The sequence below is a fragment of the Punica granatum genome, chromosome 5 (assembly GCF_007655135.1).
Source record: "Punica granatum isolate Tunisia-2019 chromosome 5, ASM765513v2, whole genome shotgun sequence".
Classification (NCBI taxonomy): domain Eukaryota; kingdom Viridiplantae; phylum Streptophyta; class Magnoliopsida; order Myrtales; family Lythraceae; genus Punica; species Punica granatum.
Window position 1 is genome coordinate 4,776,472 of NC_045131.1, and position 123,364 is coordinate 4,899,835.

General features: G+C 37.6%; 16 protein-coding genes across 24 annotated transcripts; 10 read left to right on the forward strand and 6 right to left on the reverse strand.

Moving 5' to 3' along the window:
• The first annotated feature begins 15,177 nt into the window (after positions 1-15,177).
• On the forward strand, positions 15,178-33,610 carry LOC116209604. Of its 4 annotated transcripts, none has more exons than XM_031543296.1 (26): positions 15,178-15,326; positions 16,199-16,380; positions 16,556-18,649; positions 19,201-19,276; positions 19,941-20,063; positions 21,407-21,659; positions 21,747-22,241; positions 22,307-22,492; positions 22,591-22,890; positions 23,586-24,233; positions 24,805-25,204; positions 25,314-25,456; positions 25,634-25,801; positions 26,060-26,260; positions 26,801-27,361; positions 27,476-27,535; positions 27,626-27,954; positions 28,140-28,572; positions 28,795-29,259; positions 29,442-29,558; positions 29,650-29,771; positions 29,872-30,559; positions 30,681-30,935; positions 31,330-31,515; positions 31,955-32,296; positions 32,534-33,283. In XM_031543296.1, exons 2-26 carry the CDS (start codon positions 16,206-16,208, stop codon positions 33,281-33,283), a joined length of 9,570 nt encoding a protein of 3,189 aa, XP_031399156.1. In that variant the 5' UTR covers positions 15,178-15,326; positions 16,199-16,205. The 4 variants fall into 4 exon arrangements, with proteins under 4 accessions (XP_031399156.1, XP_031399155.1, XP_031399157.1 ...); XM_031543295.1 differs by having other exon boundaries at positions 15,187-15,343; positions 32,534-33,610; XM_031543297.1 differs by having other exon boundaries at positions 15,189-15,367.
• A 146-nt stretch (positions 33,611-33,756) lies between these two features.
• Positions 33,757-35,731, forward strand: LOC116209607 (glucan endo-1,3-beta-glucosidase 8). Its single transcript, XM_031543301.1, has 2 exons — positions 33,757-34,341; positions 34,446-35,731. Exons 1-2 carry the CDS (start codon positions 34,019-34,021, stop codon positions 35,560-35,562), a joined length of 1,440 nt encoding a protein of 479 aa, XP_031399161.1. The 5' UTR covers positions 33,757-34,018; the 3' UTR covers positions 35,563-35,731.
• Positions 35,732-35,786: 55 nt separating this feature from the next.
• On the forward strand, positions 35,787-39,085 carry LOC116209605 (pentatricopeptide repeat-containing protein At4g39530). The gene has a single exon (XM_031543299.1). The coding sequence runs from the start codon at positions 35,955-35,957 to the stop codon at positions 38,490-38,492; it is 2,538 nt and encodes an 845-aa protein (XP_031399159.1). The 5' UTR covers positions 35,787-35,954; the 3' UTR covers positions 38,493-39,085.
• Positions 39,086-39,112: 27 nt separating this feature from the next.
• On the reverse strand, positions 39,113-41,253 carry LOC116209606 (violaxanthin de-epoxidase, chloroplastic). The gene is made up of 2 exons (XM_031543300.1): positions 40,814-41,253; positions 39,113-40,638 (listed from the first exon to the last, which is right to left on the reverse strand). Exons 1-2 carry the CDS (start codon positions 41,129-41,131, stop codon positions 39,334-39,336), a joined length of 1,623 nt encoding a protein of 540 aa, XP_031399160.1. The 5' UTR covers positions 41,132-41,253; the 3' UTR covers positions 39,113-39,333.
• Positions 41,254-41,668: 415 nt separating this feature from the next.
• On the reverse strand, positions 41,669-43,609 carry LOC116209610 (iron-sulfur assembly protein IscA, chloroplastic). 3 transcript variants are annotated; one of them, XM_031543304.1, is made up of 3 exons: positions 43,332-43,609; positions 42,731-42,943; positions 41,669-42,111 (listed from the first exon to the last, which is right to left on the reverse strand). In XM_031543304.1, the coding sequence occupies exons 1-3, from the start codon at positions 43,489-43,491 to the stop codon at positions 41,969-41,971; spliced, it is 516 nt and encodes a 171-aa protein (XP_031399164.1). In that variant the 5' UTR covers positions 43,492-43,609; the 3' UTR covers positions 41,669-41,968. The 3 variants fall into 3 exon arrangements, with proteins under 3 accessions (XP_031399164.1, XP_031399165.1, XP_031399163.1); XM_031543305.1 differs by having other exon boundaries at positions 42,731-42,940; positions 43,332-43,607; XM_031543303.1 differs by having other exon boundaries at positions 42,731-42,949; positions 43,332-43,586.
• Positions 43,610-44,123: 514 nt separating this feature from the next.
• Positions 44,124-46,520, reverse strand: LOC116209608 (ras-related protein Rab7-like). Its single transcript, XM_031543302.1, has 7 exons — positions 46,127-46,520; positions 45,985-46,011; positions 45,687-45,786; positions 45,149-45,295; positions 44,911-44,991; positions 44,671-44,816; positions 44,124-44,413 (listed from the first exon to the last, which is right to left on the reverse strand). Exons 1-7 carry the CDS (start codon positions 46,207-46,209, stop codon positions 44,350-44,352), a joined length of 648 nt encoding a protein of 215 aa, XP_031399162.1. The 5' UTR covers positions 46,210-46,520; the 3' UTR covers positions 44,124-44,349.
• A 9,798-nt stretch (positions 46,521-56,318) lies between these two features.
• On the forward strand, positions 56,319-59,135 carry LOC116208142 (probable WRKY transcription factor 50). The gene is made up of 3 exons (XM_031541404.1): positions 56,319-56,655; positions 56,767-56,913; positions 58,644-59,135. The coding sequence occupies exons 1-3, from the start codon at positions 56,432-56,434 to the stop codon at positions 58,870-58,872; spliced, it is 600 nt and encodes a 199-aa protein (XP_031397264.1). The 5' UTR covers positions 56,319-56,431; the 3' UTR covers positions 58,873-59,135.
• A 65-nt stretch (positions 59,136-59,200) lies between these two features.
• On the reverse strand, positions 59,201-63,543 carry LOC116208141 (ABC transporter F family member 5-like). Its single transcript, XM_031541403.1, has 10 exons — positions 62,883-63,543; positions 61,950-62,323; positions 61,376-61,717; positions 61,117-61,257; positions 60,843-61,022; positions 60,566-60,721; positions 60,260-60,361; positions 60,011-60,139; positions 59,738-59,842; positions 59,201-59,651 (listed from the first exon to the last, which is right to left on the reverse strand). Exons 1-10 carry the CDS (start codon positions 63,355-63,357, stop codon positions 59,556-59,558), a joined length of 2,100 nt encoding a protein of 699 aa, XP_031397263.1. The 5' UTR covers positions 63,358-63,543; the 3' UTR covers positions 59,201-59,555.
• A 3,963-nt stretch (positions 63,544-67,506) lies between these two features.
• LOC116207918 (probable DNA-directed RNA polymerase) lies at positions 67,507-69,759 on the forward strand (the record flags this gene model as incomplete). The annotated part of the gene is made up of 1 exon (XM_031541039.1): positions 67,507-69,759. A coding segment is annotated over exon 1 (2,253 nt), but the record flags the coding sequence as incomplete, so codon positions are not given.
• Positions 69,760-83,339: 13,580 nt separating this feature from the next.
• LOC116207045 lies at positions 83,340-86,873 on the forward strand. 2 transcript variants are annotated; one of them, XM_031539902.1, is made up of 4 exons: positions 83,340-83,580; positions 84,783-84,855; positions 84,949-85,203; positions 86,495-86,873. In XM_031539902.1, the coding sequence occupies exons 2-4, from the start codon at positions 84,853-84,855 to the stop codon at positions 86,540-86,542; spliced, it is 306 nt and encodes a 101-aa protein (XP_031395762.1). In that variant the 5' UTR covers positions 83,340-83,580; positions 84,783-84,852; the 3' UTR covers positions 86,543-86,873. The 2 variants fall into 2 exon arrangements, with proteins under 2 accessions (XP_031395762.1, XP_031395761.1); XM_031539901.1 differs by lacking the exon at positions 84,783-84,855.
• Positions 86,874-87,114: 241 nt separating this feature from the next.
• On the forward strand, positions 87,115-89,861 carry LOC116207044. The gene is made up of 7 exons (XM_031539900.1): positions 87,115-87,508; positions 87,883-88,177; positions 88,399-88,737; positions 88,826-88,872; positions 89,030-89,092; positions 89,290-89,425; positions 89,545-89,861. Exons 2-7 carry the CDS (start codon positions 88,057-88,059, stop codon positions 89,559-89,561), a joined length of 723 nt encoding a protein of 240 aa, XP_031395760.1. The 5' UTR covers positions 87,115-87,508; positions 87,883-88,056; the 3' UTR covers positions 89,562-89,861.
• A 120-nt stretch (positions 89,862-89,981) lies between these two features.
• On the reverse strand, positions 89,982-92,187 carry LOC116207043 (pentatricopeptide repeat-containing protein At4g39620, chloroplastic). 2 transcript variants are annotated; one of them, XM_031539898.1, is made up of 3 exons: positions 91,773-92,187; positions 91,029-91,625; positions 89,982-90,884 (listed from the first exon to the last, which is right to left on the reverse strand). In XM_031539898.1, exons 1-3 carry the CDS (start codon positions 92,157-92,159, stop codon positions 90,312-90,314), a joined length of 1,557 nt encoding a protein of 518 aa, XP_031395758.1. In that variant the 5' UTR covers positions 92,160-92,187; the 3' UTR covers positions 89,982-90,311. The 2 variants fall into 2 exon arrangements, with proteins under 2 accessions (XP_031395758.1, XP_031395759.1); XM_031539899.1 differs by having other exon boundaries at positions 91,029-91,571; positions 91,773-92,185.
• A 10,031-nt stretch (positions 92,188-102,218) lies between these two features.
• LOC116206921 (cytochrome P450 CYP736A12-like) lies at positions 102,219-105,062 on the forward strand. The gene is made up of 4 exons (XM_031539757.1): positions 102,219-102,555; positions 102,644-103,002; positions 103,137-103,366; positions 104,293-105,062. Exons 1-4 carry the CDS (start codon positions 102,248-102,250, stop codon positions 104,914-104,916), a joined length of 1,521 nt encoding a protein of 506 aa, XP_031395617.1. The 5' UTR covers positions 102,219-102,247; the 3' UTR covers positions 104,917-105,062.
• Positions 105,063-108,242: 3,180 nt separating this feature from the next.
• Positions 108,243-111,117, forward strand: LOC116208908 (cytochrome P450 CYP736A12-like). 2 transcript variants are annotated; one of them, XM_031542481.1, is made up of 4 exons: positions 108,243-108,619; positions 108,708-109,066; positions 109,203-109,363; positions 110,348-111,117. In XM_031542481.1, exons 1-4 carry the CDS (start codon positions 108,312-108,314, stop codon positions 110,969-110,971), a joined length of 1,452 nt encoding a protein of 483 aa, XP_031398341.1. In that variant the 5' UTR covers positions 108,243-108,311; the 3' UTR covers positions 110,972-111,117. The 2 variants fall into 2 exon arrangements, with proteins under 2 accessions (XP_031398341.1, XP_031398340.1); XM_031542480.1 differs by having other exon boundaries at positions 108,259-108,619; positions 109,203-109,432.
• Positions 111,118-113,592: 2,475 nt separating this feature from the next.
• On the forward strand, positions 113,593-115,854 carry LOC116208612 (cytochrome P450 CYP736A12-like). The gene is made up of 4 exons (XM_031542143.1): positions 113,593-113,978; positions 114,100-114,458; positions 114,534-114,763; positions 114,928-115,854. Exons 1-4 carry the CDS (start codon positions 113,674-113,676, stop codon positions 115,543-115,545), a joined length of 1,512 nt encoding a protein of 503 aa, XP_031398003.1. The 5' UTR covers positions 113,593-113,673; the 3' UTR covers positions 115,546-115,854.
• Positions 115,855-117,156: 1,302 nt separating this feature from the next.
• On the reverse strand, positions 117,157-119,158 carry LOC116208613 (nuclear transcription factor Y subunit B-3-like). Its single transcript, XM_031542144.1, has 2 exons — positions 118,615-119,158; positions 117,157-117,632 (listed from the first exon to the last, which is right to left on the reverse strand). The coding sequence occupies exons 1-2, from the start codon at positions 118,959-118,961 to the stop codon at positions 117,344-117,346; spliced, it is 636 nt and encodes a 211-aa protein (XP_031398004.1). The 5' UTR covers positions 118,962-119,158; the 3' UTR covers positions 117,157-117,343.
• Positions 119,159-123,364: the final 4,206 nt, after the last annotated feature.

Sequence of the window (123,364 nt, forward strand, 5' to 3'; positions counted from 1 at the left end):
ACATCCTAATGTAAATTATGGTTCATTCAATAAAATGTTACAGTTCAACAAAAAAAAATGTAATTATATATAGCACTGTATCGATCATTATTACGAAGACATATATATATATATATATATTATGTATCTGAATCACTCCCTGAATTTTATTTTATGTTTTTCGCCGTAAACAAAGTATGTGGGGGTTTCATTTTCACAGAAAGACATGGGAAACTCCATGGCAAAACTTAATTGGAGAAATTAAAGAGAATATAGTAATTAAATAAGGGTTTAAGGGAAAACAAATATTACTCATGGCGTCGGGCTAACGTGACTGTGATGTCATAGTTTGTACGTACAAAAGCCGAATAGAATATTGCAATGCATCTAGAAAATCAGAATTTTAAAATTACAAAAAAAGGGAGAAAGACAGGGATTATTTAAATTTAAAAATTGTTCATTAAGTGGGGCCCAAAGTTGGAGATAGCTACGGGAAGAAGAGGAGTGGGGGTGGCTGGCGGATAAAACTCATCATTTCTTTTTGTCTCTGTTTATTTATAGGTGGCCATTATTATTATCATGCCATTTAAAGGTTAATCCCCCTTTTCTCTCTTAATTTCTGTTAATCAGATTCTATAATTTCTGTTATATTAAGTAATAAATTAAATGAAAATATACGGAAAATGGCATTGTGTGTTTCTCTGGGTGAAAGAATCCTTTCGAGGATTGTTGATCATTATACAATTCTTTGAATGATATTCTAGCGTCCATGTTTCTCAATAAAATTGCTAGCTTATAGTAACACCTTGAAGGGATTAACATTGATCAACGATCAAGTCTTGGATGTTAAACTTACGTACATTTTCCTCAACTTATCGGTTTATTCATTTTATTAATAGCATATAATTCATCAACTAAGTCTCTGAAGAGCACACAATATCGCATATTATTATATATACACACTAGTTAATCTTAATAATATTTTATGTGGTTAACTAGATCTTATTTTATAATTGCTTCATTTTCTTAAAAAAAAAAGAAATATTGCTGCATTATTTGTACTTTTTATTTTTATACCGATATTATATACACGATAAAAATCATAGGGCCACCTTATATAAATTGAGTTGTTCTATTTTTTTTTATCATAAGCAATGCTCTTTATTGATACTTTAAAACATCCAAATACAAATACAAAACAGTACCTAGAAGAGCACATCCTACTCCTCCTCCTTTGCTCTATTATTATTATTATCATCATCATCATCATCATCATCATCTTCTTCTAAAAGGAAAAATGAAAAAGCAGAGGAGGAGGAGGAGGAGGAGGAGAAGGACATGACAAGGATATATATACAAATGGCGGGATAAAAGGGGCATAATATATACATATGGTTGGATGGATGGATCAAACTGAGAATTGCATGGAGAAAATGATTGCTTCAACCCAATAATTCCTCCACACCGCTAAATCTTGTCCCCAGGCAATTCTCTCCTCTTATAATTATATATATACACATATCTAAGTATATCCAATCTAATTTATATATATATGTATCGTGCGCCGCATGCGAAATCACAAACTCAGGCGGCTCACAAAATTATTTCACATGTCTATACTTAACTATAAAATTAACACCGTTAGTTCTTGGTGGCTTTCTGATTGAATTCTAAGAATTGCTAGCTAAATATTTATCCTAGATTCCTACCCGGGGAAAAAAAAAGAGAAAATATCTCACATTATTACATAGCTCGTCAATATAGAACATTGGACTTAAAAAAATTTTAAAAATGTGAATTTTTCTCGGCAATACGATTTGGTAGAGAATTATTCTTCCATATGTTTACATCTCAAGGATTCATGTTCAATATTATGCAAATTAAATTGATTAATGGAACATCAGTTTGTTCCCAGAAAGCAAAGGATTTCACCAAATTTGATCAAGTTAATTATAACGTTCAGTTCCCATAAAGATTTGTTTTCGTTAATTTTTTTTTAAAATCTGAAGGGGAAGTTAATAATCGCATGAGGAATGGCATTTTCATTTATGATCAAATATCCAGAAGTAACATCATGCATCCACTATGCAATTATAAAATTGAACAGTATCAATACCTTCTCCAACATGACCGTTGAACAAATGAAGCTCGAATTAATATGATGAATTGCAGAACATTTAATATGAATGCTGTTGTATATATAAGCTGTATTTACTACTACTACGCTACTAATAATAATAATAATAATATCAGTAAATTTGTAAGAGTAATTGATTGGTCAAACGTTTTCATTGCTTGCTTTGGTCAATTTGATTTATCGACTCCTTAATTTTGATGTTTTAAATTTAGCCGTTGCTAGGCATGGTAAATGGCCAATTACTTGTGCTTTACTATTGGACATTATATAAAAGGGAGAGTGACTCGTATGCTTTTGTGGGCGTGAGAAAGTTTATTATGCGATTCAATATATTTTCTATATTTTTTTGTACGGGTTGAGTTATAGTGAGGGAGTGTCGTGTTTATAGCCATGACTGCTCTTCATGGGTATTGTATTTCAGGGTTGGATAATTCCGTTAAAACCGCACTATAATATTGCGGGGAATTATTGCCCACTAATTGTTTTTAATTCTTTGTGTTTTTCGTTAAATTATAATTCTTGTTTTGATGTGTTAGACAAGTTTATTTTCTAAAATTGATGATTTCGTAGTATTATAATATTTTGTGGTAAATTTATTTTTCGGTGTTTTTCAATTTTCTCCACATCTCGAACATTTCCCGCAACAAATGCTTGGGATTTAAGTATGAGGAGGAATAAACCTCATCTAACTAAATGTAAGCTCACTCATATTACCCAGAAAAGTGCATATTTTACTTCTTTTAGATATAATTATCTATATTAAAAAAACTTATGAATCATGTGGAATAAAATTAGCTATTTATTTTTGAAAGTAAAAATGAACTCCCTTATTTGAATACGCATTAATAAAGAAAGACACCCGTACTTAAGGGTGTTAATTCTGGAGTTAAATAGAGACTTGTGGTTGGCTATTATATGTAACTGAATCTACGTGGTAAAATTACAACCCTCTTGATTATTCATATTTATATTAGTTTTTAGAAATATATATCATAAAAATAGAGGGTTGTGATTTTACCACATGAATTCCGTTACATATAACAGTTACATATAAAATTTTCCCGTCATAATGATTCTATGAGCTGCATGTGGAATTTGTGATTCCATAGGCGGTCTACGGTATAAAAATATTAAAAAAATCTAATATATATAAATATAAATATGTATATATATTATTTATTTGGGAATTATTATTTTTGCTATATATCTATCTTCGGCAGAAATTGTGAGAGCCCCCTTTGTCTCTGCCAATCAACACAGTAGCCTCTGATCATCTCATTGGCACAACTCATATCCCTACTCCTTTCTTTTCTCCAAATGAATGATCATACCTCAGCGTACTTCCCGCTGCATAAATTGCAAAAAGGAAAGTTAAGGGGCATGATTATAAATCTCGAGAGCATCGGCTTTTCTAAGAAAAAGATTAATAATCATTTTAATTTGGGTCTAGCCAGTACAACTGTTTAGCTCGAATCTTTATCCTTTTGTTTATAACAAACATAGATTGTAAAAAGAAAAAAAAAATTACTGGGTCAGAAAATCTCAGCTTGATGGACGTTTTCGACGATGCAAAAGTAAAATTATCCAAATCATTGAGGTTGTAACAATATTGAGTGAGATGGAATAATGTGGCGAGCATGGGACTAACCACGAGATATCTTTGTAACTCTATAGTATTAGAGTGAGAAAGTTGGAAAGAATTGAGAGATCGAGTTAGACTCTTCTCGGTGTGGGGTTTGTAACGGGGGTTGGGATTAGAGATATCTCTAAAGGCCGTAATCTCCGGTTCATTATCTAGTGGATTCTCTTATTCTGCGCCGCAGATGTTTCCCCTTTCTCGTTGGGAGGGGTTTTACCACGTATATTCGGTATACAATCTTATTTTCTCTGTTATCTCATTTAGTGTTACATGCATCTTGTCACAACAAGTGATATCAAAGCCTAGGGTTGAGGATGTCGATTGCAAGATTTGAGGTTGAAAAGGTTGATGGATCGAGCGGCAGTGGTTGTGCAGATCGAGTGGAAGGTATTGTTGGTGCAACATGGCCTTGATGGAGCATTAGGAGGAGAAGCCCCGACGGTCGTGACTCGAGCAACGAGAAATGAGGTGGAGCCCTTGGGGGCATGTAGCAGAGCAGGAGGCAAATACGAGTCAAGGTGGAGACTGAGAGATCCAACCAAAAAAAAGAAATCACGATCGCGAAAAGATTGACTGTCACGATGCTTGGTTGAATGCAAGCCAATGTGGAGAATTGTTGGGTATGTCTTGCATTATGTCGCAATCTCAAAGACCTGGTAGACGGGGAAGAAATCATGACAAATATCATTTCTTATATTTCGAGATATCTTGTCACCTTAGAATATATTCAAAGGGGGAATATCCTTGGAGAGATATTATGATATCTTTATGATATATCTATTTTGGATGTTATAAATAGGGTGTTGTACGGCTTGCCTCAGTTGCTGTAAAACCCCAGCCCCTCGGGAGGGCCAGTTGAGAGAGTCTTGTATCACGTGAATGTGATGGTGGATCTATCTGGAGTTCTCTCGGGGAAATTTCTTCGTGACTCTAGGGTATTAGAGTGAGAAAGTTGGAGAGAATTAAAAGATTAAGTTAGACTCTTCTCAGTATTGGGTTTGTAACGGGGACTGGGATTAGAAATATCTCTGAAGGCTGTAATTTTCGGTTTATTATCTAGTGAATTATCCTGCTCTGCTCCATGAACGTTTCCTCTTTCTCGTTGGGATGAGTTTTACCACGTATATCTGATGTCCGATCTTATTTCCTATGTTATCTCATCTCGTGTTATAAACATCTTATTACAACAAAGCTCATGGAGATTACCAGCAGCTGGGGTCCAAGGTTAGTCCAATGTATGCGTGTTTTTCGTGGACTAGGTTTTATATGTGGAAATGATGATGTGAAGATGAGCTTATTTATATCATCAGTATCACATCAGAGGAAGGGCATGTGGGAGAATATTTGTGAAAGTGACAACTCGGGGGAGCATCGTGAAATGGAAGTATGGAGAAGTTTTCAAGGAACGACCCTGACCCACAACAGACACCAAGGAACATAATATATATATAAGTCCAAATTAATCATGGCTGATAGATAAGTCGCGGTGGTTGTGGTGGTGGTGGTGGTGGTGGTGGTGGAGGTGGAGAAGGAGTCTGTCAGCTCAGCCCAGCCCTCAGCCCCGCAGGTGTTCTCTTTTCCTGACAGGCCGCAAACCCAACTAAATGTCCGGTCGGGTCCTTCTGTCGGAACCCGCCTTGCTCCAATGGATTAGAATATAGTATGATACATTGATACAATGATTCGGAATATTGGTATATAATCTGGATAATAGGCTCACACTAACTTTAATCGAACGTCGATGTGGCTCGGATACAGAATAATTTGTTTTTACATGATATTTTGATGCGGTTTACTGGAATACTGAGAAAATTGTTGCAAGTTTCTGATAATGCGTTCACATTTTACCCCTTTCTATTTGGTTTGTAAGGCAGTTCCATCCCGGTCCTACATATATATACTTCATTAGCCTTAGTGATATATTATTAGATATTGTCCAAATTTTCATGTGCTAGCGCGATCCGTAATCCAAATATATAGCCGTGTTATCACCAACGAATCTAGGCCAAGCAATTGAAATCATCGACTTTCCCGGCCAGTGAATCTATGTGTGTGTGTGTGTGTGTGTTTTATGAACTTTTCTGAAGTTGGAACCAGAGAGTTTGCAAGGGGTCATATGTAAAACATGAAACTGATACAACCACGTCGTTAGCTTTTCACTAGTCAAGATGTGCGTCTGCGGTCCATGGAAGGGGAGTGTTTGAGCAGGAGAGCACTATGCAATGACGACATCGATTCCTCATTCCAGTTCATACGATTCATTGCAATAATAAAGTAATGTTGCGATCCGGCTGGTGAATAGTCCCGTTACATCGTAATTTTTTTTTTCCCTTTTCCCACATTTTTCGAAAGAGGTGAGAATTGTTGCGCGAGAACCCAGACAAGATATTGTGATATAGCAGCGCAGTTGTGGCAAACAAACTACTTTTAAAGTTATTAACTCACCTAGAAAGTCATATTAATTGTATTTAACAAGCAAAAAATTTTCCTTAACTTGCTGTCAATCTAAAAGTCGAGATTCAAGTGTTTCGAGAGGGGAGGTTAGGTGTGCCCTTTCCAAAAGTGACATAAAAGATTGCTCCTCGCATTTTTACGAAATATGATTAGATTCTTAATTTATAAACAACTATCATTCCTCTTCAAGTAATCTCCAACATATATATAAATAAATCAATCAATTTGGCCAAATGAATTTGGCTATAAATAAGAGCAACGTGGCTGGCTGGGCTGATCATCACGTGGGTCTTACGTTGCTCCGTGAGGATCTTTTTGAAAGTCGATTTGGCAGATATTTCTGTCCACCAGAAATAATGCATGGGTCCGATCGCCCTTAATTAACGTCCCAATTTTCTTTGAGAATGTTTAATCATCAATTCAGTAAATCGAACGCATAGGGATGAGCATCAAATGGGTTCTAGATAACTGCCGATTGAAATCCATGTATTCTTTTTGGAGCCATGTCTCCAAATAATAATAAGAATGGAAACGATAATTCGGAAACTCTATATATGATGATCGATTGTCAAGATCCATACCAATGATCAAGTTTTTGACGGAAAAGAAAAGCTATAAAAACCGAAGAAAAATTGCATCTATCAAGATCTCTGAAATGTTATTTGCTTTACTGAATTTAATTAATTCATCATGCGATGCATAAATTGAAACTCTTACAACAATAATTTTTAGATTTCATTTGTTTTTATATTAATATTACATAGTCAAAAATTACATTAACTTATAATTAATCATAAAATACATGCATATATTCAAGGATATAATTATTTGTAACAAAATTTTCTAGTTAATGAAAAAGTAAACGCATATTAACGCATCCAATTTAATAAAAATATAGTAAAACAGAAGATAATTCTATATAAAAGAAGTTCTTATAGAATGATGTGAAGTTATATAAAATTGGAAATGAATATTAATCCAAATAAATTAATATCTATTTTTTAAGTAATATATATATATATATATGTATGTATGTATGTATGTATGGCCCTTAAAAATGTAAATAAAAATAATATTTCGTTTTCTGAAAAATTCATTTTTAGTGAAAAGATTACTGAAATTCTTTAAATATATTTCAAGTGTTTGTATCATACACTAAGAGTGATAGATATATTGATACAAATGCCAATACAAATTAAATATGTAAAGAATAAGCATTACATATACTCTTACAGACCCTACAACCCAATCTATGTTTTATTCTTGTATATAATCCCATCATTTGAAAAATATATATATATATATATATATATATTCTTTTTTATTTATTGTGAAGGAAGAAGAGAGGAGGATATTTTAATATAATTTAATGCGAAGATCTTCATTGAATGACACGTGGTTAAGGAAAATATCTAGACTAGATGTTTGCTTTAATTATATATCAAAACTGAATCCACTTTCCAGTCACTCGCACATCGAGCATATATAGGATATTTGTTGGTAACATTAGCCTTGTCGTAAGGTCCGTGCCCTTGCGCAGTCCCTATGATTTCGCTTAATATGAGAACATTATAATTTGTTGGGTGAAAAAAGTTTGATATCAATCTACTTGGAGGGGTATAATTACCTTGGAGTTGTTTTTATTACAGGGCAAACCTTTACAAAAGTTCAATTCCAATCAATTTAGCTTTCCCGTGCTACCCTCTTTCATCACTTTCTAATCCATCCACATGTCAAGACAATTATAGGGAGAGACCCGATTAAAACATCAAATCAAATATCATTAGTGGAGGCCCAAATTAATTGGCCCTTAAAAATCATTGGTTTTGGGGAGGGGACAGCCCCTCCTCTCCCCCCCCCCCCCCCCCCCCAACCCTTTCCCCATCTTGCTTTTGGGCATCATTAGGGTTAGGAGATTTTGGGGCCTACCCTAAAGAGGGGGAGGGGGATTTTGCCCAAAAGTCTTTGCCATTATTACCTTGCTTGCCATTACAAGTTACTATGATGGATCTTCCTTTCCAACAAGGTAATTATATTGGGGAACATAATAGCATTTGACATAGGCACATGAATCCAAAGAAAACAACGCCATATTAATTTGTGATGAGTGATCCTTTTGGATTTGTAAGCAAAATTTTGTTAGTACTCCTACTACTCACAAACGGCTTTGCTAATTGAATTGCATCCCAAACCCATTCATAATAGTTACATGAGATAGTAATCGGAATAGATCGTAATAGTAGTATATATGAATTTTGGGTTAGAACTAGTGACTTGCCTTTGATCGACATCCTTCTTCTCATTTATTATAGTGATTTGGTCATCCATATTTAAAGAGGTTTCTAGCTGGTGAGGACATGCGTCCTAAGGCTACGCTCTCATAGACTTATGCAGGACTATATGTTGCTAATATCCATATCAAACCTGGTTCTCTTGTGTTTTCCAATTCGTGATGCTTATGTAGCGATGTACATTTTCCGGAGAAATCGTTGAAATGAACTACTGGAGAGCAATGACATAATACAAATGCGGACCCCTAGCAAACCCCTCTTAAATGACGAAGCATGCAATGATAGGCTTGAAATCACGGTTAGAAAGTCACGTGGTTGTATTTCTTAAGAATAAGATACTTAAAATATATAAGGGATTTCGGGCAGTTATATTACATGTGGTCTCGACTTAAGTTCAATTTTGATCGAGGGACTTATCCAACCTAACTGTTTCTCCTCTATTTTTCCATTTTGGTTCAGGATCACGAGCTTCATCACTTTTAACACAAAACTCTATTTCCTGAAGTCCACATTTATGTCCAATAGAAATTAGAAATAAGGCTGCATTCTTATCGTTGAGAAATCCAGCCCATATAAAAGGGGCCAGGCTCAAATTAGCTAGGCCTTTCCATGACCACACACCAGTCAAATCCTAAAGCCTTTGTAAATTCTAGAGCAAATTCTTCTTTTCCCCATAGAGTTATGACTTTAATGGAGATTATAAATCAGTTGGAGATTTCGTTATTAGCAAAAATAATTTGTGCTTTGTAGTTGCTCGATCGAACACAATCAAGACATTACATGCACGAAAACACAACTAAATGAATCAGCTTAAATTCCTATTAGTAATCCACTTGAACTTGCAAACCATATCTCTTGGTTTCAGCAATAAAAAAAAAAAGGGCATAGCTCTTGGTAAAATTCCACAAAGCTTTAATTATTATATCTATACTATATATAAAAGTACGAGCACTTCAAAAGTGTTTTTCCAATTTTAATAATTTCAAAAATATCCTTATACTCTCATGACTTTTTCTTATAATTTTCGGCTCGCAACTTTTGATCGTACCCTTAATAATATATTTATATTCCGTCTTTATACTCATTATGAATTCTCTCGATCTGTCGCCTGACGTCCATTTTAAAAGATTTATCCTTCACTGTAAGTACATCTACTCTATTTTCTTGCAACGATTACATATTTGCGCTTCATTTTAGTAACTGGTTGTGTACACATGATAATGGTATGACTTAAGCCGGAATTGGATCTTCATTTTAACATGTCTCGAGAATTTCCCTTGTTTAATTGCTCGGAGGCCAAGATTGATGATCATTATTTTTTTGTGCGATCGAATTCTGATCTCTATTACCAAAATGCCGAACTCTGACGCGCTCGTTTATTACAAAGAAGTTGTCATAAATTTCCTTTTTTCCTTAAAATATTGTTACGAATTTTTTTATTGAAAAATAAAAGCAAAAAGATCCTCCTTCTTAACTTGGACAGCCGACAGCATGCCCAGGAATGTCCACCAAGTGGTGTTCTTTTTTGGGCCTCACGTCATCCTCAACCGAGTTATCCAAGGTATGGATTTCCAAATTTTCAATTTTCAATATCGATATATGTTTTCAAAGGTCGATGTATCACATGTTCGATTTCAACATTCATTGCTTAACGCTTATTCAAACTTTTTTTTTGTCTCAATTTAGATAGGAAATGCCATAATTACTGATTTGAATTTCATATTTGTGATGATACTAACTATTTTTCCAGTAATCCGATGATAAGAATTTTTCAATTTAAATTTAAACAAAGAAAAAGAGTTTACAACAAAATAAAAGACGAATCTATATGCTACTTGCCTTTTCATCAAAATGAATAGCACCTCTTCGGCAAAATAAACTTCCATATTGGGATCGTACTCTTCCACTTTTCCAAGGAAAAATTCATGGTGAGACAATATTGTTATATTCATTGATCATATATCGAAATCATTTGGATGACTGACAGATTCGCATCTTTTCGTTTTTGTTATTTACTTGCCGACAGTGTTTCTCCAAAGTAGATGCTGCAGAGAGATCTATCAGCTCTCTACGATAACACATATACTATTGGCGACTTCGAACATGGTGGTAGTGGCTGGAATCGAGCCACTGCCGCTTGGTGGATCTCTCCTCCAGCCCTCCCTCTCTCTGATTCTCACTTTCCCGGGCCGTGATGGCTAGATTCCGGGCACGAACGAGGTTGTTGGTGGCATTTGAGGCCACCGACGATGTTGACAATGCAGTGGCTGGTCGACACACCGTCATGGCTTGTGCGGGATGATGTGCATTTCAATCTCTGTGATTTTAATTTGCTTTGGCAATTTTTTTATTGAATTTTCTATTTTTTTATTTATTTCTTATGAGGCCACTTACAATTGCAGGGTTGGATTTTGCTTCATGATGATGGACGAAGTAATTCCCCAAAAACTACTTAGGTCGGGGCAAATTAGACTTCTCCCAGCTCGTGGTTTAGGGGTCCAAGGGTATTTCTCCCTCATTGATTTTCTGAGATACCATCTCTTTACAGCATTCTTCATCGAATTAAGCGATGTGAAGATCAACCGAACTCCTATTAGTATTTCTGAAATATTATAGTCGAAGGCTTTTCTCTTATAAAATGAGAAAATTAGTATTCGGCAAGGACATGCAACAACATGTGAAGATTAAATTTGCTATAGATATGTGTTTCTTGTATCTTGCAATATATGTTTTTTCACGAAAGAAAATACTTTTTATTTAATTTAAGCGTTATATATATATATTTTTTAATTTTAGTATTGTAATATTACTTTCACGAACAAAGAATACTTTTGATTTTTTTTTATGTTTGATGTATAATATTAGGCTTCAGGGCCACATGTCTCTCAAAATGAGAGTGAATTCCAATAGCGTGAGACGGTGAATAATCCTTTTGGAATGATAAAATTTTAAAATATATTTTTTATTTTTTATCTAAATTTTTACTCTGTTTTTGTTTTTTATCATTTTTTTTGTATTTTTTGGACTTTTTAAAATTTATTTTCTCTTAAATGACGTGGCGCACTATGATTGGTTCCACGTAACAAAAGTGACACACAGGACGCGCCACGTCAATAAAATGTTAACGGCGTTAGGGCCAATTAACGGTTTGTACCATCATGAAACAACTTTGAAACATTTTGTATCTCGTGTAGCGAAAAAAACTTTTTGGACCATAATGAAACATTTATAAAACATTTTGTACCACTAATGCAATTTACTCTAATAAAAAAAAGCAAACATACCCATTACAATCATGTATGCATACTTTTTTGAAGTTCCCCATTAATCCATGAGGTAAATGCACTTTGCCCCTTAACCTATGAGGTGAAATTAGGTTTACCCCCCGATCTATGAATTTTGGCAGAGTGCCCCTTCATCTAATCTAAAAATAAGCAATGTGGCTTCCGGATTAAATTTTGGTCATAATTCCGGTCAAAAGAAGGCACATGTTGATCACATGTCAATTTAATGGGGGCAAAATTATCACAGGGAATAATTAATTAAAAATTGGATTTTTGCAAAATTAGGCTATTTTGATCGTTCGTCTTCCCCGATGTCTATAGCTCTTCCCCGACCACAAGCACCACTGCGAATCTAATTGAATCCGGCAACCGTCAGCCTTCTCTGCTCGTCTACCGCAGTTCATCATTCTCTAACCGTCGTCCGCCTTCTCTACTCGTCTATCATCTAGCCCTCTTCATCTGGTGATTTTTCGAGTCCTTGCTATTGAGTGCCATTGATTTTCCATAGCTGCATCTGATGTTCTAATTGGTTCAATTTAGTGTGTGGGTGTTCTGGGCAGCTCAAAATAATCATTATCCCTCATCGTCTATGTGCAGTTTGCTGGTTTTCTGGAATTTCCATACGCCTACTCTGTGTTTGTGTTGTTCTGCAGACATCGGGAAAGACGAATGATCAAAATAGCCTAATTTTGCAAAAAATTCAATTTTTAATTAATTATTCCCCGTGACAATTTTGCCCCCATTAAATTGACATGTGATTAGCATGTGCCTTCTTTTGATTCTGATTGGAATTTAATCCGGGAGTCACATTGCTTATTTTTGGATTAGGTGAGGGGGCACTCTTCCAAAATTCATAAGTCGGGGGGCAAACCTAATTTCACCTTATAAGTCGGGAGGCAAAGTACATTTAACTCTTAATCCATTGATGTAATTTTAGTCTTTTAGATAAACGCCTACATGTTCGAGTATTTTGACTCACAAACAAGACCATTTGTTTTTTCAATTTTAATGAGTTTTTTATTGCCATTTTTTCTGCACTTTTTCATTCTGTTATTTATTTAATGTTCTTCCTTTTACGTTTCTTTTTATTAATAATATTCTTTTTAAGTTGTGCACTCTTTATCGAGTATCAAATAAATTTCAAAATCCAACGGATGGTGTGCCGCCATTAGAGGACCAACTATTACATTTTTCTTTTTATCTAGATTCATCCGCTTATTATAATCAATTAATCAACCACCTATCTCAATTTCCAAAGAGTTCAACACTAATATAAGGACAAAACAATGTGTTTCGTCTGAAAAAATCTTTTCATTTTCCGATCAAGTTATTAGAGAAAAAGCAATCGGTCATAATACATGTTATATATTGTCACCAAATAGGCAAGTTACTTTACATACATCGCTTAGATTATGTGTCCATCATTCACAATTCTCTATTTGCATTATTCACAGCTTTTTCAATTTATTAATTACATCGTGATTTTAGATGGAAGATATCGTAAATTTTCACCCTTTATTTTTAGGTGATACTACTTACAGTTGAATAATATCACGCTCTTTCATTTCAATGGCTCCTATCCATTTATTTTTCTCCCATGGTACTTGAATCTTCTTTTACTTTTGCATGTAAGTCTAGCCCTAAAGTGTGTATGAGAAGTTAGCACCATCTGTATTTTTTTTCATATATATAATAGGAGGTAGCAAATGTTATTTGTGCATGCGTCAAATACTTTTTTTTTTTGTTTACAACCATAATCAATGAACTAATTTATAGAATGATCTACAGAGTTCCATCTTACAAGAATTTTCATTAAGTCATTCTATATTGTTTACTTTAGATGTAGGCATGGTGAGTACCGTGATCAAAGCAATATAACATGCGTGAGTACGAGGACCGAACACATGATCTTTCAATTAAAAAATATTTATGTTTGGCACACAATTCATATATGCACGGAAAAGGTATTAATACTTGTATTATAAAGGTTTGTATGACTAGGTAAGAAAAATTTACACATTCACCGGCAGTCTTGACAAGGCAGATTGAAGGAATCGTACTTCTGGAGAGATTATAGCGCATGATGACTATGAACAGTACAGATCGACTAAATGAGGCAATATCAAGAACTTAATCTTATAAACAATTTGCGAGAGAGGCTATTCTCATTATTAGTTTGTTTTCATGTCCTCCGTTAAGAATCGTTTTCTTTTCTAATTATTTGGCTATATTAATTGTTTTTTCACTTTGGTGGTTAACTAGTAACAATTGAAACCGGGTGAAAAGTTTCAGCTTTTTTATATATATACAATACTATATTTCATATTTATTAACTCCATTAATCATAATAACCTTGTCATAATTAATTTTCCAACATTTTCTACTCATAGTTGGTTGGCTTATCCCCAAAAAAAAAGTATTTTCACAATTTAAATTTTAAAGTTTCGCGTACAACGCACACATCAATCTATTAGTATATATATATATATATCATATAAACACATGTATATTATGTAGTTATATATAGGCAAAATTACCGTTAAAGTCCTAAAACTATGCAAAATGTTTAACTCCATATTGGCTCAATTAGTCCTAAACGTTTAATTCGTAAGACATTTCTGATCCAAACCCATAAATAGAAGTTAATAGCGTTAAATTGATTCGCGTGACACATCCTTTTTAGTTCAATAATATTTTAATTTTAAAATTTTTCAAAAAATTTTAAAAAGATAAACTATATTTTAAAAAAGAGAGAGGGGGCCCATCGACGAGGCTCCCCTCCCCCACTTTGCCCCAAGGGCTGTCCCACCGGCCACCTCTTGAGGAAGAGATGGTTTGTGGGGACTGGACTCCCCTACCCTTCTCTCTATTCGATGTCGATCCCCTCCGGTGACCTTGACGGGGGTTGGGGGGTGGCCAGATGGGGAGCCCCACTACAAGACTCCGCTCCTCCCTCTTTTTTCTTTCACAAAATTACTTTTCCTTTTTCTGAATGTTTTAAAGTTAAAAATATTATTCGATCCGTCAGGAGGAGTCACGTGAATCGATTTAACGCCATTAACTTCTAGTAACGGTTTAGGATTAAAAATGTCCAACAGACTAAACGTTTATAACTACTTGAGTGAAAATGATACTTTTATAATTGAAATTTAACTTTTTTATATAGTTTTTAGGACTTCCAAGTTCCAACATTAATTTTCCCGTTATATATATATATATATATATGGGATTGGGCTCGAATGATCTTTTTATTGGACCAGAGTTCGAACTTGGGCCTGATCCAGACTTGGCCCTCTGACTCTCGGCCCATTGGATTCAAGAGGATAGGGAAAATTATATTTCTCATATTAAAATAAAAATAACTAAATAAAGAAAAAAAAAATTGACGTGAACGGAACGGACAAAGAAGCCAACATAGTTGAGCTAATTGTTATCGCCTTCCTCCTTGCTCCTTCCTTCTTCGTCGGAAGGTGCTCATGGCTGTGTAGAACGAGCTCGAAACCATTCACGACCAGACCTTCTCTTCGAGCGGCAAACCTTCTGTGAGCTGCTGAGAGCAGTACTTATCTCTCTCTTCCCTTCTGTACGTCAATGTTGATTCCGCTGTTGTAGACTTGTTCTCCGATTGGAGGTTGATTTGCTGATTCCAGCCGTCGTGATCGGCGATCTGAAACGGTAGAATCGGATCGTAACTCCGTTTCTGATGCTCGATCGTAGCGTTTGTGTCCTCTGCCGCTCCGAGGCGCACTGGTGAATGGTGAGCTCTCGCGCGTGCGTTTCCACGCGCGCGAGCTCTCACAGTGTAAGGACTGAGCTGATTGATTGGTTTAAAACATGTCGTTTTCTGGATTATAAGAAAATACTGAGCTCAAGGAAGTCTAGCGATATGGTGATTGATTGCTGATATTGGGATCGAATTAGCTGAAACGTGGGAAGCTTGTTTAGCTTTTCTAAGAGCGAACGTGAACTTATGGATACCGATGTCACAATTATATTTGGATGTTGTATGCTTTGATATTTGCTTTTGTATTAAGTTCTTTCATGCTGTTGAAATGTCGATCTTGCTCCACATCGGGAACTCGTTGAACTGAAAATGACTTCTGTTCTTAGCAATTGCTTGAGAGTAAAACTTGTCCCCAACTATGTAATTTTTGAGATAGTTATCAGTTTGATTTTACCTTTTGCTGAGAATAGAGTTTCCCTTCATTTTGCATGCCAAATAAAAGTTAATAATGGTAATGAATTGCTTCTGCTGCTCTATATTCAAGTGATTCAGTTATTACTGTTGTGTTCTTGAAATTTCTGGAGAGTATAGTCTTGTCCCAATTGGCCTGAATCATGAATGCATATAAAAAACCGACTTCAGGCACACTTTGTCTCAGTTCGTATTTCCTTTATGAATTTATGTTTGCAGAATCGCGATGGGCTATACTTCAGTTGGGGAACGTCCTGCTTTGCTGCAGCTGCGAAAATGGGGGCCTTCCCAGGCCCAACTCAACCTTTCTGAATTTCGTGAAGCTTTTATATCTCCCACAAGGCAACTGTTGTTGTTGCTTTCGCATCAATGCGAAGCTTTGCTGCTTCCTCTACTTACAGGTGATATGATTTGCTTATTGTAATGTATCACGTGAATGTATATGCATTCCTGTGAAGTTTTCTTGTAAAGTTTGAGATGCGTACTAGTAGTTAATATTTTACTTTTGTGCCAGTTCCCGGATTATCTGCTGATAATCATTCTATCCTTAATTTTTTTTAATTATTATTTCGGCAGGGAACCCCATAGATGTTGACTGTTCAGGCACCACCGTGGGTGATAATGGAGCTTTACATGATCCTGATTCTTTAGCTCTAACGGTTCTGGATAAAACACAATTAGAGGATAGCTTCCCTTCTCCTTCTGGATCTCCTGGAGAGTCTCATGACGAGCTTTCTAATATCAGTCACCCTTTCATTTCCGATGTGAATTCGCTTGCTTGGGCCGCATGTGGTGATACCTACAGCCATTCTGAGGAAGCTCCATTCAAAGATATTCTGTTTGTTTCTGGAAGACATGGAGTGACTGTTCATGGTTTCTGTCAGAATGAGGTGAGCAGTCAAAGAACAGAAACTGTGTCAGAGCCTCAGATCACGGAAGGGAGATGGATGGAGTGGGGGCCCGATTCAATATCATACCAAAATGTAGATCTCCAGGAGTCTTATCGCTTGTCTCGAGAATCCTCTGGAGGCCTTGTGCAAGAAGACAGATCGAGGGGTGTGGGAGGAAGTGATATGTACAGAAACTCAGGGCAGAATGAGATTTCAACTGCTGGCTCTAAAAGATGGCTGCGATCTTTTTTTGTTAAAGTTGAAACTGTGAAATCTGAAGGTAATGTACAGATAAGGTTTCCTATGAGGTCTTCATTTCCTCGCTCTGCGAGAGTTGTTTCCTTCAGCATTTTTGGTAGTAGTTTTGTATCGACGGACTTTCTTTCTCATGGGCGCGCTGTAAGAAATGACAAAGACGATCAGTGGGGATCAGTTCGTGATCCGGTGAATGATTCTTCTGTAGATTCAAATCTAAGATCATTCAGCCCTCACTTCAGATCGGATGTTTTATCCAGTTTCCTTGGTTTTGGAGGAAAATGCTTCTACAGTTGTTCGAGAGTATTTTCCAGTAACTCTTGCAACTTGATTGGGTTTGTTTTGACTTTGGTAGACTCTATTTTAGACAGGACTAGGGACAACTCAAATGATAGTGAATACAGTGGGGGCAAAACCTTTGTTGTGGTTGCTAGGTTGGATTCTTGGGGAGTACAATTGATTTCGTCTGTGGAACTTGGAGAACATCTGGCTATGGTCAGGACGGTTGAATGGACAGACTTTTGCTTTTCGGAAAACCTTCTTGTTTGTCTCACTTCTTCTGGCTTGGTCTCTTTCTACGCTGCAGTCTCTGGTGAGTATGTGACACATTTAGATATTATGCAAAGCATTGGACTTTGTACCCAAGTCAATTCGCATGATCCAGGAGAGATGTGTGTTGGAGCTGGCTTACAAACAGAGCAGGATCCTGGCCAGGCAGCTCCTGAGTCTAATAACATCTTCATAAGAAGAAGGTTTAGAAGATTGATTGGTGCTTCATATACTTCACGCTTTGCCGCAGTTGATGAAACTGGTTTGATTTACGTGTTATATGCTGGTAAACACTTGCCAGACAAACACAATTCTAGTGTCAAACTGCAGCCACATTTTCAGCATCCAGAGCTGGGGACATTGGTTGGCTTGGAAATTGCCAGTAGTGACATAGGCCGTCAGATGGCCGAGAGTGGGTCTCCTAATGGGTTGTTGAGCCATGATGCCTCATATTCAAGTGGATTTTCGGATTCAAAGAAAATGGATAGGAAGTTTCGTGATTTAGGTGTACCTTTAAAATCTATACGCCGTGTCTTTCTCCCCACGGAGGGATTTAATAAAGATGACTGCTTTTGTTTCTCTCCCCTGGGAATCACTCGACTAGTTAAAAAGCATGGGAAGGACCAATGTGGTTATCAAATTGTTCATCATAATCTGCATTTTGATCCAGAAGTTCATGATGACAAGTGCATAAATTCTCGGAGAGAGATTTGCTACGGTGAAGAGAGTACCTTTGTTGGTGATGTAGTTGGTTGCAGCTTCCAGGGATGTTTTTATCTGGTGACAAAATGTGGTCTTTCAGTAGTTCTTCCATCTGTTTCATCTTCATCATATTCGTTTCCTCTCAAATCCTTGGGGCAACGCCAATTTAGTAGTGGCGGCGCTGCAGGAATGACATCCTGGGAAATCGAAGTTTTGGACAGAGTCATTCTGTATGAAGGTCCTGATGTGGCAGAACGCTTGTGTTTAGAAAATGGTAAACATTCGAAAACCATGCATGATTGAAATTCTTTTCCATCTGGTGAAGCAAATGTCTGAGCTGAAACTAACCTTGTGAGAGATGTCCATTTTATCCATCACAGTTGTGGGTTGTTATCTTTGATTGTGCATGGCCTTGTTGTTCATTTCTGCATCCAAATTATGAGCACTAATAACTTTCTCTACTTCTTAGATCTATTTGTCTTACTTTTTTTGGAGGAGTAAGTTACTTTTGAGTGGGTTAAGTTATATCAAACTAATAACAGAAGACGATAACTTATAAACGGAAAAAAAAAAAAGGCAAGTTGGACATTTCTTGTCTTCTGAGTTTACTTTTCCAAGTCACCCGAAAAGGAGGGGACCAAAAAAAAAAAATGATAGATTTCATGCACAAGGCCACCCAAGGAGGCTAGGTGAACTTTCTCCCACATTCATGAAACCAGGTTGTCCTAAGTGATGTTTAGCCTAACATTTACTTGTATTATTCTTTATAAGTTTTTGCTTATATTTTGAAATTTGAATTAAGTTATATATTGCATGCTGCGGCAGGATGGGACTTGAAATTGTCTCGCATACGTCGCCTACAAATGCTACTGGACTACTTGAAATTTGATGAGATTGAGCAGTAAGATTTTGAATTCCCTTGATATATGTTATTTGTATATTCAATATTTAAGTAGATGCTTAGTATTATGGAGCATATTTGATACTCGCTCTGTAAGATATCTTTTCCGGGTGCTATCAGTGTATTTAAAGACAAAACATTCTAAAAGCTAATTATCATACTCAGTACTATTGTCGCTGTCTATTGACGGTGTTATTTAAACTGAGTAATGATAGTCTGAGCCTGTGACTCCATTTCAGTCTAGACAAGAATCTTATCATAACATAGGTATACCTTATAGAGGGACTTCCATAAAGTTAGCAAACTCCTTTTTTGCTTTTGCAAGTGAAGCTTTGCTTAAAGTAGTGTCAGATTAGTGCATTTAGAAAAAAATGCCCCTTTCCTTTCAAAGAGAAAATCTTTCCTTTCACTAGAGTAATTTTACAGTTATGCTCGTCATCCTATGAGTTTAAAAGATTGAAAATAAAATTGAAGAAACATGTAAGCTGACAAGAGGGCTTGTGTTTTATTTACGTAAATGGACATTTTAAGAAGTTATATCGTGCTAAGACATAGTGAATCCTACAGGATTATGCATTTGAGGGCTGCCTTTCTGGTTCCAATAGGACTTGAATTATCGTGACCAATCTTCTTTGGCTAAGCTATTTGTTTAATTGATGAACAGATCTCTGGAGATGCTTGTGGGTGTAAATCTAGCAGAAGAAGGGATTCTGAGAATACTCTTTAGAGCAGCTTATCTGATGTTTGGAAAAGTTGGAAGCGATAATGAGCTGTCTGCTGCATCAAGGTAGAGTTTATCCATATTTTGTGTCAAATGCATGATGCTTTTTTTTAAGGCTTATTGCTGCATAGATGCTAGCAGTATATGATGCAAATATCTGGGGCATGCATTTGTTTCTCTTTCTAATTATTAAGCATACATAAGCCATCAAAATGTCTTTGAAGAGTTGAGATTTGTTAGATAAGATGCGCAGTTCAGAACAATTTGGAAACTCAAAGGGCGCCTAGAGGGAAAAAAAAAAAAAGAGATGGACATCCCTTGTCATTGAAAGAGCTGAAATACTTACTGCATAGCAGGTTCCGGCTGTATGCATGTGCTTCATATTCTGCCGTCTTAGTGGCGCAGATGGACTGGTCTCTCTTAATAGCTGCCTTGCTTACCCCATTTTAGCTGATAAATTAGAATAAGGACCTAGTTCCTCAATGATGGAGCTTCGCTGAGCCAGATGACGTGATGTTTCTGCAAAGAGTTATTTCTTTGACCATGCTTATTACCTCTTCGCATGTTGGTTTTCTGATGTTCATTTCAATTGAGGGCTTCAGTTTTAAGGTTAGACTAGTGGAACTTGGAGTTGGTACTGGGCTTTTGGTTTACAAAACATTTCCCCTCTGCCGGTTATCTTGCAAATGCAAAAATTAGTAAAATGGAGGCAAGATTAGCTGCTTGATGATATGGGAGAAAACAATTGCTCTGCATTGCCTTTACCACTAATGAAACTTTATAAATCTGTAGGCTTAAGTTTTAAATTTCACATGGATGCTTTGTTAACATAGTGCTTCTACAATTATCACAGTGCATTTCATGCACATAACAACGCGAGCACATATGGTGGACGCACTTGTCTGAATTGAAAAGGTCCACTTTTATTTGATACTAGCCCCAAAAAAAGATTGGGTATCACCTGTCCACCAAAAAAAAGAAAGAAGATCGGGTACCTAGATTTTCTAATGAAATAGCGTGTAATTTTTATAACGAAATTTTCCGTAAAATTGCTGATGATTACTTCCTCTGGATGGTGTTGAATGCATATTTAGCATGCCAACCAAATATTTCAGAGGGTGGCTCCACTGTTTTTGACGATACTCTAACGCAGATTGTGGGAGCATTTTGGTCTCTGTCTTACCTTTTTATTGCTGCTTTCTTGTTTTCTTATAATGGTTCTCATACATATGACCTTTCACTCATCAGAGAGTAGTTAACTGCCTTTTTCTTCTGAAGGCGGTCTTTATTTTTTTGGGGCAATGACTTAGTTTGCCGGAAGTTAGAAGGAATAACCTAGGATTTCGTCTTCCTTATTTCTCAGGTTTTGGATGCTATTTGAGGCTTAACTCTTTTCAACTGTATGACAGGCTTCTTGCATTGGTCTCTTCCTTTGCCACCAAACTAATTCAAGTGTATGGGTTGCTGCAGCAAAAGAAAAATGCATGTAAATTACGGGGCAGCAAGGGTCGAGTATTTTCTCTTCTTCATGATTTACCAGGGGAAATACAAAATAAGACAAAAATATCGAAAAACCTTCAAGAGATGGCCCACCTTCTGGAGATTACTAGAAATTTGCAATCTCGGCTTGTTGTGAAAATTCAGAGGCCTGGCCAAGAATTGGTATAGCATATATATGCAGTTTGTCGGCTTTATATGCTTATTTGACATGACTGTGTGAGTAAATTCTTAAGCACCTTTTTTGTACAGGTTCATGAGGAGGATGCATTAAGCTTGGTGCAGTCAGATGCGCATTTGGATGAATTGGAACTCTCAATGGTTCCTGCCGATCGACTATCTCTTAAGACATCGGGCGATGGTTTAATTTCTTCATCTGCAGCTGTTGATTCTGAAAGTCTGTTGCTGACACTAAAAGATTACTCGGTTTCCACTGACCACTTAGATTCTGGCGACTTTAGTCAAGCATCTGCCCTTGTTCCACAAGAGTCCCTATTACAGAGGGAGGTTCCGAGGACTATTCTACCCTTGGAAAATCCCAAGGAGATGATTGCACGTTGGAAGATGGACAATTTGGACCTGAAAACTGTAGTTAAAGATGCTCTGTTCTCTGGTCGTCTTCCCTTAGCTGTTCTTCAGTTGCATCTTCATCGTTCAGGAGAGTTGCATAAAGAAAACACAGAGAATGATACTTTTAGTGAAGTTCGTGAGGTTGGAAGAGCTATTGCATGTGATTTGTTTCTTAAGGTAAGCTACTGATCTGTTATATCCTTGAAAGACTCTATAGAGCATGGACTGAATGTTGATGACAGGGTGAAACCAGACTTGCTATAGAGACACTTCAGAGACTTGGAGAGGATATCAAAACCACACTTAAGCAATTGGTCTTTGGCACAACAAGGAGATCTCTTCGACTACAAATTGCTGATGAGATGGAAAAATGTGGTTTTCTTGGACCATATGAATGGAAGATACTAGAGAGGATATCACTTATCGAGGTAATTGAGTTTCATGTTTTCCTAGATGTCTCAGTCTTTTGCTTTCATTTTATTGTTCTGATATTTCCTTTGCCTCTATCTCATGAATGGTCTGAAAGAGGCTCTACCCTAGCAGCAGTTTCTGGAGAACTTTTCTGGGCCGACAGGAAGAATTTGATAATGAAAGTAAAGCAAGTGGAAATGTCTCGGAGGAAAAGTCTTCATTATTGTTACATTTGCCTTTGTATAACAACATAAAGATTGAGTGCGATGAGATTGATGGAATTATTTTGGGCACATGGATGAATGTCCGTGCCACTTCTTCAGTGGAAGTGAGTGATAAGGATGGTGCTTGTGCTGGCTACTGGGCTGCTGCTGCTGTCTGGTCTAGCATCTGGGATCGGAGAACCGTGGATAGGGTAAGTCACGCCTAATTCTTTCTATAATAACACCTATTCATACTTTCTGCGGATAATGACTGTATTCTGGGGTGACGCAAAATGGAAGGATAAAAGGACTTCCATCCAATGTATTGCTAGCTGTACCTAGATGAAAGGACTTGCTTCGACGTATTGCTAGCTGTACCCCTTTGATCATCGAGTGTCTTGCCGTCTCTGTGAATTTTTCCAGTTACAATTACAGTTATAATTCATTGTGCTGTCCTGGTTTCTTGATTGAGGTAGTTGAAACTTGTTTCTTGTTGGAAAACATTCATAATTATAGATCTATAGCATTTTATTGTAACTTGCTGCTGTTTCTTGCACTCGTTCCAATAGTCCGGGATTGAAACTGGAACTTTATGCATGTTCCCATGCCAGTGTTGCCACTGCTTGGAAACCCCCTTGCAAATACTGTTTCCCATCCTTGATTTTTTTGGAACCTCTTACCTTGTCAATGATCAGTTAAAATAGCTCATTGGAGACGTGAATTAAATCAACTTTCTGTGGGTTCGTGACTGGTCAAATTATTGCCATTGAATAATATTCACTGGAAAATTCTGCTGATGATATATCTGTGATGTGGAAGACAACTTCTTTATCTAGCACGTTTCAGCATATTGTTGGTGGGTCCTATTTTATTTTTAAAATCTCAAAATAGAATCATTTTGCTACAGATTGTCCTGGACCAGCCGTTTCTCATGGGTGTTCATGTTCTCTGGGATTCACAACTTGAGTACCACATATCCCATAATGAATGGGAGGAGGTGGCAAGACTCTTGGACTTGATCCCTTCATCAACATTATCAGATGGAAGACTCCAAATAAGGCTGGATGTTATGCAGCCTTCTTCGTTGGTTGGTTACGACAGACAAGTTTCTTACCGTGGAGATTATCCATCTCCAATGGAAGAACTTGATGCAGTTTGCATGGATGTTCCTGATGTCAAGTTGTTTAGATTCTCCGATAATATTTTGTGCTGTACATGGCTAAGGATGCTCTTGGAACAGGAGCTTGCAAAAAGATTAATTTTTCTAAGAGAATCATGGGAAAGCACATCAGACATAGTTCCCCTCCTAGCCCGTTCGGGCTTTGTTACTAGAAAGTTCCAGGTCTCATTTGATGATGGATTCAATTGGAGCTCAACAGATGTGAAATACTCCGCTGATAATGGATCGTCCCTCGTAAATTCTGTGCATGGTTTACATAAAGTGCTAATACGTCACTGTGCTCAGTACAGCTTGCCAAACCTCTTGGACCTCTATCTTGATCATCATGAGTTGGTTCTGGATAGCGATTCACTTTATTCATTTCTGGAAGCTGTAGTAAGTTTTCTCATATATAGCTTGTGAGTGTTACTGTTCTTATCTTCTTGCTTGGTTTTCCTTACGAGGGCTTGTTTTCATTTTTGTTGATTATTCACTGCTACTTCTGTTTGCAAACTGGCATTGGCTATGTTCTGTTTATTGTTAAATTAAAGAGAGAGAGTTGAGTGGCATTTATTTCTGTTTTCAACACATTTGATGACGCCCCACCTATCTATTTTTTCAACACAAAGCTTCGGTAACTGCTTTGAAAATCAATTTGCTCTAAGATGCTTTTTGGTAAGTTGTTAGGTTTGTATTATTTTAGGGCAAGTCATAATATACTATATTCATGGCTATGCACAGACCTCTATATGTATGTACAAATCTGTTAATCAAGTTATCACGTTTAGGATCATGTGGTAAAAATTATCAAAGTTTGAACCCTGAACTGTTGTGACTGAAAATGAAACCCAACTCCTATCCTCCCCCTTTTGTCTCTTCTGATACATCATGTATTTATTATAGCAACTCTTCCTTTTTTTTTTTTTGTTTGCTCAGACGTGACTTGTTTTATGATTATTCTCCACAGGGTGATTGCCAGTGGGCAAGATGGTTGCTCTATTCTAGAGTCAAAGGGCAAGAATATGAAGCATCCTTCTCCAATGCTCGTGCAATTATGACTCAGAATTCTATGCCCAGTAATAATATTCTTAATGTTCTGGAGACCGATGAATTAGTATACACAATTGATGACATCGCAGAAGGTGGGGGTGAATTGGCTGCTTTAGCAACTCTAATGTATGCTCCTATTCCAATTCAAAATTGTCTGAGCACAGGCAGTGTGAAAAGGCAGAGCACCTCTGCCCAGTGCACATTAGAGAATCTGCAGCCTGCGTTGCAACATTTTCCCACTCTGTGGCGGACATTCGTGGCAGCATGCTTAGGCCAAGATCCTGCATGCAATTTTTCTGTACAGAAAGGAATATATGGTACCTCAGATTTACATTATATTGTTATCTTTTCTAGGCACCGCAAGTGCCTTATTATTATTCTATTATATATGAATCCCAGTCTCTGACTTTGTTATCCATATTCCAGGGTTCAGCAGCTCAGCTCTATCAGAGTATCTAAGGTGGCGTGAAAATATTTTCTGCTCTTCTGATCGTGATACTTCGCTTATGCAAATGTTGCCATGCTGGTTCCCTAAAGCTGTCCGGAGGCTAGTTCAGCTATACATTGAGGTTTCTAATTTATCTTATTTCATCGTGGCCTCTTACTTTATTTGTTCTTTAGATTAAAGTCAGGAATTTTCTAGATATAGAAGAGTCTTACTTGCAATTACTTCATCCTTCCTGGACTGATGTTCAATCTATAAGTTGACTGTTCTAGTGCATCATTTAGTTGGCAACATCTTGCAGGATCCTCTTGGATGGCAATCATTAGCAGTCCCATCTAGCGCAGGATACCTATTTAGCAAAGATGATGTATTTGTAAACAACAATGAACTTGCTCAGATCACTGAAATCAGTTGGGAAGCAACCATTCAAAGGCGCATAGAGGAAGAACTTTTTGATTCTTCACTAAAGGTATGTCATTTGTTCCTGTTATTGTTGTTGTAGCACTATTGACATACTCATCCAAAAAAAAAAAACTATTGTCATACAAACTAACTACCACTCTAAATCGCTTCCGCATAATGATACTTTAAATCCCCAAATCCACAAGACCTTTCCTTGTTGAGAAGAGAGTAAGAATAATGCCCTTAATTGTCTTTATTTCTTTTTTTGGGGTTTTTTAATCGAATTTATCCTGGAAAATGTCCTTATTGAATATTTTTACTTCAGGAAACTGGACTGGGACTAGAACACCATTTGCATCGTGGACGTGTGCTGGCTGCCTTTAATCATATTCTTGGTGCTCGAGTCGAAAAGTTAAAAGTGGAAAAGCATTCTGGTGCTTCAGTAAAAGGACAATCAAATATTCAATCAGATGTTCAGACACTTCTTGCCCCTTTAAGCCAAAGTGAAGAGTCGCTTCTATCATCTGTAAGGCCTCTCCTGCAACGCAAATCTGCTCTTGAACTTGACCATTTTTCATGTCTCTAGTAAATTACACACTTCATGGGAATTAATAAATTGTTGTGCTTGGACTGGGAGGGCTTTGAGCCATGTGGATAGTTCATGGTAATTACTTCAAATAACAAAAGAAAACTAGATGTGAATAACTTGCATTTTTTTGCTGTGGGTTGATCTCTGGTGTTGATGCTATATTATGAGTGAAAACCTGGTAAAGAAGGAAACTTGCTAATGTCCGTTTTAAAGATCCAAATTGCTGCTGCACTAGCCTTATGGGAGAATAAACCGTGGAAATGGGAGTGTTATGACAGATACAAGCCTATGTTATTCACCCATCAGATTCTTTTATCTCTGCTGCTTTCATCCATTCATTAGCTACTCTGTCGAAGGCTTAAAAGTTCTTGACCATTTGTCATTAGAGATGCAACCAATCATTTTAGTTTACAAATGTGTAAAATCTCCCTAATGCTTATTTATGGATGTGATAATTTTTCTCCATCGGTGATCTAGGTCATGCCCCTCGCTGTTTCGCATTTTGAGGATCCTGTCTTGGTGGCGTCATGTGTTTTTTTCTTGGAGCTTTGTGGCTTATCTACTAGCATGCTTCGAGTAGATGTTGCAGCTTTGAGACGGATTTCATCTTTCTATAAATCTGCTGATAACAACGAGAGCTATCGTCAACTATCACCAAAGGGTTCTGCATTTCATGCAACATCACAGGAAAGAGATATAGCAGAATCACTGGCTAGAGCACTGGCTGATGAGTATCTGCACTGCGATTATGCAAGCATGAGTAAAAAAAATGAAGCCTCGGATTTGATTAATGGCAAAAGGGCATCGCGATCCCTGATGCTTGTCCTACATCATCTAGAAAAGGCTAGTCTTCCACCAGTGGTAGATGAGAAGACAAGCGGGTCTTGGCTCCTCGATGGCAATGGGGATGGAAATGCATTAAGATCACGACAAAAAGCTGCCAGCCAACGCTGGAATTTGGTCATAGATTTTTGTCAAATTCATCGTGTTCCACTAAGCACAAAATACCTTGCTGTATTAGCTAGAGATAATGACTGGGTACATCTTGACCACACATATATACGTGTTTCATTTTTCTCTTTTCTTTCTTTCTATCCTCCAAGTAATGTATCAGTTCTTTGGTTTCCCTCTCACAGTGTTGTATTCTTTTAGGTGGGCTTTCTATCTGAATCTCAGACTGGAGGATACCCTTTTGATGTAGTAACGCAAGTTGTAAGTGCATAGTTATTTTTGTTAAACTTCACCTGAAAGTTCCCTTGAAGGTATCTTCATGTCTGATTGCTTTTTTCTTTCTCCTCTCAGGCATCGAAGGAGTTCACTGACCCTCGCCTTAAGCTTCACATATTAACAGTGCTGAAAAATATGCAATCAAGAAGAAAAGTTGGCTCTTCATCGTTATCAGATTCTGTAGAAGGGAGGAATGGGACTTCCCTGGTGGATGATAACATCTACACTCCTGTTGAGCTTTTTGGAATACTAGCAGAGTGTGAGAAGCAAAAGAATCCTGGGGAGGCCCTTCTTATTAAAGCAAAGGACTTATCTTGGTCTATTTTGGCAATGATCGCATCTTGCTTTGCTGATGTTACTCCGCTTGCATGCCTCACTGTTTGGCTGGAAATTACTGCAGCAAGGTTTCTGAATACTCTCATTTGCACTATTATCTTTTCTTGTCGTTGTCTCCTTAGTGGAGTTTAACAAACGCCAACAATTGCGAATGGAATAAATTTCTTGTTTCTCCAACTGAATTTTTGCGAATAGATACTCTTGCAGACCTTTGCATTGTCATTTATGTGGCTTTTGTTTTTAAACCCTGCAGGGAGACATCATCTATCAAGGTAAATGATATAGCTTCGCAGATTGCTGATAATGTCGCAGCAACTGTGGAAGCTTGTAATTCCAAGCCAGCATGTGATAGAGCTGTTACATTTCATTACAACAGAAGGAACCTGAAGCGCCGGCGTCTCATGGAGAACACTCGTGTTGACAGCTTAGCTGCCACAGAAGCTGAAGCTTCCAGCAGTCCCTCAATGGGAAAAACTCCTGTTGCCAAATTTATTGAGGCTGAAGAGGAAAATAAAGTTGAAATTGGTGAATATATTAAGGTTTCTAGTGAATTTGGTGAAGGGCCAGCTTCTTTGACAAGAATGGTTGCTGTGCTGTGTGAGCAAGGATTATTTCTTCCTTTGCTGAGGGCATTTGAAATGTTCCTTCCTTCATCTTCTCTACTACCTTTCATCCGTGCTCTTCAGGTGCGCTAAATTTGAATGAGGAGAGAGGGGGGCGCGGGAGGAAGTCCTCTCTTGTTTAACTTTTTAGGATGCGCTCCTTAGATCTCTCTTTTTCTCTCGAAAAATATCTTCTCCTATTTTTCAAAGCATATTTCTTTTAATACTACAATGATTTTTCCATGTCTGACTTAGTTATACTCAGTTGCATTCTTATGGTAACACCAATTCTTTTCTTTCTCTCAGGCATTTTCACAGATGCGCCTTTCTGAGGCTTCAGCTCATTTGGGTTCATTTTCTGTCAGAATTAAGGAAGAGTTAGCCCATTCTCTAACAAATGCTGGTAAAGAAGAGCATATTGCTACCTCGTGGATAAGCTCCACAGCTGTAAAAGCTGCTGATGCTGTGCTTTCATCCTGTCCATCGCCTTATGAGAAAAGATGCTTACTGCAGCTTCTTGCTGCAACTGACTTTGGTGATGGAAGAAGTGCAGCTGCACGCTATCGAAGGCTTTACTGGAAAATTAACTTAGCAGAGCCTTCATTAAGAAAAGATGATCTACACCTTGGAAACGAGACGCTAGATGATGCTTCCCTTCTAACTGCCTTAGAGAAGAATGGCCATTGGGAGCAAGCACGCAACTGGGCCAGACAGTTGGAGGCCGTTGGGGGACCTTGGAAATCTGCTGTTCACCATGTTACAGAAACTCAGGTGCAACTATGGATGGCCTTCATTTATTTATTAGCTTGTCAACTTTGAAAATAGGTTCTAATTGTGGATAGTTATATGACGCCTTCAAATTTACACATGAAGTAAAGAGGTATCTAACATTTTAGCCATTATTATTGGAATACATTGGAGCACCTTAGGAGCTGAACAATTGCTTCTTTCAGGCTGAATCCATGGTTGCAGAATGGATGGAGTTCCTTTGGGATGTCCCAGAAGAAAGAGTCGCTTTATGGGGGCACTGTCAGAGGTTGTTTATCAGATATTCTTTCCCGCCTCTACAGGTATAACTATAATCAACTCACTCAAGCAGCTTTAACGACACTGCACTTAGAAGTGACCTGAGCTTTTCTGCTCTATATGGATTCACTGCAGGCTGGACAGTTCTTTCTCAAACATGCCGAAACCTTGGAGAAGGACCTCCCAGCAAAAGAACTTCATGAATTGTTGCTGCTTTCTCTCCAATGGTTGGGTGGTGTAATAACTGTTTCCTCTCCGTAAGTCTATACCTATTTTTGACGAATTGCTCGCAGACATCATAATAGTTGAATGTGGAGATGATGATTATTTTTCTGACACATTCAATGGTGTTGACAGGGTCTATCCTTTGTATCTCCTAAGAGAAATCGAGACAAGAGTGTGGCTCCTTGCAGTTGAATCTGAAGCTCAAATGAAAAGCACCGGGGATTTCTCTTTGTTTAATTCTAATCTAGACACTGTTAGTGGGAGCTGTTCCAGTATAATTGACAAGACAGCAAGCATCATAACAAAGATGGACAATCATATCACTGCAATGAGGAATAAGACCACTGAGAAACTTGATTTAAGGGATAATACACAGGAAGGAGTAGCGCAAAGACAAAAAAGAAGGGTTAAAGCCTCACCATCGAGACGCTCAGCAATAGAGACAGTGGACAGAAACACTGATTCAGAAGATGGTTTTAGTAATATGAATGCTAGAGTGGACTTGCAGTTACCTGATGAGAACGTAAAACTTGAAGTCTCGCTATCAAGATGGGAGGAAAGAGTAGGACCTGAGGAGCTAGAGAGGGCGGTTCTCTCACTATTGGAGTTTGGACAAATTAGTGCAGCCAAGCAACTCCAGCACAAGCTATCACCTACCCATGTGCCATCTGAGTTCTTCCTTGTCAATGCTGCCCTTAAGCTGGCAGCAGTCTCGACTCCTTGGAGTGAAATACCCATATCGATACTTGATGATGAAGTTCGTTCTGTTATTCAGTCGTATAATATCCCAATGGAAAAGCATCTCATTGACCCCCTTCAGGTGATTGTCCAAAATTTTCACATATGTTGAACTTCTCGTTTGTTCAGTAAGCTAGGCTTAGATAGTATGCTTAATTCGCATCCTGATATGCTATTACTTTTCTTTTCATGTGAAAATGCAGGTTTTGGAGAGTTTAACGACCATATTTACTGAAGGCAGGGGACGAGGACTTTGCAGAAGAATAATAGCAGTTGTGAAAGCGGCGAATGTGTTGGGTCTTTCATTCTCGGAAGCATTTGCGAAGCAACCTATTGAAGTCCTGCAGCTGCTGTCACTTAAAGCACAAGAGTCGTTTGAGGAAGCAAAACTGTTAGTTCAAATGCACTCCATGCCTTCTGCAAGTATTGCCCGAATTCTTGCAGAATCCTTTCTAAAAGTATTCTTCTGCTCCCTGCTGCTCCGCAGAAATTTATATTTTAACTTATGGGCAGAAACGATGATTAGCATATTAGTTAGATTTCAAAGAAATTGATCTCTGCCAAACTTCAAATCTAGCTTCAGATTTCACATTGACCAAGTTATTCTTGTTTCTACTATGGGTTTCACACGTCTTGCGTGAAGAATTGAAGCAGAGATTGTCTCTGAGTTGTGCTCTTCTTCCATGTTGTGTTTGACATTTCTTCCTCTATTATCCTTTGACCTCAATAATGCAATGTTATGTCGAATATCTTTGTTGTGGAATTAATTCCCTAAAGATTAATATATATAATCTTTATGGGCTGGAGATAAGATTTCTACGTATTTTGATACTGTGTGTTCATGCGCATCAGGGATTGTTAGCAGCGCATCGTGGTGGGTACATTGATTCACAGCAAGAGGAAGAAGGACCTGCTCCGTTGCTGTGGAGATTCTCGGACTTCCTGAAGTGGGCAGAGCTTTGTCCTTCTGAACCCGAGATTGGCCATGCATTGATGCGTTTGGTGATAACTGGACAAGAAATACCACATACCTGCGAGGTAAATGTTATGAGATTACTAGATTGAGATTCGTGGTGCATTCATTGCCCTCAAATATATAGTGTACATAATATCCTTGAATATTTAAATTCACAAAAAAGAAAAAAAAAATTGATTGATTCTTGTAGCTGGAAGAAATGAACCTTGAAGTTGTTCAAGTTAGTAGTGAGCAAGCAGCACCATAACTGTAATCAGTCGAGAATGCACAGTAGTTTGGATAATAAAGAGAAACAGATTGGTCCCAATATCAATGATATGCAGGGGTGGATTTTTAATCAACTATCGAAGTGTGATTTACGTAAATCAATAGTTCCATATTTGAGAAGAAGTACGGACTAGAAAAAACACATGCAAAATATAAAATATCCCGAGTGCCGCGACCGCAAGTTTTTCTAGGCAGTTGATCCCATATTGATTGGTTTGCATGCCCTTCCCTCAGGTGGAACTGCTTATTCTGTCGCATCACTTCTACAAATCATCTGCATGCTTGGATGGAGTCGATGTTCTCGTAGCGCTTGCTGCGAACAAGGTCGACTCTTATGTGACAGAGGGCGATTTTTCATGTTTGGCTCGCTTGATAACTGGAGTGGGCAACTTCTACGGCCTAAATTTCATTCTTGGCATACTTATTGAGAATGGCCAGCTTGATCTTCTCCTTCAGAAGTATTCAGCTGCGGCAGATGCAAACTCGAGCGCTGCTGAATCTGTCAGAGGGTTCAGAATGGCAGTTCTGACATCGTTGAAGCAATTCAACCCCAATGATCTCGATGCAGTTGCCATGGTTCGTTAAATTATAGTTTTATCCTTTATTTCTCAAAAAAACTAATGCAGATTTACAAAGTGTTTTTGCTTGTGAAAACAAAATAATAAATGAGGTAGTCTATATGATGAGTACTCTAATTCATCAAATTTACAGTTAATCCTTCATATCATATTGAGACTGCATTGATTTTGATAAGATACCAGTGCATGCTTAGCTTTTGCTAATATCGGCTTGCTATATCCTTCGGCTAAACAGGTGTACAACCACTTTGACATGAAGCACGAGGCGGCAGCACTCTTGGAGTCGAGGGCTGAGCAATCCTCTGAGCTCTGGTTCCGGCGCTATGACAAGGACCAGAATGAGGACCTTCTCGAATCGATGCTACTCTATATTCAAGCTGCAGAAGTCCACTCATCCATTGATGCAGGGAACAAGACCAGACGGGGCTGCGCTCTTGCCTCCCTGGTCTCCCTTCAGATCCGCATGCCTGATTTCCAATGGCTGAACCGAACAGAGACGAACGCTCGACGGGCCTTGGTGGAGCAGTCCCAATTCCAGGAAGCGTTGATTGTGGCGGAGGCTTATAATTTGAATCAGCCGAGTGAGTGGGCCCTCGTGCTGTGGAACCAGATGCTGAATCCCGAGATAATAGAGGAGTTTGTGGCGGAGTTTGTGGCAGTTCTTCCCCTTCAGCCGACGATGCTCATCGAGCTCGCCCGGTTCTATCGGGCAGAGATGGCAGCTCGTGGGGACCAGTCGCAGTTCTCTGTTTGGCTCACTGGTGGTGGGTTGCCAGCGGAGTGGGCGAAATACTTGGCTAGGTCCTTCAGGTGCTTGTTGAAGAGGACCCGAGACTTAAGATTGCGCTTACAAATGGCCACCATTGCCACAGGCTTCACAGACGTTACCGACTCGTGCGTGAAGGCACTGGACCGGGTTCCCGAGAATGCAGGTCCCCTCATGCTCCGGAGAGGGCATGGTGGAGCCTACCTACCCCTAATGTGAAGCTCGATTTTCCGGTAGTAAGTAAAAAGTTGGAAGTTAATTCTTTGAGACCCGTATTTTTGTGGTTTCTGCCTCTCGGATAGGATGAAATCTTAAAGACAGCTGTGAGATTGATAACAAGGAGAGTGCATAGGTTTCTTAGGCCATGATTTCTAGTTTTTGGGTGTAAATTCGTTTGGGTCGGTTCTCGGGTAAAAATTCCCTTTTCCATTCATTCTTTTTTCCCCAATTCCACCTTATAAGGTATTCCGAGCCGATGTATTCTGTACTTCCATTGTAATGAAACATTCAATTTTGGTAAAAACCGATATACGCTCTCAGGTTTTAGGTTGTGTTTGTAGGGTAGTAATGCCAAAGTTTTATCTGCGATGTTGCCGTTTTGACTCTTTTTTTTTTCTCCTCTTTCCTCTCCATTTTTCTATTAATAGACAACGAGCGGTTGATTTTGACAACGAGCGGTTGATTTTGTTAAAGCCTCTTTACCTATAAAGAAACCAATGGCATGTCCCAAGAACACATGCAAACGTTTCACAAAGGAAACCTCACAGAGTCTCTAAACTCACTCATTGCCATCCATCCCCGACTCTCCCTCTCAACAAACAAAACAACTCTTCCCTCCATTCTCTTCATGCTCTTTTGCCAATTCCGATTCCGATAAATCGACAGAGCGGAAATTAAATAAACATTCAGTTCTCGCACCCCACCCACAGGACCCGACCCCGAAGCGGATCGGCCATGGCCCGACCCCGGTTCCTCGTTGGGGCCTGGGCCGCTCTCCTCTTGGTCAGCTTGGCGCATGGGATCGGTGTGAATTGGGGCTCGATAACCTCCCACCCCTTGAAGGCGAGCCTCGTGGTGCAGATGCTCAAGGACAATGGGATCAACAAGGTGAAGCTGTTCGACGCGGATTCCCGGACGGTTAGTGCATTGGCTGGGACGACCATCGAGGTCATGCTCGGAATCCCCAATGACCAGCTCGCCAAGATGGCTGATGATTACGAGAGCGCCAGGGACTGGGTCAAGGAGAATGTCACCAAGAACAGCAATGTCAAAATCAGGTACGTGACGGGTCCCTGCTTTGGGAGGCGTATCTCATCGCATCATCAAATGGTTAGATCGTATCATTAATGTTGACGAGCTTCTTTTCCTCATCTTTTCGTAGGTATGTAGCGGTCGGAAATGAGCCTTTCTTGACGAGTTACAATGGTTCAAACCTGGAAACGACGTTGCCGGCGCTGAAGAACATCCAGAAGGCGCTCAATGATGCAGGTCACGGGGACATAAAAGCCACGGTGCCGCACAATGCTGACGTTTACGAGTCCCCCTCGAACAAGCCCTCCGACGGTAATTTCCGCAGCGACATAAAGAGCATAATGAAGGATATGATCCAGTACCAGCATGAACAGAAATCCCCTTTCCTGGTGAACATCTACCCGTTCCTCAGCCTGCACGGCAACTCCCACTTCCCATTCGATTTCGCATTCTGCGACAACAATGGGGGCTCAATCACCGATGAGGGAACCGAGTACGCTAACGTGTTCGACGCTAACTACGACACCCTCCTCTGGGCCCTGAAGAAGGCTGGGTACTCCGAAATGAAGGTTGTCGTAGGAGAAGTCGGCTGGCCAACCGACGGGGACAAGAATGCCAATGTGAAGTTGGCCAAGAGGTTCTACGACGGGTTCCTGAAGAAAATGGCCTCGAACGAGGGGACCCCGCAGAGGCCGGGCCAAATAGAAGTCTACCTATTCAGTCTCCTCGACGAGGACATGAAGAGCATCGCCCCAGGGATGTTCGAGCGGCACTGGGGGATCTTTAGGTACGACGGGCAGCCGAAATTCCCGATGGACTTCACAGCGAAGGGGCAGGACAAGATGCCCGTTGGGGCCAAGGGGGTCGAGTACCAGACCAAGCAGTGGTGCGTGGTCGACCCGAACAAGGCTCATGACAAGGACGCTGTTGGGGCCAACATGAACTACGCGTGTTCCCGGGCAGATTGCACGAGCCTCGTGTACGAATCATCATGCAACAACCTGGACTACCTCGGGAACATCTCATATGCCTTCAACATGTACTTTCAGACAAATGACCAAGACATTGAGACCTGCGGCTTCAATGGGATGGCAAAGGTTGTGACCCACAATGCGTCCCAAGGGAGTTGCCTGTTCCCGATCATGATTGTGAGTGGCGGGGTGAGGCTTCGCTCCGGCTTTGTTAGTGCAGTCAGCAGTCTCATCATCGGACTAATGTTCCTAATCACTTCGTCTCAGTCGATGTAAAAGCATTCCTGCACCGCTGACAGGTCATGTCTCAACATCCGTACACGATAAAACACGGATCACGGCTTCTTGCTTTAGACATTATGTAGTACATAACACATTCACGAAGACAGCAGACTAATGTTGTACATAACACATTCACGACTGCAGAGGAGGTCGTTCCCTCGAATATTAGTCCCGAGTAACTAGTGGGCTTTTCCGAGGCCCAATAGATATCTTCAGTTATATGACTGTAAACGGTTCCAAGTTCGGTAGTTTCCCGCCTGAATATGGCCGGGTTGGTAGTTTGATTGCAAAATTAGGGTTTCTCAGATTGACTTCAAATTCAAACGCAGAGGAATTGCTGCCGAAAATCTGAGCCATAGGCATAGGGAGCTTTTCCCGTAAGTTGAATGAGAAACTACAGCCCTTTCAGACCCGATTCGAGGATCTGCTATGGTTTAATCACCGAGAGCAAGAAATTCTCCTCTTCACCAACCCAATTTCTTCCTGTTCCGGATTTTCGCCCCAAAAGGCAGGATCTCACCAATCTCTTGCAATCAACCGTCTCTGGAGACCCCATTAGCCGATACAAGAAGCTCCACGCGCAAATTTTCGTGTGGGGGCTCCAGTCTGACGTTTTGCTTGGAAATATACTGCTGCACTGTTATTCCCGTTCCGGGCATTTAGGAGATGCGAGAAACGTGCTCGATCAAATGTCCGAGAGGAACTCGGTTACTTGGTCTTCAGCAATTTCAATGTATGCCCGGCATAATCTTAATGAAGAGGCTCTGACTGCCTTTCTCGAATTTCGGAGGAGTTCCATCAGGAGCCTGAATGAGTATGTTCTTGCTAGCGCAATTCGCGCATGTACCCAATTGGGTGGTTTGGATGAGGGCACTCAACTTCATGGAGCTGTTGTTAAGTCGGGTTTTGGTCAGGATGTTTATGTGGGGACGGCACTTGTTGATTTATATGCGAAGAGCGGGGATATCAATATGGCAAGATCAGTTTTTGATGGGTTAGCGAATAAAACCGCGGTGACTTGGACCTCGATTATAACTGGATACGCAAGAATCGGAAGAAGTGAAGTTTCCTTAGAGTTATTTTTAAGACTTGTGAGAGATAGGGACGCAAATGGGGTCCCTGACAAGTATGTCCTTTCTAGCGTTCTGAGCTCTTGCTCTGCGCTCGAGTTCATTGAAGGTGGGAAGCAGATTCATGCCCATGTGTTGAGACGAGGAGAGGAGATGGATGTTTCTGTTGTCAATGTGTTGATAGATTTCTACACAAAGTGTGGAAGAGTGAGTACAGCTCGTAAGCTGTTCAATGAGATGAGAGATGACAAAAATTTGATTTCTTGGACAACTATGATTGCTGGCTATATGCAGAATTCATACGATCGAGAGGCTATGAATCTGTTCCGTGAGATGGTGAGATTGAAACAGAGGCCCGATGTGTTTGCTTGTACGAGTATTCTCACCTCCTGTGGGTCACTTAAAGCACTAGAACTGGGTACCGAGGTCCACTCATACACGATCAAGTCATATCTTGATCGCAATACTTTTGTTAGGAATGGCCTAATCGATATGTATGCTAAGTGCGGTTGCTTAGTCAAGGCAAGGAGAGTATTCGATTCAATGGCTGATGATCGGAATCTTGTATCCTACAATGCAATGATTGAGGGTTATGCAGGGCAGGAAGAGCTCCACGAGGCGCTGGATATTTTCCATGAGATGAGGGTTCTAGGCTTCCTCTCTCCAAGCCCATTGTCTTTTGTCAGCATCCTCAGGGCTTCGGCTACTCTGTCTGCCTTAGAACTTAGCAGGCAAATTCATGGACTAATGATTAAGTATGGAGTTTCCCTCGACCTATTCTCAGCAAGTTCATTGATAGATGTTTATTCTAAGTCCTGCTGTGTCAGGGATGCAAGACTAGTATTCGACCAAATGACTGAGAGAGATATCGTTGTTTGGAATGCGATGTTCTTTGGGTACACAAATCAGATGGAGAACGAGGAGGCTCTCAGACTCTACCAAGATCTGCAGAAATCGAACGAAAAGCCAAATGGATTCACCTTCGCTGCCCTAATCACAGCATCAAGCAATTTGGCGATTCTTAAAAATGGCCAAATCTTCCACGGCCAGCTGATTAAATTGCGCTTATGTGATGACCCTTTTGTCACCAATGCACTCGTGGACATGTACTCCAAGTGTGGAAGCTTAAATGAAGCTCGTAGGGCATTCAATTGTGGTTCCCGCAGAGATACTATTTGTTGGAACTCTATGATCCATAGCTATGCAAATAATGGGGAGGCTTGGGCAGCTCTGGAGGTGTTTGAATCGATGGTAAAGGAAGGAGTAAGACCAAACTACGTGACCTATGTGGGCGTTCTCTCAGCTTGTAGCCATGCAGGGCTCATGGAAGATGGGGTACGGCTCTTCAACTCAATGTCCCACTTCAGGGTTGAACCGGGAACAGAACACTATGCTTGTATGGTCTCTCTTTACGGAAGAGCTGGAAATTTATTGGAAGCCAAGGAGTTTATTGAGAAAATGCCAATTGAACCAGCGCCGATAATATGGAGGGCCTTGTTGAGTGCTTGCAGGGATGCAGGAAATCTCGAGATGGGGAAATATGCCGCTGAGAAGGCGATCTCTCTGGATCCGATGGACAGTGGGTCCTACACTCTGCTCTCAAATATTTTCGCATCGAAGGCCATGTGGGTCGATGTGAAGAAGGCGAGGAAGAGAATGGACAATAACGGAGTTGCGAAAGAACCAGGGCAGAGTTGGATTGAGCTTAGCAATGAGGTTAGTGTGTTCCTTTCTCGGGATCAGAACCACTCAAAGGCAGATGCCATTTATTCCGTTTTGGACGACTTGCAACTCCAAATGAGAGAGATCCGGTATACAGCCGACGCCGGTGCCGATCTTGTCATGAATGGTTGAAGAGATCTGAGCTTTATAGATCATTTGAAGACCGTCTAGATGAGGTTGATTTATATCAGAAAGAAGTGGGGAGATCTTTCAGAATTTAACTGAAACTCTAACAAAACGTGAGCTACGAATCTCAGAAGATGGATTTTGCTTCCATCAAAGGCAACGGAGCCCGTTCTTTACTGATTTGAAAAATTTTACCGTGTTTACGAGCTGAAAGGACAAAAGAATCAAAAGCTGCAGGCTGATGCTTATTGAAGCAGAAGTCAGTCTGTTCATCATCCTTATCCTTGTTGGAAGCAGACCAGCACTGATGATCATGTCACGCAATATGGCGAGGTCCTGTCGCTGTACAAAGACAATGGCCTGGGCGCAGCAATTTTGTTCGCCCCAATGATTATACTGGAGATAGCAACACACCGCTCTTGCTTCCATTGTTCCACTTGTTTTCGACATCTTGAGGGCCCGAGCATTCATTGCATTGTCATGCTTACCTGTTCAAAAGAAATCTGTATTTCCAGGATGCCGAAATTTCAAGCGTTCATTATGATCATAGTCCAATAGTCTATATCAATCAGACAACATCAAGACACATGCGGAACTTCTTGTGAATCCTACGTCACATACACGAGTGTTACGTAAAATTACTTTGCCATTCACGATTTCGAATTCCAAATAATCATTTCTGAGGTAGAATAATTATATGAGCTTTACAGATGAATCCTATTAGCCCTTACTTCCTCTTCTAGGAACCTCCTTTGGTACATTTTCTTCATCAACCTAACAGATTCAAACATCCTATACTATACTATGATATCGTTTTAAAGACTGATATGTGTGAATCTGTCTTCAATTAGCCCGTTTGAGAATAAACCCACTTCTGATCTTCAACTTTAATAGCTGAATGCAACCTCGAGCCCTCAGGAATTCCCAGAGGAGGATCCACACAAGAGCAGTTATCCACATTGAACAGCTCCCACTCCTTTATCCCACACTTCTCCATTGCTGAAGCTAGCCTCTCTCGCTGCTTCTCATCCGGGTACTGCCCATCGGGGCTCACGAGCACTGCACCGGTGTAAGACTGCCCTGCTGCCCGAGCTGCTCCGCTGTAGTGGAACAATCCCCAGCTAAGATCATCCGCCACATCAACAATGGTCCAAAACTCATTTGAGGTCACTCCGTTGTCTAAGACACTGAAGAAGAATGTCCCTGGGATTGTGGCCCGTTTAACCCGGTACTTCCTCCTCCTCCATACCAGCTTCCCCTCTAGGGTCCTAACCTGGAACACGGGCTCGTACCAAAATGACCCTTTAGCCTTGCCCCGGTAGAAAAGCTGGTACTGACACGGGAATTGGTCGTATGCTGGATTTTGACCTGCAACAACCCGCCAGCTCCAATCCAACTTTCCCAACCAACCCACGAAGAGATCTTCGGCAAGTTCAAGAGACATCTCTTCCCCACGGAAAGTGACCATCGGGGGCACCGATGGCAATTTTGGGATCTCTGCATCCAACCCGAGGCAGTTATTCTTCTGCAAGACGCACAGGGAAAATGCCTCCAAGTTCGGGCTTTCATAAGATGCGATACACCGGTAATTGCACACCTGATCCACCGGGCTGCAATTGTTCAAGCACTGGAGGGCTTTCCGGCAGTTCGGGTCCAGCAGGCAATTCAGTATCTGCGGCCCGCAGTTCTTAACCATGCAGTTCAAAGTAGAGAACCCTTTTGATCTCAGGTTTTTGAGGATCGGGACAGGCCGTATGTAAGCATTGATTATCACCAGCAGACAAAACCTTATGTCATCCGAGTTGTTCCGAGCCCAAGCCTCCGACACTGTTTTTACAATTTCCATCGGTTCTTTGGGTTCCACGAGCTTGGCGAAGAAGTTGCCTTGGGTTGAGGTGTCGATGACCGATCCACCGAGCTTGCTAGTCAGTCTCGCGGACGAGTCAAAGGAGATTACGTTCGGGATGCTTCCACTGTTGTTCTGAATCCACTCAACTGATTCTTGATTTGTTACAGCGACGTTGATCAATATATCTGCCTGAGTTAATTCATCACGGAGGGTTTCCGCTGCTGGTTGATCACTGGTTCGGCATGAAGCATCGGAAAAAACCCGCATTTCAAACTCTTCATTTACCCATTTCATCCTAGTTGCCTGCTCAATACCATCAAAATTTCAACAATTTGCCGACAAGCTTCATGATTCAGCCCCAAAACAGACCAAAAGAATTCTCAAGAATCAATGGCTAAAGCCTGTGAATGAGAAGGCAATTGAGGGAAGAATGACACAAAGCGAAAAGATCACATTTTGGTGCCCAGAAGAAGCTTACGGTGTGGAGCATGACCTCCGACCACGGCGCATGTTTCAGAGGGCTGACGCTGCCTTCTCCAACAACAGCCACTATTCTCACCGGCGAACTTCTCGACTCCGTCGCCGCATTCTCCTTTGTTTCCAGGACCGCCCGGGTCGTTGCCTCTATAACGCGGGAAGCAGCATCACGGCGGAAGAACAGGGGAGCTGGAAAACGGGCAGCTCTGGGCCGGCGTAGTTGGAAGGGCAGTGGACTGGCGGAGAGGGCAGCGGAGTTGGGGACCGACCGTCGGTTCGAGTGCAAGCAGGCGCTCCAGCTGGGAGCTTCCAGAGACATGTCGAGAGTTGTCAAGTCCAACAGACAACAGAGGGACAGTGAGCTATCAGAACTTATCGAAAGAGGTTTGCTTCGTTAACTTCCGTCGGGTGGAAGGTAACGGACGACCGTCTCTTTCCTCCCATTGCCTGTTTTTCTTTATATATATATATATATATATACATATATATTATTTTATTTTTCCGGCGTGCACCCAGTGACCACTGACCGAAGGCCCAATTAATTGATTTTGAGCCAAATTACACCTCTAAGAAATAAAAATCTTTTAAATCATGAATTTTCTTTATTTATAAGATTAAAACCCAAAATGTTTTTTTTTTTTTAAAAGCACCACACCATGTTGTTCAACTTTTCTTTATTAACCTTTGTTCTATTTATAATAGAAAATATTACTTCTTCCTTTTTGGATAGGTAATCGATCCAAAATTAATATATTACAAAAAAAAAAAGCAAGAACTGGAAAGAACTGTATGGATTGATCGTCGAGCAATCCCGTCCGTGATTAATTTGAACTCAAAGATAACACAGCACCTCCCATAAGATTAGTCAATTCAGTCCGATATGAAAGTATTCATGTTGTGATCCATCAACACACTGCAAGTCAACGGATCGGTCGAAATGGCATGAGCATGATATCAAATGGCCTTCTCACTAAGAGGGCCTGCATAGTATCGTGAATCCACATCTCCTCTCATTCTGATAAGTTTTACTCTAGTGCATAGAACAGCAGTGCGGAAACTTAATGACCAGGATCATCGGCATCGGATATTACAGAATGCTATCTATGTTTTTCTAAAAGATTCAGCCATGTTTTGTACAGGCAATAGTCTTTGTTTTTCACATCTCTGCAGCAAAAGATTTGCCACAGCCACACGTTTGGGTAGCATTTGGGTTCTTGAAGTTGAAACCTCCACCGATTAGAGCATCACTGAAGTCCAATTGCATCCCAAACATGAAGAGAAGGCTCTTCGGGTCACATACTGCAGGAAACAAACACGAGCAATAAGCTCGAAGAATTATATCGTCGAACTCAATATCATTTGTCTAAAAAGATCACAGTAAGAAACATCCCGGACAAGCATGGCAAAAGAACTCGCTTTAGCAGATTTTACATGTTCCTTTATTGTTGAGGACTTGTTGATTTGATAACATTAGGAGTGAGACAGCCAAGAAAATACAAAAGCTCCCAATAACTAGAAGACCCAAAACCTAACCAAAAGTACCATTCCAGCAAGCTCGGAAACTTTCCTTTTGCAGATCTTTTACCCCAACAATCAAGACAGAAATCGGTTTACATTTATTCGTTACGATATAAGCAGTGCAGCATAAGGTGGTGATTAGCGCATCGAAGCATATAAACTTGGCATGTATCTACTTCAAAAAACTTAATGACACTCAAGGTCAATATCTCGCCTACAGATCCTTATTATGACAACCTTTACTTCTTCTTGCATAAATTACGCATAGTTATAACCAAAAGACTCTTGAACACTAGTCATCAAACTCAAAGGAAACGTAATTTAAACAAAATGAAGACCTCTTATCAAAGCGAATGCCAAGATATGACCAGCCAACGCAAAATGATAGGGTAGTGCCTACCGATGACAAACCCGTTGTATTCAATCACGGAATCATCGGGTCTTGTGCTCGCTCTGTTCTCGAACTCCATCGTATAAGACATGCCAGAGCATCCTCCCTGCTTCACACCAATCCTTAAGTACAAATCCTCTTTGCGCTCTGACCTCATCTTGTTCAGGTGTTTTAGGGCGCTATCCGTGAGGGAAATCGCCGGCTTGATCCCTTCGGATGCTGCTGCGGCTAAAATCGAACATCAATCATCATATACATATTCATTAAAAGGGATAATAATCCAAATCATCTGAATATGTCAGCTAAACATTTCATAGATTTATCATCACAAGTTCATAACAATTAACATAACATCAATGAATAACTCGTTATGCTTTCTCAACATGAAAATGGAAATCCATATTTGCTGTAAAATAATCATAATACTGATAATTTCACTCAAAATTTAATTTATTTTCTTCATTCCAATGAATCCCACAGAACGAATCCCATACCTTCTAAACGCGCCAAAGCTCGATCATATACGCATAAGAAAAGATTGAACCGAAGCAGCTAAGTCCAAAGATACGCAACTTCACAAAGTTAAATCACAATCACACATTATGATTACCAGGAATGGCGGCCGATCGAATCGACAAGGGTTTCCGCCGACTGAGGCTGGAATTTGAAAATCGAAGTGAAACCGCCGAGCTTGAGGATGGCTGCAAACATCTGCCTCGAAGGCTGAGGAGCTGAGGGCGGCTGCCGGCGGTGATTGCAGAGATAGCCATTCTGATTTGCAGAGGAAGAAGAAGGAAGAAGAAGGAAGACGACGACCAAAGAAGAAGAAATGGAGGAAGGCTCTCGTCTCTGTTCAAGTTCCGTAGAGCTCCGGAGCCACGTAGGAGGAGGAGAAGGCCCGCACGTGCGACCGAGAGATCTGAGCCGTTGATAAATCAAACCGAGTCAACCTTAATTAACGGCTGTAGACGCTCTGTCTCATTGGGTGGGAAAAGATCTAGAGCAGCGGTTCTGCAGCTACCATTTTAAATTATTATTTTTTAAATTATGTGAGGCCTGTAATTATTTGGGCCGAGGCATCTGGGCTTTATACCGGCCCACTATCGGCATCAAATTCCAAAAAATGAAAAGAAAAAGATGAAGCTAAAAAGAAAAAAAAGTTCACAAAAACATAATTTAATGAAAATGATCTTATTATACTTGATGGTTTTAATCATAGATTCACTCGTCTCTCTCAACTAAAAAACCTCTCGTAATCGGGTCGATAATATAATATGTTGTTGTTATGGATTCATAGGAGATACAGTCGTTTAAACACGATAGTAACTCAAATCTCGATGTAGTCTTGGAATCCGTGATTTATTTTTCGGCCATGTTACCAGTAGGAAGAGAAGAAAAAACATTGTGAACGACCCCAATGTTGTCAAGTCAATATATGAGATTATTTCTTTGCAATCTAATCTCATCCTTTCCAAAGAAAATTTCAAAAGGTACAAAAGCAAAAATCAAATTTTATAGCTATACAATCAATTGTAGACCAGTCATGGAAAAAAATATCCCTAAAATAATTTTAAAAAATTAGGCAGAGGAAATTGAAGAAAGCAGAACAAGTCAATCCGTTTGAAGTTTCAGCATGCACAGCCCCCTCTTTGTTCTAAATCAGAAACAGATTCTGATATTCCTGGATAATAACTGCAACAAAATGAAATTCCCAATTAGTTTCGAATAACTGACTCGACTTGGTCGGAACTCAGAAGAATATGATACGAGATACGTCTTGGAAAAAACGGTATCTAGTCAGTAAATTTATATGCACCTCATTTGTAATAAAAAATTAAAATTATTTGGTATCAAATGGGAGAGACCGTTAATATATAAAGAAGATTGTTTGAGACCGTAAACCGAACTGGTATGCTCGGCCAAAAGGAAAGAACCATGGCAAGGCTTACATGTCCGGTTGTTGATCACTTGAGAGTGCTATCTGAGCAACACAAAGGAATGCTTCCTCGACATTTATGTTCTCTTTAGCCGAGGTTTCGAAGTAAGGAAGGTTCCTTTTTGAAGCACACCACTCTCTTGCTCTCTTCTCGGACACCTGCAAACAGAAGTCGTCATCGATAATACCGCGGACATTTCCTTAAGAAAATAGTTATATTGCTCGCAATTCGTTGAGATTTGAGGTTACGTACCACACGACTGTGCCCTCCATCAACATCGACTTTGTTCCCGAGCAATATGAATGGAAACGTATCAGAATCAGCTGGATCTGCCTGCAAATGTTGAAACGTTTGGATGATGTTAGTAGGAAAATGATTATGCTGAAACATGAGTTCACTGAACGAACATAAATATTCAACATGATCTAGTTCGGGCAATCGATTTAAACAGCACCGAACAGAAGGCATTAAACTCCTATCGAGGCAGTACCTGCTTTAGGAACTCCGCATGCCAGTTGTTAAGTGATTCAAATGACTTCGACACATTCACATCGTACACCATGACACAGCAATCAGCTCCTCTGTAGAACGCTGCCCCGAGACTTTGAAACCTCTCCTGCCCTGCGGTGTCCCAAATCTGTCACATTTAAAAACACGAACTTGAGATCATAAAAATGTCGTCTGGTTCAAAATTGGGACGAGAATCGGACTTTGGTCATGGTTCTGAACTTGTGTGAATTGATTCTCATGTATACAGGCCACAAGGATGAGGCAGATCAGTTAACGTCCTTATATATCACTTGCAACAAAGAATCACAATATCGACATCAGTACAAAACTCCACAGATGGAATCACGACGTCTCACTACCGACCGCAAACAGTCCCACGAATTCGAATAACCAGTCTACAAACAGATGTGAAACATAATATCGCAGATTAAGGCATTGGCATTTTAATTTATTCCGAGTGCTTAAAGCTTATTATTATGAGCAGACGGCGGTAAGATAAGTTGAAATATCTTTAGTACCTGCAAGGTGACCAATTTGTCATCAATCTGGAGTTCCCTGGTGACAAAATCAGCTCCGATGGTGGCCTTGTACTGTTGGGTAAACCTGTTGTACACGTATCTGTATTCATGGTTAATGATCCAACCGACCGAACACAGAATGGCAAAGACACTACATATATACACTCGAACGATCCCGAATAGGCCATAAGCCTCACCGAAGTACATCAAAACGTAGCTCTGCTGTTAGCTACAAAGAATCAATGAACCGAAACCGGGAGCAAACACAAAAAGCTAATGCCAATGCTTTCAAGGATACTGATTCATCAAAGATGTCTTCCCAACCCTGACAGAAAATCACCAGACAGAAACAGGACATGTCTTAGAAACAGACTACAGATAGACAGATACGGAGAAAGAGAGGGAGACGGAGATCGTATCGTATCGAATGTATGTCGTACCCGCTGTCACCCAAGACAATGACCTTAAGCAAGGTTCTTCTCCTGAAGGTGCTGGATGAAGCATTGTTATCATCATCCATCATCAATCAAACACACAGAGAACCCAATTGATCTGTTCCTCTCGGATGATCCTCTGCTCCTTCTCTTCTGGGTATGTCTCAAAAAGACAAGAAGCTTTGAAAAACACAGATTGTTAATCAATGATTGGTAAAAGGGATAAAAGGTTGATCTTTTGCTGTTGCTCGAGGCTGTTCTTGATCCTTCGTATGCTTCTTCGTATTTTTTTCTTTTTTTTAAAATTTTATTTGGGGTTATAAATAAATTTTTGGTGGGGACTTTGAATTGAAATGATGGAAAAGGGGAGGGAGGGGACATGACATGCGTGCATGTGAGTTCCATGTTTTTGACAACTAACACTTAACGGTGTCTCTTGCCAGCGCAGCTGCCCTTTATTTTCCCTAATTTCTTGTGAAGACTTTTAAAGCCGAAGGAAACTGATGATCGGAGTTGTCTCCCGTTGACTCCCCTGGCCGTTGTCGTGTCGGCCTCTAATTCCCAACTGTTCTTTTATCTTCATTATTATTTTGCACTAACTGTCCATTCATTTATTTATATTATTTACAGGTTGGATTAATTATTTGGACTTGGACTCGCTGCTAGTTACGAAATGAAGCTTCTTTTTCCATGACAAATTAACATAAGCGGTGCATTTCCATGTCCAACGAGTTATCATTTATCAATCGAGAAAAGCTAACTCATGGGACGGGAAACCGCAATATGTGGTCATTTCTCATCCTCCCTTATAATCTCGTCGGCATGAAGGAGCAATGCCGTATTGAAAGGCCGGCCTAGGTAAGGCATTTTTTCATTTCACATGCTCATGAATCCGCGATATCGGTCGCAATCGAACTTTGGCTAGCAAGACTGTTCATCGTGATAATAGGCGATGCAATCCTCTAGTTGGGGTAGTTGAAATGTTCTCGTGACATTTCATGTGGCGGTTGGCTGCCCACGGGAGAATCGCAGCTCTTGGACGAAAAAGTTATGGAAATATCTAACAAGCTAAAGATGACTACGCGTGGGGCCGTAGGTAAATATAATTTCTGCATATAAAGAATAATCAAAACATCATTGTTTTTTATTTTTTTTTCTCTCTTTCTAACAATGGATTTTTAGAAGGAAACGGTTAGAATAGAGAAAATAAAGAGAGATGAAGAATCTTGAATTTCGCTTGTGATAATTGAATCAAAATCTTCTGATTTCAAATAGTTTTTCTTAAAGGGTGACATCAAAACAATTAGCTAGCAGCACGCAGTAATTCCCATGTGCAGAAATAAATGCATCACCTGAGGCCAATATTATCAATCATGTATTTAATAATTCCCATGCGCGGAAATACTTTATTTCAAAATCTTCAGGTCAAACACGTAAGAGACTTCTCTTTGACACGTCAAGCAACAAAATCAATACAATTGTTTCTTTTGTTTATATATATATATATATATATATATATATAAAATTAAAAATATAATTGTTTTATTATATAGTTGATCAAGGATCGAATGCTGCATTTTTCAAGTATATACCGCGAAGCCTGACAACGTTGCTTCCTGTTACATATGTTGAAAACAAGATCTTGGCTTAACTCATTGCTAGTCGTGAAGCCTGCAAGTTACATGGAATAGTTCCATCAATTTTTAAAAAAATTATAATTAAAAATTAAAAAAAAAATTGCTCGGAGAATCAAAAGTGAAACAAAAATAATAAAATAAACAAACAACATTCGCACTTAGTAGTAGAAGAACTCACTTTCGAGAGATAAAACTCATATCACCAATCTTCTAAAAAAAATATGAAAATAGCAAAAAATTAGAGAAAAATAAAAGAATGAAAATTTTAGATAAAAATAAAAGAAAAATCAATGCATAATTTAATCAACTCACTTACATCTAGAGAGAGACATAGTTTCGAGAGCTAGTTATAGACAAAGAGCTGAATAGGCCCCTATTTATAAGTGTGATAATTCATATTTATAACTATCAAACAAAATATAGATAAAATATAATCTGATTTGTTTTTTTTTTCCAGTGAACAAATCTGATTTGTTTTTTGAAAAGAAAATATATTTTAGATATATCTACAAATATTATCTAATCTATTTTTAAAAATAAATATCTACAAAAACATATAATTCATATCTACTTTTTCTTACTATATATACTTAAGGTTGTCCACATAACCATATATTAACATATTTTATATTATGTATGAATATATACTAATATATATACTGATGTTAATATTTATTTATGAAATATTAATATTTATTTTTAAAAAATTAGATATGATTATTAAAATGTATCTATACATATAATAAAATCTTCTCATTTATTTCAAATACATTATGCTATATATATTATAAAATTAACGAAATCAAGAAATTGGATTTTATGATTATATATCTTTTAAAAAATATTTTTTTATTAAAAATAATTCCGAAAATAAAAATTCAAAAAATCTAGAAAATTCTATATATATCTATAAAATATTATCTAATCTATTTTTTAAAAATAGATATATATATATAATATAATTCATATATATTTTTCTTATTATATATACTAAAAGTTGTCCACATAACTATATATTAATATATCTATATTATGTATGAATATATAATAATATATACTTATTTTAATATTAATATTTATGTGATGAAATATTATTTTTTATTTAAAAAATTTCAAGATTACTTAAATAATATATAGATTATAAAAATTTAAAAAGAAAAGCGTATTTTATGATGAGATATCTTTTAAAAAATATTTTTTTATTAAAATACTTCAGAAAATTAAAAAAATTTTAAAAACCTAGAAAGTTCCATTTGGAAAATTCATATTGCATTCAACGAAGATTACCGTATTATCCAAAAGATTTGATGGTATTTTTTAATTTAATTAAATGAAATATTATTTTAGAAAATTTTGCTGCTAATATAATAATTGAGTATAATCTAAAATTTTAAAAAACTCAAAAAATAAGAAAATTCCATTTAGAAACGAAGTATTCTAAAGCCATCAGGGATGAAATATTAACTTTCATATTAAAAATTCAAGATTATTAAATAATAAATAAATTATAAAAATTAAAGAAATCAATAAATTAGATTTTATGATTTCAAAAAATATTTTTTATTAAAAATAATTTAGAAAATTTAGAAAATTTAAAAACCTAAAAAGTCCATTTAAAAAATTCATATTGTCTTCAATTGGAGATCACCGTAGTATAAAAAAAATATGGTATTTTCGTTTTTTCAAATGAAATATTATTTCAAAAGATTTTGTTGTTAATTTTATAATCAAAGATAATTTAAAATTTTAAAAACTCAAAAAACCAAGAAAATTTTATTCAGAAACGGAGCGTTTTGAGGCCATCTGACTCGATCCACCTTGTATGTTTCTTTCATATATATATATATATATATATATTATGCCTTACCAATAATGATCTGTTTCTTTGATAATAAATTATATATAAAAGAATATACTTGAACATTGCTGGGCCGATTCTCTGTCCTAATGATTTGCACTGGGTTGGCAGATAGTCAGTTTTGGGCTCAATCAGGCCCATCCTTTCCCAAAATGGACCTTCAGAAATTAGCTTTAGTTGGGCCTCTTTTGGCACAATTCCTAATAAATTAATTTTTTTTGGTTGAAAAATAATAAACCTTGTTTTCCGCTTCCTACTACTCCCATCCACTCCACGACTTTTATCCCATGGACAAGTTGTAACTATAATACTTACTATAATTATAATATATGCAGCGGTTTAAAAGTACAATATATATTGTCGTATTTTAAATGATTAAAATTAGATGTATGTTGTTACAATTTCACGATGAAGTATTGCATCGTTATTGGGTCTTATGTTATCTTATGTTTTTATGACGCGAATAGAGAAAATGCATATATATATATATTAGTAGGTATTGCACAACAACTGATATCATATGGTACGTTTATTACCACAAAATCGCAATGTTGAATCTTGAAACCAATATCGATCAACACTAAAACGCTCTCTTCCTTTCTTTTTTTTAACAAAGTGACATCACCAAGGACTACACCGTATAATTAGAGATTTAGGTACGGAGTTGCGAACCATCCGAAATGTAAGCAGCTAATAAACCTCGTGCATAGCGTAGACACTTATCTAGTATTATCTTATCTTTTTGGGACACGAATAGAAAAAAAACGTATGTGTATATATAATAATTATGAATAACAGGTATTTTGCAACTAATATAATGATATTCGTATAAGTGCATTTACTATTACAAAATCGCAATGTTTAATCTTGAAACCATTAATATCAACACTGAAATGATTCCTTTGTTTTACTTTAGTGAGTCGCCTGACCAATGACTATTGACTAGACGTATAATTGGGAATTTAGGTACGACGTTGTCGTCAACAACCCAAAACGAAAGCAAATCCTTATACGACGCTTGGACTAAAATGGGAATTTTGAAAACTAATTATTTGAATCTTGGCGAGCCGTTTCATATGAAAGATCTTGGTCCTTTAACCGGGATTGACGCTTTTCGGTCTCCGGGTATGTATCTAACTCAGCAGAAATACGCCATGGATCTTCTAAGTCGCCATGGAATGCTTCACAGGTTGCTCTGTGTGACTCCAGCTTAATGCCAAGCTGTATTCTCATGATGGTGAGCTGCTGTCACAACGAATGCACTGTACCGGAAATTAATAGTTAATATTTAAAGCATAATCAGAGTTCTATATATATGGTAAGATATATGTACATACATATAGATTTTATATATGCAGGCTTTGGTGGGAATGGATGGGGCTTATCCACTGATGTCGGGGACCCACCCCATGACCACAATCCCACATTAATTCTTAAATTGATCACAATCCCACATTAATTCTTCTTCCTCGTTATATACTAGCATTTGCTTATTTTTCTTCTAGAATTTTGCATGACCAGAATAAGTTTCGTCCCCTCTCCCTTGACATGGATAGATCTTCTTGAGACATCTCCACGGTTGGATATTAAATAGCTAATATACAGGTGATTATGATATAAACATATATCATATATGCATATAATATGAGTGAACATCACTTCCTATGTTCGTATATACCAATCGTACGTGGGAAACGCCACATCCACAAGGTAATTATTAAGTAGACGAAGCTTCCATTTTGCTTCCCAATGTGCTCTAGCTGATCACTAGTCAACAAATGATATTACTGGGAAAAAAAAAAACAGTCTAAAGATTCTATCAGATTCGTTGGATGTGGGGGAAAACCTAAAAAGAGAGGGTTGGTCAACAATGACTTTGAGTCGTGTTGATATATTATATTATATTCAATTAATTTTATTTTATACATTAAATCTAAGGGTCTCCTTATACAACTCAAATATATATATATATATTTAATTTAAGAAAAATAGTCTGAAAAATCAATTATTTTCATGAAATTTCTCGATATATCAAAATTTTAAATTCTAGCTAGAAAAATCACAACGTGTACCACGATTTTTCTCATCTATCAATTCGTTAATTTGACCGTCAAAATTGCTGACGTGACCATTAACGACGCTGATGTGGCAGATGGTTTTCTGCGTGGATGGCATCCCATAAATGTTTTAACCTAAAAAATCACTTAGTTTGCTTCTTTTTTTTTCTCTCATCAACCAAAATATCAAGAAATTTTTCTTCATCTACCAAAATATCAATAACTCTAAAAAATCGCATAGTCTGTTTATGTTCCCTCATCTACTGAAATATGACTTCTTTCAAAAATCATATTTACCAAAACATAACTTCTTTGAATGATTATAAGTTTGAATTATGGACTAATATATATGTATGTTGATTTGAATGTTAAAAGAATATTTAACAGAAAATAAGTGTTAGAATAGTAACAAGTTTATCATTTGTAAATTAAAAGAATATCAATATTTGTTATCACATTAAATAATATAAGAATTTAAACATAATATACTGCAAAAACAATAATCATATCAAAATAATCATTCCAACAGAATTTGTGCACACTAGTATCTATAAAATTTTAGTATGATTCAACTTCTTAGACATAAGTTCTGTTAGAAAGTTTATTTTATCATGTTTATTGTCTTTGCAATATAATATATCTAAGTTTCTATTTGTATATATATGAAAATAGGATAAAAGTGAATCATGCCAGATGGTCCCAGAACACTTCGTTTTCTAATAGAATTTTCTCGATCTTTTGAGCATTTTCTAAATAATTAAATTATAAATATTAGAAATATATAGATATACATTTATGGAGCTGATCATTATTTTTTTATTTTTTTATTTTTAATTTAAATTTTAAAAATATATATATATGGATTTGTGAACCAGCCGTTATTTTCTCATATTTTTTTAAATTTTTTAGAAAAATGAATTTAGTTTAATTTTTAAAACATATAGATATAGATATTTGGAGCGATTGTTATTTTCTCACAAGTACATAGTTTAATTTTAGGTACATCCACGGTTAGATTTTTGAATGTGAGTATTTTAATTATTCTTTTTATCGATAAATTTATTTAGAATTTTAGGATTTTTCAATTTTATGTTAGCAGTTTAGGTAAATGTAAATATGATGAATTTTTATGTTCAGCATTTTCATCATATCTCATTGTCAAAATTTAATAACAATCGGTCTCAGAAATATATATCTACGTGAATCATGCCGAAATAACCATGCCAAAATAAGTTGAATCATGTTAAAGTAATTGGTCTCCGTGTCCAACAAGTTCAATCATGTTAAATAACCATGCTAAAATTTTATAGATGTTGGTGTGCATAAGTTATGTTGGAATGGTTATTTTGGTATGTTTATTATCTTCGCAGTATAATATGTCTAAATTCCTATATCATTTAATATGATAACAAATATGAATTTTTTTTTTATTTGCAGATGACAAACTTTCTAACACTTCTTTTCTGTTAAAACTTCTTTTAACATTCAAATCAACATATATATATATATATATATATGGGTCTCTAATTCAAATTTATAATCATTCAAAGAAATCATATTTTGATAGATGATGGACCATAAGCAAACTATGTGATTTTTCAAAGTTATTGATGTTTTGGTTGGATGAGGAAAAAGTTATTGATATTTTGGTAGATGAAAAAAAAAACAAATTATGTGATTTTTTAGGTTAAAAAGTTTGTGGCTTGCCATTAATGTAGGGAACCGTTTGCCACATCAGGACCGTTAACGGCCACGTCAACAGTTTTGATGGCCCAATTAACGGATTGGTAGATCGGAAAAATAGAAGTAAACGTTGTGATTTTCAGGCAAAAATTTAAAAAATTGATAGATCGAAAAATTTCATAAAAGTAATTGATTTTTTAGTTTATTTTCCTTTTAATTTAATTGTTCAGTATTTAGAATATTTCATTACGAATAATAGAAAAATTAAACATTTAAATTGAAAATACTAAATACCTAGAAATGAAAGTATTTGCTCTCTCCGTGACTTAATATTATGTTAGAGTTTTCGGGGGAAAAGAATTAATTGATGGGGTCAAAGGATCTTATCCTATCGTCCTTTCGTTGCTCTTTCTCATTTCAATTCCTAGTCAGTCAATTCTCGCATTCCCATTAGGTTCACTTGGGTGATAGATACGTAAGTTGGGGCACATAGACATACTCCATATTTACGATATATATATATCTATTAAAAAAGAAATCTTGCATCTATGCTTTTACCGGCGGTCCATGAATAATAGAGACCTTTAGGAAACGTTTGCTTTTAAAAAAGAAACCTCCTTTATTTTTTTCACTTTTATTTTTATTTTCTAAATTTGTTTTTCTAAAGAAATTATTATTTACAAAATCAATATTGAGAATTTTAGAGTTTTAGATTTGAAAAAACATGCATACTAAAGCTAATATATATGTTTTATTTTTATCTTATTTACGATACAGGTAAAAAAATTTCCAATAAAAAAATTCCGTTACATCATAACGTAAGAAAATATTGATACTTGAGAACAATCATAAGATTGTAAACAACTATTATTAATATGAAATTTAGATAGCAATATCAACTTATATCCAATGTCTAATAGTGATTAAAAACCTTTCAATTAAATGAAAGACAATTGGTATAATTTTTTTAAAAAATTGAATGTTCATGTTAGGTTTTAGATTTTTTTTAACTCTACTCCTCTTAACTTTATTTATCTTCAATTCAATAACATAATTATTAATTTTTTCTTTTTCTTCAATTTTTGTATCCATTCAATTCAATTTTTAATACTAAATTCACTCAACTATTTATTACTTTTTTTTTTTCACAATTCAACAACACATTCATTATTTTCGCTGCTCGAGTTACGCTAGACTATGACACTACTAAAAGATGGTATTCTCTATCAAAGAAATAACGTAGTGACGTACGCTTTCGCCTTATAACTAAGAATTTCAAATTTAATACTCATTATAAGACTACTTATGCCCTTTTTATTAGTTATTAGAATTTCAATTTTATTATATATATTAGACTCATGTGCTTCCATTATAACTTTTTTTTTATGGATAAACTGAATTTATTCATTAGTACTAAAGATCATTTGTACAAGGTAGACCTTCATACATATGCAGAACATCAAAATTTGACCTAAGCCAAGTTGGCAAAGATCGTGGACATGAAGGTTCTCCGATCGAGAAACTCAAGAACAACGCCAATCCGAAAATTTAGAAAGTAGCCAGTAATATCCGATAAAATGGCCTTAAGCTCCCAGGGAACATGCTTTGGCCAAAGGATAGCGTGAGAATTAAAGCATCACCAACGATCCATACTTTCGACCGATCAAAATCAATGGCAAAAGAGATGGCAAGGAGAACTGCATTAGCTTCAGCCTGCAATGGAGTTGACGATAATGAAGGGGCACACCATGATTTTATTGTGCTCTCACTATGTGCTTACATTACAACTGAAAAAAGAAAATCATATCCTCTATATGGAAATCTAACATCAGCCCTATAGCTACACTGATAAAGTGCTACATTAAGAAGGTTGGTTTTTCTTTTTTAATTAGGGGATAAAAGAATGTTTCAATACCTACCGACGGAAAAAAAAAATGTTTCAACCGTATCTGCAGGTTAACTGGTTAAGGTACATTAAGAAAATATATTATATGACATAGTCCTTCCATAATTATTGTCCAAAAGATTCATATAGTGCACTCGCATAATTTCAATATCTGATAAAATACGGGTTTTACAAACGAGATAGTTGACGGAGAACAAAAGCACTCATAGTCCCTCGTAACTTTTATTTATTTACATTTTTGTTGAGATTTTTTATCTCAAAATTAGGACACATATTTCCAGTCCTAGTTAGCATAAGATATATATTTATGTACGTGTTGGTGAATGGATGTATGCTCAGCATAGGTTAATTGATAGACAAACTGAACAGCATATAGTCGAGGACAGTGACCACGTCTTATACTTTCTTTAAGGTTGCGTGAAACTTTTCACCCAAAAAAAGTTGCGTGAAACCAATCCTTATACACGATATCGTCATCAGAGAAAAAATCCCCATACACAGTAGATAACATAAAGACAACGACGTAATGCATTTTGAGATGCACTAAATTGAAATTTCAATTGATCACTCGAAGTAGGAGCTTCTGCTCTATATATGTCCACATATTTGTTATGATGCTTTCCATATATATATTCTCCAGTTCTATCGGTGGGTTCAGATATTTATTTGGTAAATGAAAGGGTAAATTGCACAGGTGGTCCAAAAAATTTTAAAAATATTTATTTAATATGGGATAAAAAGTTTTTTTTGTTACTTGATGGTATAAAATGTTTCGAAATTGTTTCAGTATAGTACAAACCGTTATCTCGCTATTGACGCCGTCAAATCGCCCTTTACAAGATCTGTAATTTTTGCATTATCATATAATTTACGTAAAATATTTTGTACAATTAAGTGAGACCCACATCATCACTAGATTGCAAAAACATTGAGAAATTATGACGTCACCATGCTGACGTCATTCTCTTATCCGCTATATGGCACTTGTCTTTTTTTCTCAAGCAGCTTCGGACAACCCTCCTAGAAAGTGAGACGAAAGAGCTCCCAGAGGGGAAAGAAAAGAAAGGAAAAAAAATAAAAAATGTATATATATATATAATGATTTAATATTATATATTTGTTAAAAGCATAATCCATCACATTCGTCTCCCTTAGCTTCCTTCTTACGCCATGGACTACCCTGGAAACCCTAGCCCTAGTTACAATTACAGTAACTTCGCCGAGAACTTCGAGCCCTTTGAGTTTGAATTATCAGATTATCTCGTGCCTGGAGATGGGACTTGGGACAACCTCGGGGTGGAGAATATGGCGACCTCGTCCTCATCGGAGAAAGTCGAAGACAACCCAAATGGGTTTGTTCATGCGGCTGAGGAAGACTACTCCAATGATAACATGCAAGTGAATCTCAGATCTGATCCAAATGCTACTTATTTTTTGCTTTTGGAATATTTCTTCTGCTTCAGTATAAGTGATCTTTTGGTTGTATATATATTTCTTTTCTGTAGAAAGCATGTAAAGGGGTTGAAGGAAAAGAAGATAGAACGTGGGAGTAAGGTTGCATTCAGAACAAAATCGGAACTGGAGATAATGGACGATGGATATAAATGGAGAAAATATGGGAAGAAATCGGTCAAGAACAGCCCAAATCCAAGGTATAAATATCTTCGCTATGTCCTTTCTCTGACAATATATTCATAAGTAATTATGATGATTTCACCAAAAAAAAAAGATGAAAAAGAGAAAATTCAAGAGATATATATATATATATATATATATTAAATTAATGTGTTGCATTCTCTTTTACTAATTTATATCTATGTGTATGTATATATTTCCACTTTATCATCCGTCGATCGACAACCTAGAGGAGTTACCTTCTTCTTCTTCTTCTTCTTCTTCTTCTTCTTATATAATAAGGGATATCTATGATCTAGTATAAGAATAAAAATAATAAGGTTAAATAAATGGGCACGAAAGTCCCACGGATCAAACCCGATACCTCATAGACTACTTGTGTTACTGCGCATCCAACAGCACAGTACATTAATCTGCACATGATATCACTTTTAGGACGATCATTAATAATAAAGAGCAGCAATTGTATATTATGATGTGCATACATGGAACAGAAATTAAAGAGTTTGTTTAAATCGCGGGTATAGAAGTGAGCTATGGAAGGTAATGACTTCCATAATTCTCCCAAACCCGTGATCAAAACAAGCTCGGTTCCCCACCAATGAACTATTGTAATTAGAGGGTATTATTAATATCATAACTTGAAATCGTTTCAGTGGTTCTGATGAAAAGCAATACATATATATATATATACACACACACACACAACACACACACGTGAACAAATGTCAGTCCAAAGCTTTCATTTTCGAAATGAGATGCATCACGCATGTGTAGTCCTATTCGATGGCCCATTCATTCAATATTATCACCGTTTAGCTAGGTGCTAGTGGACGTTCATAAAGAGACTTGTATCCATATTATATTATGCTGCTAAAACGTTAAATCAAGTTGTAACATGATGTATTTTTCGGTCTTTCTCACTACTGCATACGCTTTTCATGTCTTATGTTGGAGAGAACTGGTAATTTGTGATTAATTATATAATATCATGTTTGGATATATTACAATAGCTGGTTTCATAGTTGTGCTCAAGTTGCGACATGTCTTGATCGACTACTTTAATTTCTCGATCACCATGTTAATATGTTATTAAGCATCTTAATCGGTGTTGAAAACGCATACATTTCAACGTGTTTTTGGGATTGGAATCTCACAAACTTCATGTCTATTATATTAGTATTCGAGATTTAATGTCGCCTTCAGCTTTTTCTTGTCTGCATTCTTCCACATAAAAGAAAATTTACTGGACATGGGTAAGTCATATTGATTCCCAGGTAAGAATTGCATTTAAGAAATGCATTTTGAATTACTATAGCTAGCTGCATGCATACATATATACATACATATATATATATATATAAACGTTTATATAATGCCTTTCTTCATTTTTCTATAAGCATACATTGTGTAAACAATAGTTGCATCCATCATAACCACATGATGCTCCTTTCTCATTCAGACAAAAAGAAGTCCACGCTATATTGGGTCTACCAGCATATATATACATATATACACATCCATAAAACTAATAATTAACCACGTGCCTTTATAATCTATATTTGAAGTAACATACATGTATTTAGATTATTTCAGAACTAATTTATTCATGTAGGAGATATTATAATTGGATCTTAATTAATGGACAAAAAGCCCTTTCAATTGATTATGATATTCTCTCTTTAATTACTCTTTTTAATTTCTTATATATATAAAAATTTTGACACACACACACATATATATGCAGGAACTATTACAAGTGTTCAAGTGGGGGTTGCCTGGTAAAGAAGAGGGTGGAGAGGGACCGAGAAGACGCCAGCTATGTCATCACTACTTATGAAGGAGTCCACAACCATCACAGCCCTTCTTCAACTTCTTCTTCTAATCTCAACTCTCTCCTCTACTACGCCACCTCCACTGAGCCCCAAGCTGCTGCTTATTCCAATAACTATTCCCACTCCTCTCCATCCTCATAGAAAGAGCATACATATACATGCAAATTATTATTCGTTTCGGCTAAACCTATAATCATATTCCAGATAGTCGATTTGTATGGATCAGGGCTGCGGTGACTATATCATGCGCCCATGGAGTACCCGTGTATAGTGATTTACATACTGTCTGGAACAAGGCCTGCTCATGCCACATGATCTTTGATAGAATCATTACTTTAAGAAGCTTAATTTGTTTCTCCATTCCATCGCGTTATAATAGATCCGAGGTAACTTTTATTGAAATAGAAGTCTGGATATAGAAATTCAATGCTGCAGACACTGAGTCATCAAATGGCATGTACATACAATATGATGTAATATATATATTATATATATGACCGGCACGAATAATGTTGCAGCCACTTTTGGTAAGTTACATACTATAACAAATTGACGGGGTAAGAGCAATCTTCCCCAGAAAGGGGCTTGGTTTGCTAAACTCTTGTACCTTCCCAAAAAAGAGGGAGTACAATCTCCTGTTGAGCCCATCTGCATTCGAATATCGGACATGTAGTATTATTACATCGTCAAATGTATACCCCAAAACATATTTCGACTAATCTTCTATGTACAACATGAAGTTATGCTTCCGATCAATGCCTTTCCAGCTCTATAACTGTTGAGGGGCCGTCACGGCAGATGGAAAGAAGAAACTTCGTGTGTCATCAGTTCCATCTCTTGGCATTTTTCAGTCCCTTTGACTTCTGTTTAGCTGCATGGAAGGCCTGGACTTTCTGCTGCTTACGTGCTGCCTTCTCGGCCTGCAGAGGATGAAGGGCATTCAGTCTTCACATAAATCACCGTAGACCATCAACAGCAAATTGAACTGATTCACAATATTGCTTACCTTCGACATCTTCGACTTGGCTTTGGGTTTGGGAGCCTTCTCATTGAGCTCTGCTTCTCGTTCAAGTTCTCGTGCTCGGGCCTCCAAGTTCTTCTCTAGATAATACTGCAAATGTTTTGAAAGTTGAATACATCATGTACAGAGTATATACCCATTCACCATCACTACATGCATTCGAAGGATTGGTAAAGTATTGGATACTCCAAGATAATCCATTTCCCTCTTACAACCACCTCCTGTAAGTTAAAGCTTAAGTTATAAGTCAGGACTTACGTTATAGTCCCCAGCATAGTCCTGTAAAGAGGCGTCTTTCACTTCTATAACTCTATTCACTATCTGCTTTATAAAGTATCGGTCGTGGGAAACAGTGATGACAGTGCCACTGTACTCCCTTATAGCCTCCTGTTTGAAAAAGAGTAGGGTTCATCCAGTTGGTTAATGTGAACAAGATCATGCACAAGAGAGTATAAGAGAGTATAACTATGATACTTAACTAAGTCACGAGAAAGAGAGAGAATTAACCTCGAGCATTTCCTTGGAAGGTATGTCCAAGTGATTAGTCGGCTCATCCAAGACAAGTAGAGTTGACGGTTTCACCATGAATTTACAGAAAGCAAGCCTTGCCTAAAAATTCCAACAGGGCAACATAGTAAATTAGAAGACCACACAAAAAGAAAATATCTTTTATTGGATAAATTAACATTAACAGGGACAGTTTTCAGAAGGTGGAAGTTTGACAGAGAAGGGAGATTTCGTGTTTAATAGCATAGATATAGCTAATAGCAAAGTTGATTGTCAGAGGGAGAACATGGAATATTGGCAGCTCACCTTCTCACCACCACTCAGAAGGGCAACCTTCTGGTCAAGCATATCAGCTTTGAAGTTGCAGCGACCAAGGAGTCCCTTTATATCGTCAAGTCTCCAGTCCTCTGCAGCTTCCACTACAGTCTCGAGAACCGTCTTGTCCAGGTCGAGTGCTTCCGCCTAGAACGAGCAAGCCATAGAGTCAGAGTCCGGCATAAGCAAGGCATACTGAAGAAAAGATTCAAAATCAATAAGAATGGCAACCACTGGTTGAGTAGGAGGGAACTAAGATCTTACGGACCTGATTCTGTTCAAAGTAATTTGGAAAGACATTATGCTCCCCGAGTATAACTTCACCTCCTCTTGGCTTCTCCAGACCCATGATCAATTTTAACAAGGTACTCTTTCCGCAACCATTTGGACCAATAACCGCGATCTTTTCTCCCCTTTCAACCGTCAGACTGGCTTTGTTAAACAGAACCTGGGATATATGGACAAATTTTTTGGTTAGAAGGATAACTTCCATTGCTTAGTGCCAACAAATGCACATGAGAGAAGAAATTTAAACTGCCCACCTGATCACCATATCCAAAATCAAGATTCTTGATGGTAATAACTGACCGTCCACTTCTCCCATGCTCGGGGAATCTAATCTTCATCTGTTTGCGCTGAAATGGCTTCTCAACTTGCTCCTTTTCTTGAAGTCCTTCCAATTTCTGCAACAAGAAAGGAGGGACTCAGGACAATAATAAGCAGATTTAGATATATTAAATTACAAGCACATATCATTCCTTAATCATTGCGTTTGGAGAAATACTTCTAACACGGCTTTACCTTTTCAGCAGACGAAGCACGGCCAGAGTTTGCACCTGCTCCCAACCTACTTATCAAGTCTCTTGTGTCTTCAGTCTTTTTCTGCTGTTTCTCCCATTTATCATACTGTTCTTCGACCTTTACTGCCTTTGATATGACATACTGAGAGTAGTTTCCTTCAAAAGTGCTTGAAACCCCCATCTCAGTTTCCACGATTTTAGTACAAAGTTGATCTAGAAAAGCCCGATCGTGAGAGATAATGACCATGGGAATCTGTTGCTTGTTTAAATAACCTTCCAGCCACTCAATTGTGTCGAGATCAAGGTGGTTTGTGGGCTCATCAAGAAGTAACAAGTCAGGCTCCTGCACAACATAAGAGTGAAAGTAATTAGCTCTAAATCATTTTATTGGAAGATTGCAACATTTGGTCACTGAAAGGTCATGTGTAACAAAGAGAAATATTGAAATGCTGATTACAACGTACTGAACCTGTCAAGTCTCAATAAAGATATTGCCTGCCAAGACCGACATAACATCTTGCTTGTTTTCTCAGATCAGGACAAACCAACATAACAATGATACCAGGGGGGTATACCTGAAGAAGAATCTTCCCAAGGGACATTCTCATCTGCCAGCCACTGCTAAAAGAGGCCACCAGCCTATCGGAATCCTCGGGAGCAAACCCAAGCTCAGGCATCATCTTACTGATCTTTGCATCCACTTCATCTAAATCTACAGCCTGTGCCCTTCTCTGCAGCAACTCAAACTCATCCAAAAGCCTCCCCATCAACTCCAAATCATCAACAGACTGCTCTATCGCCTTCTGGACCTTCTCTAACTTCTCTGCTATCTCCATCTCCTCTTTGAATGCACTCATAAACTCCTCCTTCAACGTCCTACTCAACGAAACTTCGAACTCCTGACTCAAAAATGCAATCTTCATATTCGGTTTCGCCTTAATTACATTACCTGACAGAGACAAAGTAAGCCAAAAACAGCATAAGTAAATGACTCTTTCATAACATAATCAGATAGAGACAGAGTAAGCCAAAAACTGCAAAAGTAAATGGCTCTTTCATAATATGTCCGAATCTCTTTGGGAAAATTGAGACCAAAAACAAAACTTAATGCGCATCTTGACTGAAATAAGACAAGCTTCTCCTCTCAGACGATTCAAATGCTTCAAATTTTCAATTTTGGTAATACTAGGCTTATCAAAAATGAAACTTCGCACAGTGTGATATGGCAGTCCAAAAAGAAATTGATCGACCCAAGAAAAGCCGACATAAGTCAGCAAGACCCAACTTTTCCTATTAATCAAATTGCTTATTACCCGAACAGAATGAATCGAATTGCTTTATCAACAATTAAATGCATCATAAGATGCATCGCCATAACAAAAATACATCATTTGGCTAGTTAAAGTGAACAATTATCCATGATGATACTGACTATACAGCAGAACGTTATCCAGATAATAGGCAATTTTGGAGGGAAATGAATGCCGGAACGTTCGGAAGAGAAGTACCCGAATCGGGCTCTTCCTGGCCCGTGATAATCCTCAACTGGGTCGTCTTCCCGGCGCCATTAACTCCGACCAACCCGACCTTCTCCCCCTTCTTCACCTCCCAGCTCACATCCTTCAACACAGTCACACCCTTGTAGCTCTTGCTCACATTCTCGAGCTTAACCCCCGACGAGATTCCCGAAGCTCCGCGGGTGTTGCCCCGCTTCTTCGCATTCTTCTGCTCGTACTCCCCCTCCGAGCCGTTCGACAACAGGGACTCAATCTCCTCCTCGGTTAGCTTCGTCTCTGCCACCGCGGTGTCCACGGCCAGCGCGGAGACCCTGTTGTCGGCCTTGCAGCAGAGCTTTCTAGGGCTAGGACTGAGGTGGCGGTAGAACTTGGCGGGGCAAGGGCTGACTTTGAGGAATTGGGAAGGTAGAGGGGATGAAATTGGGCGGACGAGGGGGCGGAAGGCAAGCTTTGTGGATAAATCCATGGATGATAATAGGGAGAAATGGAGGAAGGAGGGCTTGCGGAAGGAGGCGAACGGAGTGAGTTGGGAGGCCGACTCACTCGACTCGCTTTCACACACTCCGAGAGAGAGTGTGTGTGTGTGTGACGGAGGAAACCAGAGAGAGAGGGGGAGGGAGAGGAGGAGAAGCCCTCCGCCGAAATATGCTCAGAAGAAGATTCCGTGGATCGGACAAATCAATTACTGTTTTTTATTTCCTTTTCCTGCCTTTTTATTTTTTACTTTTTTTCTCCTTTTATTAATGCCCTAATTTCTTAGCAAAGACATATCAAGAGTGCTTAATTTAAACAAACATTTTCAGGAAAGAAAAAGATATAATAGAACATTTTTCGGTCGTGAAATTAGTGAAAGTGTAAATTTAGATTTTATACTTATTTTGCGTGCAAAATTTTAATTCTCTGAATTTTTTGGATTTATGAACTCACATATATCAGCTAATCAATTCAATATATTTTTTCCTATTTTTGGATCAAAATAATTATGAACTTATTTGAATTTTTTTCTCATCCAGCAAATGTTATTATGAGATTATAACATTGATACCATCAGGGGCGATGACCTAATGATTTCAAACTCACTCTCAAGTAGTTTGGAGACTTTGAGGTCTCGAGTTCGAATTTCCCGAGACATATGCTAGAGTGGGCTTTGCTTATTTTAATTTTTTTTCTCACCCGGCAAATATTATTATGAGATTATAGCATTGATACCATAATGGATGATGACCTAGTAGTTCCAAACTCACTCTTATATGATTTGGAGACTTCCAGGTCTAGAGTTTGAATTCTCCCGAAACATATGCTAGAGTGGGCTTTGCTTGGACCTATGATCATCTCCACTTTCTGTAAACTATACTAGGCCTATGGTAGTACTATGCTGACAAGGCAAGTGCTTGAGCTAGTTGTTCAGCTCGTTTGATATGTTAACGGTTGAACACGAGAGCCCTGCAATGTTATTATCACTGTCCTGCAATGTTGTCATCACTGCTACCCATCATTTAAATCCCGAAAAAATATGGGAGAATGGGCACGGTTCTCAGAGAGGAGATCATGGGAGAATCTCCAACTCCCTACAAGCAGTTAATTAGGAATGATTGTGTTTGTTCTCAATTGGATATATACGAGAGAATAATGAGAGAGAGAGGAGGATTTTGAACGCCATACCTTATTCTGACTTCTGAATCCACATCAAATTTAATGATAATTCTGTAAATTTATATATCCAATTCCACTATTTTCTCCTAAAAATTCTCTGCCGCTATTCTCTTTCCAACCTCTCATATTTCTCTTTTTATTTTCTGGTGAATATTTTCTTCTTCTTCTTTTAGCTTACGTCCTCCACATCCCCTCTCCTTCTCTTCTTATTTCGATTTTACATTGTTTAATGTTTCATTAGCTTTAATTTAACGTTATTTTCTAAATTTCCAAGAATATGGGTATTAATTCAGATTGTACCGTAATTTTATGTCAAAATTGATGAAAAATTACAATTTATCGTATGAGATGAGATGACAAAGAAATAAAGAAATTTTGGTCAAACGTCTAATTTTTGTGTTAAAATGATTTGTGTAACTACTTTACAATATATATGGCAAATTTCGACGAAACCATTTATAGTTTGTGAAATGGCCAGCGACACCCCTCCTCAAAAAAATTAGCTACAAGCCACCTTCCATTTCGTTGACGTGGTATCAAAAGACATATTCACTTTACGACGTGGATCTCATGTCAAGGAACTGCACAAATTGACATGTTATCTGATTTCTTTATCTGAACCAAATATGACCCGATTTAAAAAAAATAGCATGAATCATCGAAAGAAGTGATGGTATGTGATTAATTTTGAAGAAGAGGTGTCGTTGACCATTTTACAAACTATAGAGGGTGTCATCGAAATTTACCTATATATATATATGTATGCGTGTTATTCATAAAAAAATATATGCGTGTTCATGTCACTTACATAAAATTATAGGTGCTCCTCCGAAAAATAAAAACTTCAATTAATGTTATTATCAAAATTTTGGTAAATAAATTAGATCTTTGGTGAGTTCCTTTTTATTCAATAAATACTTTCGTGGGTATATTAACAAGAAAAGATTTAAATAGAAAAATGTAATGAGACAACAAATAGGAGAAGAATATTCGCTTTTACATGCTTCGTTTTTTTATCATCATAAAATTAGTCAATATTATTATTATAATTTGTAAATGATATATACTTAATATGCCATATTGAGTTTATATCAAAGCTCAAATGCTGAAGAATTCACCTTTTTTTTTAACAAATTCACCTTGCATGTGCCTTTTTTAAGGATGAAAAAGGTTCAAAGATTTTAAATAATAATTAAAAAAAAAGATATATAAGAGGATAATATATCCTTTTGTCAATTCCACGAGCTCATACCAATTTTGTGGTCTATAAACCAGCAATTGCAATTTCCACAACCTTTCATATGGCGACACGTGGAATCTAAGACGCCAGGCGGAGGAGAAACCACGTGTTCGATTCCTTTCCGTCGTTGTTTTTTGTCCTCTATTTTATTTTTCTAATTTATTATTAGAAATGAACATTTGATTATATGTAAAGAAATTTAATAAGTGACAAAACATTTGCTGGCTGCAACCAGACTAGCTAGCTCGAGCTCGCACAAGTTAGTGTTAATTATAAAAATTCGTTGAATATAGCATAAATATAATATAATAACAATTTAGTTAACTGAAAATGAAAGGTTAATTAACGTGAAATTGCTAATTTTACTAAAAATTATATACTTCAAGTAATCGGAAAGACAATCGACTGTGAAGTGAGGGTTTCTAAATAATAATTTCTCATAAGCGCTTGTCAACTTTTATATATTATATTAGATTACATAAGAAGAAAAAAATAAACTTGATAGTTTCATTATCTTTTGCATATTGTGGAGATAATTCCTTTTTTTTCTTCCCAAATGGGATAAACTAGAAAATAGGTTGTTTACGTACTTACGTTTTCTTCCTTCCTTTTTTTTTTTTTTTAGTCTTTATAAGTGGACGTTGAATGAAGATAGAAATACTCAAAATTTCATGATTAGATCATTTTAATTTTGAAACATTAAAAGAGAAAATCCCTAACGGGAAGAAATTCATGTTTGACTCAAGTTTCTGTATCGGAAGCCTTATTAATTAATTAGAAATCCAACCGAGTTAAATTCAAGGATTTGTGTTAGCCTGACGACAATGAAATTTGATGGACTGATGTTAATTAAAAGCCAGAATCATCTTTTCAAGTTGGTCAGGTCGTGTATATATTGATTTTCTTTTTTCTTTTTTCTTTTTACTTTTTCAATTTTTTTGTAGCATTAAGATAGAACACTGAAACTAAGAAATTGAATAAATAAAAATATTAACAAAAAGGGGAAAAAGTGCAAAAATTGGAGGCTAGTCCAAAGAAGGGGTAGGCAAGCCCGCAAGCAGGTGGACTGGACACAGAAGTATGGGTGGGCCCAATTCATAGGTTTTAAAAGGCTCAACTAACTTTTAATGCAACCCAAGCTGGATAACAACAATAGCCCAGGTCCATTTTTTGAAATCCAAATCATTGGCAAATTTAATTTTGTCACAACTGATCTATAAAAAAATTTCAATGTGCATATATACACCAGAAAAAGAGAGATTTTTCACTCTCTGTATAAATTGATTCTCCGATATAAATTAACAAAAAAAAGAAAAAAAAAAAAAGGACGATGAGATATATTTGTTTATTACATAGTATCAGAGTATTTCTGAAACATAAATTCGCATGTTATATCTCATCACTGTTAATGCACATCTGATGCGCACAATTTTATCAGAGATAAATTGATTTGTTGTAGCCGGTGAGGGATTGATGCCATTACAATATTGCCCTTTTTTTTTCCCTTCTCTGAAAAGGAATTTTGCTCAACTAGCATTTATTGTGGAAATATTTTCTGTTATCGTTGTTCTTTCGGCATATACTATTTGTAATTATATATTCATTCGCAAGTTCTCCTTTCCTTCTCTTGCTCTTGCATAAGTTATTAAATATACAAGGTTTAATATACAAGTTATTAAATTATTGAATGAGTACAAGATGGATAAAAAACTAAATAATACTATGGATCTATCGGAAAAGGAATTATATGAGTTACAGAAGAGGATTGAAGATATAACTATTAATTTCGATGAATATAGTATATTTAATGAGACTCCAAACTTAATAAAACTATTAGTAGGAAAGGATCTTATAAGCGCTAAATCTTATTTATATAAATACCTACCTAAAGATATTTATAATAGTACTATAGATCAGTTTGGTCAATATACGCTGGAGGCTATCATTATATATGTCCTAGGGTTGTTGTACAACAGTATTCAAGAGTCCTCGGTTGTGAGGGTATCTACATTGGTGGACCGGCTAGATAGCACTGTTCGAACACAGGCTAATATAATCAATAATAAAAACATGGTTAGTAGTACAGCAACAAGTAGTCGAGTTGATAGTAGTAAGGAAGGTTATATCAAGCATAAAAAAGGTACAAAATATGAAATAGGTAAAAGATTGCTCGAGTTCATGATTGATAGAAAGTTGCTCCATATTGAGACCTTTGCAGCTGATGATAAGAAAGCAGTAGTGAAAAAGAAAGGAAAGGGTTATTTAGAATCCAATTTATTCGCTGTATGTAATTTTGACTTAAGTCTTATCCCGTTGAAACTCAATCTTCCAATGGTTTGCAAGCCATTAAATTGGGAACACATATCGGAAAAACAATTCCTTTTTGACTTTGAGATAAGGAAGCCTTTTGTGTTATCGGATATGATAGGCGGTTACTTAAGCTGTCCTACCTTAGATATATATAATAGTTTTCGTCTTAATTCTTCCTTAAATAATAGGTTTAGTCTTATATCATCCCGTAACCTAAGCAATTTCAATATTGAATTAGAAGATGATAGGTATAAGGAAATGTGCAACATATTGAATGGGCTTCAGAAACAAGGATTTAAGATAAATAATAAAATATTGGAGTTCATTAAGAATAATCGTGCTACTTTAGAAAAAGTAGGTCTTCTTATGCCTGGAATACTAGCACACGTGAATCTGAAAGATGCCTACGATCTTCTGAGGATCAAATATTACCTGAATAAGGATATAAAGAAAGTTTGTAGCCTTAGTGTTCTCTTAAAGGAATTAGCTAATAGGGTGCAGACTGCTAGGTATCAAGATTTAATAATCAGGCTAGCGTCCGCATACGAGGATTATGTCTTTTATCTGCCTGCCTTTATGGACTTCCGTGGTAGAATCTACCGCTCAGGTATCTTGCATTTTCATGAGCGTGATTTAGCTAGAAGTTTAATAGTATTTGCCAATAATCATCAAGAAGGAAGCAACCAGTCGGCTAAGGACATAGTAGCCTCTTCAGCTGCCTTTAAGTATAAGAAATTCTATCTTTATGATAATGCTCTTCAATGGTATAAGGAAAAACAGAGTTTGATCTATGCTTCTGATGAGAGTTTAATAAGCTTCGCAAAGGGTGCTAGTGATCCATTTCAGTTCATAGGCAAGGTCCTGTGTTACGATAGAGTTCAAGAATATAATAGGATACCAATAACTCAAGATGCTGCTGCCAGTGCTTATCAGATCATGAGTTATTTATTGCTTAACGAAGAAATGGCTAGGAGAACGAATCTTATTCCCCACCCTGATGGGAAAATACAAGATGTATACATGTACTTGCTCTATGATTTTAAGGAATTTTTGCATCATCGAATAAATGATAAGTTACAGATGGAAATCATTGAATCTAAGTTAGATAGAAAGCTCATCAAAAGTCTATTCATGCCATTGATCTATGGGAAGACATTGATCAGCATGGAAAAGGATATTAGGCTAAAATATGGTGAATTGCTTAGTCGAAAGGATAGCTATAACCTCGCTAAACTTAGCAATGAATTTTGGATCCATAAATATCCAGATATAGTCAATTTTATGAAGTTGATTACCATCATTAGTTGGTTTTGTTCAGTAATGGATAGAGCGGTTGTCTATAGTATACCATATTTCACTACAAAACAGGATTATATGTCTTTCGTAAAAGAAGAGATAATGGTTTATGAAAGGACTAGCAAAAAGAGACGACGGGTTACTCTAAGTGTACCTACTATGAAGAGGGATAAGCGAAAGACTCAATCCTCAGCATGCGCTAACTTTATTCATCAGAAGGATGCATACATTGCCATGAAAGTAGTAGAATCATTATTGAGAGAAGGAGCCCCTATATATACCGTACATGATAATTTTATAACTACTCCGCCTTACGTAAGAATTGTACCTGATATATATACCAAGGTCTTTATTAATATGGGTCCTCCACCAGTTAACTGAAGACTTGATTATTGGTATATCGATCGGTCCAGCACGGATTGAAATAGAAGCCGGTTCGACAGGAAGCTTTTGAAAACACAGTGCACCCAGGTAAATAAGGAACGAGATGAATACTGAGGTTAAACGAGCGTCCCACACCCAAAAGGTGCCCCACATAGGTCTTCCCCGAAACCCCCCAGTAACTAAGGTAAACAACGTAAAAAAAAGCACCTATTTCTATACCGGTTCCGGAAGAGCGAAGAAAAAGGGGATGTTTTGTTAATAGGAACAAGAAAGTGTTTATAGCCGTAGCGATATAAACAAGAATACTCATCCGAGCCGCAGGAACATGTACATACGGAATACGAGAATTTCCACCTTGTTGAAAATCTAGTGGTGCTACCCGAAGACTTAAATGAATAGCCATCGCTGTTAAGAACAACCGAGATCCAATGAGAATTTGCGCGTAGCTTCTGGTCTTTGACATCAAAAAATAAGGTTGTAATAACGAAAAGGACATGTGAGAATTTGGTCCTAGCTAGTAGAACAAGAAAGACATGGATCTATATTCAATACGCAATCAAAGGATTTCCCCCAACGAAGAATTCCTCAGGCTTTGTTTTCGCTCCGCTCGTGCGTGGCGCTCCTTGCTCGCGGAGCGGCATACCGGTAGTGTCGTGATATGTACATAAAATTAATCTGTTCAACCAAGAGGAAGGGTGATGCTTAATTCACAAGAAGCAGCTTCCGAGTATGCTCGAGTTAAAGGTGGTTGAATTTGTGAAATTATTCTATCGATCTACATCGATATATACCTGGTACAATCACACTAATGTATTACATTTGCATGAAAAATCTTTGATTCGTTCTTTCAGTGAACTTTCTTGGGGTCCATTTGGGTAATTTCAATAACAATAGGCTAGCTCCAACTTTACAAGGGATAAAAGGGGGGAAAATCAAAATCCGTTGATGTTATACTCGACATTATATAATAATAAAAATACTTATCAAAGTGGATATAATCATAATGACGATGAATTTTTAAATTGTGTAAGATGTTATTGCCCATGACCAATATCCAATCGATTCAACAATTGTTTCATTAAGAAAAGATATATCGGATTCAAATATTGTGAATGAAAAAACTCATAATTGAAAAAACTTTACTTTAAAAAAAATGCTGGAAAACCTAAAGGTGCCTATTTAACAGTAAAAGCAAACAAACAAATTAAACATCTAATGGTGCGGTTGTTATTCTATTTTCAAGGTATTTTCCCCGCCAAGAAACTTCTCACAATAATTTTCTTAATATAACAGAGAGGTCTCCACATCAATATTATCTTCCGAATATATATAAAAGTTATAAAATCAGTAGATTAGTCACATCTCTAGGGAACATTTTAATACCCGAAAGGCAGAAAAATATGGAAATAGCTCAGGGAAACAAAAGGTCAAAAGGCCAACAAGAAAAGGTTTGAATCCCGATATTAAATCTTTTAATTTTTAAAAGATAATTCCGATATTAAATCTTAAAAGGGGTGATATAGGAGCATGTGGATTCTCAATATAGAAATCTACAAAAATTCACGTATTTCAAGAGGACTTTTTCCTTCTTGAAAGTTTCAAATTGACTCCTCTCGGCTCTCAATATTGAATTGGTTTAGAGATTCAATGTGTGAAGGGTTGTTACGTCGGGTATCAGTTTAAAATTGTTCTTGGCTCTACTGTATTGTATTCATAATAATAGTTGTCTGTGTATGGATTACGTTACGCTCCGCGTATCGGTTTTCACTGAGATATGTATATAATTTAGTATCAAAAGATTGAGAATGGAATATAGCAACTTGAATGATTTTTGTAATTGTACCTAAATTTATTTGATGTGTTCTAATCGCATGTTATTTTTCTTTGCAGTGATTTCAGGGGATTTGTTTTTTTTATCCCTGTAATGTGCCATTTTGGATATTTTCTCTTTGTACTCAATTTTTTCATCAACAGACATTCATCGATTTTCGAAAAAAAAAGTTCCAAATTGATAGAAGGGGCTTTTTTTCTTGGCCATTATCTTGATTTTAATTATGATTATTTTGGGAGGATATGATCAAATGCCAAATTCTATCTCCAGCTGAAATTGCAAAATAAAAGCTTTTGATGGTGCAAGATCGAATCCGATTGGATTACTTTGAATCGCACGAACCTTTCCTAAAATCTCTATACGAGCTCTCTAAAAAAAAAGAAAAGAAAAGGTGAATCACGTAATAAGGGACGACATTTGCTCGAACTTTCAATTCTAGCATGATCTGTCAAAAATTATATGAAGGCACGACCTTTCGTTTTAATCTCAAATCCAGCATGATCTTACTTGAATTTTCAATTTTAGCACGACCTTTCATTTTAGTCTCAAATCCAGCACGACCTTATTTGAATTTTTAATTTTAGCACGACTTTTTAAAAATAGTACAGAAATACACAATGTTTCGTTTTGGTCTCAAATCTAGCACGCCGTTAAATAAAATAAAAATATGTAGGGTCCACTTACCGTGCTATATTTGAGTCTAAAACGAAATGTCGTGCTAGATTTGAGACTAAAACGAACAGTTGTGTCTTCCTATTCTATTGTCGAAATGTCATCCTAGAATTGGAAATTCAAGCAAAGTCGTGCTAGATTTGAGACTAAAATAAAAGGTCGTGACTTTCCATGCTATTTCCAAAAGGTTATACTAGAATTGGAAATTCAAGCAAAAGTAGTGCATTTTTACGTGATTAACAAAAAAAAAAACTCCAACATATTGATTATAGATAAAGCTAGACTTTCGTTTGGGAGTACGGTTGGAGGTTTCATAATTACTTTTCCTTATAATTTTAAATAGATTTCGTATTTGGTGAAAGTTTTTGTTACCACGGTGTAAACGTTATTTTCTCGAGCAGGTTAATATAGGTGCTTGTGAAATCTACTTTATTTATTCTGTTTCAAATATTAATAATTATCTTTCTTACGTTCAACAATTTTAGATTAGTTTCTTCTATACACTTTAACTTATTCTGAATTGAGCACTCATTAATAATTTTATTTCACTATTTCTCCATCAGCAACAATACTTCCAAATCAAGCCTTTAAAACAACATCCTTGCATAACTTTAGTTGTAAAGTTATTAATTACTCTATTGCCAATCAATTTTGTCCGAGAAATTTGATGTAACTAGTATTTTTTAGTTTTCTTTTGGGGTCGTGCTAACGAGACTCTGTATCACCGTGACACGTTTAGTACTTTCAGTTTAAGTTTTAGTATTCAAGTTTAAGTGTTTGGTATTTTTAGTAATTATGAGTAGTACAAATATTTTTACTTCTACTTTCAATTTTTAGTATTACTATTAAAGTGTTTACTATTTTATATAATTCATCGCATATAGCAAAAGTATTAAACACATTAACTAGAATATTAAACATTTGAACTACAGTATTTAGCATTTTACGGTAACATAGAATCATATTAAAATTTCCCTTTGTTTTGCTTATTTTTGTTTTAGACAGTTTTGTAATGTTTTGAGTTTATCTTTGAATTGCAATTATAAAAAAAATGAAGTATTAGCCACAAAAAAAAAACGAAGGGATCGAAATAAACGAAAGGTTGACATGAATTTATATGTCACATGATCACTATGTGGTAAGAACCACTGATGATTGTAGATGAAACTGAAATTCTCTTCCATATGTAGATTTATAATTGCACTAAATTTTTTATCGATAAATTTCATTTCTTTCCAACTCGATAACATATTTTAAAAAATCCGTTGAAAATTACAAGGAATTTCACATCTTATGTTATAGAAGTCTTTATTTTTTTGTTTTTGAACTACCGTACTCGTAGCAAGTGTCTTTCTGATTTTACATTTTTTAAATACTTATCATGTGTGTAAAAAATATGAAAAATTAACATATAACACCACTGCAAAAAAAAAAATGAATTGCAATTAAAAAAAAAGTATTGCCCACAAAAAAAAACGAAGGGATCGAAATAAATGAAAGGTTGACATGAATTTATACGTCGCATGATCACTTTTTGTTATCTGATAATTTACAGGGAAAAATTATCAGATATTGGAATTCACATGAATGTGACTAATAAGAGGCGCATGCATTATTAAGGGGGAGTGGGTTGACAAGTCAACATGATTGATGACTTTTTTTTTTTCAATTAACATGATTGATGACTTGATTTAATTTCTTGAGGCATTTCGGCCGTGAACTTCGCGAAAAAGAAGACAGAACATAATCTCGGAGTTTCATTACGTCCATGTCTTTTCTTTCCTTTCCCCTCTCCCCACATATATATCATTTGTGGCTTTGAAAATCATAGTATTTTTAAATTTATATCACAACTTATATTTTGCTTACACATATCGCCATAAAAAAAAAAGTTAACGTGCGTTTGGTTCACTGGAACAAAATTGAAGGGATTAGAATTAAAAAGGGAAGGGAATTTGAATGACAAGAATTGAAATTTCAATTCAAAATCTTTGTCTGATTGAGCATCGGAATTAGCACGAAATGGAAGCATAAAAATTATGAAAAGACTAAAATGCCCTCTATTTTTTTAAAATTAAATTAAAGATCAATTTTTTTAAAAAATCAATTCACTGTTCATCTTCTTCGCAAGCACTAATGGTAACCCTCAGATCCCGTGGCTTCGGAAGCTAACGAAGGCAGGAGGTGGACCGGAGGGAGGAGCACCACGGGTGGGCTCACGACTGCTCAAAAGTTTCAGAGATCTCGAAGAGCCTAGTTTGTGGGCTCGAATGAGGTCACCGGTGCTCGTGAGTCCATGTAGGGCCGGCAATATTTGATACGACACGATTACACGACACGGACACGACACGAAGTTAAACGGGTTCGGGTTGGGTATTTTTGATATTCGGGTTAAACGGGTCCAACCCGTTTAGACACGATTAATAAGCGTGTCTTACCGGGTTGAACCCGTGTAACCCGATTATACACGATTAAACACGTTTAAATAAACGTGTTTAATCGTGTTACTATAATCGTGTAACCCGTTTAGACACGTTTATGTATATGAATTGACCAAAATATCCTTTATGTAACCCTAACATCCGATTCCCAATTCGCAAACCTAATTTCATTTCCTTTGGGCCTTCGTTGCTTCCAGATCCTCCAGAGTCCAAACCCTAATTTCATTCGACCTCGACCCCGACGGTCCCGACCCCGACCCTCTGGCCTCTTCCCTTCCGCCGTCCGCGCGACCTCGACCCCGACCCCGACCCTCTGGCCTCTTCCCTTCCGCAGTCCGCGCGACCTCGACCACGACCCCGACCCCGACCCCGACCCTCTGGCCTCTTCCCTTTTGGTTTCCTATTGTTCCTTAAAGAAGTGTTGGCTCTAAATGACAAATTTTATTTGATTGAGCACAAACGATTGTGCGAGAAGAAGGGCGTTCTGCTCTTCTCAAGGTAGCCAGCCGTGCTTTTTATCACCCTGAAGCTAGATTCCATTATCATGTTCCATACTTTGTGCTTTTTATCATCCTGAAGCTAGATTCCATTATCATGTTTCGTACTTCTGCTCTGGCGACAACACTACACTCCCAACATAGTTTATACCTGATGGGTTTTGAATGAGGCAAAATTTGCCATGTCATTAATATTTTCTCATAGTTTCCAAGGAAACTAAATGGAAATTCAAATTTTTGGATGTGCTTTTGTTGCCTTTCCTCTTACTTGGATGCGTTGCCGCTGCAGGGAATTGGGCCGAGGGTACTGTGGATAGGCATTGGGGGTTTGATATTCTTCGGAGTCCTTGAGAGCACGAAGGGGATACTAGCTCAAAGGCACTCTTCACTTCCTCTACTTCTGGAAAAGGAGAAGCATAGCTAAGAGTTATATCAGTCACTACTAGAGCTGGTTCTTTACATTGTTTTTGCTTCTCAAAAGGTGAGACCATCTATGCCAAAAGCCGAGAATCAAGTCGAAAACATCCTAGCTCGATATATAAGCGTATGATTAGAACATTGATGCTTGTATTCAACTTCTTTGGAGATAACTATCCATTGTGATGGGCAATTTTATTTTCTAATCCATCTGATGGTTCAGTAAGTTGGCAGCTTAGCTTTGTACTGTAACTTTTTCATCCATGGGAAGGTCAAATAGTTATATCTCCTTTACACCCGACACACAAGAAATCCAATGAGCACTATACCTTGACAATTTTTGGGATAGTTAATGGAAAATTTCAACTAAATCCAACTGCTACTAGCTCTATACAACAAAGTAGACTCTGCAGCAATATATATATATCAGCAAAGATGCCTTGGCATCTTTCAGTCCTTCTCCTTCATCAGCAGAAGAAGCTTAACATCAGCCACTGGTGTTATGGAAGGAAAAAAACACTAATGCAATTGATATGTTGATGGACCTATTTACAGCACAGAGCTTTCTAGATATCATGCTGACATGCTTTGAGTTCATATTTGCAGGCAATAGGTTCCAAGGGAATGCCTTCACACCAACCTCCTTTATGAGAAAAGATGTGGTCTCCTTGTTTTTAGGTTTGGTTAGTGGAATTATACTGAGCAACACAAGATGACAAGAACTTTTATTGTCAGCTGATCTAATGAAAGATTTCCATTTTCGATGCTGACATAATGTTTGATATGTTTTTCAGTGGTATATTTGAAGTTGTTGCCTACTAGTGGCAGATTGGGAGTTTCTTAAGTTTTATTATGTATGGATAATTATGAACATGGAGTAGAATAGTTTTCAGAGATTGGAGGATTTTCAGAGTTTTCAGGAGAAATGTTTTGGATATTACTGTGAAATGTTATATGCCTTTTTCATTACTTTGTGGAGCTTCAATTTTGTATGATTAGATTAGTATGGAAATGATTTTGTTCTAGTCACTTTCCAATTTTTTAGGTGTATCGTTGTTTCAATAAACGGGTTATAAATGGATAAACGGGTTATTGTTCTCATTCCTTTTCTTCTCTGGTTAACGTGTCCTGTGTCCGGGTAACCGGGTTAAATGGATAAACGGGTTGTGTTAACGTGTCCGGGTAACCGGATTGAACGGATAAACGGGTCGTGTTAACGTGTCCAGGTACCGGTTATAATCGTGTCGTGTATACGTGTACCTGTTATGACACGATTTAATAAACGGGTATAAACGTGTCGTGTACGGGTTGACACGAATATAATCGTGTCGTGTTCGTATATGCAAAACCTGACCCATTTAATAATCGTGTCGTGTACGGGTTATAACTTTGATGACACGAACCCGTTTAGACACGACACGTATAAACACGACACGACACGAATTGCCACCCCTAAGTCCATGGTGAGTCTCGAGGCCCCTCGTTGAGCCTCAACTTGGCAAGGGCTCACCAGTTAGGGTTTCATTGAACCTTCTCGACGACTAAATCCTCTTTGTGCTTGCGAGATTTGGCCACAACAATGCCAAATCTGGCCTCATCGTGCCAAGACCAGCTCGGTGAGATCTATTAAAAGCTCCTGCAGTGAAGGTGAAGGGGAGTCGATGGTCACATATGGCGGTGGTAGCGATGGTGCAACCAATCGGCGGTTAGCTGAGGTGGAGGGTAGTTTCGAAATTGCCCATTCCTCCTTTGGTCAGAATCACGAATCGAAGATAATCATGGGGAATTGCAATTCTTCATTTTCACAGAATCGGGATACCATGAGAATTTCGATTTACCCTTCATGTATACCGAGGAACATGGGAATGGTATCGGTCCAGAATGGGAATTCTAATTCCTTCCAATTCCCGTGAACCAAACATCACGTAATCGTTTATGAAATTATATATATGTCCATCACATATCCCAAAAGGCTTTTATATGCCCATTGCATTGTGATAATAAGATTAACACTCCGATGTTGTAAATAGGTCAATTATCATATTTTATAAATGAGAAATTTCCATTAGTAAAGAATAATAAGTTTTATCAATCAATCAATAAATGTATCATGATATATCAATATGTGTTCGTCTAAGCGGAGCGACGCTCGTTCCCTTTAAGTAAAATTTAGGATATGAATTTTGCGAATAAAAAGAAAATCCTAAATTGGGATAGCTTATTCTTTACGAGTCGATTCTGCTCGAATTAGATTAATTCAAGCCTTTTGCACTTTTCAAACATAATGCTGCACACTAAAAAGAAGAAAAAGTATAGTTTCGCCCGAAATGTTCCGTCGGAACTCTACAACACACACTTATGGCAGTTAGAATGCCATGCATGTCAGGATGCAAGCCCAAGATAGTGAGGTGGCAGGACCACTAGCTGTCCTCATTGGTCTAGTATGTACCGCCTTGGTCCTTGAAATTCGAAGGACTAGTCGGCGGGTGGGATTCTTCAGAGATGAGTAGGTCGAGGTGCGTGATGGTTGGATGAACGTCAGACAATGTTGCGGGCCACGTGGGAAAGGCCACTTTGGTTCTTCTAATGTGTGCATGATTGTGTAGCTCGACTCGTAGAAGGAGACTGCCTGGAAGCTAGTTGTTCATGGTCCAAGGAGGCCCGTGAGCTAGCTAGTTTCGACTATAGATAGTTGAGGGAATTGAGCTAAAGGCCCGAACCTTAGCTTGGTGACTACCTTGACCTTGAAGCCAAGATTGGTTTGTGGTAACAGACGAATTGGCGGTAGGGTGACCTCGGAAGATTGATAGGATTGCTCTGGAAAACGGTTTAATGCATGAAAAATAAAAAGGGTGCGAGGAATTTAGATATTGAAAATACGGTGCGATAAAAATAAAGATAGGAAAAGGTCATGCGTGTTTGTTTGATGTACCGAAGGGGGGTGATAAAATAAAAAGAATCGACTCATATAGCTTAGACAAGTGTGCCGCCGATAGCAAAACTAGGAAATAACATACTAAACTTAGTAACTAGCTAACCCTAGGACTATGTGGAAGTAATGTCCACTTATTTGGGAAAATTCCACAATCGGTACAAAACCTTTTTGAGATGTAATACTTTCATATAAAAACAAAAAATTGTGACGATTTCATATAAAATGTTTATAATATGTTTCAATGTTCCACAATTCGTCAATTTATACCGACGCGGTTTCACAGTAACTGTTGACGTGTCCAACAATGCTGACATGGCGCGCCACATCGTCAATATGACAATAAAAATACAAAAATGGGAATACAAAGAAAAATTTTAGAAAAATAGTAAAAAATTTCGAAACATACAATAAAATCTCAAAGAATAATAAAAAATTTTCGAAAAATACTAAAATTATTTTTTCAGAAAATTTTTAAAAACTCAATAAAATCTGAAAAATTAGAATATATTTTTTCAGAAAACTTTTAAGAAACAACACTAAATCTGAAAAATAAATAAAATTTTAAGAAATATAAAAAATGTAAAAATACAATAAAATATCATAAAATAACAAACTAAATTTGGAAATATACAAAAGAATTTCAGAAAAATAACAAAGTTTTTCAAAAAATATAACATTTTCCAAAATTTTCGAAAACACTACTTAGTTCTTTGTTTTTCAAATAATAATTGTATTCAACTCAACTCAACTATATTCTTCCGATATTCAACAATATAATTATTTCTATTTTGTCTTTTTCGGCCATTTAATAATAATTTCTCACTCATATTTTTGTCTAACAATTTTTATAGTCAATTTTTTAATAGCAAATTCCCCATCTACCTTCACATCTATATATATATATATATATATATATATATTTCCACACATTAACATATTTGTCAACATTTACAATTATTACACAAAATCAAGTTGAGTTGAATCATTTATCCAACTCGAAAACCAAACATGAGCTTAGTATTTTTCAAGAGTTTTTTGTTATTTTCTAAAATTTTATTGTATATTTTCAATTTTCTGTTATTTTTCTAAAAAAATTCATTGTATTTTTAAGATTATGTGGTCTTAAAAAAAAGAAAAATTTTCTTTAATTTTTAGTAATTTTCGAAATAATTTTGTTATTTTACATAAACTTAATGATATTTTTCAAATTTTTTGTTATTTTAAAAAATTGTTGTATTATATTGATATAGTGGTGATTTTAAATTTTCTTTAAAATATATTTTCATTTAGTATTTTTGGGATTTTTTTGATATTTTTGTGAAGCTTTATTGATTTTTTATTTCGTGGTGTTTTTTAAAACTTTTCTGAAAAATATAATTTAAGCATTTTTGAGATTCTATTGTATGTTTCAAACTTTTTAACATTTTTCTGAAATTTTGTTGTATTTTTCCAATTTTTTTTATTGATATATTAATCAAGTTAGTATTGTTTGATACGTCAACTACCATCATGGGGCCACTCGGCAAAAATTGACGGATTGTTTAACATTGAAGCATAAATACAAACTTTTTATATGAAATCGTTATAATTTTTACTTTTTGTATGAAAGTATTACATTTCAAAAAGGTCTCATACCAATTATAAATTTTTTTCCCCACTTATTTAATATTTGATGGTGTAAATAACAGAAAATAGAAGAGAAATAAATCTAAGTAAATTGGTAATTCACCCATAGCCGAACCCTTCTAGAAGTCATCCATATTTTTGCCCATTCCATATGGAAATTTCCTTTCCTCCAATGCTTGGACATCTACCTCAGATTCTCCAACCATGCTAGCCATTCTTCCATTATTTGTTTCCATGTATCTCCGCTTACTTAATAGCCAAGTAATACCCCAAGAATTGCAATCGTTCGAAATTGGAATTTTGTGAATCTTCGTAATATGGAAATAATGCCATCTCTTCCAGCAGCTACATTAGCACGTTTGGCGGACCAAATTAGGTTGTGCCCCAAGCTAATAGCCTCAACATTACATGGGCCTTAGCAACTATCCATTGAGTCGGTCCAATTGTGGGCTCCATTAGGTCTGTTATATATCAAAGCTCACATTTATCGTGAAATACGAAAAGTGGGTATAAACAAGTAGCCGAAAGAAAAACATTCAACGGCTCATGGGATTCTCACTTATATAAAAGCTGTCGCTGTTCCGAAATTTTAAGGGAATGCTTTCTGTTTGTATCTTCAATTATTTATTATAGTCTCCCGGGGGGCCTGCCCGACAAATTTTAAGACTAAGAAATTAGAGAAAACCCAAATGATGAACTGAATAACGACATATATATATATATATATACATGATCTCATGGATCTTTTGCTCTTCGGAAAGATAGACCCGGTTACATGCTTTGCATTTCTTTGATTTATAAAATAAATGTATTCTAGCTCTGCAGTAAATAGTGCATGAAAAAGCATTTGGGATTGAATATTTTTGTTGTGCCTGTAAATGGTGCTTTACACAATTAATTAATGTCAAACATGAAAAGGAAAAACTAGCTAGTTAATCCATGATCTGCGAAAATATATTAATAAAAAAGGATGACTATTAGTTAATGTGTATATATGTGCTATACGCAATTAAATCCGTCATCTCCAAGGGTGTGGTCCAGACAACCCTGTCCATACAATTTCCATAGCCAAAATCTTCAATGTTATCCAAAGTCTTCAATGTTAACCCGATGAGCCATGTGACCACATATTCTAGAAATTGTTTACTTTGGAGAAATAATTCTCGGTAATTTATAAACTCAATTCTTGATTCCCAAAAAATAGAGAGATTTCAAAAATGACAGATTTGTTCGTTCAATTTCTAATCGAACAAGATCCGGTACAATTTAAGGGATTTGCCTTCTTAAATGACATATTCATTCACTTTAATCAAATATGATCTAGTACATGTTAAGAATTTTGCCTTCTCAATTTACTCTTAGTATCTGATAAACAAAATTCTCGAATGAAATGTTATCAATTTTAAGAATGATCGGTCTCCCAACTCGTCTGTAAACATGAATGTTGTGCAGCCAATCTTGGTGACATCAGCCGATATGGCCACGATGGTGGGAGCACAGCCACCACATATACGGGCCGAGGTGTCCATCGAGGACGACTCCTGATGTAGCAGCGAAGAATGATCACAAGTGCTGATCTGAGTCAAGGGACAGCGAATATGAGTTCTTCCACAAGAGATATATGTCGGATTGCTTGCTAACCGCGTCTTGAACGAGAAACTTTTGTATACAAGTTATAACGTATATCATGTAATATGTATCACAAGTTGGAACTAAACACACTTGTTTCGTGAACTATATATTGTTGTTCAAAGAGAAGAAAAGGGCTAATCACTCATAAACTTTGCATTTTTTCTTAAATTTAGTACGAACCTTTTAAAATGACGTGTAAAATTGCCAACTCAATTTCCGTTATCACGTCTAGCATTCCATCAATTTTAACAAATTTTAGTTAACCGCGCCACATGGCACATCCGAATTGAATGAGTAAACCCCGCTGAATTAATTATTCTGGAAATAAAAAAAGAAAGAAAAATCGATTGAAAATTGGAGGAAACAAGAGCAGGGGACTGACGGTCGCAATAGTCACGCCGGCGGCTAGCACCCCCTCAATCGGAGTCAGCGGTGACCTCTGTCGTTGTCGGCGATCTCGATTGGGGGGTCGAGGTTGCGATCGAGGCCCCATTAGCCCCATTGGGGGGTTATCTCGATTGGGGCTAGTATGGCCTCGATTGTGGCTGTTACTTGCCCCAATTAAGAGAACCCTCAATTTTTGGGGTTATCTCAATTGGGGCGGATGGCACCTTGATTGCGATCGCCCCCTACTGGGGGTCGCCGATGACCCCAATTGGGGGGTGACGGTCGCGGTCGAGGTCCTACTTCCCCCATCGAGGTTTCTCTCGATTAGGGCTGGTGGGACCTTGACCACGGTTGCCACCCCTTAATTGTGATCATCGCGACGGTAGCTGTTGCTGCCAAACCCCGATTGGGGTGGGTGGCCGCCTATGTGGGCAGCATAGCCGCCAGCCACCTCTTTCCTTTCCCTTTGATTTTTCCTCCTTTAACTTTTTTTTGAATAATTAATTATTAGATAAATCCAGTAGGGTCACTCATTCAATCCGAATGCACGGTCCGGTGCCGTTAAGTAAAATTTGTTAAAATACGGGAGAGTTGACTGAATGCTAGAAGTGAGAACGAAAGCTGAATTGGTGATTTTACGTGTCATTTCAAAAAGTTGTGCTAAATTTGAGAAAAATTTGTAAAGTTAGTGATTTTTTGAGTCATTAGTCCAAGAAAAAAATCTCATTATTTTTTTACTTTAGTATTCATAAATCCAACTTACTATGACTAATTCAGTTCGAATGAGGTCGATTCACTAAAGAATAAATTTATCTCAATTAAAAATTTCCTATACATCTTGCTTGAGATCTTAATTAAATGAAATAAGCGAAATCATCGGTAAAATCTCTTTACTATTAATAACCTAACAATGGCATAATTTCTCTTTTGCATTTGCATTGACAACTGGCAAAGGGAAATTCCAGCGACGGAGCCACGGGGGGTCCCGCAAAATTGAGACACGTACAAGCCATAGTATAACAGCTTTAGAAAGCGTGTGCGGGCAGTGGCAGCATCGTAAAATATTGCGAACCGAGAGGCCATATGTCAATAAAAAAAAAACATGTATATATATCTGAGGGGGGTAAAGGATGTCAGAGCCGATTCCTCTGCTTCTGTCCTGGTCGTGCTGTCATCGCGCTGTAGTGCCTCACCTTCGTTTCAATACACAGTGCTTTTCCTCTCCACTGTCTCCTCTCTCTCTTAATTCTGCGGAGTATCCGAGTGATACGAGCTAGAGATTTTGCACCCGAATTTCGGATTGCTCTGCTCTGTTGCTTGCTTGGTGAAGCTTTCGTTGCAGTCAGTTCCATGGAGGATCGTAAGGAGGTGACTCTCTCTCTCTACCACTCCCTCTATGTGTTGTGTTTTCACTTTAAGGATATCTACAAAGGTTTGGAGATGTAAAGGGTCAGCGAGTAGGGGGAGCCATTGGCAACTGATCACAGCTCTGGCTGCATGTTTTGTGAGTAAATATTTATGTTTGGCGACTCAATGAAAGTTTTGCCGTCACGAGTCCGTCGGTAAAGCTTACTTGAGTCCGCTTCGTCTGAAGTAACGGCCAAATTGCAATCTAAGAGCAGTAGTCGGTCGCGATTCCGGTAGCGAAGAGCTGACTGCATTTGCTTTGTGCAAATTATGGTCAAAAACACGATTTTGTTTTTCGGTGAGAGCACGTACAGGCCGGGACTAATTCCCGTTCGAGCGTCGAATCACTTCGGCTCAAAAGTTCGATTTTTGATGTTCAGAGTCCTCGGTAGAGATGAATTCGAGCCATATGGGTATGGAGTTTATGAAATTTGAACAAGACCGCTTGTCGGAAGAGGAAAAGCTGGTGGAGGGTCAGAGTTCCCATGCCATCTTCTTTCCTTTTTGTCATTCTCTTTTGAAAATTTATTCAGCCCCGGGGAACCGGACCAGTTGAACATAGCCGATTGTTGTTCAACTGGACCGGTTCCAGCCCGGGACCGGATAAGCTCCCTTCTTTTTTTCGTCAAAAGGATGGCTTTTGTAACAGTTCTTTCCAACGCAATCATGTAATCACGTTAAGTTTCTTTTCTTTTTTCAAACATTTGAAAAGTCGTAATAATGGACTTTGATTATATCTTGTCTGACAATTGACATTTCTCGGTCAGTAAATGTTCCTGCATTTACGTGGGCCCTTTTGCATTAGAACCGCTCTGTGTGGCGCAGTCGGGCAACACCGTTTATGTTAATAAGTTGACCTTAATATAATATTTTGGAATTTTGAAGAATTTGTGGTCGACATTGGACTTTGAACTTTTCCAAGTTCTGTTCCATCTCTTCCTGTGTAATGCTGTAAGTTAATGTTTTTTGTGCAAGTCGATGATAGAATTGGCTCTAATAGTCTCTTCAAGGACATTCGATATGATTGGAATGATATGGAGATTCGAGCCTAGTAATTTTGGAATGCTTTTAATCCCGAATTCACATAAACAGCCTTCCCAATTTCATCTCTTAATCATGCTTTCTGAAGTCAATCTTATTTTGGCGATATGACGTGCCAGCAGGTGCAAATTTGATGAACATATATATAGAACTAATACAAGTTTGAGGAATAAAACTGCCTGTGAACTTTATATGGTATTTTCAGTCTCTTTTTACTTGTTTTTAGTTATGTATGTCTTCTTAATTGAGACGAGGGTGCCATTAAGATGTGGACTTTTTTGTGCGCAGAAGGGCAATGGTCCATGGCTATCAGTGCCGCAGTTTGGGGATTGGGACATGAAGGGAGAGGTCCCTGACTACTCTCTCGACTTCACGAAAATAAGGGAAATGAGGAAGCAGAACAAGAGGGATGTCTCCAGAGCCAGTATCGGAAATGAGGAAGAGCTGATCACTCCAAATGCTGCTAAATCAAACACGGCCACCATCCACAGGGACCACCATGACGATTACCAACAGAGCCACCACCACACCCACTCACCCACGGTGAGATTTCATGCACATATCTGGTTTCTTTACTTATTTGACGCACCTGTTTTTAAGATAAAATATATATACATGTTGGTGGTTTTGCAACTTTAGAAGTAGTGGTTGATATGGTAGCAGAATATGGACAGTGAGATAATAGATCAGTTCATGTGATTATGCCCTTCATGTGGTTGAGGGTATTCTGTTGTTATTTAACGTGGTGGATGACTGACGTAGGGTTGCTTTTAGTGGCAGATGCCAACTACTTTCGTATTTTGAAGTATACACACCCACCCGATGAACACAAAGATAACCGGAAACTAGGCGAAAATCACAAACCATTCTGTTTTTTCTCAGCAATTAAAAAAAAAACAAGAGCCCATTTTAAGAATTATATCTTCCAAGACAGCAAAGAGACTCAAGCTGCCTATATCCTCATAGTATGTAAAACTACACCTGTTGGAGCTTTTGATCGCCAGATGCTTACTCAAGTAACATAACCCTTGTTGACATAATTTTAGTAAGTCGGTTGATTACCGCCGAGACAAGTATGTTTAGTACATAATATAATTTATGGTGTTGGTGGATGACATAAAAAAACAAAAGGAAATTGCAGAGGCATCTGGGACACAGAGCACCCATGTGGATTGGGAATCTGCTGATTCTTGACCTCCCAAATTTTTTAATGTTTTATCGCCGAAAAAGAATTCTTTTTTGATCCTCCTTTTGCAATTCTGTTCTTATCTTGGCTTCTGGTACCTGTTCTTACTTTATCAGGTATCATTTTAAGTACTCTTCATCTGTTAACTAATCAATTAGTAATAAGAAGATGTGAGATCTTATGCTGTGGTAAAGAGGAGGAGGCTCAGTTAGTCACTGATGCTTCATTCTTACAACCTAAGGCATCAGACAAGTGTTTCGAAGAAATCGAAGTTGGCCCTTGAGTAAATGCCACTTAGCAAAGATTTGCCAATTCCCCTGTATGGATGCTACGATTGAGCTTGACAGGGACAGGTAATCAAACCTTCACCGTAAGAGGAAACAATGGGATTGTGTGGCATTTATGGATGAACCAAACCAAAGCGCAAGTGGGGCTAATTGGGTTGCTTTCTTGTGCCTTTTAGGGAGGGGCACATTGATTAGTTCAGCGGAAATGTTGGACTGTATTTCTCGTTTCTGTCTCTATCGAGCAACTAATAATTAACCAACATACCATTACAACTCATCTTTGGTCCAAGCTATCAAAACTTTTCGGTGCATTATAGATTGTGTTTTTCTGATGGAATGTTTCTTGTGACGTGTGTGACAGGCAAGGAGAAGCATCTTCAGCTACTTCAACTGTTGCGTGAAAGCCTGAGAGGTTTGAGGCATATGGAGCCATCCGAATATCTCGGTCTTCTCTGGATGATCGTGAAGCTGCTACAAAACGTATGATTGGATTATAGATTGTAATGGTAGATTATTGTGTTTGCTGTCAGTGAAGGAAGAGAACCCGGAATATAGATCGGGACGACCAATGAAGCTTGTGAAGAGACGGACTGTCTCCGAGAAGCCCGAGTTTCGGATCTTCCTCCATAACCTCGCTTAATGTACGATTTTTTGAAGGCTCTTCTTTCTCGTTGATCTCAGTGGAAAATGTGTGGCCGTGTCCTTTTATTGTTGCTGAAATCAGATTCCAATTTCCAATCTCTCTTTTCTTTACCCCGAACTTGTGCGGTCAAGTGTCTTGCATCCAGCCACAAACATGATCTGTATACAAATTTATACGGAACCGCGCGGTCAATCAATTTATATGGTTTATCTGTCGATACCGTTCCCATACTTTCCGACGGATACAATTTATGTCTTCCGTGAATCACTTTGCCAGTTTCCTGATTAAATCAGTGTCAACCCGGCACGAGTTGACGGGAATCGAACATACCTAACAATGCCAACAGGGCAAATAGGCAACTGAGAACCGAACCAACGCAGAACCTCTTGGTTCCGAGTGTCTTGTCTCTTGTTCTGCAGGCCCAGGCCCAATAAGGTTTCGGGCTCGTTCAAGCCCAATTTGATGCCTAGAGAGAGAAAGAGAGCGCGCAAGGCAAGAGAGAGAGAGAGTGGAGGGACCCGGAAATTCAAATAGCTTCATTCATCCTCTCCATCAGACTTCTCAATTCATTCAGCCTCTTCAATCCTCTTTCCCTCGATCTGCTCCATCTCCTGAGATTTGTTATCTGGCTCTTCTCCTTTCCTTGGCTGCTATCCGATTCCGACCCTTCTCAGTCTCGGCAATTTCCACCCACAGACGCTCAGTCACTTTCCCCCCACCGAAGTGAAAAAGGTGCCGACTCTATTCCTAGGTTTTTGTAATTTCTGTCTTTTGGTTTAATTGAGTACCGGTTTCGGTTAGTCGCCGGATGTCCGGAGTAGCAAATTTGCTTCCTTCTGGGCAAATCCCGAATCTCAGTGCGATGTAGCACTGTTGTGCAATGAACCTTATATTGTCTGGCCAATGCACTCAAAGAATAAATTGGGGCATGGAAACACACAACGATGTGATTGAAGTGGTTTGAAGACTCATGGGAGATTAGTTGTAATGTCTAGTTCTATTTTGAATTTCGCATTTTTCATTTCCAGCTGAGAATTTGGATTTTCTGTATGCTGGCTAACGTCTTTGGAAGAGACCTGATTGTTGTCTTTCGAATGGCTTCATAGTCTTGAGTGAAACCCCACCCACCAAGGGAAATCGAACAGGACAAGAGTCCGGTCGCGCTACCACCAAGGGGACCATCTAGCAGTCCGGACATAAGACCCATATACATCTGGTTCAGAATTTCTTTCTCCATAGCCAAACCTTCAGTTTATTTCTGAGACGAGGTACCTGTCTGAATGCCAAGAGGAAGGAAGAAAACTGTCAAACAACCTGTCCTGTCATCTGGGAACGCCGATGACAAGGCCAATGTGAAGAATTTCCAATACAAGGAGCAAGACAGCTGGGTAGATCAGGAAGGTGCATAACAAATTTCAGTTTTTTATTATATTCTTTTGCTTGAAATTCATGACTTACTGTTTCATACTCAAAAGGATCCATCTCTGGTATTACCTCGTAATCCTCTGAGTATGCTCTTAGTAGTTTCAAGTTCCTCTTTACTCTCAAAGGATTTGTTTTTTTCCTTGTTGAGAATGCTTATTGATTGCTTTGGTGAAAATATGTTTGCTCTATGTTCCCAGTTGAACGGAAAGTTGCTGCAATTAGGGCTATTCGGGATGTAGAGATCGAGCACTTGGTAACAGGGTTGCGTTTACTCCGTTCATACATCAGTGAGGAGCAGATGGATGGTCCTGCAGCTCAATTTTTCAATGAAAGCCTTCCTAACGTGTCTGTCATAAGAGATGATAGGGATGGCCAATTTGAGATGCAGTGGAAAGAAAACGATGCCAACCCATCTTTCAGCAATGCTAACTTATATGATCTACATGCTTCACTTCTTCGTCGGATGTCAATAGCTTATTCTGACTGCTCCACTGCCTTTCCATATTTTGGTGGCTTAGAGTTATCTAGCAAAACTGGTATATCTTTGCCCCTTGTTTGGATTAGTGATGTTCTGAAGAATGGACCATCCATACTCATTGAAATATACCCTTTTCCTTCTTGCAGTGAAGACAGGCTTCCTAAACGCTGAAAATCTGCAGATCAGAGACCTTGTATGCTCTCTTTCATCTTCACTTTCTTCCTTAGTTTTTGAATAATATGACGAGAGGCAGACATTGGGATTTTTCCTTTCAATCCTGACTGAACAAACAGGGCATTTGAGTAACAATTTCTTGGTTAAAATTGTGATCTGCATAATTTGGCCACTAGGTTTTGGACGAGCCATCAGATAGTCAGATGATGGGGCTGCAGGACACTCTCAGAACCCCGGGGGTGAGTTCCTTGATCATTTCTTTATTCATAGATTTTTTGTCTTACATGATATTTGGTTGAATAATGAAAATTAGGAGTACCTCTTCTAATTCATTTCTTTGATCAAGTTGAATACTGAGATTGTATGACTCAGTACGAGTCACTCCTATATTACATGAACCCCTGAATTAGCTTTCATGAATTGTGGATATTTGCAGTTGAGTAACCAAATGAGGCTCTCAATAGGGATGACTCCCAAGTCCCTGAGGCAACCGAAACCCGGCGAAATGCTTTTATCAGTTCATGGTTCTCCCCTCGGTGTTTACAAAGAAGAGGACATGGAACCAATTAAAGGTATCCTTGCTTTCTTCACTCTCCCTTCCGTCTCTTTTCTCTTTCTGGTTTATTTAGATTATATTTTCTGCACCACCATTGATGCCACTGATTCTTATACAATCTTCTGCATATTGCAGAATCAGATGAAACGTGATTGATTGTTCCATATTGAGGAATTCAATCATGGGCCCAGATACGTGAAGATGATCAATTCAGGAATTGTGGTGTTGTTTCGTATTGAGCTTTGTATACTAGCCTCGAGTTGTGTATATATTCTTTCCCTGCTGCCTTAGCTGTATTTTACCGATTCTCGACATTACATGAACTGCTGGAACTGTTACTCTTCCACAAATCTGCAAATTAGATTGTAACTTTAGCAGTTTTTCCATCTCATAGTCATAGTCCCGCAGAGTGTTATTCGAGACTGATCAATTACAAGGAGTTCCACATTTCACTTGATCACTGTATCGATTGCTTATGCAGTGAATGCGCAGAAGTGCAATGTCTCATGTTGATTTTTAAGTTTAATGTTAAAAGATGTATTATGAAATTGGATACAGAATTTCAGATCCAATTTCCAACTAAATAAATTTCAAACTTTTACCTTGCTCAACATACAGCTTAACAAATACTACAGCATGACGGTAAAACTCTAAATTGATGAAACTATTGAAAGAACACTAATGGCACTTGCAGCCGGAATCCTGACAATTGGCTTCACAGGTCACTTTGGGATCTCCCATAAGGAGGCTTGAGCACATTCTATCGTCAAAGAATAGATGGGAAGATCAATTTCATGAACGGAAATTTAAGGAATGGCAAAGGTTGGTTTGAAGCAAACTTCAACCTTTGGATTCCGCAAATGCCTGTTTTCAGCATTGATCTAGCTTCGACTTAATTCCAACTAAGCCTTTACAGACAATTCTGTCCTTTTCAAACCTGCTTTGTCACTGGTTGAATCTGCTCCATCCGTTGAAGACGACCCGGAAACTTCAAGAGTTTCGAGGAAGAATCTCTTGTTGGGCACTATCCCGTCCCGATCCATATGTCTCAGCAGCTTCTCCACAAGCTCCTTTTTGTTGGCCTTCGTGTATGCTTTGTAAAGAAGCTTATAAGTCGTGGCATCAGGAACAACCCCAAAACCTCTCACACGCTCGAAAAGTCTGTCTGCTTCCTCAGGCAAACCATTCATGCAGTAAACATCGAGCATTGCATTTAGGGTCGAAACCCTGATCTCCTTCCCTGATCTCATCAACCCATCAAACACATCCCGAGAACTAGAAACAGAGTCGCAGAACCCATACATCATTATGAGACTTTCATAAGTGATGAAATTTGGAGTGTACTTCATATCAGTGAGCCTCTTAAATGTGTGCTCTGCCCTTTCTCGGAGACGCGCCTTCCCATAGTTTATGATCATTGAGTTGAATGTGGGCAATGTCGGCTTCTCTTTGGACCTCAGCAGACTCTTAAAGACCTGCAGCTACATAACTCGTCAGAAATTTAAAGAAGATATATTTCAATTGAATTAGCAACATTTTGATCTTCAATTTTTTTTCTTTTCGCCAAATGTACGTTCTCTTGTCACTCTGTTGATTGCAATCCCATAGTTCTACATTACCTGCTCCATCTTTTCAAACTCCTGCCTTTTTCCGTATGAATCAATCAGCAAGTTGAAGGTGATGATATCGGGCTTGCACTGATTGCTCTTCATTTGGGAAAGCACTGACTCCATCTCTCGGATCATCCCATTCTTCCCATACGCATCCATCACTCCGTTAAACGTGTAAATATCCGGTGACACAATGCTCTCCTCGAGATCCTTGAACAAGTCATTCACTTGCTCCACGTTACCTGCCTGAGCAAAGGCTCTCAGGAGGATGTTGTAGGTCACGATGTTGGGCTTACATCTCTCCATGCTTTTCATCTTCCCGAAGTAGCCCAGAGCTTTTGCAAGAGCCTTCGCTTTGTCCTTGGAGTGGAGGTGAGCCGTAATCAACGAATTGTAGACAGAAGTATCGGGACGGCAACCACTATTTCTCATCTCCGAGAAGAGCCACATCGCCATTCGAGTTTGGCCCTTCTTTCCCATCACCGAGATTAGCTTCGAATAAACTCCATTATCAGCAATATACCATCTCTGTTTCTGCATCCATCTAAACACCTGAAAGCATAGAACAAGCACGAGGCGACTCAACGAAGGGATTGCCGATTGAATCTGCCAAACCCAATGTTACCCAAAACAATAATGAACGCCCAAATGCCTTGCAGAAGCTGAAATTGCATGAAAAATCCCAACTTTCAATCAAAGAGAGCCAGAGAATGAGAATAGCAGCTTCAATGAGAGAGAGATTAGATAGCTGACCTCAAGGCACTGAGTCCATTTCTCGGACTTGCCGAGCTCTTCGAAGAGGAGGAAGCAGTGCTCCGTCCGCACGATCCTCACGTACTTGTTCAGCGTCTTCACCAAGGGCTCCCTGTCGGTGAACTTCCTCAACAGAACCCTAACCAGCTCCTGCGCCTCCGCCTGCGCATCCTCCCCCTGCACGGCCGACTTCCTCCTCGGCCGGGTCGACACGCAGGCGACTCGGGCTCCAAGCGCCTTCCGGGTGAGGTTCATAGGACCCCATGAGAGGGCAAAACCGTAGTTCCTGGATAGAGTAAAGGGCGGGTGGTGGAGATTGAGAGATGGCAAAGACGAGGAAGAGGAAGTCGAAGAAGGAGATGGCAGCGGTGAATGAAGAAGGGGCATAGTTCTCAGTCACTGCGAAATGAGGGGTTCTTGAAGGGCTCGAGGATAACCAAATTTGGTGGGAATATTCGTTGATATTTCATTTCTGCCACCAAACTTTTTATTTATTATAAACATGCCCCATAGAATTATTCATTATCATAGAATTGAAACGACGGACCGTGTTGACGGCTTTGACTTTCACGGCATCTGAGCATCCAGTTTGTTACTGATACTTTGTGATAATGGCGTCCCGAGAAGTGTTTGGGTTGGGTCGCGCTATAAAAATCTTTAGCAATGCCGAAGAAGATAGGTTGATTCTCGGCAGGATCAGGTAGCAGTTATTAGCCAACGTGCTAAATGGTTTAATTTTAGGCATTGGTCCAACTGTGAGCCTCAAGTTTGAATTCTAAAGCCCAATTAACATCCGCAGGTGTCCAATGTAATCCTCGAAGTGATACGGCAGCTGAAAATGTGCACATTTTGCACGGTTAAGCAAGTGTTGAACCTAAGTAATTGTGAAATCACTTGCATAGTGCAATCAGTGACGTAGTGTAATCAACTTTTTAATTGTTAAATAATTAATAAATTATTTATTTATTAATTAATATTCAATTACCATTAAAAAAATGATTGCACCATATAATTCTTTACAATAGTATGAAAAAAACCTAATCTGCGAGCTTTACGTACGATATCCAATGACTGGTTCTAATCAATCCGTGAGGTCTTGATATCAATTAATATGTCTGAAATATTGTATGTCCTTGAAAGATTAATATTGATAAGTATACATGCAAAAATAAGTTAGGGTAGAATACGGACCATCCGTAAGTATGATATGTGTTTTCATATAGATAATGCAGCGATTTTTGGAATTAACCACATCGAAAATATGCAGCGATTTTTCATATATATCAATGGATCATCACTATTCAAATATAACGATGTATCTTCACTCATCAAAAGAAAAAAGAAAAAAGAAGAAGAAGTACGGTATCTTCTTCTAATTTTTATCCTCAGCAATTCATGTTGGATCTGTACGAGTCTGTCCGATCGTCCTGACAAAGCTTTTATATTTCGACATTACTTACAAAGATGGACCGGGTTAAGAGCAGTTGAACCAACAAAAATTAGAAAAATTAGATTTTTCAAATTTTAATAAAATTTTCTCGGTCCGCTCTTTAATTTGGAAAAAGGGTCTTCCCGATTGCTTTTGAAAGGCCTCGCTTTCCTAAAATTTTAACTTTAACTTTAACTTTAATTCAACACATTACACAACAAAAATATATATTTTCCAAGTAAAAAATTTTAACTTTAACTTTAACTCAATACACTACACAATCATTTATCCATTTCCACAATCAAAATCAAAGTTACTTTAACTTTGAAACCAAACGCACCAATCTGTTGTTTTACTTGAGAGGCCTCAATCCAAAAGATCTATCAGGTATTTCAACTGTTGGTCTAACCATCCAGCATATTTTGATCTGGTAAGGAATGTTTGGTCTGCAGGTGTAGCTGGATCTCCAATGTTTTTGACTATTATGCATTAAGCTCAGAAGTCTTAAGGAGCATTTGAAGAGATTTAATAAGGAGAATTTCTCTGCCATAAGTAGCAAAGTTAAACATGCTCATACACTCGTTACTGAGGTTCAAGAACAGATTATGAAGGGCCCTAATAATACCATCTTCTTCCAACAGGATGATTAAAACAAGAAGGGGCAAGGACAACAATAAAAGTTCTTTTTACTCTAATCAAGGTGAAAGGCTGGATGATCCTGTAAGTATTGCTAAAGAAGCAGTGGGATTTTATTCTGAGCTACTCGGTACCTCTGATCCAAATGTGACTGGGGGTGACCTAGAATTTGCTTCAACAACTCATCACTTTTAGAGCATCAGAGCCGTGACAACAGAAGAAATAAAAAAGACACCCTATGGGCCATGTGAAGTGACAAGGCGCCTGGCCCTGATGGCTATAACACTTATTGGTGGGGACTTCTCTCGAGGCTATTCTGAATTTTTTTCACCAGCTCTAAACTTTTGGGTGGTGTGAATACTACTACCGGGGTAACTTTGGTTAATCCCACTAAAATGGTTGGTTGATTTCAGCCCATCTCTTGCTGCAACATCATTTATAAGTGCATAACTAAGATCTTGGCTGATCGACTCGAGGTTTTTATTCATTGACATCAATATTTCGTTAAGTACAGCAGATTCAACGAATCAGAGGCGCCAAACAAAAATTTTGAAATCAATCAACCAATCGGTCTTGTTTTTGTAGTTCCACTATCTCTTATCTAATCCACTTATTCTATTAAATCCTTAGTTTTTTCCTCCTTTGCCCTATTCGATCTCCTATTACTATTAGAACCAGTTGCAGAGAGGACAAGAAACGAAGCGAGAATAGGATTAGGCTTCCGTCAATATTGTGATCAAATAGACCTGCCTTCATACCCTATTAATGGGGCCCCCTCTCTCCTGGGCGAACCCATCAAGTTCAGATCTGAATTGATGATCAGTATGATTCACGTACTTGGGTCTCATGATGATCTATGTCCCACTTAAATGGGCACCATTTTTCCAGCCATAGAGGTATGTATCTTTTTAATCTAATTGACGGTGTATGAAATTATCTATGACCATCTCCTGCGGCTTTTCTTTACTTTTAAAATTCTTTTTCATGTTGCGGATAAACCAATATCATATGCATCCTAAAGTAGAATATCAGATTAAGACCTTTGTTTTTCAATGGTATGGACGACTTCTCTTTGTGTCTTATCCTTGTTTTTCTCCTTTTTAATTGTTTAACACAGTAAAACGATTTGATGACTTATTTATTTTGATGACTTATTTATTTTGCAATTTTATGTTCCTTTGGTATTTTTCACATCCTTGGACTTTGTTCTCTGACTTTGATGAAGATGAAATATTACCTCAAATTCTCCGGTATATCTTTGGCCTATATTGAGTGTTCGATTTAGTAATTCTTTCTTTTTCTTTATTTAGGTGTTCTTACATGTGCGAGTGCCAATGGAGCTGTCATCGTGGATGGAAGGAAAGTTGCTAAACAAGTTGAGATGAGGAAGTACATAAACAATTTTCTTAGAAACGAGGATAAATATAAAAGTAGAATGTTCCAATTATTTGTGTAAAAATCTTTTGTATGGAGAAAAATGTATATTCATATGATTTCAGTTTGTAATAATATTTCTTAATTTTCACAATTTCTCTTGTGTATTATCATATTTGATTTTTGTAGTCCAACAGAAAAAAAAAGAATAAAAACTGAATAATAATATGACATGGGGACAAAAAAAAATCTGAAATGAACCTACAAATTATCAATATGAATTCCCATTAGAACTTTTCCAACCTACGCTAATGAAAATAACAGTTTGTATTGTTTACTAGGTACTAACGGAATTTTCTCCCAACGGCAAATCCTCTTTGTTAGTAAAAGAGATTTATAGGAACGGAAATTCTAGATTAACGGTATTAGAGGGCGTTAGAACATGTTGAGGTCTTTACTAACGATCACAATATCCGCTAGATAAGCCTATACTAATGCGACTTGTGCCGACATGTATGCCGTTGGTAAAAGATAAACTAACAGATTTTACAGTTACAGTACTGGAAATCACCTGTTAGTAGATGACAAATTTGTTGTAGCGAGCTCTAGATGTCTCGTCAAAGTTGACATAATGAAGGCTTTCGATTTACTAGATTTGAAGTTCATACTGAATGTACTCAAAGTTATTAATGTTCCTTTTCAGCTCATCAAATGGATAGAGGTCTGTATTATTGGAGCAAGATTCTCTATCTCTGTGAATGGTAGCCCGGAAGGGTACTTTCGAGGGGGCAAGGGTGTTAGGCAAGGGGAACCACTTTCCCCTTACCTATTTATTATGGCAATTGAAGTCCTATCCCAGCTATTGAATGTTGCAACAGATGCAGGTCTTCTCTTATATCATCCTAATTGTTCTAAAGTTCAGTTAACACACTTGGGCTTTGCAGACGACCTGTTGATATTCTTGAAGGGCGACATTAACTCTGTTGAGGCACTACTGAGTATCTTTCATGAATTCTATTTGATGTCTAGATTAAAGTTAAACCCCAATAAGACTGAACTTTACACAGGAGGGGTGGAGCAGAATGTTGTTCGCCAAATGCTCTCTATTAGTGGCTTTCGTCATGGGCCCTTACCAGTAAGATAGATACCTTGGTGTTCCTCTCATACCAGGTAGATTAACTGATAGGGACTACAAGCCACTTATTGAGAATATCACACAGAGAATTACTTGCTGGAATGCCAAGAAATTGTCTTACGCGAGTCGATTATAACTAATTCAGTCAATTTTACATTCTTTACTTAATTTCTGGTGTGGATCCTTTATTCTCCCAAAGAAGATAATCAAAGTTGTGGAAAGAAAGTGCAGATCCTTCTTATGGAATGGTATGGATGGTAGTGCAGCTGGGAAAGCAAAAGTAGATTGGGACACCATTTGCTTACCAAAATGTGAAGGAGGCCTAGGCATAAAACAACTTTCGGTATGGGATAATGCAGGGCAAGAATTTCTGGACCCTCTCTGTACCTAGTCTATGCTCATATGCCTAGAGAAAGATCTTGAAGTTGAAAGAATCAGTGTTATCAGCTGATCAAACAGAAAATAGGTAATGGGCTCCGAACATGGTTTTGGTATGATAATTGGCATCCCTTAAGTCCTTTATATGCTACTGTTCATGGTAGGACTCTTGGCACCGGTATTCCTTTAACTTCCAGAGTTGCCAAGGTCATTAATGGCACATCCTAGGTATGGAGATCCAGTAAAAAAGTTGCAATGAGTCTTATCCAAGAGGGGCTGCAATCTATGACTCCTGATAATAGCAAAGAGGATTACCTGTTGTGGTGCCCTGAGCATAGAGGGGTCTTTACCATTTCTAGTGCCTGGAATAGCATGAGAAGAAGGGGGAATAAAGTTAACTGGCACAAGTTTGTCTGGATGCAGCTGAGTATTTCGAAGCACTGCTTCGTGTCCTGTCTTGCTATTCAGAATAAACTGTCCATGTTGGATAGGATTAAGAAGTGGAAGACTGACATTAACACCACCTGTATGTTATGCAATGAAGCAGAAGAGAACAGAAACCATTTGTTCTTCAGTTGTTCCTTTTCGAAAGAAGTATGGAATTCTGTTCTATTGCTTATCGTTGAGTGTAGAGAATGCAGTGATTGGAACTTTGAGGTTGTCTTGGCCATTCGACAGCTGAGAGGCAAGACCCTGAAAGCTACAGTTACCAGATTATTGTGACATGTCCACCTCTACTTTGTTTGGAAGGCTCCAAATGATTGCATTTTCTCTGGTTTGGCTCCTACCACTGATTGAGTCCTTGCTCAAATTAAAGGTCTTGTTCGTTATAGGCTGTGTGGAATTAAGGATCTTGAGAAGAAGACCATTTCAGCGCAGTACAAAAAACTGCTTTCAAATTGGGATGTATTACAGTAGGACTATTTGTATAATTTTTTATTTGACATGAGTGTCATTGAGGCTCTGTGAAAGCCTTTGTTTTTGGTTTGGTCTGTGTACCCCCTTTTCCTAGTAACCCAATTGAATGGGTCCTGTTTCCATCTGAAGTTTTAATAAGAAGAGCAAAGCTTACAGATCGAAAAAAAAAAAAAAAAGGCTATCCTCATTGAATTACTAGAGGTACAATATCCAATGACCGGTTGTAATTAATTCGTGAGGTCCCGATAGTAATTCAATATGTTTGGAATATTGTCTGTCTTTGAAAGATTAATTATAATATCAACGTACTTAAAGTATATATGCAAAAGTATGGGCTTCGGCCCCAAATGCACCGAAAAAAAAAGGGTAAATATGCAAATAAGCTAGGCAGAATACGAACCGTACCTTAAGATGACATATGCGTGTACATATAGATAATGCAGGGATTTTTGGAATTAACCACAGGCAAAGTAGCATCGAAAAGAGCTCATCCCATTACAACAGGATAATTAATTATATCAATGGATTCTCACTATCCAAAAATAACGATGTATCTTCACCAAAAGCCAAAAAGAGAGAGAGAGAGAGAGAGAGAGAGAGAGAGAGAGAGAGAGACGTATGCTATCTTCTTTTGATTTTTATCCTTAGCTGTTCATTCGCGTTCCGAAAGAGTATGGTTGATCATTCCAGATAAAGCTTTTATTTTCGATATTACTTACAAAGGTGGACGGGGCTTCTTAAAAAAAAAAAAAAGCAGTCACCTCTCTCTAAAATATTGATGTTTTAAAGAAATTTACATACCGTTTTTTAAATTTTGATAAAATTTCGTACATTTGCTTTGCTAACTTGAGAAAGGTATCTTCTCATTCGCCCTTGAAAGGCCTCACTCCCCTGAGTTTAAATTGTAGATCCATCAACGATTACTGATATAGTCGTGTGTGGCCTTGCATTTCCTTCAATTAAACTATATAACATAAAAGGCTAATTTCATCGCTTCAACTAAACAAAGTCTTTATATGGAATAATGTGGACAACATCTATAATTCTAGCCAAGCCAAGTATGTCATTACACACTCATATTTTTTAATATATTTATGATTATGATCTGACAAAGACATTTTCAATTCTTATCAGTAAGGTCTACCTTAATTGATAATTGATTAATAATGCATTATTATTCCAAGGATTAGATTGAGCGTTAAAGAGACTTGCGGTACTAGTAATCTTATTATAGATGTGGGGGTATTGCTAACATGACCCCGTGTCACCATGCCACGTTTAGTACTTTCAATTTAAGCGTTTAGTAGTTTAAGTGTTTAATATTTTTAGTAATCGCGACTAGTACGAGTGTTTTTTACTTCTATTTTTAATTTAAGTGTTTAATATTACGATTGAAGTGTTTGGTATTTTGTATAATTCATCACAAATAGCAAAAATACTAAATATTTTAACTAAAATACTAAACATTTGAACTAAAATACTAAACGTATCATTATGACATATAGTCATGTTAGAATTTCCCATAGATTTGTGAATGGAAAAGTACTCCTTTGAAACCTCATTGCAGTCGTATTAACGAATTAAGATCCTTGAATCGACAATCATATGTTTATAGTTATGACTTAAATTGGACATTCACACTGATAATTTCCTTACCTCTTTTATTCATTTAAAAAGGAGGACTTCATTCACGCTAAGAGAGATTTACCCTTAATAGATCGATCTAACTCGATTGGATTAGTCGGTATCTATCGGGCTTCCGAATATTTGAGTTCACAAATATCCAATGTCGTGTAATACTTGTCTTGATTTCGTGACAGCTCCAAGAATGAAAGGCTTGTGTGAATAAAACATATGCAACATACACCTCGGACATCCCCCCGTCATGTATTTGTTTTTACTCCAAAGCTGAAAGAGATGTTCGGCACGATAAATACAAACGAATAAAAATATACATTCCATTTTATTTTATTTTTTGCTCATCATTGCCAACTAAACTATGATTTTACCGCTCCTACCGATGAACCCTAGAAATAAATATCATCTCCATTCATCAACCAGCCGGAGAGATCAATGTCAGTACGTACGTTATTTTTCGGTGTCACTATAAGAAATACCCTTATTAGAGACAAATATTAAGAGGCAATGACAAAATTTGTCTCTAAAACTCTTATATTGAGACAAATATAATATATGCCTCTTATATGGATTTTATGTGTCTCTATAGCACCAAATATTTATACTTTAATAATAATAAATCTATATCACAATTTCTAAAAGCAAAAAAATCTTTTGCCTCTAATAAATAACCTTTTGGAAATATATTAAGTAGAGACATAAAGAAAATTTGTCACTAAATCCGCTTTTAGGAAGCAAAAGATTTAATTACTTCTAAATCCAATTGTATTTGCCCCCAATATATTCTTTTAGAGGTAAATTACAATTGCCTCTAAATTGAATAAACATTTGCCTCCAACTTAACAAATTTTATCGACAAAGTAATTAGATTAATGGTTGAAGTTTGCTGGATTATTTTTACTTTAACATAGAAAATTTATTAGATATCGATTAAAAAATGTTAACTCTCCACAATAAAAGATGTCTTTTATTATTTGTAAGTGTTGATTACATTATGCAAATATTGATTTTAAAAAATAGTTGCTAATATTTTTGTGTATTTTACCTCATCTATAGTGTTTTTATATAATAAAGATGCAATCTTCAAACTTACCATCAAAAGGAAAAAAATTTAATGAAATATATGCACAATATTTGATTTACAATCATATTTACACATTAATTCTTTTTTAAATTTTACATAGTTATAGAGGTCTTACATTTCATTATTATGATATATAAATTGAATTTGTAAGTCAAATCAAAGATGCATTGGTGGTGAAATGGTAAGGATGCAAGGCTAAAATTATTATGCCTAGAGGTTAAACTTTCGAGTCAGGTTTAAAACACAGTATGAGAGATATGAAGGTTATTAGAATCAATGGTAATTAATGAAGTTTTCTTTTTTATAAATTATAAGAGTCAATTAGAATTATCCTTAATTGATATATTTTGTTACAAAATTTGTTGTTATATCTCCATATTTGAGGGAAATTTAATTAACACTAATAATACTAATTAGCGACTTTTATTAATTGTTATTAATTTGTCCCTATAGACCTAAAACGACACACGTAAATAAGGCAATTTACTCATTTGCCTCTTAAACATTTATGGGCAAATAATGAGATTTTAGAAACAAATTTCATTGTCTCTAATATGAGCTTTTCTTATAGTGTGTATATCCTAGTGTCCGAAAACTCAACATATCTCGACTAATCCAATTCAAGCCGAATCAACCCACTGAAGAATTAGTCTCTATCAATTAATGATATTACATACATTCTTTATTTATTATCTTTTTAGGAACCCGACAAAGAAGTTATTACGTACTAATACACGAACGAACTAATATACAAAATTATAACGCGTATATAATATATATATATATATATATATACACATAGACGTACGTGACGTATATGCGTATAATATTCCTACCTTCACACACATATACATAGATATATATATACATATATGAATTAATTACCCAAAAAAACATGACATTTACATTATTTTTCTAAATATAACACGACCTTTGTAATTTTTCCTAAACATAACACGACATTTTGAGAGTAATACAGAAAGGCACGAACTTTGTACTTTGTACTTTTTTTTTCTAAATATAGCACAACCATTAAAAAATAACATAGAAAGGCACGACTTTCGAGTTCAGTTGCGTATCTAGCATGACGTCAATTATTCCATCAGATTGTAACGATAACGGCTGATGTGGATTTAATGATGCTACATGACACAACAAGATTGGATGAGTAGATCCCATAGATTTTTATTTATTTAAAAAAATTAAAAGAAAAGAAAGGGGCATTCAACTTAATAAGAGGAAAGGGGAAGGGGGGCGACAATGGTGGCTACACTAGTGGCTACTATCTCCCAATTGAGATCGCTAGCCGCAATAGGACCCAATTATATGGGTGGTGGCCTTAATCGGGGCACCCACTGCTGGAATCGAAAGAGCCCTGAAATTGAGGGATTTTTCATTTCGACGGTGGGGATCCTCGATTACGCCGCCGACAATCTACAATCCGCTCCTTTCCTTTTTTTAGAAAAAATTCTTCTTTATAATTCTTTTAATTTTTAGAATTATTTTTTAATTAAATAAAAATATGTAGAACCCACTCGTCCAATCATATTGTGCTATGAGACGCCGTTAGATGTTACCGTTACATTTGATGAAAATCGCAATTAAACCTGAAGGTTGTGCTTTCAATGCTATTTTTTAAAGATCGTGATATATTTAAAAAAAGAAGCAAAGGTCATGCTTTTTTATGCTACTTTCAAAAGATCGTGTTATATTTAAAAAAAAATATAAATGTCGTGCATTTATGTGATATTTTTAAATGTCGCGCTATATTTAGAAAAAGTACAAATATTGTGTATTTATGGGTAATTAACCATATATATATATATATATATTCAGCATTCACAAATTCGAGGGCCATCATACCACTAGATAGTAATCTAACCATGGGACCTTACCATTGGCAGGCATGGACTGCGATTCTCTTACTTGTGATTTCTTATCTATGGAGGAAGAAGACGAAGACGGCGGCCAAGAGGAAGGGCGTGAAACTACCTCCGGGCCCTCGGGGCCTGCCCATCCTGGGCAGCCTCCTCGCGTTGGGCGAGAACCCTCACCACGACCTCCACAAGCTGGCCCAAAAATATGGCCCCATCATGCACCTTAGGCTCGGGTTCGTGCCCGCAATAGTCGTCTCCTCCCCCGAGGCTGCGGAGCAGTTCCTCAAGACTCATGACCTTGTATTCGCGAGCAGGTGATGATGCATAAATATACAGTTGTTATAATTGGTGAACATTTTTTTGTGCCCATATGTACATATAAATGCCATCAAACATGCGCAGGCCGCTTCACGAGGCCGCGTGGTACATATCTTGGGAGCAGAGCGGCCTCTCGTTCGCACCCTATGGGGCTTACTGGCGGAATGCCCGGAAGATGTGCGTGCTCGAGCTGCTAAGCGCCCATAAGATCGGGTCTTTCAGGGCCATGAGGAGGGAGGAGGTGGGGCTGATGGTCGAGTCCCTGAGAGTGGCAGCACGTGATGGCGCCACGGTGGACGTCACCTCCAAGGTTTCGGCTCTGAGCACGGACATGAGCTGCCTGATGGTGTTCGGGAAGAAGTACATGGACGAAGAGTTGGACGAGAAAGGGTTCAAGGGAGTGATTCAGGAGGGCATGCAGTTGGGGGCAACTCCTAATATGGGTATACAGCGTTTTTCCTTGTTTTTTTTCATTCATTTTATCGTCATTTCATAATTCCATAAAAATCTTTAACATTATTTTCTCGGCCTTATATTTAATAATTGAGATTTATAAATAATTAATCTATTGTAACAGGAGATTATATTCCGTACGTGGGGGCACTGGACCTCCAGAGGCTGAAGAAGCGGATGAAGAGGGTGAGGAAGGTGTACGATGCCTTCTTCGAGAAGATCATCGACGAGCACGTCCAGAACCCAAAAAGAGAAGGCGAATCAAAAGATTTTATTGATGTCATGTTAAGATTTCTCGGGTCAGAGGAGGTCGAGTACCGCATCGACCGCAACCACATTAAAGCCATTATCTTGGTATATTATATAATTCCTTAACGTAATGCATGTTTGCCCGTGCGATACTTAACTAAATAATACTGCAATATAACTAATGAAGATATATACGGCTAATTATGAGAACAATATGGCCGTTCCCTTCACTCTTTGCAATAATATTTAAACCAATATTACAAAGTGACAATTTCGGTTCCTCTTTATTAATTTCTAAACAAAATCATAATACTCTCATTTTTCATCATGTGTTATACAAACTATAGATTAACGTTTGGAATTATGAAGTAGTTTCATTTTTCAGGCAAGAAAATAAAACAATCGAGGATTAGATATGCATTTTCTTTTTCGATGATCATATATACTTAATAAACATTAATCTGATGAACTGTTTTTCATTCACATTATTCGAGTTCTTTTTTAGTGATGTAGCTAATTGGAGAAGCTCCAATTAATAATTCTTGAATCACCTTTCTATTATAATGCAAAATTAACTACATTACAAGCAATCCTTTGATATGCCGATTTTCTCAATAAGTACATACATATCTAAAGTAATCCTACATTGAACTATATATATATATATATATGTTTGTATAATTAATATTATATTACATAGGAATCTTTTCTTTATCTGGACATCGTCTATGTACAATATATAACATACATATCCAAAGTGTTGCACAAATAGGGAAAGTAAATTACTAAAATTTCTAGTAAGTTATTTAAATTTATTGCTAACAGAGAAAGTAGTTGCACAAATTTCAAAATAAATTTACTTGATGATATGTTGCAATCAATTTCTTAGAATTCCCCTCTTTCCTGTGAAGAATTTTCCAACATACACCATGTACAAGTGATTTCAGACGGACAAAAGGGCTGAAAAGTGGTTGAGTATATAAAAGAAAATTAAATTATGATAATTTTTAAACAAATAATATGTCATGCAGGACATGCTGGCTGGCTCGATGGACACGTCAGCGACAGCAATAGAATGGGCCATGGCGGAGCTCATGAGGAACCCATGTGTCATGCAAAAAGTCCAAGACGAGCTAGAGAAGGTGGTCGGCCTAGACAGACCCATTGAGGAATCCGACCTAGAAAACTTGAACTACTTGGACATGGTCATCAAGGAAAGCCTTAGGTTACACCCGGTGGCACCACTGCTGCTGCCCCACGAGGCCATCGAGGACTGCACCATCAACGGGTTTCACATACCGAGGAAGTCTCGGGTCATTGTGAACACATATGCCATCGGCAGGGACCCAAGTGTGTGGCCCAATCCGGAGTTGTTCTGGCCTGAGAGATTTGAGGGGAGCGATGTGGACATTCGAGGCCGCGACTTTCAGCTCATACCGTTTGGTTCCGGCCGCAGAGGGTGCCCGGGATTGCAGCTGGGGTTGACTGTTGTCAAGTTCGTCTTAGCGCAGTTGGTTCACTGCTTCAAATGGGAGCTCCCAGGTGGTATGCTGCCGAAGGATTTGGACATGACCGAGGAGTTCGGACTCACAGCTCCTCGAGCAAAGCACCTACTGGCTATACCCTCGTATCGACTTAAAGCGTTATGCAGCTAGTATATTAGATCAACGTATATAGTGTGATAAAAGGACCAAGACGTCATGCTAATGCAATATATCTGGCATATCTGTTCGTCTTCAAATTAGATGATTGAGAGTCCAACATATATATGTCAGCATCAGTGCAAGTAATTTGGCAACCATTCTTTTATGAGTGGCGAGGGGAACGAGCTCGTATCCAAATAAAGCGTTAGTGCTCATGGATAGCGCCCATCCTAAGCAGCGTAGACATGGGTTTGGTCGAGCCATCATCACTGCGATGAGCCGGCCGAAGCAACGACTTAACCAGTTAAAAGGAATCAACGAATAACTTTTGAGAGATGATGGGGTAGGCATTCGAGTATTATTCGGGTCGGAGGAGACTGAGTACCGCATTGACCGCGACCACATTAAAGCCATTATCTTGTTATATTATATGTTTCCTTGACGTATAGCATGTTTGCCCGTATGATCCTTTAAATACTGTAATAACTAATGAAGATAATATAGTGCTAATGAGAACAATATGGCCGATCTATTCACAAATTACATTGTTAATAGAATATATTCTATTTTTCTGTGGAGATAAAATAAAAGTCTTTGCAATAATATTTAAACCAATATTGCAAGATGACAATTTTGTTTCCTTTTAATTAAATTCTAGGTAAAATCATAATGCTCTCGTTTTTCATGTGTTATACGAAATATGATTAAAGTTTTGGAATTATAGGTAGTTTTCTTTTCAGGCAAGATAACAAAAATCGATTATTAGATATACCTTTTTTTTTCGTGATTATACATACTTAACAAACACTAATCTGATGGACTATTTTTCATTCACGTTTCCCAAGATTTTTCTTTTTTAATTTATGCATCTAATTGCTACTATACATTACAAGTAATCCTTTGATATGTCGATTTTCTTAATAACTACGTACATAAATATTTTTAAGTAATCCTACAATGAACTATATATATATATATATATAATTAAAGTTATATTACATAACAATCTTTTCTTTATCAGGACATTTTTTTTTTCTAGTTATAAGGGAGGCTAAAATTCTAGTACAATGAAAAAAAATCCTAAATAGCTAATTAAGAGGTACGGATAATCCCACTAAGTATCGAACTTACGACATTTAGATCAACAGGCGATGACATACGCCATTGCACTACACTCTCTTTATCTTGACATCATCTTTGTTCAATATATAACATATACATATTTGAAGTGTCTCTAAACATACTTAAAAAACGTGAGTTTTTTAAAAAATTTATATGAGTAAAAGTTGCATCACCTTCACTTATTTGAAGAATTTTCCAACATACCCTACGTACAATTGATTTTAGACTGACGAAGGGGTAAGTTGTCAATTATATAGAGAAAATTAAATTAATTATGATAATTTTTTTTAAAAAAATATATCTAGCAGGACATGTTGGCAGACTCGATGGACACGTCAGCGATAGCTGTAGAATGGGCCATGGCGGAGCTAATGAGGAACCCACATGTCGTGCAAAAGGTCCAAGACGAGCTAGAGATTGTCGTTGGCCTGAACAGAACTGTTGAGGAATCCGACCTAGAAAACTTGAACTACTTGGACATGGTCATCAAGGAAAGCCTTAGGTTACACCCGGTGGCACCACTGTTGTTGCCCCACGAGGCCAGCGAGGACTGCACCGTCAACGGGTTCCACATACCAAGAAAGTTTCGGGTCATGGTGAACGCATATGCCATCGGTAGGGACCCAAGTGCGTGGCCCAATCCAGAGTTATTCTGGCCTGAGAGGTTTGAGGGGAGCGATGTGGACATTTGAGGCCGTGACTTTCAGCTTATACCATTTGGTTCTCCCGGGTGGTACGCTACTGAAGGATTTGGACATGACCGAGGAGTTCGGACTCACAACTCCTCGAGCCAAGCACCTACTGGCTGTACCCTCATATCGACTTAAAGTGTGATGCTCAGTGAAGCCAGTATATTGGATCAATATATATAATGTGATAAAATAAAAGGACCAAAAAGTCATGCTAATGTAATATATTTGGCAGATATGTTCCTCTACAAATGATGATTGAGAGTCCGTCGTATATGTCAGAATCGATTCAAATAATTTGGCAATTATTCTTCCATGAGGTGATTCACAAACGTTTACCCTTAATTCCATTTGTTAAGAGAAAAATAGCGGGAGAGGAAGTGGATTTTCCACCGTTTCTCTCATATTCAAGCAAATCGTTAGTGCTCATGCAATCGAGGTCGACGCATGATCTTTGTTTTTATTTTTTCCTCCTTGGATAAATTCGACCATCTATCTGATAAATTATGGAAGTCTAATCAGGGCAGGTTATAATTGCCCCAGTGATATGAGCAACAAGATATATATATATATATATACACACATATATATATATATGTATGCATGTAACTACCCATTCAGCCAAAAAAAAATATGCATGTATTTATCCAATAGTATGATATATAATGCATAAGCGCATATCCTAACATCGTATAGATAATATCCGCAAACAAAAGGCCTATATAGACAATCATCTAGAACCTCATTGGTCTTGACATTTTCCTTAGAAAGGAAAAAGTATAGTTAATTGATATATAGAGTTGGGCCTAATAATACGCTGTTCTAGGCAAAAGCCCCTTGTGCTTCATAATTAATACTTAATAGGCTATTTTCATTGAATTACTGGTTAGGTTCAAGTACATATATCTATATATATCTGTTATATATATATATTATTTATTTATTTATTTAAACCGAAAATATTTCGAAAATTTTCATAGAGAGTATGTTCGTTTTTCAAACTTTTCAGTTTTTCTTTTATTTTTTTAAGAAATGCGAATAAATTAATATAGTTATTACTTATGATGTAAGTAGTAATAATAATATAATATAATATAATTATTCTTAATTCAATTTTATAGGCTGATTTATAAAGCATTTAAATAGAAATTATTATTTATGGAATTTGAATAAGCCAACAATATTATGGATAAAATGCATCAATATAATAGTATAATAAGGTGCAGTCGAAAAATACATCATGTATTTTAAATAAAAATATTAAATTATCAAAATTTTCAAATGTTTTATAATATATGTTTTCTATATATATATATATTGTTAATTTTATTTATTAGTTTCCCCGCATGGATAACCTTATTAGTGTATATATATATGCATGTATCTACCCATTCAGCAAAAAAAAATGTATGTGTTTACCCAATAGTATGATATATAATGCATAAGCACATATCCTAACATCGTATAGATAATATCGACAAACGAAAGGCCTATATTCATCAGCCTCTTGGATCCGTACTATATAGATAATATCGACAAACGAAAGGCCTATATTCATCAGCCTCTTAGATCCGTAATAGTAATCTCATACCCCCAATGGTAGCTCAAAGTTGGCCGGTATGGACGGCGATTCTCTTACTTGTGATTTCTTATCTATGGAGGAAGAAGACGAAGACGGTGGCCAAGAGGAAGGGCGTGAAACTACCTCCGGGCCCTCGGGGCCTGCCCATCCTAGGCAGCCTCCTCGCTTTGGGCGAGAACCCTCACCGCGACCTCCACAAGCTGGCCCAAAAATATGGCCCCATCATGCACCTTAGGCTCGGGTTCGTGCCCGCAATAGTCGTCTCCTCCCCAGAGGCTGCGGAGCAGTTCCTCAAGACTCATGATCTTGTATTCGCGAGCAGGTGATGATGCATAAATATACATTTGTTATAATTGATGAGCAATTTTTTGTGCCCATATGTACATACAAATGCCATCAAACATGAGCAGGCCGCTTCACGAGGCCGCGTGGTACATATCATGGGAGCAGAGCAGCCTCTCGTTCGCACCCTATGGGGCTTACTGGCGGAATGCCCGGAAGATGTGCGTGCTTGAGCTGCTAAGTGCCCATAAGATCGGGTCTTTCAGGGCCATGAGGAGGGAGGAGGTGGGGCTGATGGTCGAGTCCCTGAGAGCGGCTGCACATGAAGGCGCCACGGTGGACGTCACCTCCAAGGTTTCGGCTCTGAGCACGGACATGAGCTGCCTGATGGTGTTCGGGAAGAAGTACATGGACGAAGAGTTGGACGAGAAAGGGTTCAAGGGAGTGATTCAAGAGGGCATGCAGTTGGGGGCAACTCCTAATATGGGTATACGGCGTTTTTCCTTCTTGTTTTTTTCATTCATTTTATCGTTATTTCCTAATTCCATAAAAATCTTTAATATTATTTTCTCGGCCTTATATGTAATAATTGAGATTTATAAATAATTAATCTATCGTAACAGGAGATTATATTCCGTACGTGGGGGCACTGGACCTCCAGGGGCTGAAGAAGCGAATGAAGAGGGTGAGGAAGGCGCACGATGCCTTCTTCGAGAAGATCATCGACGAGCACGTCCAGAACCCGAAAAGAGAAGGCGAATCAAAAGATTTTGTTGATGTCATGGTGAGATTTCTCGGGTCAGAGGAGGCCGAGTACCGCATCGACCGCAACCACATTAAAGCCATTATCTTGGTATATTATATAATTCCTTAACGTAATGCATGTTTGCCCGTGCGATACTTAACTAAATAATACTGCAATATAACTAATTAATATATATAGGGCTAATTATGAGAACAATATGGCCGATCCCTTCACTCTTTGCAATAATATTTAAACCAATATTACCAAGTGACAATTTTGGTTCCTCTTTATTAATTTCTAAACAAAATCATAGTACTCTCATTTTTCATCATGTGTTATACAAACTATAGATTAACGTTTGGAATTATGAAGTAGTTTCATTTTTCAGGCAAGAAAATAAAACAATCGAGGATTAGATATGCATTTTCTTTTTCGATGATCATATATACTTAACAAAGATTAATCTGATGAACTGTTTTTCATTCACATTATTCGAGTTCTTTTTTAGTGATGTAGCTAATTGGAGAAGTTCCAATTAATAATTCTTGAATCACCTTTCTATTATAATGCAAAATTAACTACATTACAAGCAATCCTTTGATATGCCGATTTTCTCAATAAGTACATACATATCTAAAGTAATCCTACATTGAACTATATATATATATATATATATGTTTGTATAATTAATATTATATTACATAGGAATCTTTTCTTTATCTGGACATCATCTATGTACAATATATAACATACATATCCAAAGTGTTGCACAAATAGGGAAAGTAAATTACTAAAATTTCTAGTAAGTTATTTAAATTTATTACTAACAGAGAAAGTAGTTGCACAAATTTCAAAATAAATTTACTTGATGATATGTTGCAATCAATTTCTTAGAATTCCCCTCTTTCCTGTGAAGAATTTTCCAACAAGTGATTTCAGACGGACGAAAGGGCCGAAAAGTGGTTGAGTATATAAAAGAAAATTAAATTATGATAATTTTTAAACAAATAATATGTCATGCAGGACATGCTGGCTGGCTCGATGGACACGTCAGCGACAGCAATAGAATGGGCCATGGCGGAGCTCATGAGGAACCCGTGTGTCATGCAAAAAGTCCAAGACGAGCTAGAGAAGGTGGTCGGCCTAGACAGACCCATTGAGGAATCCGACCTAGAAAACTTGAACTACTTGGACATGGTCATCAAGGAAAGCCTTAGGTTACACCCGGTGGCACCACTGCTGCTGCCCCACGAGGCCATCGAGGACTGCACCATCAACGGGTTTCACATACCGAGGAAGTCTCGGGTCATTGTGAACACATATGCCATCGGCAGGGACCCAAGTGTGTGGCCCAATCCGGAGTTGTTCTGGCCTGAGAGATTTGAGGGGAGCGATGTGGACATTCGAGGCCGCGACTTTCAGCTCATACCGTTTGGTTCCGGCCGCAGAGGGTGCCCGGGATTGCAGCTGGGGTTGACTGTTTTCAAGTTCGTCTTAGCGCAGTTGGTTCACTGCTTCAAATGGGAGCTCCCAGGTGGTATGCTGCCGAAGGATCTGGACATGACCGAGGAGTTCGGACTCACAGCTCCTCGAGCAAAGCACCTACTGGCTATACCCTCATATCGACTTAAAGCGTTATGCAGCTAGTTTATTAGATCAACGTATATAGTGTGATAAAAGGACCAAGACGTCATGCTAATGCAATATATCTGGCATATCTGTTCGTCTTCAAATTAGATGATTGAGAGTCCAACATATATATGTCAGCATCAGTGCAAGTAATTTGGCAACCATTCTTTTATGAGTGGCGTGGGGAACGAGCTCGTATCCAAATAAAGCGTTAGTGCTCATGGATAGCGCCCATCCTAAGCAGCGTAGACATGGGTTTGGTCGAGCCATCATCACTGCGATGAGCCGGCCGAAGCAACGACTTAACCAGTTAAAAGGAATCAACGAATAACTTTTGAGAGATGATGGGGTAGGCATTCGAGTATTATTCGGGTCGGAGGAGACTGAGTACCGCATTGACCGCGACCACATTAAAGCCATTATCTTGGTATATTATATCTTGGTATAGCATGTTTGCCCGTATGATCCTTTAAATACTGTAATAACTAATGAAGATACGCCATTGTACTACATCCTCTTTATCTTGACATCATCTTTGTTCAATATATAACATATACATATTTGAAATGTCTCTAAACATACTTAAAAAACGTGAGTTCTTTAACAAATTTATATGAGTAAAAGTTGCATCACCTTCACTTATTTGAAGAATTTTCCAACATACCCTATGTACAATTGATTTTAGACTGACGAAGGGGTAAGTTGTCAATTATATAGAGAAAATTAAATTAATTACGATAATTTTTAAACAAAATATATATCTAGCAGGACATGTTGGCAGGCTCAATGGACACGTCAGCGACAGCAGTAGAATGGGCCATGGCGGAGCTAATGAGGAACCCACATGTCGTGCAAAAGGTCCAAGACAAGCTAGAGATTGTCGTTGGCCTAAACAGAACTGTTGAGGAATCCGACCTAGAAAACTTGAACTACTTGGACATGGTCATCAAGGAAAGCCTTAGGTTACACCTGGTGGCATGGCACCACTGTTGTTGCCCCATGAGGCCAGTGAGGACTGCACCGTCAACAGGTTCCACATACCAAGAAAGTCTCGGGTCATGGTGAACGCATATGCCATCGGTAGGGACCCAAGTGCGCGGCCCAATCCAGAGTTATTTTGGCCTGAGAGGTTTGAGGGGAGCGATGTGGACATTCGAGGCCGCGACTTTCAGCTTATACCATTTGGTTCTGGCCGCAGAGGGTGCCCAGGGTTACAGCTGGGGCTGACTGTCGTCAAGTTTGTCTTAGCGCAGTTGGTTCACTGCTTCAAATGGGCTCTCCCAGGTGGTACGCTACCGAAGGATCTGGACATGACCGAGGAGTTCGGACTCACAACTCCTCGAGCCAAGCACCTACTGGCTATACCCTCATATCGACTTAAAGTGTGATGCTCAGTGAAGCCAGTATATTGGATCAATATATATAATGTGATAAAATAAAAGGACCAAAAAGTCATGCTAATGTAATATATTTGGCAGATATGTTCCTCTACAAATGATGATTGAGAGTCCGTCGTATATGTCAGAATCGATTCAAATAATTTGGCAACTATTCTTCCATGAGGTGATTCACAAACGTTTACCCTTAATTCCATTTGTTTAGAGAAAAATAGCGGGAGAGGAAGTGGATTTTCCACCGTTTCTCTCATATTCAAGATAATCGTTAGTGCTCATGCAATCGAGGTCGACGCGTGATCTTTGTTTTTATTTTTTCCTCCTTGGATAAATTCGACCATCTATCTGATAAATTATGGAAGTCTAATCAGGACAGGTTATAATTGCCCCAGTGATATGAGCAACAAGATATATATATATATATATATATATGTATGCATGTATCTACCCATTCAGCCAAAAAAAAAATATGCATGTATTTATCCAATAGTATGATATATAATGCATAAGCGCATATCCTAACATCGTATAGATAATATCCACAAACGAAAGGCCTATATAGACAATCATCTAGAACCTCATTGGTCTTGACATTTTCCTTAGAAAGGAAAAAGTATAGTGTATTGATATATAGAGCTTGGGCCCAATAATACGCTGTTCTAGGCAAAAGCCCCTTGTGCTTCATAATTAATACTTAATTGGCTATTTTCATTGAATTACTGGCTAGGTTCAAGTACATATATCTATCTATATCTGTTATATATATATATATATATTTATATATTTATTTATTTAAACCGGAAGCATTTCGAAAATTTTCACAAAGAGTGTGTTCGTTTTTCATACTTTTCAATTTTTCTTTTACATTTTTAAGAAATGCGAATAAATTAATATAGATATTACTTATGATGTAAGTAGTAATAATAATATAATATAATATAATTATTCTTAATTCAATTTTATAGGCTGATTTATAAAGTATTTAAATAGAAATTGTTATTTATGAAACTTGAATAAGTCAAAAATATTTTTAATAAAATGCATCAATATAATAGCATAATAAAGTGCGATCGAAAAATACATCATGTATTTTAAATAAGAATATTAAATTATCAAAATTATCATATATTTTATAATATATTGTTAATTTTATTTATTAGTTTCCCATTTTTTTGCTGAATGGGTAGATACATGCATATATATATATATAGACAACATATATTATAATGCATAAGCACATATCCTAACATCAGCCTCTTAGATCCGTAATATATAGATAATATCCACAAACGAAAGGCCTATATTCATCAGCGTCTTAGATCCAGCATGGTAGGTCAAAGTTGGCCGGTATGGACGGCGATTCTCTCCCTCGTGTTTTATTACCTATGGCGGAAGAAGGTAATGGGAGCCGGCCTGAGCGGCGTGGGATTACCTCCAGGTCCTCGGGGCCTGCCCATCCTTGGCAGCCTCCTCTTGCTGGGCAAGAACCCTCACCACGACCTCCACAGGCTGGCCCAGAAGTATGGCCCCATCATGCACCTAAGGCTTGGGCTTGTGCCGGTAATTGTCATCTCCTCCCCGGAGGCTGCCGAGTTGTTCCTCAAGACCCATGACCTCATCTTTGCCAGCAGGTGATGATGCTTGCGCGCACATATATATATATATAATTAATTAGTATGTTTAACTTTGATTGAGGATATTTACACACAAATAGATGTATGTACATGTTTTTGATTGCTGAACAAACAACAGGCCACCTCTTGAGGCCTTATGGTACATGACTTGGAAGCAGAGGACGCTCTCATTTTCACCATACGGGACTTACTGGCGGAACGTCCGGAAGATGTGCCTGCTCGAGCTGCTAAGCGCGCATAAGATCAAGTCTTTCGAGGGCATGAGGAGAGAGGAGGTTGGGATGATGGTTGAGTCCCTGAGAGCGGCAGCGCTTAAAGGCACTGCGGTGGACATCACATCCAAGGTGTCGGCGCTGAGCAGGAATATGAGCTGCTTGATGGTATTAGGGAAGAAGTACATGGACGAGGAGTTTGATGAGAAAGGGTTCCAGGCAGTGATTCAAGAGGGCATGCAATTAACGGCAACTCCCAATCTGGGTATATAAACATTTTTATTATTTTCTCGATCTTACTCTTATATCTAATTATTAACATCGAGGAATATCTTTACAGGAGATTACATTCCGTACGTTCGGGCACTGGATCTCCAGCGGCTGAAGAAGCGGATGAAGGCGGTAAGGAAGGCGTTCGATTCCTTCTTTGAGAAGATCATCGACGAGCATGTCCAGAATCCAAAAAGGGAAGGGGATACGAAAGATTTTGTTGATGTCGTGTTGGGATTTCTTGGGTCAGAGGAGACTGAGTATCGTATCGATCGCACCCATATTAAAGCCATTATTTTGGTATTTCTTCTTTCTATTTGTTGCTTTGAGTATTTCTTCTTTCTTAATCAGTCATGTTTGCTTCCATAAAATACGGATTTTCATATATTATTTTAATAATAAGAGAGGTCAGTAAATCTGATAGGAAATACAGTAAAGACTAAAGATAACAAGTTATCATGCAGGACATGCTAGTAGCCTCTATGGACACTTCAACGACGGCAATCGACTGGACCATGTCGGAGCTCCTGAGGAATCCACGAGTCATGCAAAAGTTGCAACAGGAACTAGAGAAGGTGGTTGGCCTAGACAGACCCGTCGAGGAATCCGACCTAGAAAATTTGCACTACTTGGACATGGTCATCAAGGAAAGCCTAAGGCTATACCCGGTTTTACCACTGTTGCTGCCCCGCGAGGCCCTCGAGGGCTGCATCATCGACGGGTTCCACATACCGAGGAAGTCTCGGGTCATTGTGAATGCATATGCCATAGGCAGGGACCCGAGCGCATGGCCCAATCCGGAGATGTTCTGGCCTGAGAGGTTCGAGGGGAGCGATGTGGATGTTCAAGGACACAACTTCCAGCTCATCCCATTTGGTTCTGGACGAAGAAGTTGCCCAGGATTGCAGCTGGGCCTGACTGTCATGAAGTTCGTCTTGGCGCAGCTTTCTCACTCCTTCAAATGGGAGCTTCCAGAGGGCATGCAGCCAGAGGATCTGGACATGACCGAGCAGTTCGGACTCACAACTCCTCGAGCCGAGCATTTGCTGGCTATACCCTCATATCGGCTCAAAACGTGTTGAGTTCGACTGCCATTTCCTGTCGGTGGATCGATAGTCCTTTTTTCTTAGTTATTATTCTTTCCTGCTCAGATAAGTTCGACGAGCCGATTGATAAATTTACCGAAGTCTTCTGGACGAGTATAATCGCTGCAATGGTATGAGTGAATGGAGGTTTGGCAATTCTTAGGCGACAACCATCTCGAACCTTCTGGGTCACTATTGATAATATACTTGTTTGGGCCCAATTGTTTGTGTTTTGGGCAAAAGCCTCATATGCTTAGTAATTGTTAGGCTTCTTGAATGCATTATTTGCTAGGTTCGGCGTGCGTACATCTGCTTGTGGGCTGGGGACTGGCCTAGGAATGTCATTTAAAAATAATAAATTACTATTAAAATTTGTTTCATTGTACTTTTCGAAAAGGAAAAAATTAAAAATAGATATTGTCAAAGTGAGCTGCCAACAGGCGAATTTTATTTGCAATGCGGGAATTCAAAACCTACATGAATCGCGATCTATCTTCTAGTGAGGATCAATTCAATTCCCGAACGAGAATTTTAATGTAAGCCAATTTATGCCGAGGATATCTCGCAATATCACCAAATAAATAACCCGCAATCAAACACACCCTGACTTTTGAATAACTAATGGTTTCCACAGGCTGTGTTCAGCATTGATCTCATTGCAATTTCCTCTTCTTCTTCTTCTTCTTCTTTTTGGCTCAATGTGCTCTTTGCAATTTCCGCCATCAATAACATTGCTCTCTATATTCATCTTACTGGGATTAATTCGACCAACCGACTAAACAAAATTACCCAAATCATATAGAAAAGTGATAATTGATGCAACGGTACGAGCAGCGGAGGTTCTGGTGCTGTCGATTGCAGCTCATTGCATTGGATTCTTTCCACTGTCAGTTCATACTAACTGATCCTAACTTATGGAGAGTGGGACCTAATAGGAGAAAAAAAAATGAGATCAGAAGAGAAAATTGGGGGGGCAAAAAAAAAAAAAGACCATAGAGTGGTTAAGTTAATTATGGAACTGCGAGATGTCAGCATTACACAGCTCTAAGAAGCAATGCATTGACATTTTATGCGAGCAATATAGAACTTTGTCGGTCATTTTCTTTTGCCGGACACGATCTAGTCATATTTTAGTTTTCCTTATCAATGGAATAAGAAAATTAGGTTTGATACATAAACAATATTATTTATATGTATGTTATTTTGGGCCCATTGTGTTTGATTAGGTGGCCTATGTACTTTTTAGATATTTTAAGAAAAATCTTTATTTTATCGTGTACCATCTATATCATTCGAAAGTCTAATAGATTTCAACTAATGCAGGATTTTGCTAAGTTGATCACCAAGGACTAAAAACATTTCTTCTATTTATAAGATTCGAGCCCGAGATCTTATACGAGGAGCATCAAATTATTTGAATCAATATGATTTATGTAGTTTTTGGATATTTTAAGGAAAAAAATTCTTTTCGAAGACAAGCTAGCTAGATGATTCTAGAGTAGAGATCTCCTTGTCTTTTCCCAATAAGTGAAGAAAAGTGATGCTCTTGAAATCGATTCATGGATTTTCGAATCATTAACTAGTTATAATACAAAATACGTACCGATGAGACCGAAATTTGTTAATCAAACCAACTCTTGCCAGTGCGATTACATATATAATGATACGTTAAAATTAATCATTTCCGGTAAATGATCTTACATATATTATAGTTGATATAATTGATAGAAATTACTCTACTAGTATTACATACTAACATACGTAGAAATATATGTGTGTGATTGTTCAACTTCTTCTACCATCCAATCCCGTTGTGAACCTGAGCCGCCATAGGTCTGGAGCCACCGTTCCCATCCCCGTTATCATGGATCCTGTTCAAGCTCAACCCACTGCCACCGGCGATCAAACTCTGGCCGTAGAAGCTCTGAAAGTCTGCCTTGTTCATGCCCCCGGCAAGAGGGCCATTGATCTTGGAAATTTCCTTAAACCCGCCGAACCCCCCATTGTTGATGGAGTTCATGTTGTTGTTATCTTCCTGCTGCCTCGCCATCGAATTGATCTTCTCTCCCTCGGTCTCCCTGTACCTGGTCGATCGAACCAATCGTATCGCAGTTCAGGAACCAATAGGAAAAAAAGATGGTATATTAGGCTGCTCGTGAAGTAACATGAATTAACCAGGTAACTTTTCTAATGTGTTTCAACATATATTCCTAATTAATGATCACTACCCCAGCGAGCGCCAGTCGCCAAGACGTCGTGGATTTGGTTCTTCTTTCCCCATTGGAAGTTAGGCATGATTGATTACGAACCTATGGGTGTTTCGAAAATTCGGTTTCGGATTCTAGGAGAGCCTTCGGTGTGGTGGATCAAGCACACTATCTGAGGATGACTATGCCGACAAAACAGTCGACCACGAGAAGTTGTATGTGACTGCCTACTAATCTAAACCGCCTTCTTCTAGTTTAATACACTTTCTAACATTCTAAACTTGAATTAATTGGTCACGGTATAACATTTAAATTGTGGATTTGGAAATATTTATGGCTTTGAACCTAATTGAACTAGTCACTACATTATATGTACATATATATATATATATAATTTATAAAGAGAGTTATCAGTGGGTGGTCCCAGGGCACTTTATAGCTTCGCACTTAGTGACGATCAATATGTAGTTAAATATCTTTATCTCATATTGGTAATTAGGAAATGGATCCAATTTATAACTTGTATAAAGATTTTTCCTTGGAAATTAATAGATATTTTTTTCGGTTACAAAGGAGGCACAAGCCATAATATAATGAAAGATAAATCATAAATAACTAATAAAAGAGCACGAATAATCCTATTAATTATCGAATCTGCGATCTCTAAGCATATGTGTTACCGTGTTATACCGTCTTTTGATAATTAATTAATACATATTTCGAGACTGCGAATATTTTACTAGCCCTAGTAAAAGCTCCAATCTTGTGACAACACGTAGACATTTTTTGGTGAATTAGTCCATATTATCACGTAATTATATATAGTTGATGGAGTAGTTTAATTAGTATATATATTTACCTGTTGAGGTAGACCTTCAGGGGTCCCACGTAGTTCTCGAAGCCGAGAGTGGTCATGGCCCAGAGGAGATCGTCCCCGTTGATGGTCTTCCTCTTCTCCCTCTGGCACTTGTCGGAGGCCTCGCCGGTGATGAAGCTGATGAACTCCGAGACACACTCCTGCACCGTCTCCTTGGCCTCCTTCGATATCTTTGCGTTTGCCGGCAGCGACTTCTTCATTATCCTGCTCACGTTCGCTATCGGGAGGAACCCGTCCTGGTCCAGCCTGTTCGGTGACAGCGATGGCGGGCTTCCTGCAGGGCTCATCTGGCCGGTCCTGGCAGAAGCAGCAGCTCTTTTCCCAGTCATTGCGAGGACTTAAAACGGTCGAGTTTTGATCGAGGGTTTTCTTGGTCGGAATGAAGATATGGATGGAAAGTTCCCTTTCCTTTTTGTTGATGGAGAGGTGTGGGATTTATGTCTGGTGGGGAATCTGAAGTCCTAAGGGAGAGTTTTCGGGGTTTATAAGGTTATGGAGTTGGCAGGGAGGTAGAAGAAGGGGTAAAGAAGTAAGAGATGGACAAGGGAAGTGGGAAGGCGGTTTGATAATGATGGAAAAATTAAATATCAATTATTTATAAACACATCATATCAAATTGTAATTACTTTTTTCTTTTCTTAATTATGGGGAGTTGAATATTAATACCTTGCTAGGATTTTTTTAATGCATCGGTGGAGTACAAAAATGATGAATCACTCTTTAAAACTCATTAAACGCATTATGTGCAAGAATTAAGTCGGTGCGTATGAGTATGATTTTAGTCCCATTTTCATTCAATAGATTAAAGACACTTCGTAATCTCATTAAAAGAATTACATTATCCTAGCACATAAAACTAATACACATATATGTCGAGTCGTTTTGTATGATAATTAAACATACTCTTTAATCATGTCAGGGATGTGATTTTGAAGGACCAACTTTAAGTACGTGCATAGTTCCGTGTTCGAAGAGACGATGAGCTTGTCATATATAGAATGGCTTCAGCTAGGGTCTCAGTCTCGGGCTAGACTTGAACACCAATTTATGTTCTATATGTTTCAAAAAGCTCTTATTACCGGTCGAAATTAAAAGAGTTTGTTATTTGCTGGTAAAAAAGTGTTAAAGAGCTCTAACCGATACTTTTCATGATCAACAATTAGGCAAGCAAATTGGTCTCAAACATTCGAAAACAGCTTGGATATCTCGACCGTCGCCATCCATTCACCGTCGGTGTTGGAGGCCCGATATGATTAGAATTATCTCTTTTTTTTTTAATTATTTTTTCGTTTTAATATTTTGAATATGTAGTACCATAACGTGGTTGTCTATGTCAGATGTATCCAGTACACAGTTACTTACTTCCAAACCTACAGTGATTGGGAACGTAACTAAATCGTGGCTCCATACGCAACCTACCGCGCTTCCCGCACTTGAGTCGGTGCCCATACTATATAGTGTAAAATTGCCATCACTACTGCAGCTGCTTTTGATCGTGTGCGCATAAACTCTTCCCATCAATGATGTCAATTTCATCCCTTGCCCTTTTGGGCGAGGGGAAGTGGAAATCTCACTTTCACCTATACATCAAGATGGTCCTTGCTGAGGATAAATGCAACGAAAAAGAAAAAGGGCACGATTTTAAATTTTGCGTGTGATATATACAATTAATATGATTCATTATCCCGCCATTAAGAAAAATTAATTAGTATAATTCGGAAGTGGGCCTATTCCCTTCGACTTTTTCTAACAAAATAATAAGGTCAAGATAATCATAGAGGTATTACTAGTCCTTAATTATAATTAACCGGACCAACTTTTGGCCATAGTGAGTACTAAGATCATCGTCGGCGAAAATTAATTACGAGTATCTTCGCCTTAGCGAATTCTAAGATCATCGTCGGTCCCGGAACGAAATTCCTGCGGCCACTTTTAATTAAAGGAGTTCATATATTATATATATGAGTTCCATGTGAAGAGGTACTTTGGTCTTGGCAAGGAGAGTTTATGAGGATCGCATCAGATATATTCACTCTTTACCTTTATGCTTTTTTTGTCCCTTTGATGCAAAGGTAGCTTATCTCGATCGGGGAACAAAATGGACACCGGAGCTACAGAAATTCACGGTGCTCAGACATGCAAAGACTGAATGATCATACTGCATGCACGAAATATTTTGCATTATATTTTTGGTACGTTATATATAAGAGGATTTGGTCATTTCTCGTGGGGAATCAAATAAATTAGGAGCTGGAATATAATGATGTGATGCCCCCACATATCTTCTTATATATATCTAATAATATCGATTAATGTTGGGGAACAAATCCCTTGATGTAGATATTGACAAAAACACTGGAAATCCTTTGGTCTCACTTTTTGATCCCCCCATGTCTCGAACAAAAAAGCTTTCTGCATTTCCATGGGTCGACGACTGCTTGACATGATTCGGAATTCTCTATCGGGAAAAACGGTTTCTTTGAATAAAATCAGCTTTCGACCCAAAAATATATAATCCTGCGGGAAAGAAAAAAAGGAAGAGAGACAGAGGGATTTTTTGATTTATGAAAGGGATGTTCTTAATTAACACCAATAAAAAAATACATAAATTGAAAAAATAAACAAGTATGAGAAGTCTCTGTAATAAATATAAAAAAAAATTGAATTCAAAAAATTTCTTAATTTCTGATCGAGATCGAGTTATCACCGCGTCAAAACCGATTATCTGAAATGAGGTATCTTCGAACGAAAGTAAAAGGGGTTTTCCAAAAAGTGTTAAAATGGTGGGAGAAGCACATATGCTTTTGATTTTTCTTTTTCGATTTCTTTTTCGGCTTTTTAGTGGTCTTTTTTTCCATTCTCATCAATGTCTAGATTTTTTTATTTTTTATTTTTTTTACTGGGGGCCTCCCCTCCTTCTCCTGAGATTCTCTACATCACATCCACCAGTGCTTCGGAGTATCATCAGTCATCTCACAAGCCAGCTAATGTTTGCCCATGCATTTCTGATTTTTCCCTTCCTCTCCATTTGTATTTTTCCTTTTAACGGTTCTCTACTATTTGATTGTTTCATATTAATCGGAAACACATTGTCGGAGATGGGGAATAAGAGAGTTTGTCTCAACTTTAAAGGAAAGAAAAGGAATATATACATGTGTATATATATAAATATATATGCTTAATAACTTGTTTTAAGAAGAAAATCTAAAATGTCCTATCTCACATTGATGTGGTGTGAAAGAATCAATACGAATTCTTTATTGAAGAATAATTATGATAATTATTCGGGTGATTAGTATAAATTTTCATATTTCATACAATTTAATTGGTACTTGTTGCGTAGCGAGGTAAAATCACCAAAAAGTTTCTATATTTGATGATTCACCAACATGTGTTGGTTCAAACAGTTCGCCATTTGTTATCCTTAAGTATGTTCTTGAGTTAAGGTATTGTGAATGGAGAAAATTCGTGCTATAAGAGTTTAAAATTCGGCATTTTAAAATGGACTGTTTTAATGGTCCAACATTAAAACTACTAAATAAAAGCCAATAGTCATTTAATTTTTAATAATTAGAGAATTGATCCTGTCTTAACGGGTTGTGTGCCATCATAGCTACAACAAACAATGGGTGACTCGCTCAGCATGCAGATGTTACCAATTTCGTTTGGTTTAATCGTAGTGATCTTGTATTAGCTCTTCATCGCTGACTTTCGTGAGGCAGCATATCATTACTGATAATCGCAATTTTTTATTTTTATTTTTCAATTTTTAAGCTTTGCAGTTGTTTGTGCGCAATAGGAGCCCTCCCATAGAATTGTGACAAATGGCTTTTGTAGGGGAACATGCAGCTATACTAAATACCGTCAGCTATATATTTATTCACTTAGCCAAAAAAAAAACTATATTTATTCAACTTTAATTAATAAGGAAAAAAAATATTTCAAAAGGAAAAGTCTCAGAACTCGCTGGTGACAACTTTTAATCAAATTGTAAAATTTTCAGATTAAGACATATCCTATATATATATATATATATATATAATGATAGATGAGTTGATAATTAAATATCACATAAGAATGGAATAAAGTTGACGATATATGAGGAAGCTTCTGGCATGAGCCAGGGATGATAATGATGAGGAATATAATTGCTCCAGCGTGATGTTTTAAACAAAAAGACAGGCTCAAAAATTAGTCAAACATGCAGATGATAGGGCACATATAGATAGATGCTATATATCCGATAACGACGGAGTCCCATATATATATGCATATACTATTTTGTTGCAGGCGACAATTAATAATGAAGTTCGCTAATCGGTTGATATCGACCGTCGGTTTATTTTCAAAAGTAAGAAAGGAGTCTATTGCTAATGTCCAATTGATTTTTGTACCTAAATGAGATGAAATCTAGCTAATAATGGCCACTATTTCATTGTCACGACAATATGAGACACTAGGAAGTTGAACTAGCTAGCAAGATATGGCTAAGAACAATTATTATCACCATTGTGCACTTACAATAAACAGATTGATAAGTGGAATAAATATCACGACATGTCAAACCAGAGATTTTAATTTATACAATTTCATTGCACCCATAAAACAAGAAAAATATAAACAAATCCTGGTGAAGAAAAACATATTAAAAAATAATGTTAAGAATTATATTTGGATTTGTATCTATAATTAAGCACAGGTTATGCCATGGAGAAAAATCCAATTCCTGCCT

What these genes read in the sequence shown, in the direction of transcription:
- LOC116207043 (XM_031539898.1), bottom strand. Translation starts at nt 92,159, where the DNA reads ATGCCCCTTCTTCATTCACCGCTGCCATCTCCTTCTTCGACTTCCTCT. An exon ending in AATGGACTCAGTGCCTTGAG is followed by an intron (nt 91,626 to 91,772) that starts GTCAGCTATCTA and finishes TGGGTTTGGCAG; the next exon opens with ATTCAATCGGCAATCCCTTC. An exon ending in AGTTTGAAAAGATGGAGCAG is followed by an intron (nt 90,885 to 91,028) that starts GTAATGTAGAAC and finishes ATGTAGCTGCAG; the next exon opens with GTCTTTAAGAGTCTGCTGAG.
- LOC116208142 (XM_031541404.1), top strand. Translation starts at nt 56,432, where the DNA reads ATGGACTACCCTGGAAACCCTAGCCCTAGTTACAATTACAGTAACTTC. An exon ending in GACTACTCCAATGATAACAT is followed by an intron (nt 56,656 to 56,766) that starts GCAAGTGAATCT and finishes TCTTTTCTGTAG; the next exon opens with AAAGCATGTAAAGGGGTTGA. An exon ending in AAGAACAGCCCAAATCCAAG is followed by an intron (nt 56,914 to 58,643) that starts GTATAAATATCT and finishes ATATATATGCAG; the next exon opens with GAACTATTACAAGTGTTCAA.
- LOC116208612 (XM_031542143.1), top strand. Translation starts at nt 113,674, where the DNA reads ATGGTAGGTCAAAGTTGGCCGGTATGGACGGCGATTCTCTCCCTCGTG. An exon ending in GACCTCATCTTTGCCAGCAG is followed by an intron (nt 113,979 to 114,099) that starts GTGATGATGCTT and finishes AACAAACAACAG; the next exon opens with GCCACCTCTTGAGGCCTTAT. An exon ending in ATATTAAAGCCATTATTTTG is followed by an intron (nt 114,764 to 114,927) that starts GTATTTCTTCTT and finishes GTTATCATGCAG; the next exon opens with GACATGCTAGTAGCCTCTAT.
- LOC116208613 (XM_031542144.1), bottom strand. Translation starts at nt 118,961, where the DNA reads ATGACTGGGAAAAGAGCTGCTGCTTCTGCCAGGACCGGCCAGATGAGC. An exon ending in CTGAAGGTCTACCTCAACAG is followed by an intron (nt 117,633 to 118,614) that starts GTAAATATATAT and finishes TCGATCGACCAG; the next exon opens with GTACAGGGAGACCGAGGGAG.
- LOC116209610 (XM_031543303.1), bottom strand. Translation starts at nt 43,491, where the DNA reads ATGGCTATCTCTGCAATCACCGCCGGCAGCCGCCCTCAGCTCCTCAGC. An exon ending in TCGATCGGCCGCCATTCCTG is followed by an intron (nt 42,950 to 43,331) that starts GTAATCATAATG and finishes GTTCGATTTTAG; the next exon opens with CCGCAGCAGCATCCGAAGGG. An exon ending in ATACAACGGGTTTGTCATCG is followed by an intron (nt 42,112 to 42,730) that starts GTAGGCACTACC and finishes TGTTTCCTGCAG; the next exon opens with TATGTGACCCGAAGAGCCTT.
- LOC116209604 (XM_031543296.1), top strand. Translation starts at nt 16,206, where the DNA reads ATGGGCTATACTTCAGTTGGGGAACGTCCTGCTTTGCTGCAGCTGCGA. An exon ending in TTTTTGATTCTTCACTAAAG is followed by an intron (nt 25,802 to 26,059) that starts GTATGTCATTTG and finishes TTTTTACTTCAG; the next exon opens with GAAACTGGACTGGGACTAGA. An exon ending in GTAATAACTGTTTCCTCTCC is followed by an intron (nt 29,772 to 29,871) that starts GTAAGTCTATAC and finishes TGGTGTTGACAG; the next exon opens with GGTCTATCCTTTGTATCTCC.
- LOC116208141 (XM_031541403.1), bottom strand. Translation starts at nt 63,357, where the DNA reads ATGGATTTATCCACAAAGCTTGCCTTCCGCCCCCTCGTCCGCCCAATT. An exon ending in TTGGGAAGATTCTTCTTCAG is followed by an intron (nt 61,718 to 61,949) that starts GTATACCCCCCT and finishes TATGTTGTGCAG; the next exon opens with GAGCCTGACTTGTTACTTCT. An exon ending in ATTACTTTGAACAGAATCAG is followed by an intron (nt 60,722 to 60,842) that starts GTCCGTAAGATC and finishes TGCTCGTTCTAG; the next exon opens with GCGGAAGCACTCGACCTGGA.
- LOC116206921 (XM_031539757.1), top strand. Translation starts at nt 102,248, where the DNA reads ATGGGACCTTACCATTGGCAGGCATGGACTGCGATTCTCTTACTTGTG. An exon ending in GACCTTGTATTCGCGAGCAG is followed by an intron (nt 102,556 to 102,643) that starts GTGATGATGCAT and finishes AAACATGCGCAG; the next exon opens with GCCGCTTCACGAGGCCGCGT. An exon ending in GGGGGCAACTCCTAATATGG is followed by an intron (nt 103,003 to 103,136) that starts GTATACAGCGTT and finishes CTATTGTAACAG; the next exon opens with GAGATTATATTCCGTACGTG.
- LOC116209608 (XM_031543302.1), bottom strand. Translation starts at nt 46,209, where the DNA reads ATGATGGATGATGATAACAATGCTTCATCCAGCACCTTCAGGAGAAGA. An exon ending in ATTGTCTTGGGTGACAGCGG is followed by an intron (nt 46,012 to 46,126) that starts GTACGACATACA and finishes ATTTTCTGTCAG; the next exon opens with GGTTGGGAAGACATCTTTGA. An exon ending in AGTGATCAACAACCGGACAT is followed by an intron (nt 44,414 to 44,670) that starts GTAAGCCTTGCC and finishes ATTTTGTTGCAG; the next exon opens with TTATTATCCAGGAATATCAG.
- LOC116209606 (XM_031543300.1), bottom strand. Translation starts at nt 41,131, where the DNA reads ATGTCTCTGGAAGCTCCCAGCTGGAGCGCCTGCTTGCACTCGAACCGA. An exon ending in CGGAGGTCATGCTCCACACC is followed by an intron (nt 40,639 to 40,813) that starts GTAAGCTTCTTC and finishes GGTATTGAGCAG; the next exon opens with GCAACTAGGATGAAATGGGT.
- LOC116208908 (XM_031542480.1), top strand. Translation starts at nt 108,312, where the DNA reads ATGGTAGCTCAAAGTTGGCCGGTATGGACGGCGATTCTCTTACTTGTG. An exon ending in GATCTTGTATTCGCGAGCAG is followed by an intron (nt 108,620 to 108,707) that starts GTGATGATGCAT and finishes AAACATGAGCAG; the next exon opens with GCCGCTTCACGAGGCCGCGT. An exon ending in GGGGGCAACTCCTAATATGG is followed by an intron (nt 109,067 to 109,202) that starts GTATACGGCGTT and finishes CTATCGTAACAG; the next exon opens with GAGATTATATTCCGTACGTG.
- LOC116209607 (XM_031543301.1), top strand. Translation starts at nt 34,019, where the DNA reads ATGGCCCGACCCCGGTTCCTCGTTGGGGCCTGGGCCGCTCTCCTCTTG. An exon ending in AACAGCAATGTCAAAATCAG is followed by an intron (nt 34,342 to 34,445) that starts GTACGTGACGGG and finishes ATCTTTTCGTAG; the next exon opens with GTATGTAGCGGTCGGAAATG.
- LOC116207044 (XM_031539900.1), top strand. Translation starts at nt 88,057, where the DNA reads ATGCCAAGAGGAAGGAAGAAAACTGTCAAACAACCTGTCCTGTCATCT. An exon ending in AGAGTTATCTAGCAAAACTG is followed by an intron (nt 88,738 to 88,825) that starts GTATATCTTTGC and finishes TCCTTCTTGCAG; the next exon opens with TGAAGACAGGCTTCCTAAAC. An exon ending in ACACTCTCAGAACCCCGGGG is followed by an intron (nt 89,093 to 89,289) that starts GTGAGTTCCTTG and finishes GGATATTTGCAG; the next exon opens with TTGAGTAACCAAATGAGGCT.
- LOC116209605 (XM_031543299.1), top strand. Translation starts at nt 35,955, where the DNA reads ATGAGAAACTACAGCCCTTTCAGACCCGATTCGAGGATCTGCTATGGT.
- LOC116207045 (XM_031539901.1), top strand. An exon ending in ACCACACCCACTCACCCACG is followed by an intron (nt 85,204 to 86,494) that starts GTGAGATTTCAT and finishes CGTGTGTGACAG; the next exon opens with GCAAGGAGAAGCATCTTCAG.